The sequence below is a fragment of the Hemiscyllium ocellatum genome (assembly GCF_020745735.1).
Source record: "Hemiscyllium ocellatum isolate sHemOce1 chromosome 27 unlocalized genomic scaffold, sHemOce1.pat.X.cur. SUPER_27_unloc_3, whole genome shotgun sequence".
In the NCBI taxonomy this organism is placed as follows: Eukaryota; Metazoa; Chordata; class Chondrichthyes; order Orectolobiformes; family Hemiscylliidae; genus Hemiscyllium; species Hemiscyllium ocellatum.
The window spans coordinates 1,205,822-1,346,682 of record NW_026867498.1 but is presented as its reverse complement, the minus strand read 5'-3'; the positions used below and the strand labels follow the sequence as shown (position 1 = coordinate 1,346,682).

Here is a 140,861-nt window from a genome sequence, read left to right as displayed (position 1 = left end):
AAAGGGCCTCTCCCCCATGTGGACCCGCTGGTGGCTCTGCAGGTTGTAGGAATTGCTGAAGGCCTTCCACACTCAGGGCAGCTGAATGGCCTCTCTCCCGTGTGGACCCGCTGGTGGACCAACATGGCAGAGAAAAATATGAAGGCTTCCCACAGTCTGGGCAGCTGATGGGTTTGTCCCCCGTGTGGCTCCGCTGGTGCCTCAGCAGGTGGGAGTAATCTCTGAAGGTCTTCCCGCAGTCAGTGCAGGGGAACGGCCTCTCCCGTTGTGACTGCGCCGATGAGTCTCCAGGGCAGACGGGAAACGGAAGCCTTTCCCACAGTCGCCACACTTCCACGGTTTCTCCACGGGGCGGGATTCCTCGGGTTTCTCCATGGCCACAACTTCAGCTGCACACAAACATGTGTAGAGCCCTGCCGTGAAATCCCCTTCCCAGGCGGTATAACTCTTTCAGGCTCCACACACAGTGCGCTGCAACTGTGGGGTCTCTCATCCAGTCCCACCTGATGCTGAAAATGTCCTCAAACTGGAATCCAAAAAGTGTTGATCCCTCTCACCGAAATCACAGTCAAAAAATTGTTGTGGTCCCAATGGATTGAGTGACTGTCAGACATTGACATCAAAGTGAGGACTGCAGACGCTGGAGAGTCAGTCAGTCAAAAAATGTGGCGCTGGCAAAACAGCAGGTCAGGCAGCATCCGAGGAGCAGGAGAGTCAATGTTTCGGACATAAGCCCTTCATCTGTTGATTTTGAAACTTCAGTCTTCAGATTTTCAAATACTCTGCAAAAAGAGATTACAAAAGTCATCACTATCAGTGCAGGGTAGAAATTCAGAACAAGCAACTCTACTTTCTGTGGAATATTCTTTTGTTATTCCACAAAATTGAAAGCACCATCCCACTCTCCCTTCCCCTCTGTTCTCACTCCGCTCTAACTAATTCCCCTGAAGGTGCTGATTCAGGATCTTACAGGGACAGAAAAAGCAGAAATGGCGAGACTGATATCTCTGAATTTTGAATATCTCCACCTGAAAGTTAATATCTTTCACAACACTGGGATTCTGCTGAGAGTGATCAGGTCTGATTTTGGGAAGCAAAAAAAGTGTGTCAATTCAGAGTGAACCTGCAATGCAGTTTCTTGAGGAAGGACCAGACACAAAATGGTTAACGACCCCAGGAAGCTGGGAGCAAAATGAGACATCAAGGCATTAACACCGACACACTTCAGTCAAACTCTTCTGCTCCCAGTCAGGGCAAAACATGCTCTGAAAGTCCAGCCTTCACAACCACACTTCTGCTTTCACTGAAGACAATTAGAATCACAACAGCACAGAAACAGACCCTTTGGCCCAACCTGCCCAGATATCCTAAATTAATCTAGTCACGTTTGGCATCACTTGATCCCTATATGGGCCGGGTGCTGGCAGCTGGGACTAAATTGGGTTGGCTATCTTGTCAGCAAGGACGAGTTGGACCGAAGGGTCTGTTTCTGTGCTGTCCATCTCAATGACTCCAGTCGCATTTGCCATCACTTGGCCCTGACCCATCTGAACCCTTCATATTCAGATGCCCGTCCAAGAGCCTTTTAACATATCATCGTACCAGCACCCACCACTTCCTCTTGCAGCTCACGCCATCGCTCAAGCGACTCCACGTTGAAAGTGTCTGGTCTGGTGCACCAGATGACATCAGGATAATCTCAGATCGTTCCAGATCGCATCGATACTTAGTCAGTGGCTTTCCCGATCAGGATGTTGTACGTGATCATACAGGTCAGTGGGTAGGTGATCCCCCACCTCTTAGTTCAAGTATCTCTACGAGAACTCCCTTGCTGGAGTGTCCCTTGGAGACACTTCAACTGGACTTCATTGAGTTGTAGAAATGAGTTGAGTTGCTGTAAATATGTTTTGCTTATTGTTGATGTCTTTTCTAAGTGGATTGAAGCCTACCCTCTTCCTAACGCTACTGCTGAGTCTGTGGTGAAGATTTTGTTTAAGGAAATAATTCCCCGCTTCAGTATACCTGCGTGCATTAGCTCGGACAATGGACCACACTTTGTAGGTAATATTAACGGAGAACTCTCTTCCCAGCTTTGTATTTGTCGGCAACTGCATGCTGCTTATCATCCTCAGGCGGCCGGCCTTGATGAATGTTTTAACCAGAGTCAAGACTAAACTTGCCAAATTAATGCCGAGTCTGGCCTCTCCTGGTTATGCTAATCCCTGTGGCCTCATTCCAGATGCGATCCATGTCTGTGGGCAAGACATGACTGTCTTCAGCTGAGAGTCTCTCTGGTCACCCTCTCCGTACCCCTTGGAACAATTCAGCTCCTTCTCAGTCCACTTCCATCACATGACCGAAGCAACGATTTGTTATGTTCTTGCTCTAACTAGTGTTATGCGTGCCTTTCACTCCCAGGAGCGTGCGGCCTACAGCGATGTTCCCTCCCTTTCAGCCTCGTCACGGGTAGAGCCTGGTTCGTTGGTGGTCGTCAAGACTTGGACTGGCAAAAGTCTCCAACCTCGTTGGGATGGCCCCTTCCAGGTTTTACTTCCCACCCCTAAAGTGGTCAAAGTCACTGGGCCCACGGCTTGGGTCCAATGCACCATTGTAAATTGATTGACCGCACCAATCAAAAGTGGGGAAGAGGAGGAGAGAATACTGGAATCCCAACAAAAGGAGTGGACACTGTCCAGTTGGGTTTTTTGAATTTTGCTGTTGTTCTAATGTTAATCTTATTACAGATACTTGAACTAAGAGGAGGGACATGGGGGGGATCGCTTATCTCCTCACCTTTCTGATCACGTACAACACCCTGATGGGGAAAGCCACTGAGTATGGATGCGACCAGGAATGATCAGAGATTATCCACCACCCATGCTGAGGAGATGTGGTCCAGTGCACCGGACCAGACGCCTTTGACGTGTGGGACGTGATGAAGATTGATGATTGCAATGGACTCTTACATCAGAAAGACCAGATGGTCCATCTGGACAGTAGAAATCAGTGGGAGTTAACATGTCGTTACCATGGTTTTTTGATTTTACCTGCAGACGCAAGCTAGTGAGGATAAAAATGGTCAACCCGTTATTATGATAAATATTTTAAAGACGCCTGGGAACACCATCCCTTTTTGCAGTACGGGCCGACTCGAGAAAAGGGAAGCTTGATTGGGGAAACTCCACAATCCGCAAACAACTTATTTATACAGGCCCACAGAACGCTCTTCACCCCAGAGGCAGGAGTATGTTACTCCTCTCTATCAGGAGATGACCTACTTGCCCCGTCCCCAGTCCCCGATTCCATTCTATTTGTCAGACTTCCTACTGCCGACCCTGCGAAGAGAAATATCACTTTCCAATAGCTCCGGTCTGTGTGTACAAACAGTTGGTGTAACACTAGCTGGGTTACCGCAGGCCTTATGCGGTACATGGACCTGGAACGGACTGGGTGACAATACAGGACACCCAATAAGATACGGAATCCAGAGTACCCTGAGGTTGGAAGGATCGGCAGGGGTGACATGTCAAAAGAACCGCAATTCCCTCTTTTGTGGCCTGACCATTCGAGGAAATAAGACTGAAGAGGCTCTGGAAGAGAGGAAACTGGGATTATCAGACCTGTGTCTTTACTCTATGCAGAATCAGTATGCCTTAGACTATAAAACACGCCCGGGAGGGTGAGGTCTGCACCATTGTCCAAGATAAATGCACTATGGGCATTCCTGATCTCACTGGCAATATTACTAAGATACAAGAAGAGATCCAGGTATTCCTTGACAGAATGACTGAAGGGACCAGTTGGGGAAACTGCAGATTGGACTCATGGTACAATTGGCTTATCAATTTAGCTATGTATGGTAGAATACTTTTCCTCTTTTTGTCAGTATTGCTCTTGTTAGGTGTTTAATTGCTAAGCTTATGAGGTCCCTTAGTAATATAGATTTGCCCCAGAAGATGCTCCTTTTACGTACCAATGGCTCACCCACGTGTCGATGGCGATGATAAATATAACCAGATGATCTGCGAAGATAGAGGTGCCGCTCTGCAGGATGTTGATGGTTGGACCACCGTGAAGGGCATCCGTTTGCACTAGCCTTCTCTTTCAGTGATCATAGTGCAATCAAAGGGAGGAATGAGGGTGTGGGCATCTGGGTGATAAAGTCTACAGCCTTAAAACTAGTCATTAAACATTTAGACTAAAATCTAATGCTGAATTATTGAACACATTTACTGCACTAGAAAATAAACAGGCAGGAAGTCTCAGAAAGAGGAGAGAACTTAAAGATAGGGACACCTGGGCTCACCAAGTGATAACAGGATGCTGTAAGGCAATTAGAAGGTTTGCCTCAGCATCGGTGAATCTGTGTGAACAGGACACCAAGTGATAACATTCACAGCCGTTCCCTCGTGAGACATTTTAGTGCTGAGGCTGTTGAATCCCGTAGAAAATTAACTCTTAGTGCTTATCTGCAATGGATTGAAATGAATGGCATTTTGGGACTTTATGATGATATTGAGTAGCCATTACTGGTTATTAAATACAAACTCTGTAAAAGGAAACACTGATAAAGTTTTACCTTACTTGCTGCAGCAGAGGAAAAGGCCGCGGGCACACTTCCGTCTTCGGGACGGCCTCAGCCCCGCCCCCTCCGCCACCAATGAGACTTGTAAACCCCGCCCCCTCAGAACGCAGCACGTAAACCCCACCCCTTCCGAACGCAGGTCGTAAACGCAGCCCCTTCCGAACGCAGCGCGTAAGCCCGCCCCTTCCGAGGGAAGCTCGTAACCCAGCCCCTTTCGAAAGCAGTCGTAAGCCCTGCCCCTACCGAACGCAACACGTCATTCCCGTCCCTTCGACCGCTGCACGTAAACCCCGCCTCTTCGAGACAAAGCCCTGTCTCTGGGAACCAAAACACTTTTCCCCCTCGCGCACCAACCCCGCCGCTTCGCCTCGGTCCACGTGCAAGTCAAAACAACGCGCACACCGCCCACAAAGCCGCGCGCCTCCAGGCTCGACGCGCTGCACCGACCGCTGAGCCTCGCCCCCTCCCCGTACGAGCGCGCCAGCCTCTCACGAGTCACGCCCCGCCCATGAGCAACGCCCTCCCGCTAAAACCCGCCCCCAGGATAAACCCGCCGCCCACCCAGGTGTATGTAGAAGCACTGGCTACTGCAGCGCTGCTCCTTCTGCGGGGAGCTGTGCTGCAGGATCATAAGACACAGAATTAATAGCAACAGATCACAGCGTCATGCAACCGACGCAATATTTGGGACAAACCTGGATCGCTGCTGAGTCCTTCATCTTTTAGAATGGGTTGCAGGTTTCAGTTCATCAATATATAAATTCCAGAACTTTATATCCGATTCCCTACAGTGTGGAAACAGGCCCTTCGGCCCAACAAGTCCACACCGACCCGCCGAAGAGCAAAACACCCAGCGCCATTCCCTGTCACCTAACACTATGGCGCAATTTAACGTGGCCAATTCACCCGAACCCGCACGTCTTTGGACTGTAGGAGAATAGCCGCCCAGATGTGGGAGGGGAATTGAACCCGGGCTCTGGCGCTGTGAGGCAGCAGTGCTAACCACAAATAAAGGTGACATTTTCTGTTTTTCAGCGGCAGCAGCAACCCAGGAGTGGGGAGTCACTGATTTGAGGTTTAAATTTGAAGTCGGAGAGCAGAGGTTCCTGGGAGAGGAGGGACGACTTATTTTTATTTCCTTCTTGCTGTATAAGTCAGTGTTACTGTTGAGGCGGGACAATGACCCACCAGGGGTATGCACTGGGGCCCAGGTCTCTGGCACAGAGCCTGTCCCTGTTGCAACAGGAGGGAAGGAGTGAAAGCAGGAGAGTGTTAGTCGTTGGGGACTTGGTAGTTAGAGGGTCAGATAGAAGGTTTGTTGGGAACGAACATGACTCGCGGTTGGTGTGTTGCCTCCCAGATGCCAGGGTGCGTGATGACTCGGCTCGTATGTTTGGGGTCCTGAAGGGATAGGGTTTCCAGCCCCAAGTCATGGTCCATGTATGTACCAATGACATAAGTAGAAATGTGAGAAACAGAACTCACTCATAAATCTATCAGCCTGAGACAAAGCCTTGGAAACAAGAACAATTTATTACAGTCTTGCAGGTACCGGACGCTTCTGCAATCAAGCAGAAATGCTCACCAAACACAGCATGTTAGCTTTCTTATTCAGTTTACAAGTTGCGGAATCACACCTCCCTTTTTCCATCCTATCATAAGCCAATTACCTCACTTGTTAGTTGTTTTTTTATCTGACCATCCTGCTGTCCTTGTCTGCATTCTTTGTTCCTTGTTTGTTACAGCTTGTTCTTTTATCCAGTTTCTCTTATCATACTATAAGCTTTATTGTGAAATGGCCCTGTTCCTTCTTTTTGTGGTCAACTACAACACTTTAAAGTTATTTCCTAGCTTAAAACTATTTTCTTTAAAAGACCCTCTGTATTCATTAAAGTCTTAGCCTTAAGTATGCTCCACGCTACAAGAATTCCACGACCGTTTGTATCATGTTCCTGTCCCTTCCCCCCCACTACACCCCGTCACCCATCTGCAAAAACAACATTTCTAATCTCCCACAATTCCCCCTTTTCCTTTTTCTCTAACTGTTGTTTTTGCATTTATTAAATCTCCTTTAATTCATTTTCTTATGTTCTGCCCTCTTACGCCTTTTGGCGATGGGGTTCACAATCTTACATTTAACAATTCTGTTGTTCGTTCCTCGAACTCTAGAAGCATTCTTTGACTTTCTCTTTGTTGCATTTCACCTGCTGATTGAAAAGCATATGATGATTTATTTGGGTTCCTTCCCCAAGGGATGTCATCAATCAGCTCATTAGGCCATTGAACCCTACCACCAGACCACTAATATCAATAATCCATAGATAGCTAGATTGACTAACCACCTTCCCCAATCAGTCAAGCCCCAAATCCCCAATCCCAACCTTTCTCATTCCAGTACCGATTCCTGGCCTCCCTTATGTTGGTGATTTTGTCTCACACATGTTTGGAGATATCAGTCATGTTAGAGGAGACCTGAGGTATGTACGTGCAACACTCCTCTCCAATGAGTGCACAGGTACCACCTTCACTGCTAGCATATAGTCCAGAGCCATCCTGTTCTGAAGGGTCCTTAGCCTAGTGACAATCATTTCGGTCGTTATGGCAGCTATTTGGGATTGGATTTCAGCCAACGCAGCAGCAGTATTGTTGGCCAACTCTTCCAGGGAAGCCGCCAACTTCTGTATTTCTCCTCTGCTCAAGCAGCCCTTACATTGGTATCAAAGTTCAGAAGAGGCGATCTCCTTCGGTTACTTTTGGGTTACTCGCCTTCCTCTCTGTTTATTCCAAGGTATTTTGGGGCTCTCTTTAACAGCCTCAAGTGGGGAATTATTTAGGCAAGGCAGCAGCAGCCACTCCAACCTTTCTGGTTTTGAGGTAGTGTTTGAACTGGATGATCCAGCACCCATTCCTGATACATCCGCCACTCCAAACGTACTTCTCGCCGGGGATAAATGGGGCTCATTCTGGGGAAGGGTGGGACTTGTACAAACAGGACAGACTGGGGGGCAAAATTATTCTGGGTAGGAGTGGAATGGAACAGGTGGTCATTATGGGGGACTTTAACTTCCCCAACATTGACTGGAAATGCTTTCACTCTAGTACATCGTATGGATCAGTTTTTGTCCAGTGTGTGCAGGAGGGTTTTCTGACACAGTATGTCGAAGAGCTGACAAGAGGGGAGGTCACACTGGATCTGGTGCTTGGTAATGAACCAGGCCTGGTGTTTGATTTAGTGGTAGGTGAGCACTTTGGAGAGAGTGACCATAATTCAGTTAGGTTTCATTTAGCGATGTAAAGGGATAGGAACATGCCACAGGTCAAGAGTTATCAATGGGGCAAGGGCAATTATAATGCAATTAGGCAAGACTTGGGATGCATAGAATGGGTAGCACAATGCAGGGGATGGGGACAATTGAAATGTGAGCTGGTTTAAGGAACAGATATTGTGTGTGTCCTTGATAGGTATGTCCCTGTCAGGCAGGGAGGAAGTGATAAGGTAAGGGAACCGTGGTTTACAACAGAAATTGCATCTCTTGTTACAAAGAAGGAGGAGGCTTATGTGTTGATGAAGCAAGATGGTTCAGATGAGGCGATGGCGAGCTACAGATCAGCTAGGAAGGAGCTGGTGGGCGTGGCCACGCCGGGCGCACGCACTGCGCCTGCGTTGTCCTGCACCGTTTGCTAATATCCATTCGCTTCAGAGAATCGCCACAGAGTGGGAGCAGGCCACTCGGCCAATGAGTTCACACTCTCTTTAAATCTTTCCTCGGTGATCTGTAATTCTCCATCGCCTCATCTGTACCATCTTGCTTCATCAATACATAAGCCTCGTGGAAACATCTAAAGACACAGAACTTATATCAAAAGATCAAGTGTCATGCAACTGATAGAATATATTGAACCAACTTAGATATTCTTCATCTCTTAGAATGGGTGTGGGCTTTGGTTCATTAATATGTAACAATGTTCTTGAGATGACTTAAGGTTTTATAAAAAAAAGATATACCCGCTCAGACAATGCATTAAAGGTGTGCGATTTGAGTCTGTCAGTATTCCAATCTTGAATCAGACCGGTTCTGTTTCCAAAGTCGGAATTTGTAGAATATTACATGCATTGACTGCCTGCAGATTGTGTAATTTTTGAACAAAATTGAATGTATCTGCAAATATAATTCTGCCAATACAATTTCAACCATAGAGTAGTGTGTGTGTATGCATGAGAGAGTGAGTGTGTGTGCATGTGAGTTTGTGAGTGCGCAGAAGTGTGTGTTGTGCATGCTTGGGGAAGAGAGAGTGTGATGGAGTATGAGGCTGCGAGTGTGTGTGTCAGTCTGTCTGAGATAGAGTATGTGTGTGAGAGAGACGCTTAATAAAGGCAAGGGGTTGTACAGATAATGGTTGGGCCATTAGTCGTGTTGTAGAACACACAGACATGGTTGGGAGGTGGGGGGCGGGGGGGGGAGTTTCAGGGATCATAGTTCTTTGGAAGTTGCATCACTGGTAGACAAGCGAAGAAGAAGGGCTTATGCCCGAAATGTCAAATCTCCTGTTCCTTGGTGCCTGACCTGCTGTGCTTTTCCAGCAATATATTTTCAGCTCTGATCTCCAGCATCTGCAGACCTCACTTTCTCATCACTGCTAGACGGGATGGTTTTCAGACGGCATCTCGCAACATTGCCTTCATTGTTCACACCATTGAGGAGAGGGGTTGGGACATCATGTTGAGGTTGTACAGGATGTTGGTGAGGCCACTTTCAGAGTACTGAGTACAGTTCTGGTGGCCCTGTAATTGGAAGAATACTGTTAGAGAGGGTTTAATAAAGATTTACCAGGATGTTGTAAGGACTGGAGGGTTTGAGTTATAAGGAGAGGCTGGGACTTTATTCACTGGAGCACAGGAGGTTGGGGGGGCGACCTCATTGGGATTGATAAAATCATGAGGAGTGGAGGTAAGGTGAATAGCAAATGGCTCTTGCTTCGCGGCGGGGAGCTCAAAACTCGGGGGGGGGGCATTTTTTTAAATGTGAAGAGAGAGATTTAAAAGGAACCGGAGGGGCAACAATTTGAAAGAGGGTGAGTTGCATGTGGAATGAACTTGCTGAGGATGTGGTCGATGCAGGTACAGTTACAACATTGAAACAGCATTTGGATGGGTACATGAATAGAAAGGTTTAGAGGGATATGGGCGAAATGCAGGCAAGTGGGACTGGTTTAGTTTGTAATCCTGGTGTGCGTGGACGAATTGGACAGAAGTGTCTGTTTCTGTGCTGTATCCCTCTATTGAAACCAGTAGAATTCTGAAAGGGGTTTGACAGGGTAAATGCAAATAAAATGCCCCTTTGTGGGGAGGGTCAGAGAATTCCGACAATGTGGAAGTGGGCCATTCAGCCCATCTATTTCTCTCTGGCCCTCTGAACAGTATCCCACCCATACCCAAACCCTTACTCCGTATTTCCCATGGCCAATCCACCCTAACCTGTACATCCCTGGTCACTATGGGTAACTTAGCACGGCCAATTCTCCCTAACCTACACTCTAATCTATAAATTACCTTCTCAAGAATGTAATTTAAGTGCAGAGCTTTTGTAAGAAAAATGTTAGCATTGGGACACAGACAGAATTCACACCTATTGTCTCTACTTATAAACAGGGCAACGTCTCTTCGAAATGTAGATTCATTTAGATATAACTGCGTCACTTTATATATTAAGATATCCCTTTGAATGTGCCCACATCCCTTTGAAATGTAATCTCGTCCATTTACATCCCTGTATTTGCGGAAATACCCGTTAAAATGTCCATGTCCCTTTAAAATGCAGATTTCCCCCTTTAGATATGAGGCCGTTCCGTTAGATGTCGGAATATGTGTTTAAATGGAGCGGTGAGCTTTCCCAATGTAGACAGGGCTCCTCGAAACGTGGCAGTGTCCCCCCCCCCCCCCCTGCAGCTGCAGAGCGAGACAGGAGAGTTTGTTTTTGTGAATGAGCAGTTGTAGCGCGAGGTGGCTGTTGCTTGGTGACGGTGAGGCTCCCCGGCCCCGCCCATCCCCCCCGTGCAGACGTCACGCGGGGGCGAAGGCGGTTGGGAGGAGAAGTCGCTCGAGCGAGGAAGCGGTGGGAGGGCGGCCGTTAGGAAAATGGCGCCGTGCGGCCCGGGCAGACACCCGGCACTGGCCGCCGCCGCCGCCTTCCTGGCGCAGCTGCTGTGTCACGGCCACACCGGCCGGCTGTACAGCAGCCAGGAGCCGGTGAACATTCTGGAGGCGGATGGGGTTAAGGACCTGCTTGGGAACTGGTCGGGCGCCTGGGTGGTGGAGTTCTACTGGTCGTGGGGCGGCCCCTGTGTCAACTATGGGGCCACCTGGAAGGTACTGGGCCCGGGAGGTGAAAGGTGAGGCAGGTTGTGGGGGGGGACGGAGGGGAAGGAATGTGGGGCCTGTCCTGTCATAGTCACATTTTACACTCACTTTCCATCTGCTTTTACTGGCGCTTGTGCTGTTTACCCCTCACTGTGTGTTTAATCCTTGTGCTGTTTACCCCTCACTGTGTGTTTAATCCTTGTGCTGTTTACCCCTCACTGTGTGTTTAATCCTTGTGCTGTTTACCCCTCACTGTGTGTTTCATCCTTGTGCTGTTTGCCCTTTGCTGTTACTTGTGCAATTGCTGAGGGTAGTGTGTAAATACTAGTGAAGGATACTATGCACCAGCATGTATATGTTCCTCAGTCATTGAAGGGGCAGGACCTGTTGAGCATGGTTTGTAAAGCAGATTGTGCACTAAGCCTTGTTAACATGGAGATAGTTTGGTACTTGAAAATATATACTTTGTATTGTTTAGAGTCTCACAGTTGTACAGAATGGGAACACATTCATTCGGTGCAACCTGTCCATGCCAACCAGATATCCTAAATTAATGTAGTCCCATTTGCCAGCACTTGGCTCATATCCCTCTGAACCCTTTCTATTCATATACCTATCCAGATGCCTTTTAAATGTTGTAGTTATACCAGCCCCCACTGCTTCCTCTCGCAGCTCATTTCATACATGCACCACCCTCTGCATGGAAAAGTTGCCCCTGTGGTACCTTTTATATCCTTCTGCTCTCACCCTAAACCTATGCCCTCTAGTTGTGAACCTCACCCCTACTCTGGGGAAACGATATATTAAAAAAAGTTGAGCAGCCAAACAAGATGCAAAAGCTATAAAATGTTGAGCCTCAGAGGGGAAAATAAACTGTGGCTATACCCTTTATTTCTCCTCTTGGCATTTGAACACTTAAAATCTGTCAATAACACCAGCATCGCCACAGAGCACATTGCGACTGCTCCTCGGTGTGAACAACAGTGCACCTGCTCGCTCATGTCACCAATACATTGTCCAGGCTCCTCGCTGTCAGCAGAAAAGGAGACATCGCTTATCTCTGTTCCTGAAGGTTTTCACTTTATTCTTAACGCTGTGTCCTCTGGTCCTAGTCTCTCCTACCAATGGAAACATCTTCCCAATGTCATTGCACTGTGGGGATGAAGTCCTACCCTGTCCGGTCATTTCTGCTGGTGGGTGACACTAGGCCTCCAGGTTAGAAGGAGTAGCTTTCAGACAGAGATGAGGAACTGCTTTTCCCAGAGGGTCGTGACTCTATGGAATAGTCTAGATTAGAGTGGTGCTGGAAAATCACAGCAGGTCAGGCAGCATCCAGATTACAGGAAGATCGATGTTTCAGGCAAAAGACCTGCATCAAAATCTAGGGTATACTCTGGCCAAGGAAGCAATAGAGGCAGCTTCATTAAGTATATTCAAGACACAGTCGGGTGGGATTTGGCCTGGTAGGGGAATTAAGGGGTTCCTGTGACAGTGCAGGGAGGAGGAGATGAGACAATGGATAGATCAGCCATGATCTTAATGAATGACGGAGCAGGCTCACTTGTAGCAACTGGAGTGAATCCAGGGAGGGAGCAGACTTTATAACCTCAGGTATGTGTCTTGGCGACCCGGATGAGGAGAGACATAAGGACAGGTTGGGACTTTTTTCCGTAGCTTGCCAGAGTCTGAGGAGTGACCTTATATGCTTTTATATCATCATGAAGGGCATGGATAGGGTAAATGGACATGGTATTTTCCTTTGAATGGGGCAGTCCAGAACTAGAGGGTAATAGGTTTAGGATTGAGTGTGTGGTGCTGCAGCAAGTCAGGCAGCATCCAAGGAGCAGGAAAATTGATGTTTTGGGGAAACGCCCTTCATCAGGGAAGTGTGTGTCAGAGTTTGTATATAAGACTCCGTGTATTTGCATGTGTGCCTGCTTGATAAAGTGAGATTGTGATGGAGAATGAACCTGCGAGAGGGTGTGTGTGTTGAGGGGGTGGTGTATGTGTATGTCTGAGAGAGAGCGTGTGTGTATGAGAGAGGTACGGATATAAGTGAGGGGTTGCATCTTGCTAAAACAAAGGAGGGCAAGACTTGAACAGGTAATGGTAGGGCCCTGGGTCATGTTGTAGAACAGAGACCTGGAGGTGTTCAGGTTCATTGGTCTTGGAAGTTACATCACTGGTAGATAGAGAGGGGTGAAGAAGGTGTTCAGCACTCTTGTACTCAGCATGTGAACAATGAAAGCAGGTGTTGGGACATCATGTTGGAGATGCACACAGAAAGTACATTATTCAGATGGTAATAAGTGTCTGTTACGCATTGCCAGCAGAGGTAGTAGAGGCAGGGACAGTAGATTCATTTAAGGTGCATCTGGACAGATGCATGAGTCGTTGGAGAGCAGAGGGATACAGATTCAGGAATTGGGCGATAGGTTTAGACAGAGGATTTGGATCAGCTCAGGTTTGGAGGGCTGTAGGGCCTATTCCTGGGTTGTAAATTTTCTTTGTTCTCCATTGAGGTTGTACAGGATGTTGGTGAGGCCATTTATTTTGGAGTACTGAGTATAGCTGTGGTCGCCCTGTAATAGGAAGAATAGTGTTAGCGGCCGGACCAATGAGGAGCACTGGAACACCGGAGGGAGTCTGGTCCTCCTACCATCCAGAGCAGCCCTATTGTCTGAATCCGAGACGTCGATTTTCCTGCTCCTCGGATGCTGCCTGACCAGCTGTGCTTTTCCAGCATGACTTCAATCTTGACCCATGAGCTTCTGAAGCTGCTGCTGCTCCTCCCTCTTTGAATGAAGATTGAGATTCATCCAAGACTGTAATTTCCTTCCTCTGTCCAACAGCACTCTCTTCTCTCACTCCCTTTTCTATTTCTTTTATTTTCTGGGATCCAATTGTTGACTTGCAGCAACTGAAAAGGGAGTGAATCCAGAAAGAGACCAGACTCTGGAAAAGCTGGTCCCGGTCTGTGCCTCAAACACCTGCCAAGTGCAGTACCACAGTGTGAAGTTATAGTCTTTGCTGTGAAAAAAAAAGCAGAAATGAGGTGTCTTGTTTAAATGGTGATATATTGGGAAGTGGAGAAAGTGAGGACTGCTAATGCTGGAGATCAGAGTCAAAACGTGCAGTGCTGGAAAAGCACAGCAAGTCAGGCAGCATCCAAGGAGTAGGAAAGTTGACGTATCGGGCACAAGTCCTTCATCTGGAATGATGTGGTTTAGGGTGAGGGGGGAAAGATATAAAAGAGACCTAAGGGGCAGCCTTTTCACACAGAGGGTGGTATATGTATAGAATGAGCTGCCAGAGGAAGTGGTGGAGGCTGGTACAATTGCAACATTTAAGAGGCATTTGGATGGGTATATGAATAGGAAGAGTTTGGAGGGATATGGGCCGGGTGCCGGCAGGTGGGACTAGATTGGGTTGGGATATCTCGTTGGCATGGACGGGTTGGTCCAAAGGGTCTGTTTCCATGCTGTCCATGTCTATGACTCGAAGACTCTGTGTGGATGTCCAAAGAGGCCTCAGTGTCTTCCTACACCAGTCACTGCCAGTTGTCAGACAGGTGCAGCAAGCAATCAGCAAGGCAAGTGGTATATTAGCAAGAGGAATTGAGTTCAGAAGTGGGGATTTCTTTCTTCAGTTCGGGGATCATTGAATATATTTAAGGCTGAGTTTTGATCAACAGAGAAGTGGATGGTTAGTGGGAAGGCAAGAAAATAATTTTAAAACCAGTACAGAACATTGACAGTCATTCAGCGTAGAAACATACCCTCCAGTCCAACTAATCCATGCTGACTATATTCACAAATTAACCTCATCCCACCTGTCTGTGGTTGGCCCATGTCCCTCCGAACCTTTCCTATTCATCTACTTATCCAAACATCTTTTAAACGTTACTGTTCCTGCATCTATCACTTCCTCTCGACTTCATTCCACACACGAACCACTCTCTTTTTAAAATAAAAGGTGCTCCTCAGGTCTTCAAAATTGTTCTACTCTCACCTTAAACATTTGCTCCCTAATCTTGAAATGACACCTGCCGTTCACCTCACCTGTACCCCTCATGATCTTTTAAACCTCTCTAAGGTCACCTTTTAACGTCCAGTACTCCAGTGAACAAAGTCCCAGCTGCTGCTCGACGTAGGGAGATCCATATCCATTTGTGATCTGTTTAATGCTGGTGCAGGCTTAAAAGACCAAATAGCTGACTCCTGCTCCCAATTCTCTCTGTGTCCTGGACAGCAAGAGACCATAAGACATAGGAGCAGAAAGTAGGCTATTCAGCCCATCAGGTCTGCTCATACAATTCAATCGTGGCTGATGAGTTTCTGAGCCCCATTCTGCTGCTTTCTCCTGTAACCCTTGATCCCCTTGATACTCAAGAACCTAACTATCTTAAATATCCTCAGTGAGCTGGCCTTTGCAATGTTCTGTGCCAATGAATTCCATAGATTCACCGCTCTCTGGCTGAAGAGGTTTCTCCTTATCTCTATTCTAAAAGGTCATCCCTTTCCTCTAAAGCTGTGCTCTCGGGTCTTAGTTTCTCTGACCAATGGAAACGTCTACCCAACATCCACTCTGTCCAGGCTGTTCAGTATTCTGTATGTTTAGATCTCCCCTGAGTGTGGGCCTGTTAATCAGCATAAGCCAGACCCTTCAGGATGAGGTGCAGCAAGGATTAGCTTCAGCAAATTGAAAATGGAGGGAGAGCGTGAGGGATGGAGATATTCAGTTTCTAGGGAATGAGAGAGGAAAGAGAGTTCACTAAATTAGAATTGATTAGATGGCCTGAAGGGCTACGCAGTGGCAGATAGAGTTGAATTTGCAGAAATGGGAGGTGTTGCATTTTGGTGAAGAAATGCAGGCAGGACTTAACACAGTTAAGGGGAGTGTTGCAGAAAAAAGAGACCTTGGAATGCAGGGTCATAGTTCCTTGAAAGTGGAGTCGCAGGTAGACAGGATAGTGAAGATGATGTTTGGTATGCTTTCCTCTATTGGTAAGAGCATTGAGTGAAGGAGTTGGGAGGCCATGTTGCAGCTGCACAGGACCTTGGTTGGGCCACTTTTGGAATATTGTGTGTAATTCTGGTCTCCATCCTATGGAAGGATGTTGTGAAACTTGAAAGGGTTTGGAAAAGGTTTATAAGGCTGGTGCCAGAGTTGGAGGGTTTGAGGGAGAGGCTGAATAGGCTGGGGCTGTTTTCCCTGTAGTGTCGGAGGCTGAGGGGTAACATTTTATAAGGGGCATGGATAGGGGTGAATGGCCAAGGTCTTTTCCTTAGGATAGGGGAGTCCAAAACTAGAGGGCAGAGGTTTGAGCTGAGGGGGCAAAGATTTAAAAGGGCCCTGAGGGGCTACTTTTTCACATAGAGCGTGTTGCATGTATGGAACGAGCTGCCAGAGGAAGTGGTGGAGCCTGGTATCATTGCAATATTTAACAAGCATCTGGATGGGTACATGGAGAGGCAGCGTTTCGAGGGAAATGGGCCAAATGCTGCCAAATGGGAATAGATTAATTTCGGATATCTGGTTTGCATGGACGAGTTGGGCCATGTTTCTGTTTCTGTGGTATCTGACTGTAATTGTCTTCGGTGAAAGCAGAAGAGTGGTTGTGAAGGCAGGACCTTCAGAGCAGCTTTCAAAGATGTTTTGCCCTTACTGGGATCGGAAGAAATTACAATGAAATATTTCATTTGGGAGACAGCAAGCAACTAAGTGAGTCCATCTGGGATTTCGGTGGAAACTAGGAATTTGTTGCACTGTGGGGATTTAGAATATCCATTCTCTCTCTCTCCCACCCTCTCGCCATTCATTCTCTCTCTCACCCCCACCTTTTGCCCACCCACCCATTCTGTTCCCTCCACCCCCCCCCATCTTCTGCTTCTTGTCCTTTCTCTTCCCACCAATTGCCCACGTACATGTTCTCTATCTCTCTCTCCCCCCACACTCTGCAGCCCCCCCCAATTTGGTCTCTGCTCACACACTGGACCCCACCCCATTCTCTCTCACTCCTCCACAATACGCTATGCCCCCATTTTCTCTCTCTCTCTGGCCCCTCTCACATTCTGTCCCAGTTCCCCCAGTCTTCCTCTGCCCCCTGTCCATTTTCTCTCTCTCTCTCTTTCCCCCCCCCCCACATTCTCTCTTTTCTCCTGTCCATTCCCGTCCATGACCCACGTCAGCCCCTATCCATTCCTCCAACCAGCCTCAGCGACCCCTGTCCATTCCCCCTGCCACCTACAGCACCCTTGACCGTCTCCTCCATCACCCACATCAGTTCCTGTCCATTCCTCCAACCAGCCACAGTATCCCCTATCCATTCCCCCTGCCACCTACAGTGCCTCTTGTCAATTTCCTCCAGCCACCCACAGTGCTCCCTGTCCATTCCACACCGGCCACCCACAGTGCCCCTGTCCATTCTCCCCGCCACCCACGACGCCCCTGCCTAGTCCCCCTTGCCATTCACAGCACCAACTGTTTAACCCATAGCGCCCCCTGTCCATTCCCCCATCATCCACAGCTTCCCCCCAAGTTCATTCAACCCGCCAGCCACAAGTCCCCCATCCATTCCCCCTGCCACCCAGAGCACCCCCTGTCCATTTCCCCCAACACCCTCAGTGCCCCCTGTCCATTCCCACCTCCACCAACAGCGCCTCCTGTCCATTCGTTCCGGTATCCACCGTGCCCAAATCCATTCCCCCATGGACTATAACCTGGTGTTGTGTGATTTTTTTAAAACCATATTCAGAAACGTCTGAAAGCATATTTTTTTTTAAAAGAGCTGCTGAAATCTTTCTGAAACTTTTATTGAAGTCTGCGCAGTTAGGCTACAGCTCAGGACAAGCTGTAAGGGGTGAATGGCCTATACTTAGTCTCGTGAAATTGGTTCCAACTATGTAGAAATAGAGTTGTAAAGCATGGACACAAGGACTTTCAGTCCAGGCTGACTAGATATCCTAATTTAATGTAGTGACCCATTTGTAAGCATTTGGCCCATATTCTTCTAAACCCTTCCTTTTCATATGCCCATCCAGGTGCCTTTTAAATGCTGTAATTGTACCAGCCTCCACCACTTCCTCCGGCAGCTCATTCCAAACACACACCACCCTCTGTGTGAAAGAGTTGCCCCTTAGCTTCCTCCTAAATATTTTCCCCCTCATCCTAAATCTATGCCCCTCAAGTTCTGGACTCGCTCCCACTACCCTGGGGAAAAGGCATTTAAAAAGTTGAACAGCCAGACAATGCAAAAGGAATAAAATCTGAAGCCACAGGAAAAAATGGGATTCTATCCTTTTTTTCCCCGATTTGCATTTGGACGCTTAAAAACGTCAGTAATAATGGCATCGCCACAGAGCATACTGCGCATGCTCCTCGGTGTCAGTAAGGCACAACGCATATTTGCCGGTGTCAGCAAATCACTGCGCATGCTTCTTGCTCTCCGTCGAAAGGCGCGCGACCTACTTTTGACGAACCAATACAATGCCAAGGAGGACCGGAAGAAGACCGGTCCTCCTGCCAATCAGAACCCCCCATGTTGTCTGAATGCGGAAGGTGCTCCATGAGTTTCCGAACCTGCTGCTGATTCTCTGCCTCTGAATGAAGATTCACCTTCACGCCGGACTGCAACTTCCCTCCTTTGTCCCACTTCTGTGAGTACGGCGCTCTCTTTTGCCACTGCCGTTTTCCATTTATTTTTAATGCTGGGCTCAAGGGCTGTGGGTTTTACTCCCACAATCCAAAGGTGTGCAGGTTAGGTGAATTCCCCATTGTAATCAGGGATGTGTAGGTTAGGTGCATTACTAAGGAGTAAGTGTAGAGTAATAGGAGAATGGGTCTGAATGGGTTGCTTTTCGGAGAGTTGGTGTGGACTGGTTGGTCCGAAAGGCCTCTTCCCACACTGCAGGGGTTCTATAAATTATTGACTTGTAGAAACTGAAAGGAAAAGTTTTTTATCCCCAGGAATCCTTTTCAGCTTTCAGGCTTCTCCAGCTCCAGTTATCATGAAGGAAAGGTCAAGCTCAGTGGGGAAAGGCTGAGGAATAGCATATCTTGGCTCTCACCCAAGTATTCTCCGAAGAAAACCATACACCTGGATGGGGACATGAATAGGAAGCATTCAGAGGGTTATGGGCCAAATGCTGGCAAATGGGTCACTAGATTAATTTAGGATATCTGGCTGGCCTGGACTGAAGAGTTTGTTTCTGTGTACTCATTACAGACGCCCCTCTTCTAGGTGTTCCCTATACCAGCTGTTATTTGCATGAAATAATCTGACAATTGTTGACTTCCATCAACCTATTCCATCCGGAGAAATTTCCTCTCTCTGCAAAGTGTGGTTCACGTTGGCAAGTTCAATCCTCCTCCGGTCCTCAGGAACACACTATAATGCGCAACGTTCTCAATGCCTGTTTAACGTTCAGTGGGGAAACTACTTTCAGTCAGAAATGTTTTTGGCAAATGCACTGCTCCCACGAGAGCTCATGGACCCACAGTTAAAATGCTTTTAACAGCCTGATTTTTTTATTTTCTCGCCTTCCCAGGATGCAGAATTTCTCTCACCAGAAATTGTTTGCCCTGAAAAATATCCAGCAGGAAGATGATTATGGAGCTCTCAGTAAAAATGTCTCATGGGTCACCCAAGATTAGAAATGGAACAATATCTCTTTTCAAAGTTACTGTTCTGTTTTCCCTTTCAAACCACCTCGAATTTAAGGTGTTCCATTGTAGCATTTAATTATGATCCATTAAAAGCAGTATCCCGTCTCATCTGAGTGAGGAACTGACTCAACAAGCGAAATAACTTTTCAGTTTGCTCTTTAGATGTGACATCCTCTCCCTCTCTCTGATGCAACAGGATTACCAGAGCTGGAAGTACCACTCTCGGAATACAATTGCTGATCGACAGTTTACTTCAACTGCTTAACATAAGGATTTAAAAGCTGCTAGCCCGATCTCGCGCAAAGTACAAAAAACAAACTGTTCACCCGTGCCTGCGCAGAGTAGGAATTTCACTTGGAATAGATCACAAAATAAGAACTGTTACCAGTCCCACAACTCATGTGTTTCCCATGGACAAAGTTAAAAATCACATAACACCAGGCTATAATCCAACAGGTTTGTTTGGAAGCACTAGCTTTCGGAGCGCCGCTCCTTCATCAGGTGGCTGTGGAGAATGAGATCATGATCACAATTTATATCGAAAGGAGTCTAGTGTCATGGAAGTGTGACACATCAGACAATTTTAGATTAAATTTTTCACCTTTAGAATGGGTTTCTGTTCTTTGGCATGTCAATCCCAGAACTTGTTTTTTGTTACATTCTCAAGAATGTCATTCAAATGCACAGCTTTTCTAACAATAAGTGTGAATTCTGTCTGCACCCGAATGTTGAGTCAGACTGACGTCTTGCTTAAAGAAAAACTCTACATTTAAATGACATTTTTGAGAAGCTAATTTATAGAATAGTGTGTAGAGGTTCAGATGGATTGGCTGTGGTAAATTACCCATAGTGACCCTTGATGTGCAATTTCGGGTTGATGGGCCATGGGATGGATGTGGGCGAGATGATCTTTGGAGGGCTAGCATGGAATAGATGGGCTGAATGGCCTGCTTCCACATTGTTGGCATTCTATGACTCACCCCACAAAGGAGCATTTTATCCGCATCAATCCTGTCAAGCCCCTTTCAGAATTCTACTGCTTTCAATAAGGCCACTTCAATAAGATCCCATTTGTCTGCGTTTGGCCCATGTCCCTCTAAACCTTCCTATTCATGTACTCATCCAAATGTCATTTATAATTTGTAACTTCATCTGCATCTACCACATCCTCATCCAACTTCATTCCACGTGTAAACTGCCTTCTGTCAAAATGTTGCCGCTCAGGTTCCTTTTAAATCTCTCTCCTCTCACTTTAAAGAAATGTGCCCCCTAGTCTTGAGCTCCCCTACGCTAAGGAAGAGCCCTTACCTCCACTCCCCATGATTTTATCAATCTCAATGATGGCACCCCTAACTCAAACCCTCCAGTCTTGGCAACATCCTGATAAATCTTTACTGAACCCTCTCGAATAGAATTCTCACACTCTGCACTCCTGAAACATTTACCATTTCAAACGATACTGGCTGCTCATTCACTGATCCAACTGATAAGCGACATGGGAAGCTTAGTGCAGAAGGCTGAAAGAAATGAGTAGCTTTAAAACCAAAACCTCTCGGAGCTCAAAGCCTTCAATGAGAGTCTGAGCTCGGCGTTAAGTTCACTTCACCTTTATTGTGACCCAACCTTGTCAAAGCTTCAAATCCCCCTCAGCAAAAAGGCAGAGAAAAAGTAGCTGCTTTTTAAACAGCTCAAGATAAAGCACACTCACTCACGCTTATACGCCCACCCAACCTCACTGTCTTCACTATTGGTCAGCACCGAGATGTCCCTTTCTAATTGGATCCTTAGTACAGCCGTAACCCAGAGGAAGCATTGTCTCACTCAGCAATTTCAACCCATACCCTGTATAGTGCCATCTGCTGCAGCGGGATTCAAACCCGGGAGTCCCGGGAGCTGGGCTGATAGTCCAGTGAATAATGACATTCAGCCTTCACTCCTTCAATCCCCCTGCGATGGTACGTGAACTCGCTGGTGCCTCCGGAGGTTGGAGGAGGGGGTGAAGGCCTTCCCACACTTGGGGCAGGGGAATGGCCTCTCGCCAGTGTGGACCCGCTGGTGGGCCAGCCTGTCGGAGGAATTGCTGAAGGCCTTCCCACATTCAGGACAGCTGAAGGGCCTCTCCCAGTGTGGACCCGCCGGTGAGTCCTCAGGTTGGAGGAATTGCTGAAAGTCTTCCCACACTCTGGGCAGCTGAAGGGTCTCTCCCCGGTGTGGACACGCCGGTGGCTCTGCAGGGTGGAGGAATAGCTGAAGGCCTTCCCACACTCAGGGCAGCTGAAGGGCCTTTCCCCCGTGTGGATCTGCTGGTGCCTCAGCAGGGTGGAGTTGTTGGTAAAAGCCTGCCCGCACTCTGGGCAGCTGAACGGCCTCTCTCCTGTGTGGACCCGCTGGTGGGCCAACAGGGCGGAGAAAAACACGAAGGCCTTCCCGCACTCGGGGCAGCTGAAGGGTCTTCCCCCCCCGTGTGGTCCTGCTGGTGGGCCAGCAGGTAGGAGGAATGTCTGAAGGCCTTCCCACAGTCGGTGCAGGGGAATGGCCTCTCCCCGGTGTGACTGCGCCGATGAGTCTCCAGGGCAGACGGGACACAGAAGCCTTTCCCACAGTCCCCACACTTCCACGGTTTCTCCACAGGGCGGGATTCCTCGGGTTTCTCCATGGCCAAAGCTTCAGCTGCACACAAACACGTGTAGAGCCCCTCCCTGCCGTGAAATCCCCTTTCCAGGCCTTCTTTAAGCTGTTTCAGGCTCCACACACAGTGCACTGCAACAGTGGGGTCTCTCGTCCAGTCCCACTGATGCTGAAAACATACTCAGACAGGAACCAAAAAGCTTTGATTCCTCTCTCAGAAATCACGGCGAAAATCTTTGCTGGCCCCAGTGGACTGAGTGACTGTTAGACATTGACATCAAAGTGAGGACCGGAGATGCTGGAGAGTCAGTCGAAAAATGTGGCGCTGGAAAGTCACAGGGGTGTCAGGCAGCATTCGAGGAGCAGGAGGGTCAATGTTTCGGTTATAAGCCCTTCATCTGTTGATTTTAAAACTTCCCTCTTCAAATCTTCAAAAATTCTGTCAGAATAGATTACAAAAGTCATCACTGTCAGTGCAGGGTAGAAATTCTGAACAAGCAATTCTACTTTTTGCAGAACATTCTTTTCTTTTGTTATTCCACAAAATTTAAAGCACATCCCACTCTCCCTCCCCCTCTGTTCTCACTCCACTCTAACTAATTCCCCTGAAGGTGCTGATTCAGGATCTTACAGGGACAGAAAAAGCAAAAATGTCAAGACTGACATCTCTCTGAACTTTGGATACCTCCACCTGAAAGTTAATATCTTTCCCAACACTGGGGTCCTGCTGAGAGTGAGCAGGTCTGATTTTGGGAAGCAAAAAAAAGTGTGCCAATTCAGGGTGAACCTGCCTCGCAGCTTCTTGAGCAAGGACCAGACACAAGATGGTTAATGTCCCCAGGAAGGTGGGAGCAAAATGAGACGTCAAGGCATTAACGCCGACATTAGAGAGAAAGTGAACCTATTGACGTGGCAAAAGTTAGTGGAAAGCCAGAGTCATAGAGATGTACAGCACAGAAACAGACCCTTCTGTCCAACACGCCTGTACTGACCAGATATCCTAAATCAATCTAGTCCCATTTGCTGGTATGTGGCCCATAGCTGGGATCATCCCCACCCTGTCCTGAGACCTTGATGCCTCCAAGCTGACCCTCAAAGGTTCAGTTTGTCCCTCCATTCTTTCCCAGTTGTCTTTTGTAGGTTTTGAAAACTTCCCCAATCCTCTGAGTATAGGATTTGGGAAGTTATCTTGTGGCTGTACAGGACATTGGTTAGGCCACATTTGGAATATTGTGTGCAATTCTGGTTTCCTTAGTATCGGTAAGATGTTGGGAAACTTCAAAGTGTTCAGAAAAAATTTACAAGGATGTTGCCAGGGTTGGAGGATCGATAGGGAGGCGAGGGCTGTTTCCCCTCAGCGTTGGAGGCTAAGGAGTAACCTATAAAATCATGAAGGGCATGGATAGGATAAATAGACAAAGCCTTATCCAGGGGAGGGGGTCGGGGAGAAAAGAGTCCAGAACTAGAGGGCATATGTTTAGAGTGAGGGGAAAAGATACAAATGAGATCTGAGGTGAAACCTTTTCACACAGAGGGTATTACGTGTATGGAATGAGCTGCCAGAGGAAATGGTGGAGGCCAGTACAATTGCAACATTTAAAAGACATCTGGACAGGTGTATGAATAGGAATGGTTTGAAGGGATATGGGCCAAATGCTGGCAGTTGGGATGAGATTGGGTTGAATATCTGGTTGGCATGAACGGGTTAAACCGAAGGGTCTGTTTCTAAGCTGTACATCTCCATGACTAGTTGGACCACTTCCCGCTCCTCTGCCCTTGAGCCCCAGTTTTCTCATTTTCCCTCCCCCCACCTTGTCTCAGTCCCAACCCTCGAACTCAGCACCACCTGCCCAACCTGCAATCTTCTTCCTGACCTCTCCACCCCGACCCCCTCTCCCACTCCGGCCTATCAGCTTCACCTTAACATCCTTCCACCTATCGCATTTCCAACGCCCCTCCCCCAAGTCCCTCCTCCCTTCCTTTTATCTTAGCCTGCTTGGCACACTTTCCTCATTCCTGAAGAAGGGCTCATGCCCGAAACGTGGATTCTCCTGATCCTTGGATGCTGCCTGACCTGCTGCGCTTTTCCAGCAACACATTTTCAGCTCTGATCTCCAGCATCTGCAGTCCTCACTTTCTCCTCTTGCTAATATACCACTTGCCTTGCTGATTGCTTGCTACACCTGTCTGACAAATGACAGTGACTGGTGTAGAAGGATGCTGAGGCCTCTTTGTCCATCCACACATCATTCCTGATAAAGGGCTCATGTCCAAAACGTCAACTCTCCTGCTCCTAAGATGCTGCCTAACCTACCGTGCTCTTCCAGTACCACACTGTTTGATCCTGATCTCCAGCATCTGCAGTTCTCACTTTCTCCACATTCAAATACATCTTCATTTAAACAATGCACCTCCTTTCTGCGTTTTTTTTCCACAGCCAAGGGTATAACTTCATATTGTGGTACTGCATTTGCCATTGTCGTCTTCTCTATATCGGAGAGCGAGTGCAAACTTGGGGAACGATTCGCTGAGCATGGCAGCTGTGCCCGCAGAGGGCGACCAGACCTCTCAGTCACCACCCATTCCAATTTCCTTCCCACTCCCTTTCTGACATGACCATCTTTGGCCTCCTCCATTGCCACAACGAATCTAACCGCAAATTGGAGGGACAACACCTCATCTTCCGGGCAGCTTGCAGCCCGAAGGACTCAACGTTGAGTTTTCCAATATCAAAAATCCTCCCTCTCCATTCCTATCCCCGCCCTCCTCCCTGCCACCAACAAGATTCATTCCTCCGATTGACCAACCAGGTCGTACCCTCTGTCTTGACCTTTTCCCACTTCACCCCCACCCCCTTTTCTCTGCAGCTTCTGCACCCAGCCCCTGCCCTGAAGAAGGGTTACAACCGATTCGTCGACTTCTCCACTATCTGATGCCTCCTGCCTAACTATTTTGCCAATTGAGATACAGACCTGGATCAACGTTTCCGGAGTCTGTCCCTGCCGAATTCACTCTTTCCTTTCAGTTGCTGCAAGTCAACAATTGAACTACAGAATGAAAAAGAAATGGAAAAGGGGGCGAGATAAGAGAGTGCCGTACTCACAGATCTGGGACAGAGGAAGGAATGTGCAGTCTGGGTAAAGCTCTATCTTTATTCAGAGAGAGAGGATCAGGAGTCGCAGCTTGAGAAGTTCAGAGTCCAACTTCCGCATTCAGACAATGGGCTGCCTCTGATTGGCAGGAGGACCAGGCTCCTTCCGGTCCTCCAATGCTGCCTATTGGTCAATCAAAAGAAGGTCCCGCGCCTTTTTTGCGTACAGCAATGAGTATGCTCAGTGTTTTGCTGACACTGGTAAGCATGCGCACTGCGTTGCTGACACTGGCAAACATGCGCAGTATGCTCTATGGGGATGTTTGTGTTCCTGACAGATTTTAAATGTCCAAATGCCAACGGGGTGAAAAGATAGAGCCACAATTTTTTTTCCCTGCGGCTCGATATTTTATTCCTTTTGCATTTTGTCTGGCTGCTCAACTTTTGTATGACGTTTCCCCTTGTTGTGGGGGCAAGGCACCGAGACCAGAAGTGGAGGGCATAGGTTTAGGGTGAGAGGGGAAAGATTTCTGAGGGTCCGAAGGGGCAATCCTTTCGCACAGAGGGTGGTATGTGTATGGAATGAGCTGCCAGAGGAAGTGGTGGAGGCTGGTACAATTACAGTATTTAAAATGCATCTGAATGCGGATATGGATAGGAAAGATTCAGAGGGGTAAGGGGTGACATGCTGACAAATGGATCACTAGATTAATTAGGACATCTGGTCAGCGTGGACCGCAGGGTCTGTTTCTGTGCTCTACAACTCTGAGTCTATCTTTAGATAGTATGGAAAATAAAGAGCATGAAAGCATGGGAAGGGTTAGAGCATGGAGACTACCGCCAATTTGTTGCAAAGGATAGTGGAAAGCTCTTATACCAATTAGCAGAGTAAGGTTGAGGCTGAAAGGTCACTATGGCAAGATGAGATAACATTCAGTAAAGTTAGCCTCACCTGCTAAGTATGATTGACAGGACGGGAACAATAAATATTTGGGACATGACATTAAATATCTAATTAATAATGAGTAGAGTCACCCTGCTTGAGACTATTGATAATAAATATCTAATCATGACATTAGGAAAATATTAAGTAGGGTCTGGAATGCAAGACCGTTGTTGCAAAAGCTGACATTAAATCTCCAACTGTGACATTAGAATAACATTAAGTAGAATGTAGGAAAAACTGTGAGGGCACAAATAAAGAGATAATGGGAACTAACATCACTGGTTATTGTGTAGCAAGCGTGAGGAACTTTTGATTAATATAGTTGGACATGCTAACAAACACACTGCTCAGCTGGAGAAAACACTGCCTCCTCTGTCCAGGAATAAACGCTGGAAAGGTTGTATTGTTCCTAGGGAGGAGGATGGTCCCTGGCTACACTCTGAAATCTATCAGCTAGTAAATGGGGCAGAACTATGGAATTTAATCTCCAGGCATTCTGCGAAATTTAATAAGAGAAGGAAGGAAGTAATAAATAGTAGATCACTACAGAGTGCTGAGGAACAAAGGGTCCTTGCTGTCCAAGTTCAGAAATCCCTGAAGGTATCAGTATAGGTCAAACTGATTAAACAGCCTGCAGGTTGTGCATTTTTTGCGAAAAATACAATGTATCTGCAAATATAATTCTGCAAATACAAATTCACCCCCATGGATGTACATGTTTATGTGTGTGAATGAGACAGAGTAAAGTCTATTGCGTGCTGTATATCCCGATGTCTACTTGATAACAGATGCTTTAATTCTGCTGGCATAAATATTGTTATAAATCATAGCTGTTATAAATCATAAGTCCCAGCTCGGACTACACTGTGTGTCTGGATGGTTGACAGGCTGGGGATTGTGGCTTGGGTCTGAATTGACTGAATGTTTTATTGTTCCAGAAGGTGTAGGGGTGGGGGGTCAAAGCTTCAGCAGAAATCCAGCAGAGCAGAACAGACCAATATCTTACTCTGTGGGTACAGGGACATCAGAGGACAGATAAATCAGGACCTGAATCCAAGCTAACACTAGACTTCCCTGTGATCAGTGCTTTGATGAGCAGCGCCAAGCCTCTACCTTCACCTCGCTTCCCATTTGACTATCACCTTGATATTCAGGATGCAATCCTTGTCATCCTGAAGCCATGCCTCTGTAAGGAGTCTCAGATCATAATTATTCTCTTCAATGTGTGCAGTCAATTTTGTTACAATGCACCACACATTCAGATACATCGTTTTTATTTTCACGTTTTGTGATCTTCAGAATCCGGTTTTGATTGCTGGTACATTTACTCACCTTGTCCCTTTCTATTGTTCTCTGATCATTTTCCACATCACTATATTGCTCACCGGCCTTGATTTGGATTGGCCATGCTAAATTGTCCATAATGTACAGGCATGTGAAGGTTAGATGGGGTAGCCATGGGAAATGCAGGGTTAGAGTTTCATAGTAAAAGAAGTAGTAGTTGGCCATTTGGCCCATCGAACCTGCTCCACCGTTCATTATGATCATGACTGATATATGCGTCATCTGAGATCCTCCTCCCTGCATTGTCCCAACTACCCTTAATTCCCATACCATGCAAATACCCATTCCACTGTGTTTTGAATATTCTTAATGAAGATGCCTCTACTGCTTCCTTGGGCAGGGAATTCCATAGATTGACTACTCTCTGGGAAAAGCAGTTCCTCCTTATCTCTGTCCTAAATCTACTCTCCTCAACTCAAGGCCTGGTCTCATCCTGGGTAGGGTAGGGTAGGGCTTCATCCCCACAGTGCAATAAATTCCCACTTTCCACCAAACTCCCAGATGTACTCACTCACTCAGTTGCTGTCTCACAAACGAAATACTTCATTGTAACTTCTTTTGCTCCCAGTAAGGGCAACCCATCTTGGAAAGCTGCTCTGAAAGTCCAACCAGACTTCTGCATTCACCAGAGACAATTCCCGGATAACAGCACAGAAACAGACCCTCCAGCCAAACACGTCCATGCTGACCAAATATCCTAAATTAACCTTGTCTCATTTGCCCATATATCCCTCTAATCTCTTCCTATTCATGTACCCATCAAGATGGGTTTTAAATGTTGTACCTGTTCCAGCCTCCACCACTTCCTCTGGCAGTTCGTTCCATACATGCACCACCCTCTGTGTGAAAAGGTTGTCCCTCATGTCCCTTTCCCCACTCACCTAAAATCTATGCCACTTTGGTTCTGGACTCTCCTACCCTGGGGAAAGACCTTGCCCCTTATAAAGGTTAACCCTCAGCGTGCGATGTGCAGAAAGTGAGACCTGCAGATGCTGGAATCAGAGTCTAAAAGTGTGGGGCTGAAAAAGCACAGCAGAACAGGCAGTATCGGAGGAGTGGGAGAGTCGACATTTCAGGCCCGAGCCCTTCATCAGGAATGATGCATGGATGTACAAAGGGGCCTCAGCGTCCTTCTACACCAGTCATCAGACAGATGCACAAGCAATCAGCAAGGCAAGTGGTATATTCGGAAGATGAACTGGGATTAGCAGTGGGAATGTCATCCTGCAGTTAGGGGGTCATTGAATATATCCAAGGCTGAGTTCATCTGTTTTTTGAACAACAGCGTGTGGATTTTTATGTTGTGTGGATGAGGTTTTCTTTTTTGTTGACAGTGGTTAATGTGTTGGATGCAGGTTCAATAACCACGTTTAAAGTGGAAGGCAAGAAAGTTTTAAGACCACGACAGAACAGTTAGTTGGACAGCACAGAAACGGACCCTTCAGCCCTACTATTCCATGCTGACTATGTTTCAGTGCCACTTGCCAATGTTTGGCCCATATCCCCCCGCACCTTCCCTATTCATGTACTTATCCAAATGTCTTTTAAAGGTTGCATCTGTTCGTGCATCCACCACTTCCTCTGGACATTCATTCCATACATGAACCACTCTCTGTTTATGAAAACCTTTTCTGGATTCTGTCCCACTTCGTGGATTCATTTCCCTTTCCGTTCGGTTGGTGCAAGTCAAAAATTGAAGCCCAAAATGAAAAAAAAATGAAAAAGGAGTTGAGAAGAGAGCGGTGTACTGGCGGAGTAAGGAGGTTGCAGTCTGGAACAAACTCAATCTTCATTCAGAGAGGAGCAGCACCTTCCGAAGCTCGTGTTCCAACTTCTGCATTCAGACAACAGGAAGGCTCTGATTGGCAGGAGGACCTATATCCTTCCGGTCCTCCAGGGCTTCCAATTGGCCCACCAAAAGAAAGTCGCGATGCGTGCGGCGAGGAGCACGCGCAGTATGCTCTCTGGTGATGCTGCTGTTCCTGACAGAATTTGTGTCCAAGTGCCAAGAGAAGTAAAAAAAGGGGAGATCCACCCTTTCTTCCCCCCTGTGATATTTACCTTTCCTACACGCCCCATGACTTTATAAATCGAAATAAGGTCACCAGTCAACTTGTGGTCGTCGATAGGGCGACCAGAAGTGTACTCAGTACTCTACACGTGGTCTCACCAATATCCTGTACAACCTCAATGTGATGTCCCAACTCCTACACTGAACGGTGTGAACAATGAAGGCAAGTGTGCCAAACGCCTCCTTCACCACCCTGTCCAGCAATGATGCAACTTTCAAAGAACTATGTCCCCGATTTGGAGATGCCGGTGTTGGACTGGGGTGTACGAAGTTAAAAATCACACCACCATTGTCCCTCCCAGTCTTTCTCTCACTCCAACCTTTGCCTCCCCCCAGTCTTTCTCTCACCCCACCCTCTGTCCCCCCCAGTCTTTCTCTCCTATTACCATGAAATTGGTTCCGACTGTTGTCGTGGATAAAATGCAGAGAACGACCAGGAGACGCAGAGAGTTCTTCAAGAAGTAGGTCGTTTATTTGCAAACAAAAAGACCGTGACACTCGAAAAGCAGATTCTCGAATGCCCACAAACCTCAGGGTCTGCAGTTTTAAAATATCTTTTTTTAATCATGTTTGTGTTAGCTTATCAGCATGTCCAACTATATTTATCAACGTACCTCAGTCTAGCTACACAATAAGCCAGTGATGTTAGTTCCCATTATCTCTTTAGTTGTACATTCTACTTCATGTTATTCCAATGTCTCGGTTAGAGATTTAATGTCAGCTTTTGCAACAACGGTCTTTCATTCTAGACCCTACTTAATATTTTCCTAATGTCATGATTAGATATTTATTGTCAGTAGTTTCAAGCAGACTGACTCTACTCACTAACAATTAGATATTTAATGTCATGTCCCAAATATTTATTGTCCCAATAATGATAGTTAGCAGATGAGGCTAACTTTACTAACTGTGTTATCTCATCTTGCCATAGTGACCTTTCAGCCTCAACCTTACTCTGCTAATTGGTGTAAGAGTGTTCCACTATCCTTTGCAACTGTAGTGGACAGCGAAGAGAGTTACCTCAGATTACAACAGGATCTGGACCAGATGGGCCAATGGGCTGAGAAGTGGCAGATGGAGTTTAATTCAGATAAATGCGAGGTGCTGCATTTTGGGAAAGCAAATCTTAGCAGGACTTATACACTTGATGGTGAGGTCCTAGGGAGTGTAGCTGAACAAAGAGACCTTGGAGTGCAGGTTCATAGCTCCTTGAAAGTGGAGTCACAGGTAGATAAGATAGTGAAGAAGACGATTGGTATGCTTTCCTTTATTGGTCAGAGTATTGAGTACAGTAGTTGGGAGGTCATGTTGCAGTTGTACAGGGCATTGCTTAGGCCACTGTTGGAATATTGCATGCAATTCTGGTCTCCTTCCTATCGGAAAGATGTTGTGAAATGTGAAAGGCTTCGGAAAAGATTTACAAGGATGTTGCCAGTGTTGGAGGATTTGAGATATAGGGACAGGCTGGGGCTGATTCACTGGTGCGTCAGAGGCTTGTGGCGGGGGGGGGGGGGGGTGACCTTATAGAGGTTTACAAAATTATGAGGGGCATGGATAGGATAAATAGGCAATGTCTTTTCCCTGGGGAGTCCAGAACCAGAGGGCATAGGTTTAGGGTGAGAGGGGAAAAATATTAAAGAGACCTCAGGGGCAACATTTTCATGCAGAGAGTGGTACATGTATGGAATGAGCTGCCAGAGGAAGTGGTGGAGGCTGGTACAATTGCAACATTTAAGAGGCATTTGGATGGGTATATGAATACGAAGGGGTTGGAGGGATATGGGCCGGGTGCTGGCAAGTGAGACTAGATTGGATGGGGATATCTGGTCGGCATGGATGGGTTGGACCAAAGGGTGTGTTTCCATGCTGTACATCTCTCTATGACTCTATGAACTGGAAATGGTCTCCATGCTCTAACACTTCCCATGCTTTCATGCTCTTTATTTTTAGATAGTATGGAAAATAGAGTCACAGAGCTGTAGAGCACAGAAACAAACCCTTCAGTCTACGTCGACCAGATGCCAGCATGTCGCCTCTTATCCCTCTGAATCTTTCCTATTCATATCCCCATCCAGATGATGTGATTGTACCAGCCCCCACCACATCTGACAGTTCATTCCAAACAATTGTGGCTCTATCTTTTCATCCCGTTGGCATTTGGACACTTAAAATCTGTCAGGAACACCATCCCCATAGAGCATACTGCGCATGTTTGCCAGTGTCAGCAACGCAGTGCGCATGCTTACCAGTGTCAGCAAAACACTGAGCATGCTCATCGCTGTACGCAAAAAAGGCGCGAAACCTTCTTTTGATGGACCAATACGCAACCTTGGAGGACCGGAAGGAGCCTGGTCCTTCTGTCAATCAGAGTCAGCCCATTGTCTGAATGCGGAAGTCGGACCATGAGCTTCTGAAGCTGCAGCTCCTGATCCTCTCTCTCTGAATAAAGATAGAGCTTTACCCAGACTGCACATTCCTTCCTCTGTCCCAGATCTGTGAGTACGGCACTATTTTGCTCCCATTCCATGTATTTTTCATTCTGGGGTTCAGTTGTTGACTTGCAGCAACTGAAAGAAAAGAGTGTGAATCCGGAAGGGGACAGACTCTGGAAACGCTGGTCCAGGTCTGTGTCTCAATTTGCAAAATAGACAGGAGGTGGAGAAGTCGCCGTTTCAGGTGTAACCCTTCCTCGGGGCTGGGGCTGGGACTGGCTGGAGAAGCTGCAGATGAAGGGGGTGGGAGTGAAATGGAGATGGGTCAAGACAGGTAGAGGCTACGACCTGGTTGGTCAATGGGAGGAATGCATGGGGTTGCTGGCAAAGAACAAGGAGGGAGGTTTTTTTGAAATTGGAAAACTCAACGTTGAGTCCTTCAGGCTGTAGGCTGCCTGGAAGATGAGGTGTGGTCCCTTCAATTTGCAGTTAGGTTCGTTGTGGCAATGGAGGAGGCCAAAGATGGTCATGTCAGAAAAGGGAATTGTAATGGGTGGTGACTGGGAGGTCTGGTCGGCTCTGTGGACCCAGCTGTGATGCTCAGTGAACCGTTCCCCAAGTTTGCGCTCGCTCTCCCCGATATAGAGAGGACCACAATTGGCAAACACAGGACCACGATATGAAATTATAGCTTTGGCTGTGGCAAAGAAAAACAGAAAGGAGGTGCATTGTTTAAATGGAGATGTATTTGAATGTGGAGAAAGTGAGAACTGCAGATGCTGGAGATCAGGCTCAAACATTGTGGTACTGGAAGAGCACGGTAGGTCAGGCAGCATCTCAGGAGCAGGAGTGTTGACGTTTTGGGCACGAGCCCTTCATCTAGACTGATGTGTGGATGGGCAAAGAGGCCTCAGTGTCCTCCTACTCCAGTCACTGCCAGTTGTCAGACAGATGTAGGAAGCAATTGGCAAGGCACGTGTTATATTAGCAAGAGGAATTGAGTTCACAAGTGGGATGTCTTCCTGCAGTTAGGGTGTCATTGAGTATATTCAAGGCTGAGGTCATCTGATTTTTGAACAAAGAAGTGGATGTTTGTGGGGGAAGGCGAGAACATGGTTTAAGACCAGTATAGAATGGTTCCAGAGTCATACAGCACAGAAACAGACCCTTTAGTCCAACCTGTCATAGAGATATACAACATGGAAACAGACCCTTTGGTCCAACTCATCCAACTCAACCAACAATCTGGTCCCACCTGTCAGCACCTGGCGCACATCCCTCAAAATCCTTCCCATTCATGTACCCATCCAGATGCCTTTTAAATATTGCAATTGTACTAACCTCCACCTCCGACAGCTCATTCCAAACATGTCCCACCCTCAGTGTGAAAAGGTTGCTCCTCAGATTTCTTCTGTATCTTTCTCCCCTCACTCTAAACCTATGCCCTCTAGTTCTGGACCCACCCCCTCCTGGGAAAAGACCTTGGCTCTTTATCCTATTCATGCCCTTCATAATTTTGTAAACCTCTATAAGGTTACTCCTTAGTCTCCAACGCTCCAGGGAAAACAGCCCTAGCCTCCAAATAGAACAAATCCTCCAACCCTGGCAACATCCTTGTAAATTTTTCTGAACCCTTTCAAGTTTCACAACATCTTACTGATAGTAAGGAAACCAGAATTGCACACAATATTCCAAATGTGGCCTAACCAATGTCCTGTACAGCCACAACATAACTTCCCAAATCCTAAACTCAGAGGATTGGGAGAGTTTTCAAAACCTACAAAAGACAACTGGGAAAGAATGGAGGACAAACGAAACCTTCAAGGGTCAGCTTGGAGGCATCAAGGTCTCAGGACAGGGGGTGGGGATGATCCCAGCTATGGGCCACATGCCAGCAAATGGGACTAGATTAATTTAGGATATCTGGTCAGTACAATTGTGTTGGACAGAAGGGTCTGTTTCTGTGCTGTGTATCTCTATGACTCTGGCATTTGCCAGAGTCAGGAGGTTCATTTTCTCTCTACTTTCAATGTTAATGCCTTGACGTCTCATTTTGCTCCCACCTTCCTGGGGTCGTTAACCATTTTGTGTCTGGTCCTTCCTCAAGAAGCTGCGTGGCAGGTTCACCCTGAATTGACACTTTCTTTTTGCTTCCCAAAATCAGACCTGCTCACTCTCAGCAGTATCCCAGTGTTGTGAAAGATATTAGCTTTCAGGTGGAGGTATCCAAAGTTCAGAGAGACGGCAGTCTTGATGTTTTTGCTTTTCTGTCCCTGTAAGATCCTGAATCAGCACCTTCAGGAGAATTAGTTCGAGCCGAGTGAGAACAGAGGGGGAGAGAGAGTGGGATGGTGCTTTCAATTTTGTGGAATAACAAAAGAAAAGAATATTCCACAGAAAGTAGAATTGCTTGTTCTGAATTTCTACCCTGCACTAATGACCTTTGTAATCTCTTTTTACAGAGCACAGTAGCGCCTCGACATACGAACAAACCCGTTCATGTACAAATCGGTTTACGAACAGGAGCGTACGTAAAATTTTGCTTCAACGTACGTACGAAATTGAAGGTACGAACACAAAAGCTCTCGGGCCCCGCGTGATCTCATTCAGTTCGTCTTTGGCGTGTGCGCTGTGAACAGCCATCCAACCATTCTTACGCTATCCGAACAATGGGAAAAGTTAATTCAGTTCGCGAACTTTTCGGATTAAGTTCATAAGTCGAGGCGCTACTGTATTTGAAAATCTGAAGGCGGAAGTTTCAACATCAACAGATGAAGGGCTTAAGCCCGAAACGTTGACTCTCCTACTTCTCGGATGCAGCCTCACCTGCTGTGCTTTTCCAGCGCCACACTTTTCAATACTGACTCTCCAGTGTCTGCAGTCCTCACTTTGACGTCAATGTCTGACAGTCACTCAATCCATCGGGACCGCAACGGTTTTCATCGATGATTCTGTGAGAAGGAGCAAAGCTTTTTGGTTCCTGTCTAAGTACGTTTTCAGCATCAGCGGGACTGGATGAGAGACCCTACCATTGCAGTGCACTGAGTGTGGAGCCTAAAATAACTATACAGCCTGGAAAGAGGAATTCACAGCAGGGAGTGGCTCCACACTTCGGCCATGGAGAAACGCGAGGAATCCCACCTCTTGGAGAAACCATGGAAGTGTGGTGACTGCGGGAAAGGCTTCCGTTTTCCATCTTCCCTGGAGATTCATCGGCGTAGTCACACCGGGCAGAGGCCATTCACCTGCCCAGTCTGTGGGGAGGCCTTCAGATATTCCTCCACCCTGCTGACCCACCAGCGGATCCACACGCGGGAGACGCCCTACAGCTGCCCCGAGTGCGGGAAGGCCTTTACCCAGGTCTCTGGACTGCAAAACCACCAGTGGGTCCACACAGGGGAGAGGTCCTTCAGCTGTCCCGAGTGCATGAAGGGCTTCAGCAATTCCTCCTCTCTGCTGAGGCACCAGCGGGTCCACACGGGGGAGAGGCCCTTCAGCTGCCCTAAGTGCGGAAAAGCCTTCAGGGATTCCTCCTCTCTGCTGAGGCACCAGCGGGCCCACACTGGGGAGAGGCCCTTCAGCTGCCCCGAGTGCAGGAAGGCCTTTATCCAGGTCTCTGGACTGCTAAACCACCAGTGTGTCCACACAGGGGAGAGGCCGTTCAGGTGCCCAGACTGCAGGAAGGCCTTCAGCAATTCCTCCTCTCTGCTGAGGCACCAGCGGATCCACACGGGGGAGAGGCCCTACAGCTGCCCCGAGTGCAGGAAGGCCTTCAGCAATTCCTCTGCCCTGCTGAGCCACCAGCGGGTCCACACGGGGGAGAGGCCCTTCAGCTGCCCCGAGTGCGGGAAGGCCTTCAGCAATTCCCCCAACCTGCTGAGGCACCAGCGGGTCCACACAGGGGAGAGGCCCTTCAGCTGCCCCGAGTGCAGGAAGGCCTTCAGCAATTCCTCCGCCCTGCTGACTCACCGGAGGGTCCACACGGGGGAGAGGCCCTTCAGCTGTCCTGAGTGCGGGAAGGCCTTTACCCGCTCCTCCCACCTGCTGAGGCACCAGCGGGTCCACACGGGGGAGAGGCCCTTCAGCTGCCCCGAGTGCGGGAAGGCCTTCAGCAATTCCTCCGACAGGCTGACCCACCAGCGGGTCCACACTGGCGAGAGGCCATTCCCCTGCCCCAAGTGTGGGAAGGCCTTCATCAGCTCCTCCCACCTCCGGAGGCACCAGCGAGTTCACATTCCATCGCAGGGGGATTGAAGGAGTGAAGGCTGAAAGTCCAGTGAATAATGACAATCAGCCCAGCTCCCGGGACACCTGGGTTTGAATCCCGCTGCAGCAGATGGCGCTATACAGGGTATGGGTTGAAATTGCTCAGTGAGGCAATGCTTCCTCCGGGTTACGGCTATACCAAGGATCCAATTAGAAAGGGACATCTCGGTGCTGACCAATAGTGAAGACAGTGAGGTTGGGTGGGTGTATAAGCGTGAGTGAGTGTGCTTTGATCTTGAGCTGTTTAAAAAGCAGCTACTTTTTCTCTGCCTTTTTGCTGAGGGGGATTTGAAGCTTTAACAAAGTTGGGTCACAATAAAGGTGAAGTGAACTTAACGCCGAGCTCAGACTCTCATTGAAGGCTTTGAGCTCCAAGAGGTTTTGGTTTTAAAGCTACTCATTCCTTTCAGCCTCCTGCACTAAGCTTCCCATGTCGCTTATCAGTTGGATCAGTGAATGAGCAGCCAGTATCGTTAGAAATTGTAAATGTTTCAGGAGTGCAGAATGTGAGAATTCTATTCGAGAGGGTTGAGTAAAGATTTACCAGGATGTTGCCAAGACTGGAGGGAGGGTTTGAGTTATCAGGAGAAGCTGGGACTTTATTCACTGGAGCACAGGAAATTAAGGGGTGTCATCATTGAGATTGATAAAATCATGGGGAGTGGAGGTAAGGGCTCTTCCTTAGCGTAGGGGAGCTCAAGACTAGGGGGCACATTTCTTTAAAGTGAGAGGAGAGAGATTTAAAAGGAACCTGAGCGGCAAGGTTTTGACAGAAGGCAGTTTTCACGTGGAATGAAGTTGGATGAGGATGTGGTAGATGCAGATGAAGTTACAAATTTTAAATGACATTTGGATGAGTACATGAATAGAGGGACATGGGCCAAATGCAGACAAATGGGATCTTATTGAAGTGGCCTTATTGAAAGCAGTAGAATTCTGAAAGGGGCTTGACAGGATTGATGCAGATAAAATGCTCCTTTGTGGGGTGAGTCATAGAATGCCAACAATGTGGGAGCAGGCCATTCAGCCCATTTATTCCATGCTAGCCCTTCGAAGAGCATCTCGCCCACATCCATCCCATGGCCCATCAACCATGAGGGCGGCACGGTGGCACAGTGGTTAGCACTGCTGCCTCACAGCGCCTGTAGACCCGGGTTCAATTCCCGACTCAGGCGACTGACTGTGTGGAGTTTGCACGTTCTCCCGTGTCTGCGTGGGTTTCCTCCGGGTGCTCCGGTTTCCTCCCACAGTCCAAAGATGTGCGGGTCAGGTGAATTGGCCATGCTAAATTGCCCGTAGTGTTAGGTAAGGGGTAAATGTAGGGGTAGGGGTATGGGTGGGTTGCGCTTCGGCGGGTCGGTGTGGACTTGTTGGGCCGAAGGGCCTGTTTCCACACTGTAAGTCTAATCTAATCTAATCTAAAAAAACCCTAAATTGCACATCTAGGGTCACTATGGGTAATTTACCACAGCCAATCCACCCGAACCTTTACACTCTAATCTATAAATTACCTTCTCAAAAATGACATTTAAATGTAGAGTTTTTCTCTAAGCAAAACGTCAGTCTGACTCAACATTCGGGTGCAGTCAGAATTCACACTTATTGTCAGAAAAGCTCTGCATTTGAATGACATTCTTGAGTAGGTAACAAAAAACAAGTTCTGGGATTAACATGCTAAAGAACAGAAACCCATTCTAAAGGTGAAAGATTTAATCTAAAATTGTTTGATGTGTCACATTTCCATGACACTAGAATCCTTTCGATATAAATTGTGATCATGATCTCATTCTCCACAGCCACCTGATGAAGGAGCGGCGCTCCGAAAGCTAGTGCTTCCAAACAAACCTGTTGGATTATAGCCTGGTGTTGTGCGATTTTTAACTTTGTCCATGGGATACACATGAGTTGTGGGACTGGTAACAGTTCTTATTTTGTGATCTATTCCAAGTGAAATTTCTCCTCTGCGCAGGCACGGGTGAACAGTTTGTTTTTTGTGCTTTGCGCGAGATCGGGCTAGCAGCTTTTAAATCCTTATGTTAAGCAGTCGAAGTAAACTGTCGATCAGCAACTGTATTCCGAGAGTGGTACTTCCAGCTCTGGTAATCCTGTTGCATCAGAGAGAGGGAGAGGATGTCACATCTAAAGAGCAGACTGAAAAGTTATTTCACTTGTTGAGTCAGTTCCTCCCTCAGATGAGACTGGATATTGCTTTTAATGGATCATAATTAAATGCTACAATGGAACATCTTAAATTTGAGGAGGTTTGAAAGGGCAAACAAAACAGTTTCTTTGAAAAGAGATATTGTTCCATTTCTAATCTTGGGTGACCCATGAGACATTTTTACTGAGCGCCATAATCATCTTCCTGCTGGATTTTTTTCAGGGCAAGCAATTTCTGGTGAGAGAAATTCTGCATCCTGGGAAGGCGGGGAAATTAACATAAAAACAGGCTGTTAAAAGCATTTTAACTGTGGGTCCACGAGCTTTCGTGGGAGCAGTGCATTTGCCAAAAACATTTCGGAGGAATTCTGTCGAACTGTTGGACTGAAAGTAGTTTCCCCACTGAACGTTAAACAGGCATTGAGAACGTTGCGCATTATAGTGTGTTCCTGAGGACCGGAGGAGGATTGAACTTGCCAACGTGAACCACACTTTGCAGAGAGAGGAAATTTCTCCGGATGGAAGAGGTTGATGGAAGTCAACAATTGTCAGATTATTTCATGAAAATAACAGCTGGTATAGGGAACACCTAGAAGAGGGGCGTGTGTAATGAGTACACAGAAACAAACTCTTCAGTCCAGGCCAGCCAGATATCCTAAATTAATCTAGTGACCCATTTGCCAGCATTTGGCCCATATCCCTCTGAATGCTTCCTATTCATATCCCCATCCAGATGTATGGTTTTCTTTGGAGAATACTTGGGTGAGAGCCAAGATATGCTATTACTCAGCCTTTTCCCACTGAGCTTGACCTTTCCTTCATGTTAATTGGAGCTGGAAAAGCCTGAAAGCTGAAAAGGATTTCCTGGGGAAAAAAAACTTTTCCTTTCAGTCGCTACAAGTCAATAATTTATAGAATCCCTGCAGTGTGGGAAGAGGCCTTTCGGACCAACCAGTCCACACCAACTCTCCGAAGAGCAACCCATTCAGACCCATTTCCCTATGACTCTACACTTACTTCTGAGTAATGCACCTAACCTACACATCCCTGATTACAATGGGGAATTCACCTAACCTGCACATCTTTGGATTGAGGGAGTAAAACCCACGGCCCTTGAGCCCAGCATTAAAAATAAATGGAAAAATGGTAGTGGCAAAAGAGAGTGCCGTACTCACAGAAGTGGGACAAAGGAGGGAAGTTGCAGTCCGGCGTGAAGGTGAATCTTCATTCAGAGGCAGAGAATCAACAGCAGGTTCAGAAACTCATGGTGCACCTTCCGCATTCAGACAATATGGGGGGTTCTGATTGGCAGGAGGACCGGTCTTCTTCTGGTCCTCCTTGGCATTCTATTGGTTCGTCAAAAGTAGTTCGCGCGCCTTTTCGGCGGACAGCAAGAAGCATGCGCAGTGATTTGCTGACACCAGCAAATATACGTTATGCATTACTGACACCGAGGAGCATGCGCAGTATGCTCTGCGGAGATGCCGTTATTACTGATGTTTTTAAGCGTCCAAATGCAAATCGGAAAAAAAAAGGATAGAATCACATTTTTTCCTGTGGCTTAAGATTTTATTCCTTTTGCATTCTGTCTGGCCGTTCCATACATGTACCACCCTGTGTGTGAAAAGACTGCCCCTTAGGTCTCTTTTATATCTTTCCCCTCTCACCCTAAACCACATCATTCCAGATGAAGGGCTTGTGCCGATAGGTCAACTTTCCTACTCCTTGGATGCTGCCTGACCTGCTGTGCTTTTTCAGCACTGCACTTTTTGACTCTGATCTCCAGCATTAGCAGTCCTCACTTTCTCCACTTTCCAATATATCACCATTTAAACAATACACCTCATTTCTGCTTTTTTTTTCCACAGCAAAGACTAACTTCACACTGTGGTACTGCACTTGCCACATGTTTGAGGCACAGACCTGGACCAGCTTTTCCAGAGTCTGGCCTCTTTCTGGATTCACTCCCTTTCTTTTCAGTTGCTGCAAGTCAACAATTGGATCCCAGCTGAAAATGTGTTGCTGGTTAAAGCACAGCAGGTTAGGCAGCATCTCAGGAATAGGAAATTCGACGTTGAGCATAAGCCCTTCATCAGGATGTTTCCTGAAAAAGGGCTTATGCTCGAAACGTCGAATTTCCTATTTCTGAGATGCTGCCTAACCTGCTGTGCTTTAACCAGCAACACATTTTCAGCTGTGATCTCCAGCATCTGCAGACCTCATTTTTTACTCGAACAATTGGATCCCAGCAAGAAAATAAAAGAAATAGAAAAGGGAGTGAGAGTAGTGTGTGCTGTTGGACAGACGAAGGAAATTACAGTCTTGGATGAATCTCAAACTTCATTCAAAGAGGGAGGAGCAGCAGCAGCTTCAGAAGCTCATGGGTCAAGATTGAAGTCGTGCTGGAAAAGCACAGCTGTTCAGGCAGCATCCGAAGAGCAGGAAAATCGACATCTCGGATTCAGACAATAGGGCTGCTCTGAATGGTAGGAGGACCAGACTCCCTCCGGTGTTCCAGTGCTCCTCATTGGTCCGGCCGCTAATACTATTCTTCCTATTACAGGGCGGCCACAGGTGTACTCAGGACTCCAGAAAAATGGCCTCACCAACATCCTGTACAACCTCAACATAGAACAAAGAAAATTTACAACCCAGCAATAGGCCCTCCAGCCCTCCAAACCTGAGCTGATCCAAATCCCCTGTCTAAACCTATTGCACAATTCCTGAATCTGTATCCATCTGTTCTCCAATGACTCATGCATCTGTCCAGATGCACCTTAAATGAATCTACCGTCCCTGCCTCTACTACCTCTGCTGGCAATGCGTTCCAGACACTTATCACCGTCTGAATAATGTACTTTCTGTGTGCATCTCCAACATGATGTCCCAACGCCTGTACTCAGCATGGGAACAATGAAGGCAAGTGTGCTGAACACCTTCTTCACCCCCCTGATCTACCAGTGATGTAACTGCCACGAACAATGAACCTGAACACCTCCAGGTCTTTGTTCCACAACACGACTCGGGCCCTACCATTACCTGCTCAAGTCTTGCCCTCCTTTATTTTAGCAAAATGCAACTCCTCACTGATATCCGTACCCCTCTCATACACACACACACTCTCTCTCAGACATACACATACACCACCCTCTCAACACACACACCCTCTCGCAAGTTCATACTCCATCACAATCTCACTTTATCAAGCAGGCACACATGCTCTCACACACACTTCCCTGATGAAGGGATGTTAGGATATTATAGAAGCCCATGAGAGGACAGAGATGTAGTTACTTCTTAGGACATTGGGGGCGCTGTGAACCTATAGTTTAAAATGAAGACCAAAGTAATTTTTAATTCTGGGATTATTGCCATAACAACTAACAAAGCTGATGTTCAAATGAAAGAACATCAGCAAGGTCAATTTTGCCTGCTAAACTAAGTGATTAGATTAAGGTAAACTATGTGATAAAAAGACTAGGAAAAATGTCTCAATCATAGTAATTCTTTGTGTCCATGATACAGAATGTTCCTAATATATGTAAAGCCTTTGTAAAAATGTTTCCAGAATACATAGAACCTTTGTTTGCAAATTATACCATTTTGAAGAAGGCTTTTGTTTGTGAAAGATCACGTTGCATGAATTGAGATTAGAAAATAATATAACTAATGGAGCTTATCGATAGATTTTCAGAACTTGTACATTTTCTCCAGCGAACCATTCGATCTTTCGTGCTTCGCTGTAACAGCTAAGTTTCTGCTGCTAAATAAACGTACCTGCTTTTTATCAAATAATTGGGTAAGTGTGCTCACTCCTTAAAAGAACACGCTTGGACGAATTCCGTCCTAACAGATGGTGACCCTCTAAGTGGAGGAGGAGACCACAGGTTGGCAGATTGGGAGGCAGACAAATTTTTCGGCCGAAACTTTAAGGTGAGGAAGCGCCTGTTATATCAAAAGCTTCCAGTAGTTAACTTTTGAGTTAGACATTTGTCTGCTTTTTAATCCTCACCAACTTGAAATTGAATTGATTTGGACACAAAGGTACAGAATCTTAGCTGGTAAGTCACTTTAAATCTTCTAGTGTTAATTTCTCTCCGATGTTAAAATTCTTCTAGGTGAGAGGAACCGCGGACCCCGTCGTGCACACTAAAAATTCTTAGAAGTGAGGAGTCTCCGCCGTTAAAATTCTTCTAGGTGAGGGGATTAGCTATCTCTGCCGTGCAAATGTAAAAGTCCTAGAAGTGAGGAGGGAAAGTGTCGTAGAATTTGTCTCCGCCAGTTTAAAATTCTTCCAAGTGAGGGGTGTGGCTAACCTTGATGCGCAAAGTGTACACTAAAAATTCTTGGGAGTGAGGAGACTTACAGTAGGAATTAGTCTGAACCGTTTCCTTGTAGGGATTTTTTCCGCTCAGACGTCTATTCTTAAAGACGTACTGTTTTGAAAGCGGATCCCAATAGGGAAAAGAGTCAGATGATTGAAGTGGATATCTGAATTTGTATGTTTATGTAAGTATGTGATAAAGGGGCCGGCCAGAATAGGAAGAACGAACAGAAGCTGCTAATATAAATGACTATGTGTATGTATGAGTAAAAAATCTATTCGTTATAAGAGAGAGAGAGTCTCTGGGTGTGTAAAATCTGTGTGTTTAAGTATTTTTAAGTTTGTAAAAATCTGTGAGAGTAAGAGAGTTTCTGTGTTTGTGAAGATCTAAGTGTGTATAAGAAGTGTGTGTAAAACTGATTGCGAGAGAAGGGTAGTCTCTGTGTGTATGTGAGAATTTGTGTGTGTGTAAGAATCTTTTTGTATAAAAATCTCTAAAAAAAGAATCTCTGAGTGAAAATTTGTATGGGTCTGTGAAAGTAAGAAACTGTGTGTCATATCTCAAAAAGAGAGAGAATTTTACTGCTGCAAGCTTTATCAGTGTGTCTGTGTGTGAACAGAAGGCTTCTCAGCTAACAAGCAGTTTAACACTTTGTGCTCTGGCTTGAATTCATCTGTTTGTTAATGGTTTTAAGTTTGAAACTTGTTGTTTGTCATTTGATTCAGTGTGCTATTTTTTTTGATTGTAATTTTATGAATGCTTAACGTGATTTTCTTTCAGGATAGAATTTTAATAGATATTGAGAAAGGAGAAAAGATTAGTTGGTAACTGATAAGGTTAAACCCCATTTTTTGAGAGAAAATTTAATGTTTAATTGAAAGTAGTATAAGGTGGACAGCAGAAAAATTTATTTTTGACAACAGCTTACAGTGAGAAAAAGGAGAAAGTATCAAAGAAAGATAGAAACAGAAACAAAGGGAGGGCAAGCTTAGAGTCAGATAAGAGAAAATAAGATGGAGGAATTAAATTTTGGACCACCAAAATTGCGCCACCTCAGGACAGAATGTCCTGGAGTTCCCTGGTGGAGACTCAGTCTAGGTGGGAATATGACCCTAGCGGGTCGACTGCTATTGGACTGTGTAGCTTTACAGAAAGAAACTTTAGACCTAGTCTTAGGACAGGCTTTAAATCAAAAAGAACTTATTATAAAAAGATTAAGGAGACTTTTCAGAATGTTACATTAATGACTAGAGGGTCTCCGAGAGTCTCCTAATACTTTAGTACGCCAAGTGATTGACTTGGGCAAACCCCCTACCAAGGGGATAAGTAAGGACACGAATGAGTCACTGGGGTGGAAGACCAAATTTGTGGTAACTTTTACACCACAATGGGATTTGAACTGTTTGGTAGCGTCTGTGTACATCCCCCCGGAGTTAAAAAATAATGAGTCCAACCCAGCACCTGTAACGACAAACCCAATAACACAGACAGGGAAGGTTTTAGAAGACGTTAAGAAACTTATTGAAAAAAATAATACATTTAAAGAAGCTCAAAGAAAAATACAGAATCTGGATAAGAATCTTAAGCTGTGGAGGAGCAGAAACTGGTTCCCCGCAGATGACCAACTGTTTTTTACAGCTGCTGATTTTGACGAATTTCAATCAAAAATTAAAGATAATTTGACAGAGAGAAAAGAGGAAGCAAAGGAAAATGTTTTTAGTAAAATCAAATTGTCAACGAAAGTAGATGATGAGGACGTCTATCTACGGGAATTATTGGCACGATTCCAGAGCCACTTACTAACGCTGCCCACTATTGAGACTGCAGAGTTAGCTGGGGATAGACAGGGCAGATTTGATTATGTTCTATTATAAAAAAAGTTTTCCATCCGACTATTCCAATGTTCTTATAAATATAGAAGAGACAGTAGGTAATTGTGCTCAAAATTTATCACACCAGGTAACACGTTGGAAAACAAAATTAATATTTCATAAAAAAATCTTGTTTAGAGTGCATTTTATTGGATAGGGTCCAAAAAGCTTGGGATGTCTGTATTGTGGGAATCAGGACAGTAAAGCAACCAAATTAATATGGAATTTAGTAATCAGTTATGAAATACAAACTGATTTTAATAATTAATGTTCTAAATTAATAATTGTTGATTCAATTTCAAAATATAGTATTAAAGCTGCAGATAAGGATTATAAGCGAAGCAATTTCTAGTCCAGATATTAGAGTATTTGTATTATGGGATTCGGCTATAGCTCAGACACTCTATTTTGCGTGAGTAAAGTTTTTAAAACATTACGAAAAAAAGCTTTGAACTTTGGTATAATTACTGAACCTATAAAGTTCCCTTTTATGTACTCCGTGTGTCAGTTCATAGCAAGTACAATTTCCAAATAAATTGTAAATATGTTTTAATGTATATCTTTTTATGGTTTGGCAGTCATTGACTTTCAATTTTTTTTTCTTTTCTCTCTGGTTTCCATTGCCACTGGTGTGAGAATTGCTTGTGGTTTATAATGATTTTTTTTCCATAGACTGTGGCTCCCAGGTGTGTGTGTGTTTCTATTTGGACGAGGAACGCCCATTGAGTTTAATTCACAGTTGTGTAAGCGACATTGAGATATTTTTAAAATTAAAACAATATAGAGCCAAAATATGTAGTGCCCTGGATCCAGTATTATGTTGACAGTGACTTCATGGTCAAGTTGCAGACAGAGTTAATTTTTCTTTTAACCAAAATAACAAACTGAAGTTCCAGAACAAACAGAGATAGATAAAGAAAAATGGAAGGTGAAGGAGACAAAGGGAAGAGGAACAAAGAGAAGGACGGATAGAAGGATTGCGAGAAATAAGGGTTAGGGGTAAGGAGATTCACAAAGGACTGTGGAAAGAGAGGGAGAGTGTGTGTACAGCTAGCAAAACAATTAACACCTTATGGTTTGGTTTGAATAAATATTTGTTGATGATTGAATGAGTAAGTTTTATTCACTGAAGCGTGAGTTCCAGGATTGTTTTAAATGTGAGTTTTATGAAAACTTAACATGATTAAACTGAGTGTCTAACTGTCTTTTTCTTTTATCTTTTTACATACAAAATATGTGAAGGTCAGTTGAAGTTTAAGTTCAACAGTGGGTAGTTGTAAAAACAAAAACTTCCATGGTTATTATCTGTGACCTTGGATTCGACCATTGTGCATGCGTTAGAAGTTTTTAAACTGGAATTGACAAATTGTTGTAAGACATCTCTGATTATTTTAAGACCTAAAGTATTTTAATTGAGTAATGATTGACCAGAGTACTTAAGAAAACTAATTTTGGATCTAAAATGGGGAACTAAAACTGAGTGATCACAATGGTCTTCAAAATTGGTAACTGTATGCATTTTACATTTTGAAAATTGAATACTGGATAAATGGACGTAAATATATAAATATGCTTACAAGTTAGTTACAGGCATTAAAGTAAGACAAGCATGAATTGGTAAATTGGTGTTTAAGGATATGGGAATCTAAGGACATTGCAATATTTCTCAGAATAAAGGAAAAGGGAAGAACGTAATGACTTGTAACTTTGGAAAGTACCGATAGGAGACGAGGAGATTAGGTGAGTCTGTGTTCCCCTCACTAGTGGGGAGGTCGGAACATATAAGAGGAAATAACGGTCTTGGTTGAGAATTTGATAGATTAATCTGTTCTGAAAATCCTATGATAAAAACCCAGTATGTATATGTGGGCTGGTTTAATGTCTAATTTAAATATACTATTTACTAGGGAAAAAAGGAAACTTATATGGGGATACTGGAGCGCTCGTCTGTTGAAAGCATTGTGTTACGGAAAGTGAAACCTGCTGCTGTTCTTTCCTCCCTCCCTCTCCAGATAGTCTTCTACTTCAATGCGTTTTGTTATTTTTTGTATTTTCTCGCCACATTGTAAATAATTATCAAGCTATTCACATAAAGTGACTGGAATGATGTATCTTTTGTTTGTGTTAACAAGACATTTGCACCATCCGGAGTTGTTCGCAGTTTATCAAAATAATCAAACAGCATTTTTTTTCTCTCAATTTAATATTTAGTTTTGTGGAGGAAGTTTAGTAGGTCTCTATGTCTGTCTTTTCTAAGACCTGCAGGCAAGCATTTTTACATGATCCATCGTGCTACTGCTTTAGCCTCAGTAATCAATGATTTTGAGATGCCAATATTCTGCCATCGGTTTTGCTTAGATTCTGAGCTGAGCTTATTGCGTGGAATGGGTGTTGAAACTCTATCTATTCAAGCTTCGCACTCTACAGTGAATGAAATCATTATGGTATCAATTTTGCTAAATGGTTTATTTGCACAAGGTTGATTCGAAATTTAGTTCTAGAGGGAAATGGGATTTTCTGAAGAGGAATAAATTTTAAGTCTTAAGGATGCTTGGATGATAGAGTAATATTATATTTTTGTATTACAAAGTCTGGATTTAAATTTCTGGTTGTTTTATAGTACTTTTCACAGCTATTCACTAACAGGAGGGATTCAGTCCTGGTCTCACAGATTTTGTGCCAATTCCTAATACAACTGTGGTCAAACACCTAATTTTAATTCCACAATTCCAAACCTGGTTATGACGGTTCTAGGAAAGATGAGATAAGAAATCAGATAGATTTTTCCATATTGGTAATATAACACTATGTACTAAAATGTTGCATTTATATTCCTACAGACTTCAAGTCAAGCACTTTCTCTTCATTTTTTCAATTATGCAGATCTGATGGTGGCTAAAACCTTTTAATACTTTGAACAGGTCTTCGTTAATAAGCATCTGGACACATACCTAGTAGGCTGTACAAAGACAGCTAGGATTAACTTTAGCTTTTTCATTCACTAAATTTTAGTTGTGGTTAAGAGTAAGGGAATTATTCCCCTTGTTCACTATTAAGTACTGGATATGAATTTAGTACAAGATTTCAAAAAACTGGAAGATGACCCTACCCCTGTTGAAGGAGGAGCTTATGGGTCTGTAATTAATTTGTGAATGGATAATGGGGGTATGGGTTACAGTACAAATACCAGACGCTAATCTCTTCTGAGATTCAGCAACAGATCACAGGTGAATCTTGCCTAGTTTAGTAAATTAGGACTACCTTTCAGAAAGGAGGTGTATTTGCAGTTTTTGAGAAGATATGTAGCTCAGGTTCTAAGTTTACTCACTGAGCTGAAAGGTTTGTTCTTGAACATTTTGTCATCACGCATTGTTAGGAGGGGCACGGAAAGTGTTTGTAAAGAGAGAGAGGACGAGTGACAGAAGCAGAAGGCGAAATTGGCGATAGCTGCGGTTGATGGGGTAATTAGGAGAGAAATTGAAAGCCAATTGTATATAGAATTAGAGTGTAAATCAATCTGCAAATTATATAGTCCAAACTAACTAGCTATCATGGTCACTAGCAGGATCACTAACAAAATTGGATTAAAAAGTTACTTGTTAAAATCAGATGGGGTATCAATATATTACATAAATTTCCAAAAATGAGATTTCTGAATTTATCATTGCATGATTAAGATTGCTCGCAATTGATGTTTTGAATTATTGCTCTGTCAATAGCAACAATTGAGTACTTGCTGCCCTACTTAAAGAAGAGCAATACATTTAGTAATTTCAAAACCAACAGATCAGTAAAATTTGTACCAAATAGTTGCAAGTATGTGTAAAATCACCAGAAGATTGAATCAGTTACATTTTTTACCTGGTACAGAGCAGACCAATACATCTAGCTTTGCTAATCCATCCTTACAGAATTCAATGCTGTATCAATCTCAATTTAGGCTGAAAACGTTTCTACAGTTTATGCCAACAAAACTCTGTCACTATCCAGCAAGCAGCATGTTTCAAGGGTAGCACAACTAGTTAAATCTCCCTATTGGAGATGGAATGACACGGTATGCTTCTGTGCAGTGTTCCATCACTATTGGCAAAGCTCATACACTAGAAAAGCAAACAAGTCAGACAGAATTGGTGACTTTCTGGCTGCATGTCAGTAGCTTCTGTTGTTTGGGGGGGGGGGGGGGGGGGGGGGGGGGGGGGGGGGGACCCTTGGTTTACGCATCCCTGCTGCTATTTTTATTACCTGTGGTTATTGTTATGTGTGTGCCATGTATCAGGGACGCTGGTGACACGAACGATTGACCATGACCTGACGAGAAAGGATGACTCAACACCTGCATACTGGTGCTCCGCAGCAGTGCTGAAGGAGCCTGTGATGGGGGCAGCTCAGGGAAGGATTACGGAATCAGAACCAGAGAGGATGGAGGAGACATGTCTGAGAGAGAAGCGCAGGACAACTTATGATTTTACTTTATAAAAGTATCTCTCATTTCTAATCTTTTTTTCGAGATTCTGACAGTGAAGGCAGTAGTCCAGAGACCCCCTAGTTGTTTATTTTATTTCCTCCTCTCCCGTTACAGATTGGAGACAGTTAAATTTGTGCCTTAATAGTCAGGAATTTTGAAGTGCTGTGTGTCTTGAGGCTTGAGAGACTATTGATCACGCAAGAGATTCCTAAACATCGTCTGGTATCGAGAGCCACTGATCACTATGATAAGCCAGGTGCCACTGCCCTGTACGTTGAAATGAATGTGGATTGCATTGGTCATTGAGGAACGACTGGTTAGCCAATGACGGGTAAGATTCCTCGAGCTGAGGGACAACCTAAGACAGGCACAGTCGCGCATTGACTTTCAGAAGTGGTGGCCTGTGGACATGTGGTTTTAACGGATGCCTGGCCTTGGCATCTGTCTTGGGAATCTGGACTAGTCTCTGGCTTGCTGAGCAGCAGATATAAGTAAGTTGTGGACACAGCACATTATATTCACATTGTTTTTGATAAAATAAATAATAAATGCAAGCTGTGCGGCTGATTTTGAAGCCGATTTAAATCTATTACAAGAAAATTCGGCATTGTGCCAGTAATATGAAAATCTATTTTGGGATTTCATGAGATAGTATAGTGTGACCGGTTAATTGGTGGGTGTACAATCTGGTGTTCTTTGGACAACTGACCTTCACTCTACAAGCATCCAAGCTCATTCATTTTTTTTTTCTCTATGGTTCTCTACTATTTGTTATCATGCTCATTTATACTTTATATTTTGTTAATTTTAATAAAGTTTTTGTAGTTCTTTTGTGAAAATAAGAATAATTTAGAATCAAATACTAATTGTTGATTTTTTTGTAGTAAGATGCTGCTTAGGGACCCCTACACTCTTAACTGATGTCTCCTTAGAACCAGACGGCCAGGTCAAGATGATATGTTCAGAAAAGCAAAAAGGACACGAAGAATGCATCCGTAGACACACCTGGCCCCGGGTGCCGCACAATATTGCGTTTGTAACGGTTTATGTTGTTATGGCCTCTGAAGAGGCCAAGGGGGGGAATGTTAGGATATTATAGAAGCCCATGAGAGGACAGAGATGTAGTTACTTCTTAGGACATTGGGGGCGCTGTGAACCTATAGTTTAAAATGATGACCAAAGTAATTTTTAATTCTGGGATTATTGCCATAACAACTAACAAAGCTGATGTTCAAATGAAAGAACATCAGCAAGGTCAATTTTGCCTGCTAAACTAAGTGATTAGATTAAGGTAAACTATGTGATAAAAAGACTAGGAAAAATGTCTCAATCATAGTAATTCTTTGTGTCCATGATACAGAATGTTCCTAATATATGTAAAGCCTTTGTAAAAATGTTTCCAGAATACATAGAACCTTTGTTTGCAAATTATACCATTTTGAAGAAGGCTTTTGTTTGTGAAAGATCACGTTGCATGAATTGAGATTAGAAAATAGTATAACTAATGGAGCTTATCGATAGATTTTCAGAACTTGTACATTTTCTCCAGCGAACCATTCGATCTTTCGTGCTTCGCTGTAACAGCTAAGTTTCTGCTGCTAAATAAACGTACCTGCTTTTTATCAAATAATTGGATAAGGGTGGTCACTCCTTAAAAGAACACGCTTGGACGAATTCCGTCCTAACAAGGGCGTTTCCCCGGAACGTCAATCTTCCTGCTCCTTGGATGCTGCCTGACTTGCTGCAGTACCACACACTCAATCCTAAACCTACTACCCTCTAGTTCTGGACTGCCCCATCCAAAGGAAAATATCACATCCATTTACCCTATCCATGCCCTTCATGATGATATAAAAGCATATAAGGTCACTCCTCAGACTCTGGCAAGCTGCGGAAAACAGTCCCAACCTGAACTGGTCTCTCCTCACCCGGGTCACCAAGACACATACCTGAGGTGGTAAAGTCTGCTCCCTCTCTGGATTCACTCCAGTTGCTACAAGTGAGCCTGCTCCATCATTCATTAAGATCATGGCTGATCTATCCATCGTCTCATCTCCTTCTCCCTGCACTGCCGCAAGGAACCCCTTAATTCCCTTACCAGGCCAAATCCCACCCAACTGTGTCTTGAATATACTTAATGAAGCTGCCTCTATTGCTTCCTTGGCCAGAGTATTCCATAGATTTTGATGAAGGGCTTTTGCCCGAAACATCGATCTTCCTGTGCTCTGGATGCTGCCTGACCTGCTGTGCTTTTCCAGCACCACTCTAATCTAGATTATTCCATAGATTCACGACCCTCTGGGAAAAGCAGTTCCTCATCTCTGTCTGAAAGCTACTCCCTCTAACCTGGAGGCCTCGTGTCACCCACCAGCAGAAATGACAGGACAAGGTAGGACTTCATCCCCACAGTGCAATGACATTGGGAAGATGTTTCCATTGGTAGGAGAGACGAGGACCAGAGGACACAGCTTTAAGAATAAAGTGAAAACCTTCAGGAACAGAGATAAACGATGTCTCCTTTTCTGCTGACAGCGAGGAGCATGGACAATGTATTGGTGACATGAGCGAGCAGGTGCACTGTTGTTCACACCGAGGAGCAGTCGCAATGTGCTCTGTGGCGATGCTGTTGTTGTTGACAGATGTTAAGTGTTCAAATGCCAAGAGGAGAAATAAAGGGTAGAGCCACAGTTTTTTTTTCCCCTATGAGGCTCAACATTTTATAGCTGGCTGCTCAACTTTTTCTAAAATGTCTTTTCCCCAGAGTAGGGGTGAGGTTCACAACTAGAGGGCATAGATTTTGGGTGAGAGCAGAAGGATAGAAAAGATACCGCAGGGGCAACTTTTCCATGCAGAGGATGGTGCATGTATGAAATGAGCTGCGAGAGGAAGCAGTGGAGGCTGGTATAACTACAACATTTAAAAGGCATCTGGATAGGTATATGAATATAAAGGGTTCAGAGGGATATGAGCCAAGTGCTGGCAAATGGGACTACATTAATTTAGGATATCTGGTTGGCATGGACAGGTTGCACCAAATGAATGTGTTCTCATGCTGTACAACTCTGTGACTCTAAATAATAAAAAGTATTTATTTTCAAATACCAAACTATCTCCATGTTAACAAGGCTTAGTTCACCACATACTTTACTAACCATTCTCAACAGGTCCTGCCCCTTCAATGACTGAGGAACATATACATGCTGGTGCATAGTATCCTTCACTAGTATTTACACACTACCCTCAGCAATTGCACAAGTAACAGCAAAGAGTAAACAGCACAAGGATTAAACACACAGTGAGGGGTAAACAGCACAAGCGCCAGTAAAAGCAGATGGAAAGTGAGTGTAAAATGTGACTATGACAGGACAGGCCCCACATTCCTTCCCCTCCGTCCCCCCCACAACCTGCCTCACCTTTCACCTCCCGGGCCCAGTACCTTCCAGGTGGCCCCATAGTTGACACAGGGGCCGCCCCACGACCAGTAGAACTCCACCACCCAGGCGCCCGACCAGTTCCCAAGCAGGTCCTTAACCCCATCCGCCTCCAGAATGTTCACCGGCTCCTGGCTGCTGTACAGCCGGCCGGTGTGGCCGTGACACAGCAGCTGCGCCAGGAAGGCGGCGGCGGCGGCCAGTGCCGGGTGTCTGCCCCGGGCCGCACGGCGCCATTTTCCTAACGGCCGCCCTCCCGCCGCTTCCTCGCTCGAGCGACTTCTCCTCCCAACCGCCTTCGCCCCCGCGTGACGTCTGCACGGGGGGATGGGCGGGGCCGGGGGAGCCTCACCGTCACCAAGCAACAGCCACCTCGCGCTACAACTGCTCATTCACAAAAACAAACTCTCCTGTCTCGCTCTGCAGCTGCAGGGGGGGACACTGCCACGTTTCGAGGAGCCCTGTCTACATTGGGAAAGCTCACCGCTCCATTTAAACAGATATTCCCACATCTAACGGAACGGCCTCATATCTAAAGGGGGCAATCTGCATTTTAAAGGGACATGGACATTTTAACGGTATTTCTGCAAATAAAGAAATTTAAATGGACGAGATTACATTTCAAAGGGATGTGGGCACATTCAAAGGGATATCTTAATATATAAAGTGACGCAGTTATATCTAAATGAATTTACATTTCTAAGAGACGTTGCCCTGTTTATAAGTAGAGACAATAGGTGTGAATACTGTCTGTGCCCCAATGTTCAGTCAGACTGACATTTTTCTCAGAAAAGCTCTGCACTTAAATTACATTCTTGAGAAGGTAATTTATAGATTAGAGTGTAGGTTAGGGAGAATTGGCCGTGCTAAGTTACCCATAGTGACCAGGGATGTACAGGTTAGGGTGGATTGGCCATGGGAAATACGGAGTAAGGGGTTGGGTGTGGGTGGGATACTGTTCAGAGGGCCAGAGTGAAATAGATGGGTTGAATGGCCTGCTTCCACATTGTCGGAATTCGAGACCCTCCCCACAAAGAGGCATTTTATCTGCATCTATCCTGTCAAGCCCCTTTCGGAATTCTACTGGTTTCAATAGAGGCTGCTGCCGCTGGAATACAGAAAATGTACCATTTATTTGTTGGTATCACTGCTGCCTCACAGCGCCAGAGCCCCGGGTTCAATTCCTCTCCCACATCTGCGTGGGTATCCTCCCACAGTCCAAAGACGTGCGGGTTAGGGTGAATTGGCCACGTTAAATTGCCCCGTAGTGTTAGGTGACGGCGAATGGGGCTGGGTGTTTTGCTCTTCGGCGGGTCGGTGTGGACTTGTTGGGCCGAAGGGCCTGTTTCCACACTGTAGGGAATCTGATCTAAAGTTCTGGAATTTATATATTGATGAACTAAAACCTGCAACCTGTTTTAAAAGATGAAGGACTCAGCAGTGATCCAGGTTTGTTCCAAATATTGCGTCGGTTGCATGACGCTGTGATCTGTTGCTATTAATTCTGTGCCTTATGATCCTGCAGCACAGCTCCCCGCAGAAGGAGCAGCGCTGCAGAAGCTAGTGCTTCCAAATACACCTGGGTGGGCGGGGTTTACCAGGAGGGGCGGGGTTTAGCCTTGGGGCGGGTTTTAGCGGGAGGGTGTTGCTCATGGGCGGGGCGTGTCTCGTGAAAGGAACGCGCGCTAGTAGGCGGGGCGATACGGTGCGTTGAGCCTGGAGGCGCGCGGCTTTGTGGGCGGTTGCTCGTGGGGGAAGGGGGCGTGGTTTTTATTCGCGCGGGGTCCAGGGAAGGGGTGGGTTTTGGTGCGGAAGGGGGAAGGAAGTGTGGTTCCAAGAGGTGGGGCTTTGTCTCGAAGGGGCAGGGTTTACAAGCAGCGTTCGGAAGGGGCGGGGTTTACGAGCTGCGTTCGGAAGGGGCGATATTCACTATCTGCGTTCGGAAGGGGCGGGTATTACGAGGTTTGTTCGGAAGGGGCGGGGTTTACGTGCTGCGTTCTGAGGGGGCGGGGTTTACGTGTCGCATTGGCGTCGGAGGGGGCGGGGCCGAGGCCGTCCCGAAGACGGAAGTGTGTCCGCGGCCTATTGCCTCCGCTGGAGTCTCGGCTGCAGCAAGTAAGGTAAAACTTTATCAGTATTTCCTTTTACAGAGTTTGTATTTAATAACCAGTAATGGCTACTCAATATCATCATAAAGTCCCAAAATGCCATTCATTACAATCCATTGCAGATAAGCACTAAGAGTTAATTTTCTACGGGATTCAACAGCCTCAGCACTAAAATGGTCTCACAAGGGAACGGCGGTGAATGTTATCACTTGGTGTCCTGTTCACACAGATTCACCGATGCTGAGGCAAACCTTCTTAATTGCCTTACAGCATCCTGTTATCACTTGGTGAGCCCAGGTGTCCCTATCTTTAAGTTCTCTCCTCTTTCTGAGCCTTCCTGCCTGTTTATTTTCTAGTGCAGTAAATGTGTTCAATAATTCAGCATTACATTTTAGTCTAAATGTTTAATGACAAGTTTTAAGGCTGTAGACTTTATCACCCAGATGCCCACACCCTCATTCCTCCCTTTGATTGCACCACGATCACTGAAAGGGAAGGCTGGTCCAAACGAATGCCCTTCAAGGTGGTCCAGCCATCAACATCCTGTAGAGCGGCACCACCATCTTCGCGGCTCATCTGGTCATATTTATCATCGCCATCGACACGTGGGTGAGCCATCGGATCGCAAAAGGTGCATCTTCTGGGGCAAATCTATATCACTAAGGGACCTCATAAGCCGAGCAATTAAATACCTAACAATACCAATACCGACAAACATTAATAGCTAAATTGATAAGCCAATTGTACCATCAGCCGGACCTGCAGTCTCCCCAACTGGTCCCTTCAGTCATTCTGTCAAGGAATACCCGGATCTCTTCTTGTATCTTAGTAATATTGCCAGTGAGATCGGGAATGCCCATAGTGCATTTATCTTGGACAGTGGTGCAGACCTCACCCTCCCGGGCGAGTATATAGTCTAAGGCATACCGATTCTGCATAGAGTAAAGACACAGGTCTGATAATCCCAGTTTACTCTGTTCCAGAGCCTCTTTAGTCTTATTTCCTCGAATGGTCAGGCCACAAAAGAGGGAATTGTGGTTCTTTTGACTTGTCACCCCTGCCGATCCTTCCAACCTCAGGGTATTCTGGATTCCCCAGCCTATTGGGTGTCCTGTATTGTCACCCAGTCCATTGGGATCCTTCCAGTCGGAGTAAGGTTGGCTGAGACCGACCGCTGCATTCTCCTCAGGTGGAGGTTCCATCGACTTGTCCACTGACCAGGACAAGGTACTGTTGTGGGAACAAGGTCTCCGATATTGATGTTATGAGGGACATCTTTGCCATCCATGACAAGGAAATTGGTAGCTTTACCTCAGCTGAAGAAATAATAGTCTGATTTGGGGTAGATTAGGGAGAGTTTGTCAAAATAGGTTACTGAAATGTTACAGCAGGGGGTCTGGTCAGATATACAGGAGCAAAGGGTCAACGTTTTGCAAGAGGATTCGCTTGAGCACTGTAAAAAATGGGCCAAGTGACTCGAGCACCCGCACTGTATAGGAGACAATGGTCCTCAGAATGCTGTTCCCATTGGGCTCTCCCTTAGCTCTATTGTACATGGTCTTGGTGACAATATCAGATTCTGAAAAGAGAAAAGGCCTATAAATGCGCAAGGGAAGGGTTCCGTTCCAGGTCCATGTACCGCATAAGGCCTGCTGTACCCCAGCCAGTGTTACACCAGCTGTTTGTATACACAGACCGGAGCTATTGGAAAGTGATATTTCACTTCGCAGGGTCGGCAGCAGGAAGACTGACGAATAGTATGGAATCGGGGACTGGGGACTGGGCAAGTAAGTCATCTCCTGATAGAGAGGAGTAACATACTCCTGCCTCTGGGATGAAGAGCATTCTGTGGGCCTGTATAAATAAGTTGTTTGCGGATTGTGGAGTTTCCCCGATCAGGCTTCCCTTTTCTCGAGTCGGCCCGTCCTGCAAAAAGGGATGGTGTTCCCAGGCATCCTTAAAATATTTACCATAATAACGGGGTTGATCATTTTTATCCTCACTAGGCTTGTGTCTGCAGGTAAAATAAAAAAACCATGGTAACGACATGGTAACTCCCACTGATTTCTACTGTCCAGGTGGACCATCTGGTCTTTCTGATGTAAGAGTCCATTGCAATAATCAATCTTCATCACGTCCCACACGTCAAAGGCGTCTGGTCCGGTGCACTGGACCACATCTCCTCAGCATGGGTGGTGGATAATCTCTGATCATTCCTGGTCACATCCATACTTAGTGGCTTTCCCCATCAGGGTGTTATACGTGATCAGAAAGGTGAGGAGATAGGCGATTCCCCCACATGTCCCTCCTCTTAGTTCAAGTATCTGTAATAAGATTAACATTAGAACAACAGCAAAATTCAAAAACCCAACTGGACAGTGTCCTCTCCTTTTGTTGGGATTCCAGTATTCTCTCCTCCTCTTCCCCACTTTTGATTGGTGCGGTCAATCAATTTACAATGGTGCAGTTGGACCCAAGCTGAGTGCCCAGTGACTTTGACCGCCGTAGGGGTGGGAAGTAAAACCTGGAAGGGGCCATCCCAACGAGGTTGGAGACCTTTGCAAGTCCAGGTCTTGACGAGCACCAACGAACCAGGCTCTACCCGTGACGAGGCTGAAAGGGAGGGAACATCGCTGTAGGCTGCACGCTCATGGGTGTGAAAGGCACACATAACACTAGTTAGAGCAAGAACATAACCAACCATTTCTTCGGTCATGTGGTGGAAGGGGACTGCGAAGGGAGCTGAATCGTTCCAAGGGGTACAGAGAGGGTGACCAGAGAGATTCTCAGCTGAAGACAGTCGTATCTTGCCCACAGACATGGATCCCATCTGGAATAAAGCCACAGGGATTCGCATAACCAGGAGAGGCCAGACTCAGCCATTAATTTGGCAAGTTTAGTCTAGAGTCTGGTTAAAACATTCACCAAGGCTGGCCGCCTGAGGATGATAAGCACCATGCGGTTGCCGACAAATACAAAGCTGGGAACAGAGTTCTCCGTTAATATTACCTACAAAGTGTGGTCCATTGTCCGAGCTAATGCACGCAGGTATACTGAAGGAATTATTTCCTTAAACAAAATCTTCACCACAGACTCAGCAGTCGCGTTAGGAAGAGGGTAGGCTTCAATCCACTTAGAAAAGACATCAACAATAAGCAAAACATATTTACAGCAACTCAGCTCATTTCTACAACTCAATGAAGTCCAGTTGAAGTGTCTCCAAGGGACCCTCCAGCAAGGGAGTTCTCGTAGAGATACTTGAACTAAGAGGTGGGGGATCACCTACCCACTGACCTGTATGATCACGTACAACATCCTGATCGGGAAAGCCACTGACTGAGTATCGATGCGATCTGGAACGATCTGAGATTATCCTGATGTCATCTGGCGCACCAGACCAGACACTTTCAACGTGGAGTCGCTTGAGCGATGGCGTGAGCTGCCAGAGGAAGTGGTGGGTGCTGGTACGATGATATGTCAAAAGGCTCTTGGACGGGCATCTGAATATGAAGGGTTCGGATGGGTCAGGGCCAAGTGATGGCAAATGCGACTGGAGTCATCGAGATGTACAGCACGGAAACAAACCCTTCAGTCCAACTCGTCCTTGCTGACAAGATAGCCAACCCAATTTAGTCCCAGCTGGCAGCACCTGGCCCATATAGGGGCCAAGTGATAGCAAACGTGACTAGATTAATTTCGGATATCTGGGCAGGTTGGGCCAAAGGGTCTGTTTCCATGCTGTGTGATTCTAATTGTCTTCAGTGAAAGCAGAAGTGTGGTTGTGAAGGCTGGACTTTCAGGGCATGTTTTGCCCTGACTGGGAGCAGAAGAGTTTGACTGAAGTGTATCGGTGTTAATGCCTTGATGTCTCATTTTGCTCCCACCTTCCCGGGGTCGTTAACTATTTTGTGTCTGGTCCTTCCTCAAGAAGCTGCATTGCAGGTTCACCCTGAATTGGCACTTTGTTTTTGCTTCCCAAAATCAGACCTGCTCACTTTCAGTGTTGTGAAAGATATTAACTTTCAGGTGGAGGCATCCAAAATTCAGAGAGATGTCAGTCTTGATGTTTTTGCTTTTTCTGTCTCTGTAAGATCCTGAATCAGCACCTTCAGGGGAATTAGTTAGAGCGGAGTGAGAACAGAGGGGAAGGGAGAGTGGGATGGTGCTTTCAATTTTGTGGAACAACAAAAGAATATTCCACAGAAAGTAGAGTTGCTTGTTCTGAATTTCTACCCTGCACTGATAGTGATGACTTTTGTAATCTCTTTTTGCAGAGTATTTGAAAATCTGAAGACTGAAGTTTCAAAATCAACAGATGAAGGGCTTATGTCCGAAACATTGACTCTCCTGCTCCTCGGACGCTGCCTGACCTGCTGTTTTTCCAGCGCCATATTTTTTGACTGACTCTCCAGCGTCTGCAGTCTTCACTTTGATGTCAATGTCTGACAGTCACTCAATCCATCGGGACCACAACAATTCTTGATTTTGATTTCTGTGAGAGGGATCAACGCTTTTTGATTCCTGTTTGAGGACGTTTTCAGCATCAGGTGGGACTGGACAAGAGACCCCACTGTTGCAGCGCACTGTGTGTGGAGCCTGAAACAGTTATACGGCCTGGGAAGGGGATTTCACGGCAGGGAGGAGTTCTACACGTGTTTGTGTGCAGCTGAAGCTGTGGCCATGGAGAAACCCGAGGAATCCCGCCCCGTGGAGAAACCGTGGAAGTGTGGTGACTGTGGGAAAGGCTTCCGCGTCCCGTCTGCCCTGGAGACTCATCGGCGCAGTCACACCGGGGAGAGGCCATTCCCCTGCACCGACCGCGGGAAGGCCTTCAGACATTCCTCCCACCTGCTGGCCCACCAGCGGGGCCACACGGGGGAAAGGCCCTTCAGCTGCCCAGAGTGTGGGAAGGCCTTCAGCACTTCCTCCACACTGCTGAGCCACCAGCATGTCCACACGGGAGAGAGGCCGTTCAGCTGCCCTGAGTGTGGGAAGGCCTTCAGGTATTCCTCCACCTTGCGGACCCACCGGCGTTTCCACGCGGGGGAAAGGCCCTTCAGCTGCCCTGAGTGTGGGAAGGCCTTCAGGTATTCCTCCATCTTGTGGACCCACCGGCGTTTCCACACGGGGGAGAGGCCCTTCAGCTGCCCCGAGTGTGGGAAGGCCTTTACCCGCGTCTCTGCCTTGCGAAGCCACCGGCGTATCCACACCGGGGAGAGGTCCTTTAGCTGCCCCGAATGCAGGAAGGCCTTTACCGACATCTCCTCCCTGTTGAAGCATCAGCGGATCCACACGGGGGAGATGCCCTTTACCTGCTCTCAGTGCGGGAAGGCCTTCAGCACATCCTCCCACCTGCTGACCCACCTGCATGTCCACACAGGGGAGAGACAGTACACCTGCCCTCACTGCGGGAAGGGCTTCAGGTATTCCTCCGGCCTGCTGACCCACCAGCGGGTCCACACAGGGGAGAGACCGTACACCTGCTCTCAGTGCGGGAAGGGCTTCACCTACTCCTCCCACCTGCGGAGACACCAGCGGATCCACACGGGGGAGAAGCCCATCAGCTGCCCAGAGTGCGGGAAGGCCTTGACCGACATCTCCTCCCTGATGAAGCATCTGCGGATCCATACCGGGGAGAGACCGTACACCTGCCCTCAGTGTGGGAAGGGCTTCAGCACATCTTCCTCCCTGCTGAGGCACCAGCGGATCCACACCGGTGAGAGACCGTACACCTGCCCTCACTGCGGGAAGGGCTTCACCTGCTCCTCCAACCTGCGGAGACACCAGCGAGTTCACGTGCCATTGCAGGGGGAGTGAAGGAGTGATGGCCGAGTCCCATTATCGACCGGACTATCAACCCGGTTCCGGGGACTCCCAGGTTTGAATCCCGCCACGACAGATGGCAGAATTGGTATTCGGTCAGAAATGTGGAGTTCGGAATCTAATGATGAGACCGTTTCAGGGAGGGGGTGGTGTGGAGGAGAAAGCCCCCATCTGATTCACTCTCTCCCTTGTTGTTAGGGGAGGGAACCCCCATTGTGGGAAAGGATTCACTCGGTCGTTCCAGCTCTATCCTTTACCCGGTCTGGCCTACACGTGACTCCAGACCCACAGCAGTCTGGTTGACTCTACACTGCCCTCCCCACCGCACTGGCAAAGGTGCGGAGAGAAACTTACTTGGAGACAGGGTATGGGTTGAAATTGCTGAGTGAGGCAATACTTCCTCCGGGTTACGGCTGTACCAAGGATCCAATTACAAAGGGACAACTTGGTGCTGGCCAATAGTAAAGACAGTGAGGGGGGTGGGGGGCGTGGGGGGAACAGGGGAGGTGTGGTGTGTGCACTTTCACCTTGAGCTGTTCAAAAAGCAACTACTTTTTCTCTGCCTTTTTGCTGGGGGGATCTGAAGCTGTAACAAAGTTGGGTTGCAATAAAGATTACCCGAACTTACCACTGGGCTCAGACTCTCATTGAAAGCTTTGAGCTGCAAGAGGTTTTTGTTTTAAAGCTGCTCATTTCTTTCAGCCTCCTGCACTAAGTTTAGAACATAGAACAATCCAGCGCAGAACAGGCCCTTCGGCCCTCGATGTTGTGCCGACCTGTGAACTATTCTCGGCTCGTCCCCCTACACTATCCCAAAATCATCCATGCGCTTATCTAAGGATTGTTTAAATCTCCCTAATGTGGCTGAGTTGACTACCTTAGCAGGTAGGGCATTCCACACCCTTACCACTCTCTGTGTAAAGAACTTGTCTCTGACGTCTGTCTTAAAGCTATCACCCCTCAATTTGTAGTTATGCCCTCTCTTGAATAAGGGCACAACATTTGCAATTCTCCAGTCCTCAGGTACTAAACCCGTAGACAATGACGACTCAAATATCAAAGCCAAGGGCTCTGCTATCTCCTCCCTAGCTTCCCAGAGAATCCTCAGATAAATCCCATCCAGCCCAGGGACTTGTCTACTTTCACTCCTTCTCGAATTGATAACACCTGTGTGTACCTAACCTTGATACTTTTGAGTCTAATATCTCGTACCTCATTCTTTTCCTGAGTGAAAACCGATGAGAAATGTTCATTTAGCACCTCTCCGATCTCTACAGTGTCCACACTCCACTTCCTGCTTCTGTCTTTGACTGGCCCTATTCCTACCCTAATCAACCTTTTATTCCTCACATGCCTATGGGAAGCTTTAGGGTTCTCTTTTATTCTATTTGCCTAAGACTGTTCGTGTCCTCTCTTTGCTCTTCTTAACTCTCTCTTTAAATCCTTCCTCGGTGATCTGTAATTCTCTATCGCCTCATCTGTACCATCTTGCCTCATGGAACAGCATCATAAGACACAGAACTTATATCAAAAGATCAGTGTCATGCAACTGATAGAATATATTGAACAAACTTAGATAGTCTTCATCTCTTAGAATGGGTGCAGGCTTTGGTTCATTAATATGTAACAATGTTCTTGAGATGACATAAGGTTTTATTAAAAAAAAGGCATCTCCGCTCAGACAATGCATTAAAGGTGTGAGATTTGAGTCTGTCAATATTCCAATCTTGAATCAGACTGGTTCTGTTTCCAAAGTCGGAATTTGTAAAATATTGCATGGATTGACTGCCTGCAGATTGTGTGCTTTTTGAACAAAATTGAATGTATCTGCAAATATAATTCTGCCAATACAATTTCACCCCAAAGAGTAGTGTGTGTGTGTGTGCATGAGAGAATGAGAGTGTGTGCATGTGAGTTTGTCTGTGAGTGTGCACAGAAGTGTGTTGTGTATGCTTGGGAAAGTGAGAGTGTGATGGAGTATGAGGCTGTGTTTGTGACAGAGTGTTGAGGGCTCTGTGTGTGTGTGTGTGTGTGTGTGTGTGTGTGTGTGTGTGTGTGTGTGTGTGTGTGTGTCTGAGAGATAGAGTATGTGTGTGAGAGAGAGGCTTAATAAAAGCAAGGGGTTGCATTTTTGGTAAAATAAGGACTTGTACAGATAATGGTTGGGCCATGAGTCATGTTAGAGAACAGATAGACATGGAGGTGGGGGGTGGCGGTGTTCAGGTACATAGTTCTTTGGAGGTTGCATCACTGGTAGACAGGGTGGTTTTCAGACGGCATTTTGCAACATTGCCTTCATTGTTCACACCACTGAGTATAGGGGTTGGGACATCATGTTGAGGTTGTACAGGATGTTGGTGAGGCCACTTTCAGAGTACTGAGTACAGTTCTGGTGAGCCTGTAATAGGAAGAATACTATTAGGGAGGGTTTAATAAAGATTTACCAGGATGTTGTAAGTTCTGGAGGGTTTGAGTTATAAGGAGAGGCTGGGACTTTATTCACTGGAGCACAGGAGGTTGGGGGTTGACCTCATTGAGATTGATAAAATCATGAGGAGTGGAGGGAAGGTGAATAGAAAATGGCTCTTGCTTAGCGTAGGGGAACTCAAAACTAGAGGACTTTTTTTAAATATGAGGAGAGAGATTTAAAAGGAAACGGAGGGGCAACGATTTGAAACAGGGTGATTTACATGTGGAATGAACTTGCTGAGGATGTGGTCGATGCAGGTACAGTGACAACATTGAAACAGCATTTGGATGGGTACATGAATAGAAAGGTTTAGAGGGAAATGGGCCAAATGCAGGCAAGTGGGACTGGTTTAGTTTGGAATCCTGGTGGGCATGGACGAATTGGACCGAAGTGTCTGTTTCTGGGCTGCATACCTCTATTGAAACCGGTAGAATTCTGAAAGGAGCTTGACAGGATAGATGCAGATAAAATGCCTCTTGGTGGGGAGGGTCTCGAATTCCGACAATGTGGGAGCAGGCCATTCAACCCATCTATTTCATTCTGGCCCTCTGAACAGTATCCCACCCATACCCAACCCCTTACTCTGTAGTTCCCATGGCCAATCCACCCTAGCCTGTACATCCCTGGTCACTATGGGTAACTTAGCACGGCCAATTCTCCCTATGACCTACACTCTAATCTAAACTCGTCGGGCGCCTGGGTGGTGGAGTTCTACTGGTCGTGGGGCGGCCCCTGTGTCAACTATGGGGCCACCTGGAAGGTACTGGGCCCGGGACGTGAAAGGTGAGGCAGGTTGGGGGGAGGGGGGAAGGAATGTGGGGCCTGTCCTGTCATAGTGACATTTTACACTCACTTTCCATCTACTTTTACTGGCGCTTGTGCTGTTTACCCCTCACTTTTTTTAATCCTTGTGCTGTTTACCCCTCACTGTTTTTATTAAACCTTGTGCTGTTTCTTGTGACAGTGCAGGGAGGAGAAGATGAAACGATGGATAGATCAGCCATGATCTTAATGAATCACGGAGCAGGCTCACTTGTAGCAACTGGAGTGAATCCAGAGAGGGAGCAGACTTTGCGACCTCAGGTATGTGTCTTGGTTACCCGGGTGAGGAGAGACAGAAGTTCAGGTTGGGACTGTTTTCTGTAGCTTGCCAGAGTCTGAGGACCTTGTACACTTTTATATCATCATGAGGGGCATGGATAGGTAAATAGACGTGGTATTTTCCTTTGGATGGGGCAGTCCAGAACTAGAGGGTAATAAGTTTAGGATCGAGAGTGTGGTGCTGCAGCAAGTCAGGCAGCATCCAAGGAGCAGGAAAACTGACGTTTCGGGGAAGCGCCCTTCATCAGGGAAGTGTGTGTGTGAGAGTTTGTGTTTAAGACTGTGCGCTGTGAGTGTGTATTTACATGTGTGCCTGCTTGATAAAGTGTGATTGTGATGGAGGATGAACGTGCGAGAGGGTGTGTGTGTTGAGGGGGTGGTGTATGTGTATGTCTGAGAGAGCGCGTGTGTGTATGAGAGAGGTATGGAGAGAAGTGAGGGGTTGCATTTTGCTAAAACAAAGGAGGGCAAGACTTGAACAGGTAATGGTAGGGCCCTGGGTCATGTTGTAGAACAGAGACCTGGAGGTGTTCAGGTTCATTGTTCTTGGAAGTTACATCACTGGTAGACAGGGGTGAAGAAGGTGTTCAGCACACTTGCCTTCATTGTTCACATGCTGAGTACAGGAGTTGGGACATCATGTTGGAGATGCACACAGAAAGTACATTACTCAGAGGGTGATAGGTGCCTGGAACGCATTGCCAGCAGAGGTAGGGACGGTAGATTCATTCAAGGTGTATCCGAGCAGTAGGACAGTCAAAGTTTGGGGCACAAGCCCTTCATCAGGAATGATGCGTGGATGTTCCGAGGGGCATCAGCGTCCTTCTGTGCCAGTTGTCAGACAGGAGCAGCAGGCAATGAGCAAGGCAAGTGGTGTGTTAGCAAGAGGAATTGAGTTCAGAAATGGGGATGTCATCCTGCAGTTAGGGGGTCATTTGAATAAATACAAGGCTGAGTTAATCTGATTTTTGAACAAGAAAGAAGTGGATGTTTATGGAGGAAGGCAAGAAAATGGTTTTAAGCCCAGTTTAGAACAGTTCCAGAGTCAGACAACACAGAAACAGACCCTTCAGTCCAACTAAACCGTGCTGACTGTGTTCACAAACTAAACTAGTCCCACCTGTGTGTATTTGGCCCATATCCCTCTGACCCTTTCCTATTCATGTCCTTATCCAAATGTCTTTTAAACCTTGTTACTGTACCTACATCCACCACCGTGTCTGGACATTGATTCCACACACAAACTACTCTAAAAAAAAAAGGCGCTACTCCAGTCTTTTGAAAATCTTTCTCCACTCCCCTTCCTCATTTGCTCGCTAATCTTGAAACCCCCATCCTAGGGAAAGGACACCTGCGGTTCACCTCATCTCCCCTCCTCAGGATTTTATGAACCTCTTTTAAGGTCACCTCTCAACCTCATGTGTTCCAGTGAAAAAAGTCCCAGCCCTATCCACCTAGCTGTAGGTATATTCCTATCCAGTTATGAATTGTTCAATGCTGGTGCCGACTCGAAAGACCGAATGGCGTAGTCTTGCTCCCAACTCTCTCACTCTGTGTCCAGGGCAGCAAGAGGCCCTAAGTCAGAGGAACAGAAATTAGGCCATTCAGTCCATCAGGTCTAATCACCCCATTCAATCGTGGCTGCTAGGTTTCTCAACCCCATTCTCCCCGTAACCCTCGATCCCCTTGATACTCAAGAACCTATCTGTCTCAGTTTTAAATGTCCCCAGTGACCTGGCCTCCACAGCCTTCTATGGAAATAGATTCCACAGATTCACCGCTCTCTGGCTGAAGAAGTTTCTCCTTTCTAAAAGGACTTCCCTTTACTCTAAGGCGGTGCCTCTGGTCTGAGTCTGTCCGACCAATGGAAACATCTTCGCAACGTCCACTCTGTCTGGGCTGTTCAGGATTATGTATGTTTCATTTAGACCCACCCCCTCCCGAGTGTGGGCCTATGAATCAGCATGAACCAGACCCTTCAGGATGAGGTACAGCAGGGATTAGGGTCAGTAAACTGAGAATGGAGGGAGAGTGTGAGGATGGAGATTTTCAGCTTCTAGAGAATGAGAGAGAAAAGTGAGATCGCTATAAATTAGAATTGATTGGATGGGCCAAAGTGTGGTAGATGGAATTAAATTTTGAGAAATGAGAGTTGTTGCATTTTGGTCAAGCAATCCAGGCAGGAGTGACACAGTTAAGGGGAATGTTGCAGAACAAAGAGACCTTGGAGGGCAGGGTCCATAGTTCCTTGAAAGTGGAGTCTCAGGTAGACAGGATAGTGAATGAGGCATTTGGTAGGATGGCCTTTATTGGTCAGAGCATCGAGTAGATGAGTTGGGAGGTCATGTTGTGGCTGTCCAGGATGTTGGTGAAGCCAATTTTGGAATACTGCGTTCAGTTCTGGTATCCCTGCTGTCGGAAAGATGTTATGAAACTTTGAAAGGGGTCAGAAAAGATTTGGGCTATAGGGAGAGGCTGAATAGGCCAGGGACATTTTCCATGGAGCATCAGAGGCTGAGGGGTAAACTTATAGACCTTTGTAATGGGCATGGGTAGTGGGGGGAAACCTAAGGTCTTTTCCCCAGGGTAGGGGAGTCCAAGAAAACGAGAAGGCATATGTTTGAGGTGAGAGCAGAATGATTTAACTGGGGTCTGAGGGGCAACCTTTTCACACAGAGGGTGGTGCATGTATGGCACGAACTGCCAGAGGAAGTGGTGGAGACTGGCACAATTACAACATTTAAAAGGAATGTGGATGTCGGTCTGTTCTCAGCTCTGCTGGATTTCTGTTGAAGTTTTGACCCCCCCCCCCCCCCCCCCCCAGAAATAGGGCTCTCCCAAGGATTTGTATGGTGTCCTATTTGAGGAATTCTTTCTGTCTTACATCGAACTGTTCGTATGCAGCTCTGATTTACAACAATATTTACGTCAACAGGACTAAAGCATCTGCTATCAAATTGGCATCGAGCTATACAGCACGGACATTGACTTTTTCTGTCTCTCATGCACAGACGCACATAACAAGTCCATGGGGGTAAATTTGTATTTGCAGAATGATATTTGCAGTTATGTTCTATTTTGCTAAAAAAATACACAAATCTGTAAGCAGTCAATCCATATAATAGTTTGTAAATTCCACTTTGGAAATAGAACCAGTCTGACTCAAGACTGGGACACAGACAGACTCTGACCTCACACCTTTAATGCGTTGTCCGAACTGAGATTTCACATTTTGCTATAAAACCTCGAGTTATCTTGATAAGGTGCCTTGCAGGAAGGTCTGGGATTTACATGTGAATGATAGCTGCAACCCAGTCTAAAAGATGAAAGACTTGACAATCCAAGTTTGTTCAATATATCATTTCGGTGGCAGGACACTATAATGTTTTTCTATAAGTTGTGTCTTATGATCTTATTCTCCACAACTACCTGAAGGATCAACGCTGTGAAAGCGAGTGCTTCTAAATAAACCTGTTGAACACTCACCTGGTGGTGTGAATTTTAACTTTGTCCAGGTGAGGATGGATTGACCGTGCCCAGAGATGTGCAAGTTAGGTAAATGTAGAGCAGTAGGGGTAGGGGAATAGGTGTAGGTCTGTTACCTTTCAGAGGGTCGGTGTGGATTTGTGGGGCTGAGTGGCCTGCTTTTACACTCTGGGGATTCTCTGAAGGGAAGGGATTGGCACAAACTCATTTTTTTTTTTTTGGCTTCCCAAATTCAGACCTCCTCACCTCTCAGCAGTATCCCAATGTTGTGAAAGATATTAACTTCCAGGTGGAGTTATCCAAAATTCAGAGAGATGTCAGTCTTGACGTTTTTGCTTTTCTGCCCCGGAAGATCCTGAATCAGCACCTTCAGGGGAATGAGTTAGATCAGAGTGAGAACAGAGGGGGAGAGAGAGTGGGATGGTGCTTTCAATTTTGAGGAATAACAAAAGAAAATATTCCGCAGAATTCCTTGTTCAGAATTCCTACCCTGCACTGACAGTGTTGACTTTTGTAATCTCTTTTTACATTTCAGGATCTGAAGATGGAAGTTTCAAAATCAACAGATGAAGGCCTAATGCCCAAAACGTTGACTCTCCTGCTCCTCGGATGCTGCCTGACCTGCTGTGCTTTTCCAGCACTGCACTTACTGACTCTGACTCTCCAGCGTCTGCAGTCCTTACTTTGACGTCCATGTCTGACAGTCAGTCAATCCATCGGGACCGCAACAGTTTTCAACTATGATTCTGTGAGAAGGAGCAAAGCTTTTTGGTTCCTGTTTGGGTACGTTTTCAGCATCCGTGGGACTGGATGAGAGACCCTACCGTTGCAGTGCACTGAGTGAGGAGCGTGTAACAGCTCTACGGTTTGGAAAGAGGAATTCACGGTGGAGAGAAGCTCCACATGCGTTTGTGTGGGGCTGAAGCTTCGGCCATGGAGAAACCCGAGGAATCCCGCCCTGTGGAGAAACCATGGAAGTGTGGCGACTGTGGGAAAGGCTTGTTTCCCGTCTGCCCTGGAGACTCATTGGCGCAGTCACACTGGGGAGAGGCCGTTCCCCTGCCCTGACTGCGGGAAGGACTTCAGCGATTCCTCCAACCTCCAGACCCACCAGTGGATCCACATGGGAGAAGAGGCCCTTAAGGCGGGAAGGCCTTTACCCAGGTCGCCTCCTTGCTGACCTCCCAGCGGGATCACGTGGCATTGCAGGGGGATTGAAAGAAAGACGGCCGAGTGCCTTAATCAACTGGACTAACAACCCAGTTCTAGTGGCTCCCGAGTTCGATTCCCACCGCGACAGATGGTGGAATTGGAATTTGGTCAGAAATCTGGAGTTCAGAATCTAACGGTGAAACCATTGTCGGTGGGGTGGGGGTGGAAGAAAACCCCCATCTGATTCACTCAGTTCTTTTTTAGGGAAGAGCAGCGTAGAGTCAACCAGACTACTGTGGGTCTGGAGTCACGTGTAGGCCAGACCGGGTAAAGGATGCAGCTGGGACATCGGGAAAAGTTTGTTTATAAACAGTGTGTTTCATGTATTGAGTGAATGTAAAGAGGAAGTGGTGGATGCATGTTCAGATGCAACGTTTAAAAGACATGTGGATAAGTACATGAATAGGGAAGGTGTGGAGGTATATGGGCCAAACACTGGCAAGTGGCACTAGTTTAGTTTGAGAACATAGTCAGCGTGGCATAGTTGGACTGAAGGGTCCGTTTCTGTGCTGTCTGACTGTAACTGTTCTGTCGTGGTCTTAAAACCATTTTCTTGCCTTCCACTTTAAATGTGGTTACTGTGGGAGATCCAAGATGGCGGCGACTCAGCAAGTCTGAGTCTACAGAGCCCTTCCCAAAACCTGGGTAAAGTGGGTTTCCTGTCCCCACCACACTTGCCAAACCACCCAAAAAATTTCTTTAATCTTAATTAGCTGCTGAATATTATATTTAAATAGTCTAATACTGAGTGGATAATGAGTAAATCAAAGGGACCCCGCAGCTCTCAGAAAACAAAGACCCCTCCCCCACCCTCCTCTCCTCTGGCTGCAGCTGATGTAAAAACAGGCCTTATAGAGATGATTGCTAGACTGGAATCGACACTCGTCAATTTCATCGCAGAATCCAGACAGAGATGGAATGCATTCGAAGAAAAGCTGCAGAAACAGAATCAAACCATGGAAGAGCTGCAGGGCCGAGTGGAGGGGGTGGAACTAAAGGCCACGACCTCCGAGGCTGCAGCTCAAACAGCTGCAGAACAGGTGAGAGCTCTGGAGCAGAGAGTCAGGGCCTTTGAAATTTACATCGATGATATTGACAACAGAAATCGGAGAAAGAATATTCGGCTGCTGGGCCTTCAAGAGCAAGAAGGGAAAGAACAGTTAGTAGTATTTCTGGAGCGATGGCTGCCGCAGATTTTAAACCTGGGGGCTGAAACTGACCGGGTAAGGGTGGAGTGGGCCTACCGGGTCGCAGTACGCGGATCTGGCCCAAACCAGCGCCCACGCCCGGTCCTGTTCCGGCTGCAGAGTTATAGGGAGAGGCAGATACTCCTGGATGCCTCCAGAAAGCTTGGAAAGGATCCTAAAGCTATGATTCATGAAGGATCCAAGATTATGTTATTTCAGGACTTCTCCCCGGCTTTGGCATGAAGAAGGAAGGCGTTTGATGAGGTGAAGAAATGTTTAAGGGACTTAGATATTCAATACACCTTACGCTACCCAGCGACGTTATGCTTTACCCACGAAGGATCCGAGTATAATTTTAGATCATCGGAAGAGGCCAAGAAACTTTTAGACTCGGTTAAATAAATCGTAAGAGACAATTTATGTTGGCTTGCCTCTCCCACACTCCGTGGGGAGAAATGGTTACTTTATTCTACTTTACTTTTGCCTCTGGGAGCGGGGTTGTCTTCCTTGCTATGTTATTATACTTAACTGTAATCTGTTGGAGTTGTAATTTTATAGTTATGTGTGTTTGTACGTGGCATTGATGCTATTAGATATACTCAGGTATGGGTGGGGTGGGGTGGGGGTGCGGCGCACACTGTTAACTCTAGCTCGGTATTATATCTAAATCCTATTAAGGAGCGCCCGGGTCGAGGGTGGGACACTGTTTGGGAGAGGATATGGTGGAACGTTGGAAAGGTAGTAAGGCCCCCTGAGAACAAGGGGGAAGATCTCCATTCAAACATGTTTAATTTTTTTTTTGTTTGTTCTTATTGTTTGGAAATAGCTTCCTTTTAATCATACTGTTATGAGTGTATTAGAGAACATTTTCTCTTATTTGAAGGATGTAAGCGACTCAACTATACACTCTGGATGATTGTGGATTAGTTGAATTTTGATGATTATATATTTAAGATCTATTTTTATATTAATGTTTGTGCTTGAAAATTCTGCTTATTTTTGTAAATTTGTCAAAATGTTAAATTCCCAATAAAAATATCTATAAAAAAAAAATGTGGTTACTGTACCTGTATCCAACACATAAACCACAAAAAACCCTCATGAACACAACATAAAAATCCACACTTTATTGTTCAAAACTCACATGAACTCAGCCTTGAATAAATTCAATGACCCCCTAACTGCAGGAAGACATCCCCACTTCTCATCTCAGTCCAGCCTGCTAATATACCACTTGCCTTGCTGCACCTGTCTGACAACTGGCATTGACTGATGTAGAAGGATGCTGCTAATCAAAGCACTGATCACAGGCTGGTCTGGTTTCAGGTCCTGATTTCTCTATCCTCTGTTGATCTCCCTGTTCCCACAGACTAAGATGTCAGTCTGTTCTCAGCTCTGCTGGATTTCTGCTAAAGCTTTGACCCCACCTTTTATAACTTCTGGAACGATAAAATATTCAATCAAGACCCAAGCCACAATCTCCCAGCCTGTCAACTATCCTAATACAAGGTGTAGTCATAGCAGGGAATCAAACTAGAAAAATGAAACAAAATCATAAATAAATAGGTGCATGTGCTTAATGTTTGTTCATGAGGAAGTAAACCAGAAATAGAGGTCTCCCAGGAATCTTACAGTGCCCTACTTGAGGAATTCTGTCACCCTTACACCTATTAGGATCCAGCTATGAATTACAACAACATTTACACCAACAGAAATAAAGCATCGGTTATCAAATAGAGACAAACAGCACGGAAATAGACTGTTTCTCTATCTCATGCACACACGAGATAGATCATCCAGGGGGGGTGAGTTTGTATTTGCAGTATGATGTTTGCAAATACATTCTACTCTGCAAGGTTTGTGAAGATTTGTAGCTCAGGTTGAGGTTTAGGGTGTAGGTTTGCTCGCTGAGCTGTAGGTTTGATATCCAGACGTTTCATTACCTGGCTAGGGAACATCATCAGTGGCGACTTCTAAGTGAAGCGAAGCTGTTGTCTCCTGCTTTCGATTTATATGTTTGTCCTGGATAGGGTTCCTAGGGTTTGTGGTGATGTCATTTCCTGTTCATTTTCTTAGGGGTTGATGGATGGTATCTAGATGTGTGTGTGTGTTTCTGGCGTTGTGGTTGGAGTGCCAGGCCTCTAAGAATTCTCTGGCATGTCTTTGCTTAGCCTGTCCCAGGATAGATGTTGTCCCAGTCGAAGTGGTGGTTTTTTTCATCCGTATGTAGGGGTACGAGGGATAGAGGGTCGTGTCTTTTTGTGGCTAGCTGGTGTTCGTGTATCCTGGTGGCTAACTTTCTTCCTGTTTGTCCTACGTAGTGTTTGTGGCAGTCCTTGCAAACACCTGGAGTATGGGTCTGGGTGGTATACGCGTCGGCAGGTCAGTGTGGACTTGTTGGGCCGAAGGGCCTGTTTCCACACTGTAAGTAATCTAATCTAATCTAAAAAGATTTACAAGCATGTTGCCAAGACTGGGGATTTGAGCTATAGGGAGAGACAGAACAGGCTGGGGCTGTTGTCCCTGGAGCGTCAGAGGCTGAGGGGTGACCTTATAGAGGTTTATAAAATCATGAGGGGCATGGATAGGATAGATAGACAAAGTCTTTTCCCTGGGATGGGAGAGTCCAGAACTAGAGGTCATAGGTTTAGGGTGAGAGGGGAAAGATATGAAAGAGACCTAAAGGGCAACCTTTCCATTTAGAGGGTGGTACGTGTATAGAATGAGTTGTCAGAAGAAGTGGTGGAGGCTGGTACAATTGCAACATTTAAAAGGCAACTGGGGGGATATGGGCCCCGTGCTGGCAGTTGGGACTAGATTGGGTTGGGATATCTGGTCGGTATATACGAGTTGTCCAGGTTCAGGTGGATTGACAGTACTAAAATACCCATAGTGCCCAGGGATGTGCAGGTTTGGTGCATTAGTCAGGGGTAAATGTTGAGCAATAGGGGTAGGGGAATTGCGTGGTGGGTTACCCTTTGGAGGATCGGTGTGTAGTCTTTGGGTCGAGTGGCCTGCTTCCACACTGTGGGGAGTCTCTGAAGGGGAAGGGATTTTTGTAAACTGTGCAGGGCAACGCAGGCGTAGTGCGGGGGCCTGCTGTTGGCCTTGCCCTGCCCCTTGCTGCTCCCCCTGTTGTTGAGCTGTCTAAAAAACAGCTACTCTTTCTCTGCCCTTTTGCTGGGGGCATCTGAAGCTGGAACAATGTTGGGCCACAATAAAGGTAACCAGAACGTACTGCTGGGCTCAGGCTCTCATTGAAAGCTCCAAGCGGTTTTTGTTTTAAAGCTGCTCATTTCTTGCAGTCTCCTGCACTAAGTTTCCAATGTCGTGTATCAGATGGAGCAGTGAATGAGTAGCTGGGTTCGTTAGAAAGTATAAACTTTTCAGGAGTGCAGGCACTGCATCGTTTCATTGGCAGTTTACTAGCAGCACCGGGAGGTATGGGCTGTGTTCATGAGAAAGGAGGTGGAGGTGCTGCTGTTGGACTAGGTGGGACAAGGTTTAAAAATCACAACACCGGGTTATAGTCCAACAGTTTTATTTGGAAGCACTACCTTTCGGAGCGCTGCTCCTTCATCGGGTAGATGTGGAGCAGGATCATAAGACGCAGAGTTAAGAGCAAAAGGTCACAGTGTCATGCAACTGATATGATATATTGACAAATGTAGATTGATGTTAAGCATTCAGCACTCTTACCTTAATTGTTCACACCATTGAATAAAGGAGTTGGGACATCATGTTGAAGTTGTACAGGATGTTGGTGAAGTCACTTGTAGAGTACTGAGAAGGCTTCTGGTGGCCCTGTAACAGGAAGAATACTATTACAGAGGGTTCAGTAAAGATTTACCAGGATGTTGCCAGGACTGGAAGGTTTGAGTTATAAGGAGAAGCTGAGACTGTCTTCACTGGAGCACAGGAGGTTGAGGGGTGACCTCATTGAGATTGATATAATCATGAGGGCTCTGTGTAACATGAACATCAAATAGCGAGGAGCCTGCACGGTTATGTCAAGTGAGTGGGGGGGAAATTGTGGCATTTGGCCACTTTAAATCCATCAAAAACAGCACCTCCATAGAGCATACTGTGCATGTCAGATGAGGTGTCAGAAGACTGGAGGTTGGCTAATGTGGTGCCACTGTTTAAGAAGGGTGGTAAGGACAAGCCAGGGAACTATAGACCAGTGTGCCTGACATCAGTGGTGGGCACATTGTTGGAGGGAATCCTGAGGGACAGGATTCTACCTTCATCTAGATGGATGGGCTGGGACTTTTTCACTGGAGCATTGGAAGTGGAGATGTGACCTTATCAACGTGTATAAAATCATGAGGGGAGAGATGAGGTGAACGAAGGGTGTCCTTCCCCTAGGGTTGGGGTTTCAAGATTAGGGAGCAAATTTTGACAGTGACAGGAGAAAGAGATTTTAAAAAGAAGGGCACAATTTTTTTTACACAGAAGTGGTTCACGTGAGGACTAAATGTCGAGAGGAAGTGGTGGATGCAGGTACAGTAACGTCATGAATAGGAAAGGTTTGGAGGGATATGGGCCAAAACACTGGCAGGTGGGACTGGATTAGTTTGAGAACATAGTCAGCATTAACTAGTTGGACTGAAGGGTCTGTTTCTGTGCTGTCTGACTCTGGATATGTCTTAAAACTGGATACTGGTCTTAAAACCATTTTCTTGCCTTCCCCCACAAGCATCCACATCAAAATCACGTGAACTCAGCCTTGAATATATTCAATGACCCCCTAACTGCTGGAAGACATTCCCACTTCTGAACTTAATTCCTCTTGCGAACACACCACTTGCCTTGCTCATTGCCTGCTGCACCTGTCTGACAACTGGCACAGAAGGACACTGATGCCCCTCTGAACATCCACGCATCATTCCTGATGAAGAGCTTGTGCCACAAAATATGACTGTCCTACTGCTCGACCCACTGTGCTTTGCCAGTTGTGGTCATCTCTACATCAGGAAGACCGAGCGTAAACTTGGGGAGTGGTTTGCCGAGCATCACAGCCGGGTCCGCAGAGGCTGAGCGGACTTCCCAGTCTCCACCCATTTTAATGCCCCTTCCCACTCCCCTTCTGACAAATTGGAGGAACAAAACCTCATCTTGTCTGAACAGTCCACAGCCCGGAGGACTCGACACTGAGTTCTCCAATTTCAAATAATCTCCCATCCCATCCCCCAACTCACTTCCCAGCCCCTTCCACTCTTCCCTGCTAACTAGATTCCTTCCTCCCATTCACCAACCAGGTTATGGGGGTAAGGCAGGAACAGGATACTGATTGAGGATGATCAGCCATGATCATAATGAATGGTGGTGCTGGCTCGAAGGGCAGAAGAGCTGACTCCTGCACCTATTGTCTATTGTACCCTCTACCTGTCTCCACCTATCCCCACTTCATCACCCTGCCCCCAGCACACCCTTGTTCCACAGCTCTGCCTATACACACCCCAATCCTGAACAAGGGTTACACCAGACACCTCAACTTCTCCACCTCCTGATACTGCCTGGCTTGCTGCGTTCTTCCAGTCTCCTGTCTGTCTATTTTGCCAATTGAGACAAAGGCTTGGACTAACTTTTCCAGAGTCTGTCCCCTCGCTGGATTCACTCCCATTCTTTTCAGTTGCTCCAAGTCAACAATTGAACCCCAGAATGAAACGTAAATGGAAAAGGGGGTGAGAAAACAGAATGCTGTACACACAGATGTTGGACAGAGGAAGGAAGCTGCAGTCTGAGTGAAACTCAATCTTCATTGAGAGAGAGGAGGGGCAGGAGCTTCAGATCCTCATGGCCCAACTTCCGCATTCACCAATAGGGGAGCTCCGATTGGCAGGAGGACAAGTCTCCTTCCGGTCCTCCAGTGATCCTTATTTGGCCATCAAAAGTCGGTTTCGCCCCTTTTCTGCCAACAATGAGGAACACACCCAATGTTTTGGTGACAGTGGCAAACATGTGTGCTGCTTGTTGACACTGAGGAGTGTGCACAATATGCTCTGGAGCAATGCTGGTGTTACTGACAGATTTTAAGTTTCCAAATGTCTATTGGAGATCAAAAAGGGCAGAGCGATATTTTTTTCTCCCATGTGGCTCGATATTTGATTGAGCAGCCAGACAAATGCAAAAGCAATGTTTTTAAGTCTTTTCCTCCGTGTTGGGGTGACCTTCACAACTAGAGGACATAGGTTTAGGGTGAGGCCACAAAGATATAAAAGGTACCTGAAGGGCAATGTTTCCATGCAGAGGGTGGTGCAGGTATGGAATGAGCTGCCAGAGGAAGTGGTGGAGGCCGGTATAATTACAGCCTTTAAAAGGTATCTGGATGGGTATATGAATAGGAATGGTTTAGAGGGAGGCCGCCCGAACCAACCAACCCAATCACCCCGTGGCTCAACACTTTAACTCCCCCTCCCACTCCACCGAGGACATGCTGGTCCTTGGACTCCTCCACCGGCAGAACACAACTACACGACGGCTGGAGGAGGAGCGCCTCATCTTCCGCCTGGGAACCCTCCAACCACAAGGTATGAATTCAGATTTCTCCAGCTTCCTCATTTCCCCTCCCCCCACCTTGTCTCAGTCGGTTCCCTCAACTCAGCACCGCCCTCCTAACCTGCAATCCTCTTCCTGACCTCTCCGCCCCCACCCCACTCCGGCCTATCACCCTCACCTTGACCTCCTTCCACCTATCCCACCTCCATCGCCCCTCCCCCTAGTCCCTCCTCCCTACCTTTTATCTCAGCCGGCTTGGCTCTCTCTCTCTTATTCCTGATGAAGGGCTTATGCTCGAAACGTCGAATTCTCTATTCCTGAGATGCTGCCTAACCTGCTGTGCTTTGACCAGCAACACATTTGCAGGTTAGAGGGATATAGTGCTGGCAAAGGGGACTAGATTAATGTAGGATATCTGGTTGGCGTGGACAGGTTGGACTGAAGGGGTATGTTTCCGTGCTGTACATCTCTATGACTCTAAATAATAAAAAGTCAATTTTTCCAATGAACAAACTATATCCATGTTAACAAGGCTTAGTGCACAACCTGCTTTACTAACCATTCTCAACAGGTCCTGCCCCTTCAATGACTGAGGAACATATACATGCTGGTGCATAGTATCCTTCACTAGTATTTACACACTACCCTCAGCAATTGCACAAGTAACAGCAAAGGGCAAACAGCACAAGGATTAAACACACAGTGAGGGGTAAACAGCACAAGGATTAAAACACACAGTGAGGGGTAAACAGCACAAGGATTAAAACACACAGTGAGGGGTAAACAGCACAAGGATTAAAACACACAGTGAGGGGTAAACAGCACAAGGATTAAAACACACAGTGAGGGGTAAACAGCACAAGGATTAAAACACACAGTGAGGGGTAAACAGCACAAGGATTAAACACACAGTGAGGGGTAAACAGCACAAGGATTAAAAACACAGTGAGGGGTAAACAGCACAAGCGCCAGTAAAAGCAGATGGAAAGTGAGTGTAAAATGTGACTATGACAGGACAGGCCCCACATTCCTTCCCCTCCGTCCCCCCCACAACCTGCCTCACCTTTCACCTCCCGGGCCCAGTACCTTCCAGGTGGCCCCATAGTTGACACAGGGGCCGCCCCACGACCAGTAGAACTCCACCACCCAGGCGCCCGACCAGTTCCCAAGCAGGTCCTTAACCCCATCCGCCTCCAGAATGTTCACCGGCTCCTGGCTGCTGTACAGCCGGCCGGTGTGGCCGTGACACAGCAGCTGCGCCAGGAAGGCGGCGGCGGCGGCCAGTGCCGGGTGTCTGCCCCGGGCCGCACGGCGCCATTTTCCTAACGGCCGCCCTCCCGCCGCTTCCTCGCTCGAGCGACTTCTCCTCCCAACCGCCTTCGCCCCCGCGTGACGTCTGCACGGGGGGATGGGCGGGGCCGGGGGAGCCTCACCGTCACCAAGCAACAGCCACCTCGCGCTACAACTGCTCATTCACAAAAACAAACTCTCCTGTCTCGCTCTGCAGCTGCAGGGGGGGACACTGCCACGTTTCGAGGAGCCCTGTCTACTTGGGAAAGCTCACCGCTCCATTTAAACACATATTCCCACATCCCACTTGCCTGCATTTGGCCCATTTCCCTCTAAACCTTTCTATTCATGTACCCATCCAAATGCTGTTTCAATGTTGTCACTGTACCTGCATCGACCACATCCTCAGCAAGTTCATTCCACATGCAACTCACCCTCTTTCAAATCGTTGCCCCTCCGCTTCCTTTTAAATCTCTCTCCTCACATTAAAAAAAATGACCCCCGAGTTTTGAGTTCCCCTACGTTAAGCAAGAGCCACTTTCTATTCACCTTACCTCCACTCCTCATGATTTTATCAATCTCAATGAGGTCAACCCCCAACCTCCTGTGCTCCAGTGAATAAAATCCCAGCCTCTCCTTATAACTCAAACACTCCAGTCCTTACAACATCCTGGTAAATCTTTATTAAACCCTCTCTAACAGTATTCTTCCTATTACTGGGCCATCAGAACTGTACTCAGTACTCTGAAAGTGGCCTCACCAACATCCTGTACAACCTCAACATGATGTCCCAACCCCTCTCCTCAGTGGTGTGAACAATGAAGGCAATGTTGCAAAATGCCACCTTAACCACTCTGTCTAGCAGTGATGCAACCTCCAAAGAACTATGTACCTGAACACCGACTCCCCCCACCTCCATGTCTATCTGTTCTCTAACATGACTCATGGCCCAACCATTATCTGTACAAGTTCTTGTTTTAGCAAAAATACAACCCCTTGCTTTTATTAAGCCTCTCTCTCACACACATACTCTCTCTCTCTCAGACAGACAGTCACACACCTCTCAACACTCTCACACTCGCAGCCTCATACTCCATCACACTCTCACTTTCCCAAGCATGCACACATACACTTCTGCGCACACTCACACACAAACTCACATGCACACACTCTCATTCTCTCATGCACGCACACATACTACTCTTTGGGGTGAAATTATTGGCAGAATTATATTTGCAGATACATTCAATTTTGTTCAAAAAGCACACAATCTGCAGGCAGTCAATGCATGTAATATTTTACAAATTCCAACTTTGGAAACAGAACCAGTCTGATTCAAGATTGGAATACTGACAGACTCAAATCTCACACCTTTAATGCATTGTCTGAGCGGAGATGTCTTTTTTTATAAAACCTTAAGTCATCTCAAGAACATTGTTACATATTAATGAACCAAAGCCCACACCCATTCTAAGAGATGAAGACTATCTAAGTTTGTTCAATATATTCTATCAGTTGCTTGACACTGATCTTTTAATATAAGTTCTGTGTCTTATGATGCTGTTCCATGAGGCTTATGTATTGATGAGCTGAAAATGTGTTGCTGGAAAAGCGCAGCAGGTCAGGCAGTATCCAAGGAGCAGGAGAGTCGACATTTCGGGCCTGAGCCCTTCTTCAGCAAGGGCTCATGCCTGAAACATCGACTCTCCTGCTCCTTGGATGCTGCCTGACCTGCTGCGCTTTTCCAGCAACATATTTTCAGCTCTGATCTCCAGCATCTGCAGTCCTCACTTTTTCCTTTTGTATTGATGAGGCAAGATGGTACAGATGAGACGATAGAGAATTACAGATCAGCGAGGAAGGATTGAAAGAGAGAGTTAAGAAGAGCAAAGAGAGGACACGAGCAGTCTTTAGTAAATAGAGTAAAGGAGAACCCTAAAGCTTTCTATAGGTATGTGAGGAATAAAAGGATGATTAGGGTAGGAATAGGGCCAGTCAAAGACAGAAGTGGGAAGTGGAGTGTGGACACTGCAGAGATCGGAGAGGTGCTAAATGAACATTTCTCATCGGTGTTCACTCAGGAAAAGAATGACATATGAGATATTAGACTCGAAAGGATCGAGGTTAGTTACACACAGGTGTTATCAATTTGAGAAGGAGTGAAAGGAGACAAGTCCCCTGGGCTGGATGGGATTTATTCGAGGATTCTTTGGGAAGCGAGGGAGGAGATAGCAGAGTCTTTGGCTTTGTTATTTGAGTCGTCATTGTGTTTGGGTTGAATACCTGAGGACTGAGGGATTGCCAAATGTTGTGCCCTTATTCAAGAAGGGCAGCAGAGATGACCCAGGTAATTATAAACCAGTGAGTCTTCCTTCTATTGTAGGAAAGATTTTGGAAAGGATTATAAGAGATAAAACTTATAATCATCTTGCAAACAACAATTTGATTTCAGATAGTCCACATGGTTTTGTCAAGGGCAGGTCGTGTCTCACAAACCTCATTGAGTTTTTTGAGAAGGTGACCAAGCACGCAGATGAGGGTAAGGCAGTTGACGTGGTATACTTGGAATTCAGTAAAGCCTTTGATAAGTTTCCACATGGTCGGCTAATGGAGAAAATGCAGAGGCATGGAATTGAGGGTGATTTAGCAGTTTGGATTAGAAACTGGAAGAAGGCAGCGAGTGGTGGTTGATTGAAAATATTCAGTCTGGAGTCCAGTTACTAGTGGTGTTCCACAAAGATGTTTTGGGACCACTGCTGTTTGTCATTTTTATAACTAACTTAGGCGAAGGCATAGGTGGATGGATTAGTAAATTTGCAGACGACACTAAAGTCGGTGGAGAACTGGACAGTTTGGAGGAATGTTACAGGTTGCAGGGGGATTTGGATAAACTGCAGAATTGGGCTGAGAGGTGGCAAATGGAGTTCAATGCAGCTAAATGTGAGGTGATGCACTTCGGGAAGAATAACAGGATGGCAGAGTAGTTGGTCAATGGAAAGATTCTTGGTATTGTGAATGTGCGGAGGGATCTTGGAGTCCATGTGCATAAATCCCTGAATGTTGCAACCCAGGTGTATAGTGCTGTAAAGAAGGTACACGGTGTGTTAGCTTTCATTGGGAGAGGAATTGAGTTCCAGAGCCACAATATCAGGCTGCAACTATACAAAACACTGGTGCAGCCATACTTGGAATAGTGTGTACAGTTCTGGTCGCCCCATCATAGAAAGGATGTGGAAGCATTGGAAAAGCAGTGGAGATTTACCGGATGTTGCCTGGCCTGGAGGGAAGGTCGTATGAGGAAAGGCTGAGAGACTTGGGTCTTTTCTCATTGGAAAGAAGGTAGCTCAGGGGGGGATTTGATAGGGACATAAAAGATGATCAGAGGATTAGATAGGGTAGACAGAGAAAGACATTTTCCTAGGATGATAACGTTAGCTTGTACGAGAGGGCATAACTACAAATTGAGGGGTGACAGCTTTAAGACAGATGTCAGAGGCAAGTTCTTTACACAGAGAGTGGTGAGGGCGTGGAATGCCCTACCTGCTAAGGTAGTCAACTCAGCCACATTAGGGAGATTTAAACAACCTTTAGATAAGTGCATGGTTGATTTTGGGATAGTGTCGGGGAACGAGCCGAGAATAGTTCAGAGGTCGGCGCAACATCGAGGGCCGAAGGGCCTGTTCTGCATTGGATTGTTCTATGTTCTAAACTTAGTGCAGGAGGCTGAAAGAAATGAGCAGCTTTAAAACGAAAACCTCTTGGAGCTCAAAGCTTTCAATGAGAGTCTGAGCCCGGTGGTAAGTTCAGGTAACCTTTATTGCAACCCAACTTTGTTACAGCTTCAGATCCCCCCAGCAAAAAGGCAGAGAAAAAGTAGTTGCTTTTTGAACAGCTCAAGGTGAAAGTGCACACACCACACCTCCCCTGGCCCCACCCCACCCCACCCCTCTCACTGTCTTTACTATTGGCCAGCACCAAGTTGTCCCTTTGTAACTGGATCCTTGGTACAGCCGTAATCCGGAGGAAGTATTGCCTCACTCAGCAATTTCAGCCCATACCCTGTCTCCAAGTAAGTTTCTCCCCACTCCTTTGCCAGTGGGGGGAGGGCAGTGTGGAGTCAACCAGACTGCTGTGGGTCTGGAGTCACGTGTAGGCCAGACCGGGTAAAGGATGCAGCTGGAACGACTGAGTGTATCCTTTCCCACAATGAGGGTTCCCTCCCCTAACAAGGGAGAGAGGGAATCAGATGGGGGCTTTCTCCCCCACCGCACCACCCCCTCCCTGAAACGGTCTCATCATTAAATTCTGAACTCCATATTTCTGACCGAATACCAATTCTGCCATCTGTCGTGACGGGATTTGAACCCGGGAGTCCCCGGAACCGGGTTGATATTCCAATCGATAATGAGACGCGGCCGTCACTCCTTCAATCCCCCTGCGATGGCACGTGAACTCGCTGGTGGCTCCGCAGGTGGGAGGGGCGGGTGAAACCCTTCCCGCACTGAGAGCAGGTGTAAGGTCTCTCCCCGGTGTGGATCTGCTGGTGGGTCAGCAGGGCGGAAGATGTGCTGAAGGCCTTCCCACACTCGGGGCAGCTGAAGGGCCTCTCCCCTGTGTGGATCCGCTGGTGTCTCCGCAGGTGGTAGAAGCAGGTGAAGCCCTTCCCGCACTGAGGGCAGGTGTACGGTCTCTCCCCGGTGTGGACACGCTGGTGTGTCCCCATTTGGGAGGCCCGGGTGAAGCCCTTCCCGCACTGAGGGCAGGTGTACGGTCTCTCCCCCGTGTGGATCTGCTGGTGCCTCAGCAGGGTGGAGGAATCGCTGAAGGCCTTCCCACACTCGGGGCAGGTAAAGGGCCTCTCCCCCGTGTGGACCCGCTGGTGCCTCATCAGGGAGGAGAACAAGATAAAGGCCTTCCCACACTCGGGGCAGCTGAAAGTCCTCTCCCCGGTGTGGACAAGCCGGTGGGTCCGCAAGGTGGAGGAATGTCTGAAGGCCTTCCCACACTCAGGGCAGTTGAACGGCCTCTCCCCCGTGTGGAAATGCCGGTGGGTCCGCAGGTGGGAGGAATACCTGAAGGCCTTCCCACACTCAGGGCAGCTGAACGGCCTCTCCCCGGTGTGGACACGCTGGTGGCTCAGCAGGGTGGAGGAAGTGCTGAAGGCCTTCCCGCAGTCGGTGCAGGGGAATGGCCTCTCCCCGGTGTGACTGCGCCGATGAGTCTCCAGGGCAGACGGGACACGGAAGCCTTTCCCACAGTCCCCACACTTCCACAGTTTCTCCACAGAGCGGGATTCCTCAGGTTTCTCCATGGCCACAGCTTCAGCTGCACACAAACACGTGTAGAGCCCCTCCCTGCCGTGAAATCCCCTTCCCAGGCCGTATAACTGTTTCAGGCTCCACACACAGTGCGCTCCAACAGTGGGGTCTCTTGTCCAGTCCCACCTGATGCTGAAAACGTCCTCAAACAGGAACCAAAAAGCGTTTATCCCTCCCACAGAAATCACAGTCATAAATTGTTGTGGTCCCGATGGATTGAGTGACTGTCAGACATTGACATCAAAGTGAGGACTGCAGACGCTGGAGAGTCAGTCAAAAAATGTGGCGCTGGCAAAACAGCAGGTCAGGCAGCATCCGAGGAGCAGGAGAGTCAATGTTTCGGACATAAGCCCTTCATCTGTAGATGTTGAAACTTCAGTCTTCAGATTTTCAAATACTCTGCAAAAAGAGATTACAAAAGTCATCACTATCAGTGCAGGGTAGAAATTCAGAACAAGCAACTCTACTTTCTGTGGAATATTCTTTTGTTGTTCCACAAAATTGAAAGCACCATCCCACTCTCCCTTCCCCTCTGTTCTCACTCCGCTCTAACTAATTCCCCTGAAGGTGCTGATTCAGGATCTTACAGGGACAGAAAAAGCAAAAACATCAAGACTGACATCTCTCTGAATTTTGGATGCCTCCACCTGAAAGTTAATATCTTTCACAACACTGAGAGTGAGCAGGTCTGATTTTGGGAAGCAAAAACAAAGTGCCAATTCAGGGTGAACCTGCAATGCAGCTTCTTGAGGAAGGACCAGACACAAAATGGTTAATGACCCCAGGAAGGTGGGAGCAAAATGAGACATCAAGGCATTAACACCGACACACTTCAGTCAAACTCTTCTGCTCCCAGTCAGGGCAAAACATGCCCTGAAAGTCCAATCTTCACAACCACACTTCTGCTTTCACTGAAGACAATTAGAATCACACAGCACAGAAACAGACCCTTTGGCCCAACCTGCCCAGATATCCGAAATTAATCTAGTATTGTTTGCCATCACTTGGCCCCTATATGGGCCGGGTGCTGGCAGCTGGGACTAAATTGGGTTGGCTATCTTGTCAGCAAGGACGAGTTGGACTGAAGGGTTTGTTTCCGTGCTGTACATCTCGATGACTCCAGTCGCATTTGCCATCACTTGGCCCTCACCCATCTGAACCCTTCATATTCAGATGCCCGTCCAGGACCCTTTGACATATCATCGTACCAGCACCCACCACTTCCTCTGGCAGCTCACGCCATCGCTCAAGCGACGCCACGTTGAAAGCGTCAGGTCTGGTGCACCAGATGACATCAGGATAATCTCAGATCGTTCCAGATCGCATCGATACTCAGTCAGTGGCTTTCCGAATCAGGATGTTGTGCGTGATCATACAGGTCAGTGGGTAGGTGATCCCCCACCTCTTAGTTCAAGTATCTCTATGAGAACTCCCTTGCTGGAGGGTCCCTTGGAGACACTTCAACTGGACTTCATTGAGTTGTAGAAATGAGTTGAGTTGCTATAAATATGTTTTGCTTATTGTTGATGTCTTTTTGAAGTGGACTGAAGCCTACCCTCTTCCTCACACTACTGCTGAGACTGTGGTGAAGATTTTGTTTCAGGAAATAATTCCCCGCTTCAGTATACCTGCGTGCATTAGCTCGGACAATGGACCACACTTTGTAGGTAATATTAACGGAGAACTCTGTTCCCAGCTTTGTATTTGTCGGCAACTGCATGGTGCTTATTATCCTCAGGCGGCCGGCCTTGGTGAATGTTTTAACCAGAGTCAAGACTAAACTTGCCAAATTAATGGCTGAGTCTGGCCTCTCCTGGTTATGCTAATCCCTGTGGCTTTATTCCAGATGGGATCCATGTCTGTGGGCAAGATACGACTGTCTTCAGCTGAGAGTCTCTCTGGTCACCCCCTCCGTACCCCTTGGAACGATTCGGCTCCCTTCTCAGTCCCCTTCCACCACATGACCAAAGAAATGGTTGGTTATGTTCTTGCTCTAACTAGTGTTATGCGTGCCTTTCACTCCCAGGTGCGTGCGGCCTACAGCGATGTTCCCTCCCTTTCAGCCTCTTCACGGGTAGAGCCGGGTTCGTTGGTGCTCGTCAAGACCTGGACTGGCAAAGGTCTCCAACCTCGTTGGGATGACCCCTTCCAGGTTTTACTTCCCACCCATACGGTGGTCAAAGTCGCTGGGCACTCAGCTTGGGTCCAACTGCACCATTGCAAATTGATTGACCGCACCAATCAAAAGTGGGGAAGAGGAGGAGAGAATACTGGAATCCCAACAAAAGGAGTGGACCCTGTCCAGTTGGGTTTTTGAATTTTGCTGTTGTTCTAATGTTAATCTTATTACAGATACTTGAACTAAGAGGAGGGACATGTGGGGGATCGCCTATCTCCTCACCTTTCTGATCACGTATAACACCCTGATGGGGAAAGCCACTGAGTATGGATGCGACCAGGAATGATCAGAGATTATCCACCACCCATGCTGAGGAGATGTGGTCCAGTGCACCGGACCAGACGCCTTTGACGTGTGGGACGTGATGAAGATTGATTATTGCAATGGACTCTTACATCAGAAAGACCAGATGGTCCACCTGGACAGTAGAAATCAGTGGGAGTTACCATGTCGTTACCATGGTTTTTTGATTTTACCTGCAGACGCAAGCCTAGTGAGGATAAAAATGGTCAACCCCGTTATTATGGTAAATATTTTAATGGCGCCTGGGAACACCATCCCTTTTTGCAGGACGGGCCGACTCGAGAAAAGGGAAGCTTGATAGGGGAAACTCCACAATCCGCAAACCATTTATTTATACAGGCCCACAGAACGCTCTTCACCCCAGAGGCTGTAGTATGTTACTCCTCTCTATCAGGAGATGACTTACTTGCCCAGTCCCCAGTCCCCGATTCCATACTATTCATCAGTCTTCCTGCTGCCGACCCTGCGAAGTGAAATATCACTTTCCAATAGCTCCGGTCTGTGTATACAAACAGCTGATGTAACACTGGCTGGGGTACAGCAGGCCTTATCCGGTACATGGACCTGGAACGGAACCCTCCCCTTACGCATTTGTAGGCCTTTTCTCTTTTCAGAATCTGATATTGTCACCAAGACCATGTACAATAGAGCTAAGGGAGAGCCCAATGGGAACAGCATTCTGAGGACCATTGTCTCCTATACAGTGCGGGTGCTCGAGTCACTTGGCCCATTTTTTACAGCGCTCAAGCGACTCCTCTTGCAAAACGTCGACCCTTTACTCTTGTACTTCTGACCAGAGCCCCTGCTGTAACATTTCAGTAACCTATTTTGACAAACTCTCCCTAATATACACCAAACCGGACTATTATTTCTTCAGCTGAGGTAAAGCTACCAATTTCCTTGTCATGGATGGCAAAGACGTCCCTCATAACATCAATATCGGAGACCTTGTTCCCACAACAGTACCTTGTCCTGGTCAGTGGACAAGTCGATGGAACCTCCATCTGAGGAGAATGCAGCGGTCGGTCTCAGCCAACTTTACTCCTACTGGAAGGATCCCAATGGACTGGGTGACAATACAGGACACCCAATAGGCTGGGGAATCTAGAATACCCTGAGGTTGGAAGGATCGGCAGGGGTGACAAGTCAAAAACACCGCAATTCCCTCTTTTGTGGCCTGACCATTCGAGGAAATAAGACTAAAGAGGCTCTGGAACAGAGTAAACTGGGATTATCAGACCTGTGTCTTTACTCTATGCAGAATCGGTATGCCTTAGACTATATACTTGCCCGGGAGGGTGAGGTCTGCACCACTGTCCAAGATAAATGCACTACGGCATTCCCGATCTCACTGGCAATATTACTAAGATACAAGAAGAGATCCAGGTATTCCTTGACAGAATGACTGAAGGGACCAGTTGGGGAAACTGCAGATCAGGCTGATGGTACAATTGGCTTATCAATTTAGCTATGTATGTCAGAATAATTTTCTTCTGTTTTTCGGTCTTGGAATTGTTAGGTATTTAATTGCTCAGCTTATGAGGTCCCTTAGAGATATAGATTTGCCCCAGATGATGCTCCTTTTGCGATCCGATGGGTCACCCACATGTGTCGATGGCGATGATAAATATGACCAGATAAGCCGCGAAGATGGTGGTGCCACTCTACAGGATGTTGATGGCTGGACCACCTTGAAGGGCATTCGTTTGGACCAGCCTTCTCTTTCAGTGATCGCGGTGCAATCAAAGGGAGGAATGAGGGTGTGGGCATCTGGGTGATAAAGTCTACAGCCTTAAAACTTGTCATTAAACATTTAGACTAAAATGTAATGCTGAATTATTGAACACATTTACTGCACTAGAAAATAAACAGGCAGGAAGGCTGAGAAAGAGGAGAGAACTTAAAGAGAACAATTAAGAAGGTTTGCCTCAGCATCGGTGAATCTGTGTGAACAGGACACCAAGTGATAACATTCACAGCCGTTCCCTTGTGAGACCATTTTAGTGCTGAGGCTGTTGAATCCCGTAGAATATTAACTCTTAGTGCTTATCTGCTCTGGATTGAAATGAATGGCATTTTGGGACTTTATGATGATATTGAGTAGCCATTACTGGTTATTAAATACAAACTCTGTAAAAGGAATTACTGATAAAGTTTGACCTTACTTGCTGCAGCCGAGACTCCAGCGGAGGCAATAGGCCGCGGACACACTTCCGTCTTCGGGACGGCCTCGGCCCCGCCCCCTCTGGCGCCAATGCGACTCGTAAACCCCGCCCCCAAACGCTGCACGTAAACCCCGCCCCTTCCGAACAAACCTCGTAATACCCGCCCCTTCCGAACAAACCTCGTAATACCCGCCCCTTCCGAACAAACATCGTAAACCCTGCCCCTTCGAGACAAAGCCCCGCCTCTTGGAACCACACTTCTTTCCCCCTCCCGCACCAAAACCCACCCCTTCCCTTGGTCCCCGCGCGAAAAAAAACCACGCCCCCTGCCCCCTCGAGCAACCGCCCACAAAGCCGCGCGCCTCCAGGCTCAACGCACCGCATCGCCCCGCCTACTAGCGCGCGATCCTTTCACGAGACACGCCCCGCCCATGAGCTACACCCTCCCGCTAAAACCCGCCCCCAGGCTAAATCCCGCCCCTCCTGGTAAACCCCGCCCACCCAGGTGTATTTGGAAGCACTAGCTTCTGTAGCGCTGCTCCTTCTGCGGGGAGCTGTGCTGCAGGATCATAAGACACAGAATTAATAGCAACAGATCACAGCGTCATGCAACCGACGCAATATTTGGAACAAACCTGGATCGCTGCTGAGTCCTTCATCTTTTAAAATAGGTTGCAGGTTTTCGTTCATCAATGTATAAATTCCAGAACTTTAGATCAGATTCCCTACAGTGTGAAAACAGGCCCTTCGTCCCAACAAGTCCACACCGACCCGCCGAAGAGCAAAACACCCAGCCCCATCCCCCGTCACCTAACACTACGGGGCAATTTAGCGTGGCCAATTCACCCTAACCCGCACGTCTTTGGACTGTGGGAGGATACGCACGCAGATGTGGGAGGGGAATTGAACCCAGGGCTCTGGCGCTGTGAGGCAGCAGTGCTAACCACAAATAAAGGTGACATTTTCTGTATTCCTGCGGCAGCAGCCTCTATTGAAACCAGTAGAATTCTGAAAGGGGTTTGACAGGATAGATGCAGATAAAATGCCTCTTTGTTGGGGAGGGTCTCGAATTCCGACAATGTGGAAGCAGGCTATTCAGCCCATCTATTTTACTCTGGCCCTCTGAACAGTATCCCACCCATACCCAACCCCTTACTCTGTATTTCCCATGGCCAATCCACCCTAACCTGTACATCCCTGGTCACTATGGGTAACTTAGCACGGCCAATTCTCCCTAACCTACACTCTAATCTATAAATTACCTTCTCAAGAATGTAATTTAAGTGCAGAGCTTTTCTGAGAAAAATGTCAGTCTGACTGAACATTGGGGCACAGACAGAATTCACACCTATTGTCTCTACTTACAAACAGGGCAACGTCTCTTCGAAATGTAGATTCATTTAGATATAACTGCGTCACTTTACATATTAAGATATCCCTTTGAATGTGCCACATCCCTTTGAAATGTAATCTCGTCCATTTACATCTCTGTATTTGCGGAAATACCCGTTAAAATGTCCATGTCCCTTTAAAATGCAGATTGCCCCCTTTAGATATGAGGCCGTTCCGTTAGATGTCGGAATATGTGTTTAAATGGAGCGGTGAGCTTTCCCAATGTAGACAGGGCTCCTCGAAACGTGGCAGTGTCCCCCCCTGCAGCTGCAGAGCGAGACAGGAGAGTTTGTTTTTGTGAATGAGCAGTTGTAGCGCGAGGTGGCTGTTGCTTGGTGACGGTGAGGCTCCCCCGGCCCCGCCCATCCCCCCGTGCAGACGTCACGCGGGGGCGAAGGCGGTTGGGAGGAGAAGTCGCTCGAGCGAGGAAGCGGCGGGAGGGCGGCCGTTAGGAAAATGGCGCCGTGCGGCCCGGGGCAGACACCCGGCACTGGCCGCCGCCGCCGCCGCCTTCCTGGCGCAGCTGCTGTGTCACGGCCACACCGGCCGGCTGTACAGCAGCCAGGAGCCGGTGAACATTCTGGAGGCGGATGGGGTTAAGGACCTGCTTGGGAACTGGTCGGGCGCCTGGGTGGTGGAGTTCTACTGGTCGTGGGGCGGCCCCTGTGTCAACTATGGGGCCACCTGGAAGGTACTGGGCCCGGGAGGTGAAAGGTGAGGCAGGTTGTGGGGGGGACGGAGGGGAAGGAATGTGGGGCCTGTCCTGTCATAGTCACATTTTACACTCACTTTCCATCTGCTTTTACTGGCGCTTGTGCTGTTTACCCCTCACTGTGTGTTTAATCCTTGTGCTGTTTACCCCTCACTGTGTGTTTAATCCTTGTGCTGTTTACACCTCACTGTGTGTTTAATCCTTGTGCTGTTTACCCCTCACTGTGTGTTTAATCCTTGTGCTGTTTACCCCTCACTGTGTGTGTTTAATCCTTGTGCTGTTTGCCCTTTGCTGTTACTTGTGCAATTGCTGAGGGTAGTGTGTAAATACTAGTGAAGGATACTATGCACCAGCATGTATATGTTCCTCAGTCATTGAAGGGGCAGGACCTGTTGAGAATGGTTTGTAAAGCAGGTTGTGCTCTAAGCCTTGTTAACATGGAGATAGGTTGTTCATTGGAAAAGTAGACTTTTTATTATTTAGAGTCAGATGTACAGCACGGAAACAGACCCATTTAGTCCAACCTGTCCACGCCAACCAGATACCCTACATGAATCTAGTCCCCTTTGCCAGCACTATATCCCTCTAAACCATTCCTATTTATATATCCATCCAGACACCTTTTAAAGGCAGTAATAATATCAGCCTCCACCACTTCCTGTGGCAGCTCATTCCATAACTGCACCACTCTCTGCATGGAAACATTGCCCTTCAGGTACCTTTTATATCTTTGTGGCCTCACCCTAAACCATGTCCTCTAGTTGTGAAGGTCACCCCAACACGGAGGAAAAGACTTAAAAACATTGCTTTTGCATTTGTCTTGCTGCTCAATCAAATATCGAGCCACATGGGGGAAAAAAAAATATCGCTCTGTCTTTTTGGATCTCTGATAGATTTTAAGTTTCCAAATGCCTGTCAATAACACCAGCATTGCTACAGAGCATATTGTGTACACTCCTCGGTGTCAACAAGCAGGGCACATGTTTGCCAGTGTCACCAAAATATTGGGCGTGTTCCTCATTGTCAGCAGAAAAGGGGCGAAACCTACTTTTGATGGACAAATAAGGATCACTGGAGGACCGGAAGGAGACTTGTCCTCCTGCCATTCGGAGCTCCCCTATTGGTGAATGCGGAAGTTGGGCCATGAGGTTCTGAAGCTCCTGCCTCTCCTCTCTCTCAATGAAGATTGAGTTTCACTCAGACTGCAGCTTCCTTCTTCTGTCCAACATCTGTGAGTACAGCATTCTCTTTTCTCACCCCCTTTTCCATTTACGTTTCATTCTGGGGTTCAATTGTTGACTTGGAACAACTGAAAGGAATGGGAGTGAATCCAGCGAGGGGACAGACTCTGGAAAAGTTAGTCCAAGCCTTTGTCTCAATTGGCAACGTAGACAGGCAGTAGACTGGAAGAACGCAGCAAGCCAGGCAGTATCAGGAGGTGGAGGAGTTGAGGTATCTGGTGTAACCCTTGTTCAGGACTGGGGGTGTGTATAGGCAGAGCTGTGGAACAAGGGTGTGCTGGGGGCAGGGTGATGAAGTGAGGATAGGTGGAGACAGGTAGAGGGTACAATAGACAATAGGTGCAGGAGGCAGTTCTTCTGCCCTTCGAGCCAGCACCACCAATCATTATGATCATAGCTGATCATCCTCAATCAGTATCCTGTTCTTGCCTTATCCCCATAACCTGGTTGGTGAATGGGAGGATGGAATCTAGTTAGCAGGGAAGAGTGGAAGGGGCTGGGAAGTGAGTTGGGGGATGGGATGGGAGATTATTTGAAATTGGAGAACTCAGTGTCGAGTCCTCCGGGCTGTGGACTGCTCAGACAAGATGAGGTTTTGTTCCTCCAATTTGTCAGAAGGGAAGTGGGAAGGGGCATTAAAATGGGTGGAGACTGGGAAGTCCGCTCTGCCTCTGTGGACCTGGCTGTGATGCTCGGCAAACCATTCCCCAAGTTTACACTCGGTCTTCCTGATGTAGAGAAGACCACAACTGGCAAAGCACAGTGGGTGCTGTTTACTGAATATAGTCCACACCTCCCGCTGCTGCTATAACGTGGTTTGTTTGGAAGCCCGAGCTTTCAGAGTGATTAGATTTACTTTAGATTTTATTACCTAGTGTGGAAACAGGCCCTTCAGCCCAAACAGACCCTTCAAAGAGCAACCCACCCAGACCCATTCCCCTACATTTACCCCTTCACCTAACACTAAGGGCAATTTAGTATGGCCAATTCACCTAACCTGCAGATCTTTGGACTGTGGGACGAAACCGGATCACCGGAGAAAACCCACGCAGACATGGGGAGAATGTGCAAACTCCACCCAGACAGTTGCCCGAGGTGGGAATTGAACCCAGATCTCTGGCGCTGTAAGGCAGCAGTGCTAACCAACAGTGCTGCTGCTTCAGGTGGTTATGGAGAATACGATGATTAGACTGTTTATATCCAAAGGAATCCAGTGTCATGGAGATGTGATACATTAAACAATTTAGATTAAATCATTCATCTTTTAGAATGGGGTTCTGTTCTTTGGTATGTTAATCCCAGAACCTGTTTCATGTAATTTTTTCAAAAACATAATTTAAATGCAGAGCTTTTCTATCAAAAATGTCAGGCCGACTCGACATTGGGACCCAGACAGAATTCACACCTATTGGTGGGTAGGCTGGGACTTGTTTTCACTGGAGCACAAGAGGTTGAAAGGTGAAGGTGTCGGGTGCCTCATTAGCGAGTTTGTAGATGACATTTAGATTGATGGAATATTAGAGAGTGAAGGGGACTGTCAGACGATACAGCAGAATATATAGATTGGAGAGTTGGGAAGAGAAATGGCAGATGGAGTTCAATCCAGACAAATGCGAGGTCTTGCATTTTGGAAGATGCAATTCAAGAGCGAATCATACAGTAAATGGAAAGGTCCAGGGGGAAATTGATTTATTGCGAGATCTGGGTGTTCATGTCTATTGTTCTCTGAAGGTGGCAATGCATGTCAGAGCGGTCAAGGCAGCATACAACACACGTTCCATCATCGGACAGATTGAGTAAAAGAGCTGGCAGGTCATGTTAAAGATATAAAAGATTTTGGTTTGGCCACATTTGGAATACTGCGTACAATTCCGGTCACCAGATTTCCAAAAGGATGTGGATACTTTGGAGAGAGTGCGGAGGAGGTTCGCCAGGATGTTGCCTGTTACCGAGAGCAGTAGCTATGAGGAGAGGTTGAGCAGATTAGGATTATTTTCATTGGAAATAAGGAGGTAAAGTGGATGGGTGGGTTGGGGGGGTGGGTCTTGATTGAGGCCTAAAAACCATGAGGGGTGTAGACAGGGGTGGATAGGATGAATTATTTTCCCAGAGGGGAAGTCTTAATTACTCAGGCTCACAAGTTCAAAGTGAGAGGGGAAAAGTTTGAGGGAGATATACGCAGAGGGTGGTGGGTGCCTCGAATGCATCGCCAGCGGAGGCAGTAGGGGTGAGATCGAGAGCATCATTTAAGATGTATCTAGACAGATACATGAATGGGCCAGGAGCAAAGGGATACAGATCCTTAGAAAATAGGTGACAAGTTTAGATCGAGTATCTCGATCAGCATAGCCTTGGAGGGCTGAAGGGCCTGTTCCTGTGCTGCAAGGTTCTTTGTTCTCTGTATAGAAGTTGACAAAACCATGAGGGGCAAAGATAAGGTGAACGGCATGTGTCGTTTCAAGATTAGGGAGCAAATTAAGGTGAGAGGAGAAAGATTTAAAAAACACATGAGGAGCACTTTTTTTTGTAAAAAGTGGTTTGTGTGTGGAATGAATGTCCAGAGGAAATGGTGGATGCAAGTTGAGTAACAACGTTTAAAAGACATTTGGATAAGTACATGAATAGGAAAGGTTCGGAGGAATATGGGCCAAACACAGGCAGGTAGGACTAGTTTAGTTTGTGGATATAGTCAGCATGGAGTAGTTGGGCTGAAGGTAAAAACAATGACTGCAGATGCTGGAAACCAGATTTTGGATTTGTGGTGCTGGAAGAGCACAGCAGTTCAGGCAGCATCCGAGGAGCCCAATTTAGATTAGATTAGATTACTTACAGTGTGGAAACAGGCCCTTCGGCCCAACAAGTCCACACCAACCCGGCGAAGTGCAACCCACCCATACCCCTACATTTACCCCTTACCTAACACTACAGGCAATTTAGCATGGCCAATTCACCTGACCCGCACATCTTTGGACTGTGGGAGGAAACCGGAGCACCGGAGGAAACCCACGCAGACACGGGGAGAACGTGCAAACTCCACACAGTCAGTCGCCTGAGTCGGGAACTGAACCCGGGTCTCAGGCGCTGTGAGACAGCAGTGCTAACCACTGTGCCGCCCACAATTGTTGGGCTAAAGGGTCTGTTTCTGTGCTGTATGACTCTGTAACTGTTCTGTACTGGTCTTAAAATCATTTTACTTGCCTTTCCCCATCAACATCCACTTCATTGTTGTTCCAAAATCAGATGAACTCAGCCTTGAATACATTTAATGACCCCCTAACTGCAGGAAGACATCCCTACTTCTGAAATCAATTCCTCTTGCTAATATACCTCTTGCCTTGCTGATTACTTGCACACGTCTGACAACTGGCAGTGACTGGTGTGGACGGATGCTGAGGCCACTTTTTACATCCACACATCATTCCCGAGGAAGGGCTCGTGCCTGAAACGTCGATTCTCCTGCTCCTCGGATGCTGTCTGACCTCTTGTGCTTTTCCAGTGCCACACTTTTCGACCCTCCTCTCCAACATCTGCAGTCCTCACTTTCTTCACATCCCAATATATCACCATTTACACAACGTACCTCCTTTTGGCAGTTTTTTTTCATGAGAGGCTATAACTTCACACTGGGACTGCATTTGCCATGTGTATGCCAATTGAGACACAGACCTGGACCAACGTTTCCCGACTCTGTCCCCTCCCTGGATTCACTCGGTTTATTTTCAGTTGTTGCAAGTCAACAATTTAATCCCAGAATGAAAAAAATGAAATGGAAAAGAGAGTGCCGTACTCACAGATGGTGGATAGAGGAAGGAAGTTGCAGTCTGAAGTGAAGCTCGATCTTCATTTGGAGAGGAGCAGCAGCTTCAGAACCTGATGGTCCATCTTCCGCATTCAGACAATTGGGGAGCTCTGATTGGCAGGAGGACCAGGCTCCTTGTCTGGCTTCTCATTGGTCCATCTGAAGAAGGATTTGCATACAGCGAACAGCATGCGCGGCTTTTGCTGAACCAGCATCGAGTCATAGAAATGTACAGCATGGAAACAGACCCTTCGGTCCAACCCGTCCATGCTGACCAGATATCCCAACCCAATCTAGTTCCGTCCCTCAACACCTGGCCCACATCCCTCCAAAACCTTCCTATTCATATACCCATCCAAATAGAACATAGAACATAGAACATAGAAGGATACAGCGCAGTACAGGCCCTTCGGCCCTCGATGTTGCGCCGACCGAGTCCTACCTAACCTATACTAGCCCAATAACTTCCAAATGCCTATCCAATGCCCGCTTAAATGAACATAAAGAAGGAGAGTTCACCACTGATACGGGCAGGGCATTCCATGAACTCTCAACCCGCTGTGTGAAGAATCTACCCCTAACATCTGTCCTATACCTACCACCCCTTAATTTAAAGCTATGTCCCCTAGTAACACCTGACTCCATTAGCGGTAAAAGGTTCTTAGTATCTACCCTATCTAAACCCCTAATCATCTTATACACTTCTATCAGATCTCCCCTAAACCTTCTCTTCTCCAATGAGAACAGCCCCAAGTGCCTCAGCCTTTCCTCATACGATCTTCCTACCATTCCAGGCAACATCCTGGTAAACCTCCTCTGCACTCGTTCTAAAGCTTCCACATCCTTCCTATAGTATGGCGACCAAAACTGCACACAATACTCCAGATGAGGCCTCACCAGAGTCTTATACAACTGCAACATGACCTCAGGACTCCGGAACTCAATTCCTCTGCCAATAAAGCCCAGTACACCATATGCCTTCCTCACAGCACTATTTACCTGGGTGGCAACTTTCAGAGATCTGTGTACATAGACACCAAGATCCCTCTGCTCATCCACACTACCAAGTAGCCTACCATTAGCCCAGTAATCCATCATCTTGTTATTCCTACCAAAGTGAACGACTTCGCACTTAGCTACATTGAATTCCATTTGCCACATTTCCGCCCAGCTCTGCAACTTATCTATATCCCGCTGTAACCTACCACTTCCTTCCTCACTATCCACAACTCCACCGACTTTCGTGTCATCCGCAAACTTGCTTACCCAGCTTTCAAGTCCTTCCTCTAGATCATTTATAAAGATAACAAAAAGCAATGGTCCCAAAACAGATCCTTGTGGTACACCGCTAGTAACTGCGCTCCAAGATGAACATAATCCATCAACTACTACCCTCTGTCTCCTTCCAGCCAGCCAATTCCTAATCCAAACCTCTAATGTATCCTCAATGCCATACCTCCGAAGTTTTAGCATTAGCCTACCATGGGGAACCTTATTTAACGCCTTACTAAAATCCATATACACAACATCTACTGCTTTACCCTCATCCACTTCCTTAGTCACCTTCTCGAAGAACTCAATAAGGTTTGTGAGGCACGACCTGCCCTTCACAAAACCATGCTGGCTATCCCTGATCACGTTATTCCTACCCAGATGTTCATAAATCTTATCCCTTACCATTCTCTCTAAGACTTTGCCCACCACTGAAGTCAGACTCACTGGCCTATAGTTACTAGGGCTATCCCTACTCCCTTTCTTGAACAATGGGACCACATTCGCTATCCTCCAGTCCTCTGGTACTATTCCCGTTGACAATGACGACATAAAAATCCAGGCCAATGACTCTGCTATCTCCTCCCTAGCTTCCCATAGGATCCTGGGGTAAATGCCATCAGGCCCAGGAGACTTATCTATATTCATCCTTTCCAATATTCCCAAAACCAATTCCCTGCATATTTCCAGGGCATCCATTCTAATTATTTGTGATTCCATATTCACATCAGCAACAGTGTCCTGTTCCTGAGTGAATACTGATGAAAAGTACTGATTTAATGTCTCTCCAATCTCCTCCGCCTCCACACACAACTTCCCACTACTATCCTTGACTGGACCGATACCTACCCTAGTCATCCTTTTATTCTTGACATACCTATAGAAAGCCTTTGGGTTTTCCCTAATCCTACCAGCTAAAGACTTTTCATGTCCCCTTCTCGCTTTTCTTAGCTCCCTCTTTAGCTCCTTCCTGGCTACCTTATAACTCTCAATCGCCCCTACTGAACCTTCACGCCTCATCTTTACATATGCCGCCTTCTTCCCTTTCACAAGGGACTCCAATTCCTTACTAAACCACGGCTGCCTCACAAGGCCCTTTACACCATGCCTGACTGGTACATACCTATCGAGGACACGCAGTAGCTGCTCCTTGAACAATCCCCACATCTCATTAGTGTTCTTCTCTTGAAGCCTGTTTTTCCAATCCACACAACCTAAGTCATGCCTCACTGCATCATAATTTCCCTGCCCCCAGCTATAGCTCTTGCCCTGCGGCGCACGATTATCCCTCTCCATCACTAAAGTAAAAGTCACCGAGTTGTGGTCACTGTCCCCGAAGTGCTCACCTACCTCCAAGTCTAACACCTGGCCTGGTTCATTACCTAGAACCAAATCCAATATAGCCTCCCCTCTTGTTGGCCTGTCGACATATTGTATCAGGAAACCCTCCTGCACACATTGTACAAACACCGACCCATCTAATGAACTCGAGCTATAGCTCTCCCAGTCAATATCTGGGAAGTTAAAGTCCCCCATAACAACCACCCTGCTACCTTCACTCTTTTCCTGAATCATCCTCGCAATATTATCCTCTACTTCTCTAGGACTATTAGGAGGCCTGTAGAAAACACCTAACAGGGTGACCTCACCTTTCCTATTTCTAACCTCAGCCCAAACTACCTCAGATGGCAAGTCCTCTTCCATCGTCCATTCCACTGCTGTGATACTGTCTTTGACAAGTAATGCCACGCCTCCCCCTTTTTTTACCCCCATGTCTGATCCTACTAAAACATTTGAACCCTGGAACGTGCAACAGCCATTCTTGTCCCTGTTCTACCCACGTCTCTGTAATGGCCACAACATCGAAGTCCCAGGTACCAACCCACGCTGCAAGTTCACCTACCTTATTCCTTATACTTCTGGCATTGAAGTATACACACTTCAATCCTCCTTTCTGGTTACAGGCACCCTCCTTAGAGATCGCTGCATTATTCCTAACCTCCCTACACTCAAGGTCCTGTACCCTAAAGCTACAGTCCTGGTTCCCATGCCCCCGCGGAGTTAGTTTAAACCCTCCCAAAGAGCACTAGCAAACCTCCCCCCAAGGACACTGGTGCCCCTCAGGTTCAGGTGTAGCCCATCCTTTTTATAGAGGTCCCACCTTCCCCAGAAAGGACCCCAGTTGTCCAGAAACCGGAATCCCTCCCTCCTGCACCATCCCTGTAGCCACGCATTTAACTGCTCTCTCTCCCTATTCCTTGACTCTCTATCACGTGGCACGGGTAACAAACCAGAGACTACAACTCTGTTTGTTCTAACTCTGAGCTTCCAACCTAGCTCCCTGTAAGCCTGTCTGACATCCTCACCCTTCTTCCTACCTATATCGTTGGTGCCAACGTGGACCACGATCTGGGGCTGCTCCCCCTCCCCCTTAAGGACCCGGAAAACACGATCAGCGACATCACGTACCCTTGCACCTGGGAGGCAACATACCAAACGTGAGTCCCTGTCGCCCCCACAAAACCGTCTGTCTGTACCCCTCACTATCGAGTCCCCAAGAACTATTGCTCTACCTTTCTCCACCCTACCCTTCTGAGCAACGGGGCCAGGCTCCGTGCCAGAGGCCGGAACCTCGGTGCTTGCCCCTGGTAAGTCATCCCCCCCACAAGTATCCAAAACGGTATACTTGTTCTTGAGGGGAATGACCGCAGGGGGTCCCTGCACTGGCTTCCTCCTCCCACTCCCCCTCACTGTCACCCATCTATCTTGAACTTTCGGAGTAACTACTTGCCTAAAGCTCCGATCTATGACCTCCTCTGCCTCCCGAATGATCCGCAGTTCATCCAACTCCAGCTCCAGTTCCCTAACACGGGTTTGGAGGAGCTGGAGATGGGTGCACTTCTTGCAAGTGTACTCAGCAGGGACGCTAATGGCTTCCCTCACCTCATACATGTTGCAAGAGGAACATTGCCCTCTCTGCACTGCCATCCCTAATACTACCTCAAATGTTGCATTTGTACCAGCCTCCACCACTTCCACTGGCAGCTCATTCCATGTACATGTACCACCCTCTGTGTGAAAAAATTGCCCCATAGGTCTCTTTTATATCTTTCCCCCCTCATTCTAAACCTATGCCCTCTATTTCTGGACTCCCCGACTCAAGGGAAAAACACCGTCTATTTATCTTGTTCATGCCCCTCAATTTTGTAAACCTCGATAAGGTCACCCCTCAGCCTCTGACACTCCAGAGAAAACAGCCCCACCTGTTCAGCCTCTCCCTCTACTGCAAATGCTCCAACCCTGGCAACATGCTTGTAAATCTTTTCTGAACCCTTTCAAGTTTCATAAGTTTCCAATAGAAAGGAGACCAGAATTGTACGCAATATTTCAACAGTGGCCGAACTAATGTCCTGTACAGCCGCCACATGACCTCCCAACTCCTATATTCAATATTCTTACCAGTAAAACAAAGCATACCAAACGCCGCCTTCACTATCCTATCTACTTATGACTCCACTTTCAAGGAGCTATGAACCTGCACTCCAGGGTCTCTTTGTTCAGCAACGCTCCCAAGGACCTTACCATGAAGTGTATAAGTCCTGCTCAGATTTGCTTTCCCAAAACACAGCAACTCGCATTTATCTGAGGTAAACTCCATCTGCCACTTCTCTGCCCATTGGCCTAACTGGTCACGGTCCTGTTGTAATTGGAGGTAACCCCCTTCGCTGTCCACTACACCTCCAATTTTGGTGTAATCTGCAAACTTAATAACTGTACCTCTTATGCTCGCATCCAAATCATTTATGTAAATGACAAAAAGTAGAGGACCCACACCTATCCTTGTGGCACTCCACTGATCACAGGCCTCCAGTCTGAAAAACAACCCTCTACCACCACCCTCTGTCTTCTACCTTTCAGCCAGTTCTGTATCAAAATGGCTAGTTCTCTCTGTATTCTATGAGATCTAACCTTGCTAACCAGTCTCCCATGGGGAACCTTGTCGAAGGCCTAACTAAAGTCCATATAAATCACATTACTGCTCTACCTTCCTCAATCCTCTTCGTTACTTCCTTAAAAAACTCAATCAGGTTTGAGAGACATGATTTCCCACGCACAAAGCCACGTTGACTATCCCTAATCAGTCCTTGCCTTTTCAAATACATGTACATCCTGTCCCTCAGGATTCACTCCAGGAATGTGCCCACCACTGATGTCAGGCACACTGGTGTATAGTTCCCTGGCTTGTCCTTACCACCCTTCTTAAACAGTGGCACCACGTTAGCCAACCTCCAGTCTTCTGGCACCTCACCTGACATGCACAGTATGCTCTATGGAGATGCTGTTTCTGATGGATGTAAAGTGTCCAAATGCCACAATTTCTTCCCCACTCACTTGATATAACCGTGCAGGCTCCTCGCTATTTGACGTTCATGTTACTTAGAGCCCTCATGATTATATCAATCTCAATGAGGTCACCCCTCAACCTCCTGTGCTCCAGTGAAGAGAGTCTCAGCTTCTCCTCATAACTCAAACCCTCCAGTCCTGGCAACATCCTGGTAAATCTTTACTGAACCTTCTGTAATAGTATTCTTCCTATTACAGGGCCACCAGAAGCCTTCTCAGTACTCCACAAGTGACTTCACCAACATCCTGTACAACTTCAACATGATGTCCCAACTCCTTTATTCAATGGTGTCAACAATTAAGGTAAGTGTGCTGAATGCTTAACATCAATCTACATTTGTCAATATATCATATCAAGTTGCATGATACTGACCTTTTGCTCTGAACTCTGTGTCTTATGATCCTGCTCCACAGCTACCCAATGAAGGAGCAGCGCTCCGAAAGCTAGTGCTTCCAAATAAAACTGTTGGACTATAACCCGGTGTTGTGATTTTTAAACCTTGTCCCACCTAGTCCAACAGCAGCACCTCCACCTCCTTTCTCATGAACACAGCCCATACCTCCCGGCGCTGCCAGTAAACTGCCAATGAAACGATGCAGTGCCTGCACTCCTGAAAAGTTTATAATTTCTAATGAAACCAGCTACTCATTCACTGCTCCATCTGATACACGACATTGGAAACTTAGTGCAGGCGGCTGCAAGGAATGAGCAGCTTTAAAACAAAAACCGCTTGGAGCTTTCAATGAGAGCCTGAGCCCAGCAGCACATTCTGGTTACCTTTTCTTAGATTAGATTAGATTATTTACAGGGCAAGGCCAACAGCAGGCCCCCGCACTACGCCTGCGTTGCCTTGCACAGTTTACAAAAATCCCTTCCCCTTCAGACACTCCCCAGAGTGTGGAAGCAGGCCACTCGACCCAAAGACTACACACCGATCCTCCAAAGGGTAACCCACCACGCAATTCCCCTACCCCTATTGCTCAATATTTACCCCTGACTAATGCACCTAACCTGCACATCCCTGGGCACTATGGGTATTTTAGTACTGTCAATCCACCTGAACCTGGACAACTCGTATATACCGACCAGATATCCCAACCCAATCTAGTCCCACCTGCCAGCACGGGGCCCATATCCCCCCAGTTGCCTTTTAAATATTGCAATTGTACCAGCCTCCACCACTTCCTCTGGCAGCTCATTCCATACACGTACCACCCTCTAAATGAAAAGGTTGTCCCTTAGGTTTCTTTCATATCTTTCCCCTCACCCTAAACCTATGACCTCTAGTTTTAGACTCTCCCATTCCATGGAAAAGACTTTGTCTATCTATCCTATCCATGCCCCTCATGATTTTATAAACCTCTCAGGTCACCCCTCAGCCACAGACGCTCCAGGGAAAACAGCCCCAGCCTGTTCGGTCTCTCCCTATAGCTCAAATCCTCCAGTCTTGGCAACATCCTTGTAAATCTTTTTAGATTAGATTAGATTACTTACAGCGTGGAAACAGGCCCTTCAGCCCAACAAGTCCACACCAACCCGCCGAAGTGTATACCACCCAGACCCATACTCCTACATTTACCCCTTCACCTAACACTACAGGCAATTTAGCATGGCCAATTCACCTAACCTGTACATTTTTGGATTGTGGGGACACCGGAGCACCTGGACGAAACCCACACAGACACAGGGAGAATGTGCAAACTCCACACACAGTCACCTGAGGTGGGAAGTGAAGCCGGGTCTCTGGCGCTGTGAGGCAGCAGTGCTAACCACTGTACCGCCGTGCCACCCATAAATTTCACATCTTTCTCATAGGAAGGAAACCAGAATTGCACACAATATTCCAACTGTACAGCAGTAACACGACCTCCAAACTCCTGTAGTCAATATTCTGACCAATAAAGGAAAGCGTACAAAACACCATCTTCACTATCCTATCAACCTGCAACTCCACTTTCAAGGAGCTATGAACTTGCAATCCATGATCTCTTTGTTCAGCAACACTCCCTAAGACCTTACCAATATGTGCAGCACCTAATATTTCTCTAAGTTAAACTCCATCTGCCACTTCTCAGCCCATTGGCCCATCTGATCAAGATCCCATTGTAATCTGAGGTAACCTCCTTCGCTGTCCACTACACCTCCAATTTTGGTGACATCAGCAAACATACTAACTGTGCCACTTATGCTCACATCCAAAACGTAGTGGGCCCATTATCTATTTTCAAAGTGGAATTTCCAATATATTACATGTATTGACTGCTGCAGATTGTGCAGTCTTTCAGAAAAATAGAATGTTTAGGGTGCAGGTTTGCTCGTTGAGCTGTAGGTTTGATATCCAGACGTTTCATTACCTGGCTAGGTAACATCATCAGTGGTGACTTCCAAGTGAAGCGAAGCTGTTGCCTCCTGCTTCCTATTTAGATGCTTGTCCTGGATAGGGTTCCGGGGTTTGCAAGGACTGCCACAAACACTACGTAGGACAAACAGGAAGAAAGTTAGCCACCAGGATACACGCACACCAGCTAGCCACAAAAAGACACGACCCTCTATCCCTCGTAGCCCTACATACAGATGAAAAAAAACACCACTTCGACTGGGACAACATCTGTCCTGGGACAGGCTAAGCAAAGACATGCCAGTGAATTCCTAGAGGCCTGGCACTCCAACCACAACGCCATAAACAAACACATAGATCTCGATACCATCTATCAACCCCTCAGAAAATGAACAGGAAATGACATCACCACAAGCCCCAGGAACCCTATCCAGGACAAACATATAAATCGAAAGCAGGAGACAACAGCTTCGCTTCACTTGGAGGTCACCACTGATGATGTTCCCTAGCCAGGTAATGAAACGTCTGGATATCAAACCTACAGCTCAGTGAGCAAACCTACACCCTAATCCTCAACCTGAGCTACAAACCTTCACAAATCTTGCAAAGTAGAATGTATTTGCAAACAGCATGCTGCAAATACAAACTCACCCCCATGGATGATCTATCTCGTGTGTGCATGAGATAGAGAAACAGTCTATTTCCGTGCTGTTTATCTCTATTTGATAACCGATGCTTTATCTCTGTTGGTGTAAATGTTGTTGTAATTCATAGCTGGATCCTAATAGGTGTAAGGGTGACAGAATTCCTCAAGTAGGGCACTGAGATTCCTGGGAGTCCCCTATTTCTGGTTTACTTCCTCATGAACAAACATTAAGCACGTGCACCTATTTATTTATGATTTTGTTTCATTTTTCTTGTTTGATTCTCTGCTATGACTACACCTTGTATTAGGATAGTTGACAGGCTGGGAGATTGTGGCTTGGGTCTTGATTGAATAGTTATAAAAGGCGGGGTCCAAGCTTGAGCAGAAATCCAGCAAAGCTGAGAACAGACCGACATCTTAGTCTGTGGGAACAGGGAGATCAACAGAGGATAGAGCAATCAGGTCCTGAAACCAGACCAGCCTGTGATCAGTGCTTTGATTAGCAGCATCCTTCTACATCAGTCAATGCCAGTTGTCAGACAGGTGCAGCAAGGCAAGTGGTATATTAGCAGGCTGAACTGAGATTAGAAGTGGGGATGTCTTCCTGCAGTTAGGGGGTCATTGAATTTATTCAAGGCTGAGTTCTGAACAATAAAGTGTGGATTTTTATGTTGTGTGCATGAGGGTTTTTTGTGGTTTGTGTTGGACGCAGGTACAGTAACCACATTTAAAGTGGAAGGCAAGAAAATGGTTTTAAGACTACGACAGAACAGTTACGGTCAGACAGCACAGAAACGGACCCTTCAGTCCAACTGTGCCACGCTGACTATGTTCTCAAACTAAACTAGTGCCACTTGCCAGTGTTTGGCCCATATACCTCCACACCTTCCCTATTCATGTACTTATCTACATGTCTTTTAAACGTTGCATCTGAACATGCATCCACCACATCCTCTTTACATTCACCTAATACATGAAACACTCTGTTTATAAACAAACTTTTCCCGAATCTGTCCATTCCATGGAATCATTCTCTTTCCTTTCAGTTGCTGCAAGTCATAAATTGAAGCCCAGAATGAAAAAAATGGAAAAGGAGTTGTGAAGAGAGTACCTTATTCACAGATGGTTGACAGAGTAAGGACGTTGCAGTCTGGAATAAACCCGAAATGTCGATTTTCCTGCTCCTCGGACGCTGCCTGACCTGCAGTGCTTTGCCAGCACCACTCTAATCTTGACCCTGATCTCCAGCATCTGCAGTTCTCACTTTCTCCTGTAAGAAATCAGCAGTTTTAAACCAAAAGCCTGTTGCAGTTTAAAGCTCTCATTGAGAGTCTGAGCTCAGTGTGAAGTTCAGGTAATCTTTATTGTGACCCAACTTTGTTACAGCTTCAGAATCTCCCAGCAGAAAGGCAGAGAAAAAGTAGCAATTTTTTTTAAAACAGCTCAAGGTCAAAGTGCAACCCCTCACTTTCTTCATTATTGGTCACCACTGAGTTGTCCCTTTGTAATTGGATCCTTGGTAAAGCCTTAACCTGGAGGAAGTATTGCCTCACTCAGCAATTTCAACCTGTATCCAAGTAAGTTGGATGAGCAGCGTAGAGTCAACCAGACTACTGTGGGTCTGGAGTCACGTGTAGGCCAGACCGTGTAAATGATGCAGCTGGGACGACTGCTCTAATACCCGCTCAAGTCTTCTCTAAAAAAGAACTGAGTGAATCAGATGGGGGTTTTCTTCCACCCCCACCCCACCGACAATGGTTTCACCGTTAGATTCTGAACTCCAGACTTCTGACCAAATTCCAATTCCACCATCTGTCGCGGTGGGAATCGAACTCAGGAGCCACTGGAACTGGGTTGATAGTGCAGTTGGTAAAGACACTCGGCCATCTTTCTTTCAATCCCCCTGCAATGCCGCGTGATCCCGCTGGGAGGTCAGCAAGGAGGTGGCCTGGGTAAAGGCCTTCCTGCACTCGGGGCAGCTTAAGGGCCTCTCCCCCTATGTGGATCCACTGGTGGGTCTGGAGGTTGGAGGAATTGCTGAAGCCCTTCCCACAGTCAGGGCAGGGGAACGGCCTCTCCCCAGTGTGACTGCGCCAATGGGTCCCCAGGGCAGACGGGAAACAAGCCTTTCCCACAGTCGCCACACTTCCATGGTTTCTCCACAGGGCGGGATTCCTCGGGTTTCTCCATGGCCGAAGCTTCAGCCCCACACAAACGCATGTGGAGCTTCTCTCCACCGTGAATTCCTCTTTCCAAACCGTAGAGCTGTTACACGCTCCTCACTCAGTGCACTGCAACGGTAGGGTCTCTCATCCAGTCCCACTGATGCTGAAAACGGAACCAAAAAGCTTTGCTCCTTCTCACAGAATCATAGATGAAAACTGTTGCTGTCCCGATGGATTGAATGACTGTCAGACATGGACGTCAAAGTAAGGACTGCAGACGCTGGAGAGTCAGAGTCAGTTAGTGCGGCGCTGGAAAAGCACAGCAGGTCAGGCAGCATCCGAGGAGCAGGAGAGTTGACGTTTTGGGCGTAAGGTCTTCATCTGTTGATTTTGAAACTTCCATCTTCAGATCCTGAAATGTAAAAAGAGATTACAAAAGTCATCACTGTCAGTGCAGGGTAGAAATTCTGAACAAGGAATTCTACTTTCTGCGGAAAGTTCTTTTCTTTTGTTATTCCACAAAATTGAAAGCACCATCCCACTCTCCCTCCCCCTCTGTTCTCACTCTGATCTAACTCATTCCCCTGAAGGTGCTGATTCAGGATCTTCCAGGGGCAGGAAAGCAAAAACATCAAGACTGACATCTCTCTGAATTTTGGATAACTCCACCTGGAAGTTAATATCTTTCACAACATTGGGATACTGCTGAGAGGTGAGGTGGTCTGATTTTGGGAAGCCAAAAAAAAAAACCAACGAATTTGTGCCAATCCCTTCCCTTCAGAGAATTCCCAGAGTGTGAAAGCAGGCCACTCAACCCCACAAATCCACACCGACCCTCTGAAGGGTAACAGACCCACACCTATTCCCCTACCCCTATTGCTCTACATTTTGCACCTAACCTTCACATCTCTGGGCACGGTCAATCCATCCTAACCTGGACAAAGTTAAAAATCACACCACCAGGTGAGTGTTCAACTGGTTTATTTGAAAGCACTCACTTTCAGAGCGCTGATCCTTCATCAGGTGGTTGTGGAGAATAAGATCATAAGACACAGCTTTTGCCTGAAACATCGATCTTCCTGTGCTCTGGATGCTGCCTGACCTGCTGTGCTTTTCCAGCACCACTCTAATCTAGACTATTCCGTAGATTCACGACCCTCTGGGAAAAGCAGTTCCTCCTCATCTCTGTCTGAAAGCTACTCCCTCTAACCTTGAGGCCCAGTCTCACACACCAGAAATTACTGGACGGGTTAGGGCTTTATCCCCACTGTACAATGACATTGGGAAGATGTTTCCATTGGTAGGAGAGACGAGGACCAGAGGACACAGCTTTAAGAATAAAGGGAAAACCTTTAGGAACAGAGATAAGTGATGTCTCCTTTTCTGCCGACACCGAGGAGCATGGACAATGTATTGGTGACATGAGCGAGCAGGTGTGCTGTTGTTCACACCGAGGAGCAGACACAATGTGCTCTGTGGTGATGCTGGTGTTATTGACAGATGTTAAGTGTTCAAATGCCAAGAGTAGAAATAAAGGGTAGAGCCACATTTCTTTTTCACCATGTGGCTCAATATTTTATAGCTTTGGTCTGGCTGCTCAACTTTTTTTTTGATGTCTTTTCCCCAGAGTCGGGGTGAGGTTCACAACTAGATGGCATAGGTTTAGGGTGAGAGCAGAAAGATATTAAAGGTACTTAAGGGGCAACTTTTCCATGCAGAGGATGGTGCATGTATGGAATGAGCTGCGAGAGGAAGTAGTGGAGGCTGGTATAACTACAACATTTAAAAGGTATCTCGATGGGTATATGAATAGGAAGGGTTTAGAGGAATATGAACCAAGTGCTGACAAATGGGACTAGATTAATTTAGGATATCTGGTTGGCATAGGCAGGTTGGACCAAATGGGTGTGTTCATGTGCTGTACATTTTTATGACTCGAAATAATACAAAAATATATTTTTCCAAATACCAAACTATCTCCATGTTAAACGGGCTTAGTTCACCACATACTTCACTAACCATTCTCAACAGGTCCTGCCCCTTCAATGACTGAGGAACATATACATGCTGGTGCATAGTATCCTTCACTAGTATTTACACACTACCCTCAGCAATTGCACAAGTAACAGCAAAGGCGTAAACAGCACAAGGATTAAACACACAGTGAGGGGCAAACAGCACAAGGATTAAACACACAGTGAGGGGCAAACAGCACAAGGATTAAACACACAGTGAGGGGCAAACAGCACAAGGATTAAACACACAGTGAGGGGTAAACAGCACAAGCGCCAGTAAAAGCAGATGGAAAGTGAGTGTAAAATGTGACTATGACAGGACAGGCCCCACATTCCTTCCCCTCCGTCCCCCCCACAACCTGCCTCACCTTTCACCTCCCGGGCCCAGTACCTTCCAGGTGGCCCCATAGTTGACACAGGGGCCGCCCCACGACCAGTAGAACTCCACCACCCAGGCGCCCGACCAGTTCCCAAGCAGGTCCTTAACCCCATCCGCCTCCAGAATGTTCACCGGCTCCTGGCTGCTGTACAGCCGGCCGGTGTGGCCGTGACACAGCAGCTGCGCCAGGAAGGCGGCGGCGGCCAGTGCCGGGTGTCTGCCCCGGGCCGCACGGCGCCATTTTCCTAACGGCCGCCCTCCCGCCGCTTCCTCGCTCGAGCGACTTCTCCTCCCAACCGCCTTCGCCCCCGCGTGACGTCTGCACGGGGGGATGGGCGGGGCCGGGGGAGCCTCACCGTCACCAAGCAACAGCCACCTCGCGCTACAACTGTTCATTCACAAAAACAAACTCTCCTGTCTCGCTCTGCAGCTGCAGGGGGGGACACTGCCACGTTTCGAGGAGCCTTGTCTACATTGGGAAAGCTCACCGCTCCATTTAAACACATATTCCCACATCCCACTTGCCTGCATTTGGCCCATTTCCCTCTAAACCTTTGTATTCATGTACCCATCCAAATGCTGTTTCAATGTTGTCACTGTACCTGCATCGACCACATCCTCAGCAAGTTCATTCCACATGCAACTCACCCTCTTTCAAAATGTTGCCCCTCCGCTTCCTTTTAAATCTCTCTCCTCACATTAAAAAAAATGCCCCCCCCCCCCCAGTTTTGAGTTCCCCTACGCTAAGCAAGAGCCGTTTTCTAGTCACCTTACCTCCACTCCTCATGATTTTATCAATCTCAATGAGGTCAACCCCCAACCTCCTGTGCTCCAGTGAATAAAGTCCCAGCCTCTCCTTATAACTCAAACCCTCCACTCCTTACAACATCCTCGTAAATCTTTATTAAACCCTCTCTAATAGTATTCTTCCTAATACAGGGTCACCAGAACTGTCCTCAGTACTCTGAAAGTGGCCTCACCAACATCCTGTACAACCTCAACATGATGTCCCAACCCCTCTCCTCAGTGGTGTGAACAATGAAGGCAATGTTGCAAAACGCCGCCTTAACCACCCTGTCTACCAGTGATGCAACCTCCAAAGAACTATGTACCTGAACACCCCCACCCCATGTCTGTCTATTCTATAACACGACTCATGGTCCGATCATTATCTGTACAAGTCCTTGTTTTAGCAAAAATGCAACCCTTTGCTTTTAATAAGCCTCTCTCTCTCAGACAGACACACACACACCCCTCAACACTCTCACACTCGCAGCCTCATACTCCATCACACTCTCACTTTCCCAAGCATTCACACACACACTTCTGCGCACACACACACAAACTCACATGCACACGCTCTCATTCTCTCATGCACACACACACACACACACTACTCTTTGGGGTGAAATTGTATTGGCAGAATTATATTTGCAGATACATTCAATTTTGTTCAAAAAGCACACAATCTGCAGGCAGTCAATGCATGTAATATTTTACAAATTCCGACTTTGGAAACAGAACCAGTCTGATTCAAGATTGGAATACAGACAGACTCAAATCTTACACCTTTAATGCATTCTCTGAGCGGAGATGCCTTTCTTTTATAAAACCTTGTCATCTCAAGAACATTGTTACATATTAATGAACCAAAGCCCACACCCATTCTAAGAGATGAAGACTATCTAAGTTTGTTCAATATATTCTATCAGTTGCATGACACTGATCTTTTGATACAAGTTCTGTGTCTTATGACGCTGTTCCATGAGGCTTATATATTGATGAGCTGAAAATGTGTTGCTGGAAAAGCGCAGCAGGTCAGGCAGCATCCAAGGAGCAAGAGAGTCGACATTTCGAGCTGAGAGAATTGAGTCTTTTCTCATTGGAAAGAAGGCGGTTAAGGGGGGATTTGATAGAGACATAAAAGATGATGAGAGGATTTGATAGGGTAGACAGAGAAAGACTTTTTCCTAGGGTGATGACGTTAGCTTGTACGAGGGGGCATAACTACAAATTGAGGGGTGATGGATTTAAGACAGATGTCAGAGGCAAGGTCTTTACACAGAGAGTGGTAAGGGCGTGGAATGCCCTACCTGCTAAGGTAGTCAACTCAGCCACATGAGGGAGATTTAAACAATCCTTAGATAAGCGCATGGATGATTTTGGGATAGTGTAGGAGGACGAGCTGAGAATAGTTCATAGGTCAGCGCAACATCGAGGGCCGAAGGGCCTGTTCTGCACTGGATTGTTCTATGTTCTAAACTTAGTGCAGGAGGCTGAAAGAAATGAGCAGCTTTAAAACAAAAACCTCTTGGAGCTCAAAGCTTTCAATGAGAGTCTGAGCCCGGTGGTAAGTTCAGGTAACCTTTATTGCAACCCAACTTTGTTACAGTTTCAGATCCCCCCAGCAAAGAGGCAGAGAAAAAGTAGTTGCTTTTTGAACAGCTCAAGGTGAAAGTGCACACACCACACCTCCCCTGTTCCCCCCACCTCACTGTCTTTACTATTGGTCAGCACCAAGCTGTCCCTTTGAAATTGGATCCTTGGTACAGCCATAACCCGGAGGAAGTGTTGCCTCACTCAGCAATTTCAACCCATTCCCTGTCTCCAGTTAAGTTTCTCCCCGCTCCTTTGCCAGGAAGGGGAAGTGTAGAGTCAACCAGACTGCTGTGGGTCTGGAGTCACGTGTAGGCAAGACCGGGTAAAGGATGCAGCTGGAACGACTTGAGTGTATCCTTTCCCACAATGGCGGTTCCCTTCCCTAACAAGGGAGAGAGGGAATCAGATGGGGGCTTTCTCCCCCTACCACCCCCTCCCTGAAATGGTCTCATCGTTAGATTCCGAATTCCACATTTCTGACCGAATACCAATTCTGCCATCTGTCGTGGCGGGATTCGAACCTGGGAGTCCCCGGAACCGGGTTGATATTCTAATCGATAGTGGGACTTGGTCGTCACTCCTTCAATCCCCCTGCGATGGCACGTGAACTCGCTGGTGCGTCCACAGGTGGGAGGAGCAGGTGAAGCCCTTCCCGCACTGAGAGCAGGTGTAAGGCCTCTCCCCGGTGTGGATCCGCTGCTGCGTCAGCAGGGCAGAAGATGTGCTGCAGGTCTTGCCACACTCGGGGCAGCTGAACGGCCTCTCCCCGGTGTGGACACGCTGGTGTCTCCGCAGGGAGGAAGATCTGCTGAAGGCCTTCCCACACTCGGGGCAGCTGAAGGGCCTCTGCCCCGTGTGGACCAGCTGGTGGCTCCGCAGTTGGGAGGAGCAGATGAAGCCCTTCCCGCACTGAGAGCAGGTGAACGGCCTCTCCCCGGTGTGGACACGCTGGTGCATCAGCAGGGTGGAGACGTGGGTAAAGGCCTTCCCACACTCGGGGCAGCGAAAGGGCCTCTGCCCCGTGTGGACACGCCGGTGGGTCCGCAGGTGGGAGGACTGGGTAAAGGCCTTCCCGCACTGAGAGCAGATGTACGGCCTCTCCCCGGTGTGGACCTGCTGGTGGGTCAGCAGGGTGGAGGATGTGCTGAAGGCCTTCCCGCACTGAGAGCAGATGTACGGCCTCTCCCCGGTGTGGACCCGCTGGTGGCTCCGCAGGATGGAGGAGCAGATGAAGCCCTTCCCACACTGAGAACAGGTGAACGGCCTCTCCCCGGTGTGGACACGCTGGTGCCTCAGCAGGGAGGAGACGTAGGTAAAGGCCTTCCCACACTCGGGGCAGCTGAAGGGCCTCTGCCCCGTGTGGACACGCCGGTGGGTCCGCAGGGAGGAGGAATCGCTGAAGGCCTTCCCACACTCAGGAAGGGGAAGTGTAGAGTCAACCAGACTGCTGTGGGTCTGGAGTCACGTGTAGGCAAGACCGGGTAAAGGATGCAGCTGGAACGACTTGAGTGTAGGGCCTTTCCCCCGTGTGGACCCGCTGGTGGGCCAGCAGGTGAGAGGAATGTCTGAAGGCCTTCCCACAGTCGGTGCAGGGGAATGGCCTCTCCCCGGTGTGACCGCGCCGATGAATCTCCAGGGCAGACGGGACACGGAAGCCTTTCCCACAGTCCCCACACTTCCACGGTTTCTCCACAGGGCGGGATTCCTCGGGTTTCTCCATGGCCAAAGCTTCAGCTGCACACAAACACGTGTAGAGCCCCTCCCTGCCGTGAAATTCCCTTTCCAGGCCGTATAACTGTTTCAGGCTCCTCACACAGTGCGCTGCAACAGTGGGGTCTCTCGTCCAGTCCCACTGATGCTGAAAACATACTCAGACAGGAACCAAAAAGCTTTGATTCCTCCCTCAGAAATCACGGTCGAAAATCTTTGCTGGCCCCAGTGGACTGAGTGACTGTTAGACATTGACATCAAAGTGAGGACCGGAGATGCTGGAGAGTCAGTCGAAAAATGTGGCACTGGAAAGTCACAGGGGAGTCAGGCAGCATCCGAGGAGCAGGAGGGTCAATGTTTCGGTTATAAGCCCTTCATCTGTTGATTTTAAAACTTCCCTCTTCAAATCTTCAAAAATCCTGTCAGAATAGATTACAAAAGTCATCACTGTCAGTGCAGGGTAGAAATTCTGAACAAGCAATTCTTTTCTTTTGTTATTCCACAAAATTGAAAGCACCATCCCACTCTCTCTCCCCCTCTGTTCTCACTCCGCTCTAACTAATTCCCCTGAAGGTGCTGATTCAGGATCTTACAGGGACAGAAAAAGCAAAAATGTCAAGACTGACATCTCTCTGAATTTTGGATACCTCCACCTGAAAGTTAATATCTTTCCCAACACTGGGGTCCTGCTGAGAGTGAGCAGGTCTGATTTTGGGAAGCAAAAAAAAAGTGTGTCAATTCAGGGTGAACCTGCCTTTCAGCTTCTTGAGCAAGGACCAGACACAAGATGGTTAACGTCCCCAGGAAGGTGGGAGCAAAATGAGACGTCAAGGCATTAACGCCGACATTAGAGAGAAAGTGAACCTATTGACGTGGCAAAAGTTAGTGGAAAGCCAGAGTCATAGAGATGTACAGCACAGAAACAGACCCTTCTGTCCAACACGCCTGTACTGACCAGATATCCTAAATCAATCTAGTCCCATTTGCTGGTATGTGGCCCATGGTCATCCCCACCCCCTGTCCTGAGACCTTGATGCCTCCAAGCTGACCCTCAAAGTTTTAGTTTGTCCCTCCATTCTTTCCCAGTTGTCTTTTGTAGGTTTTGAAAACTTCCCCAATCCTCTGAGTATAGGATTTGGGAAGTTATGTTGTGGCTGTACAGGACATTGGTTAGGCCACATTTGGAATATTGTGTGCAATTCTGGTTTCCTTAGTATTGGTAAGATGTTGGGAAACTTCAAAGTGTTCAGAAAAAATTTACAAGGATGTTGCCAGGGTTGGAGGATGTGATCGATAGGGAGGCGAGGGCTGTTTCCCCTCAGCGTTGGAGGCTAAGGAGTAACCTATAAAATCATGAAGGGCATGGATAGGATAAATAGACAAAGCCTTCTCCAGGGGAGGGGGTTGGGGGGAAATGAGTCCAGAACTAGAGGGCATATGTTTAGGGTGAGGGGAAAAGATACAAATGAGATCTGAGGTGAAACTATTTCACACAGAGGGTATTACGTGTATGGAATGAGCTGCCAGAGGAAATGGTGGAGGCCAGTACAATTGCAACATTTAAAAGACATCTGGACAGGTGTATGAATAGGAAAGGTTTGAAGGGATATGGGCCAAATGCTGGCAGTTGGGATGAGATTGGGTTGGGATATCTGGTTGGCATGAACGGGTTGAACCGAAGGGTCTGTTTCTAAGCTGTACATCTCCATGACTAGTTGGACCACTTCCCGCTCCTCCGCCCTTGAGCCCCAGTTTTCTCATTTTCCCTCCCCCCACCTTGTCTCAGTCCCAACCCTCGAACTCAGCACCACCTGCCCAACCTGCAATCTTCTTCCTGACCTCTCCACCCCCACCCCCGCTCCCACTCCGGCCTATCACCTTCACCTTAACATCCTTCCACCTATCGCATTTCCAACGCCCCTCCCCCAAGTCCCTCCTCCCTTCCTTTTGTCTTAGCCTGCTTGGCACACTTTCCTCATTCCTGAAGAAGGGCTCATGCCCGAAACATGGATTCTCCTGATCCTTGGATGCTGCCTGACCTGCTGCGCTTTTCCAGCAACACATTTTCAGCTCTGATCTCCAGCATCTGCAGTCCTCACTTTCTCCTCTTGCTAATATACCACTTGCCTTGCTGATTGCTTGCTACACCCGTCTGACAAATGACAGTGACTGGTGTAGAAGGATGCTGAGGCCTCTTTGTCCATCCACACATCATTCCTGATAAAGGGCTCATGTCCAAAACGTTAACTCTCCTGCTCCTCGGATGCTGCCTAACCTACCGTGCTCTTCCAGTACCACAATGTTTGAGCCTGATCTCCAGCATCTGCAGTTCTCACTTTCTCCACATTCAAATACATCTCCATTTCAACAATGCACTTCCTTTCTGCGTTTTTTTTCCACAGCCAAGGCTATAACTTCATATTGTGGTACTGCATTTGCCATTGTCGTCTTCTCTATATCGGAGAGCGAGTGCAAACTTGGGGAACGATTCGCCGAGTATCACAGCTGTGCCCGCAGAGGGCGACCAGACCTCTCAGTAACCACCCATTCCAATTTCCTTCCCACTCCCTTTCTGACATGACCATCTTTGGCCTCCTCCATTGCCACAACGAATCTAACCGCAAATTGGAGGGACAACACCTCATCTTCCGGGCAGCCTGCAGCCCGAAGGACTCAACGTTGAGTTTTCCAATTTCAAAAAACCTCCCTCTCCATTCCCATCCCCGCCCTCCTCCCTGCCACCAACAAGATTCATTCCTCCGATTGACCAACCAGGTCGTACCCTCTGTCTTGACCTTTTCCCACTTCACCCCCACCCCCTTTTCTCTGCAGCTTCTGCACCCAGCCCCAGCCCTGAAGAAGGGTTACAACCGATTCGTCGACTTCTCCACCATCTGATGCCTCCTGCCTAACTATTTTGCCAATTGAGATACAGACCTGGATCAACGTTTCCGGAGTCTGTCCCTGCCGAATTCACTCTTTCCTTTCAGTTGCTGCAAGTCAACAATTGAACCCCAGAATGAAAAAAAAATGGAATAGGGGGCGAGATAAGAGAGTGCCGTACTCACAGATCTGGGACAGAGGAAGGAATGTGCAGTCTGGGTAAAGCTCAATCTTTATTCAGAGAGAGAGGATCAGGAGTCGCAGCTTGAGAAGTTCAGAGTCCAACTTCCGCATTCAGACAATGGGCTGACTCTGATTGGCAGGAGGACCAGGCTCCTTCCGGTCCTCCAATGTTGCCTATTGGTCAATCAAAAGAATGTCTCGCGCCTTTTTTGCGTACAGCGATGACCATGCTCAGTGTTTTGCTGACACTGGCAAACATGCGCAGTATGCTCTCTGGGGATGTTGGTGCTCCTGACAGATTTTAAGTGTCCAAATGCCAGCGGGATGAAAAGATAGAGCCACAATAGCGGCTCGATATTTTATTCCTTTTGCATTTTGTGTGGCTGCTCAACTTTTGTATGTCGTTTCCCCTTGTTGTGGGGGCAAGGCACCGAGACCAGAACTGGAGGGCATAGGTTTAGGGTGAGAGGGGAAAGATTTCTGAGGGTCCGAAGGGGCAATCCTTTCGCACAGAGGGTGGTATGTGTATGGAATGAGCTGCCAGAGGAAGTGGTGGAGGCTGGTACAATTACAGTATTTAAAATGCATCTGAATGCGGATATGGATAGGAAAGATTCAGAGGGGTAAGGGGCGACATGCTGCCAAATAGATCACTAGATTAATTAGGACATCTAGTCAGCGTGGACCACAGGGTTTGTTTCTGTGCTCTACAACTCTGAGTCTATCTTTAGATAGTATGGAAAATAAAGAGCATGAAAGCATGGGAAGGGTTAGAGCATGGAGACTACTGCCAATTTGTTGCAAAGGATAGTGGAAAGCTCTTACACCAATTAGCAGAGTAAGGTTGAGGCTGAAAGGTCACTATGGCAAGATGAGATAACACAGTTAGTAAAGTTAGCCTCACCTGCTAAATATGATTGACAGGACGGGGACAATAAATATTCCGGACATGACATTAAATATCTAATTAATAATGAGTAGAGTCAGCCTGCTTGAGACTATTGATAATAAATATCTAATCATGACATTAGGAAGTCGGGTCTGGAATGCAAGACCGTTGTTGCAAAAGCTGACATTAAATCTCCAACTGTGACATTAGAATAACATTAAGTAGAATGTAGAAAAAACTGTAAGGGCACAAATAAAGAGATAATGGGAACTAACATCACTGGTTTATTGTGTAGCTAGCGTGAGGAACTTTTGATTAATTTAGTTGGAGAAAACACTGCCTCCTCTGTCCAGGAGTAAATGCTGGAAAGGCTGTATTGTTCCTAGGGAGGAGGATGGTCTCTGGCTACACTCTGATATCTATCAGCCAGTAAATGGGGCAGAACTATGGAATTTAATCTCCAGGCAGTCTGGGAAATTTAATAAGAGAAGGAAGGAAGTAATAAATAGTAGATCACTACAGAGTGCTGAGGAACAAAGGGTCCTTGCTGTCCAAGTTCAGAAATCCCTGAAGGTATCAGTATAGGTCAAACTAATTGAACAGCCTGCAGGTTGTGCATTTTTTGAGAAAAATACAATGTATCTGCAAATATAATTCTGCAAATACAAATTCACCCCCATGGATGTACGTGTTTATGTGTGTGAATGAGACAGAGTAAAGTCTATTGCGTGCTGTATATCCCGATGTCTACTTGATAACAGATGCTTTAATTCTGCTGGCGTAAATATTTTTATAAATCATAGCTGTTATAAATCATAAATCCCAGCTAGGACTACACTGTGTGTCTGGATGGTTGACAGGCTGGGGATTGTGGCTTGGGTCTTAATTGACTGAATGTTTTATTGTTCCAGAAGGTGTAGGGGTGGGGGTCAAAGCTTCAGTAGAAATCCAGCAGAGCAGAACAGACCAATATCTTACTCTGTGGGTACAGGGACATCAGAGGACAGAGAAATCAGGACCTGAATCCAAGCTAACACTAGACTTCCCTGTGATCAGTGCTTTGATGGGCAGCGCCAAGCCTCTACCTTCACCTCGCTTCCCATTTGACTATCACCTTGATATTCAGGATCCAATCCTTGTCATCCTGAAGCCATGCCTCTGTAAGGAGTCTCAGATCATAATTATTCTCTTCAATGTGTGCAGTCAATTTTGTTACAATGCACCACACATTCAGAAACATCGTTTTTAGTTTCAAGTTTTGTGATCTTCAGAATCCGGTTTTGATTGCTGGTACATTTACTCACCTTGTCCCTTTCTATCGTTCTCTGATGTTCATTTTCCACATCACTATATTGCTCACCGGCCTTGATTTGGATTGGCCATGCTAAATTGTCCATAATGTACAGGCATGTGAAGGTTAGATGGGGTAGCCATGGGAAATGCAGGGTTAGAGTTTCATAGTAAAAGAAGTAGTAGTTGGCCATTTGGCCCATCGAACCTGCTCCACCATTCATTATGATCATGGCTGATATATGCGTCATCTAAGATCCTACTCCCTGCATTGTCCCAACTACCCTTAATTCCCACACCATGCAAATACCCATCCAACTGTGTTTTGAATATTCTTAATGAAGATGCCTCTACTGCTTCCTTGGGCAGGGAATTCCATAGATTGACTACTCTCTGGGAAAAGCAGTTCCTCCTCATCTCTGTCCTAAATCTACTCTCCTCAACTCAAGGCCTAGTCTCATCCTGGGTGGGGTAGGGCTTCATCCCCACAGTGCAATAAATTCCCACTTTCCACCAAGCTCCCAGATGTACTCACTCACTCAGTTGCTGTCTCACAAACGAAATACTTCATTGTAACTTCTTTTGCTTCCAGTAAGGGCAACCCATCTTGGAAAGCTGCTCTGAAAGTCCAACCACACTTCTGCATTCACCAGAGACAATTCCAGGATAACAGCACAGAAACAGACCCTCCAGCCAAACACGTCCATGCTGACCAAATATCCGAAATTAACCTGGTCTCATTTGCCCATATATCCCTCTAAACTGTTCCTATTCATGTACCCATCAAGATGGGTTTTAAATGTTGTACCTGTTCCAGCCTCCACCACTTCCTCTGGCAGTTCGTTCCATGCATGCACCACCCTCTGTGTGAAAAGGTTGTCCCTCATGTCCTTTTCCCCACTCACCTAAAATCTATGCCACTTTAGTTCTGGACTCTCCTACCCTGGGGAAAGACCTTGCCCCTTATAAAGGTTAACCCTCAGTGTCCGATGTGCAGAAAGTGAGACCTGCAGATGCTGGAATCAGAGTCTAAAAGTGTGGGGCTGAAAAAGCACAGCAGGACAGGCAGTATCGGAGGAGTGGGAGAGTCGACATTTCAGGCCCGAGCCCTTCATCAGGAATGATGCATGGATGTACAAAGGGGCCTCAGCGTCCTTCTCCACCAGTCATCAGACAGATGCACAAGCAATCAGCAAGGCAAGTGGTATATTCGGAAGATGAACTGGGATTAGCAGTGGGGATGTCATCCTGCAGTTAGGGGGTCATTGAATATATCCAAGGCTGAGTTCATCTGTTTTTTGAACAACAGAGTGTGGATTTTTATGTTGTGTGGATGAGGTGATTTTTTTGGTTGACAGTGGTTTATGTGTTGGATGCAGGTACAATAACCACGTTTAAAGTGGAAGGCAAGAAAGTTTTAAGACCACGACAGAACAGTTAGTTAGACAGCACAGAAACGGACCCTTCAGCCCTACTATTCCATGCTGACTATGTTTCAGTGCCACTTGCCAATGTTTGGCCCATATCCCCCCGCACCTTCCCGATTCATGTACTTATCCAAACGTCTTTTAAAGGTTGCATCTGTTCGTGCATCCACCACTTCCTCTGGACATTCATTCCATACATGAACCACTCTCTGTTTATGAAAACCTTTTCCAGATTCTGTCCACTTCGTGGATTCATTTCCCTTTCCGTTCGGTTGGTGCAAGTCAAAAATTGAAGCCCAGAATGAAAAAAAAATGAGAAAGGAGTTGAGAAGAGAGCGGTGTACTGGCGGAGTAAGGAGGTTGCAGTCTGGAACAAACTCAATCTTCATTCAGAGAGAGGAGCAGCACCTTCCGAAGCTCGTGTTCCAGCTTCTGCATTCAGACAACAGGAAGGCTCTGATTGGCAGGAGGACCCATATCCTTCCGGTCCTCCAGGGTTTCCGATTGGCCCACCAAAAGAAAATCGCGATGCGTGCGGCGAGGAGCACGCGCAGTATGCTCTCTGGTGATGCTGCTGTTACTGACAGAATTTGTGTCCAAGTGCCAAGAGAAGTAAAAAAAGAGGAGATCCACCCTTTCTTCCCCCCTGTGATATTTACCTTTCCTACACGCCCCATGACTTTATAAATCGAAATAAGGTCACCAGTCAACTTGTGGTCGTCGATAGGGCGACCAGAAGTGTACTCAGTACTCTACACGTGGTCTCACCAATATCCTGTACAACCTCAATGTGATGTCCCAATTCCTACACTGAACGGTGTGAACAATGAAGGCAAGTGTGCTAAACGCCTCCTTCACCACCCTGTCCAGCAATGATGCAACTTTCAAAGAACTACGTCCCCGATTTGGAGATGCCGGTGTTGGACTGGGGTGTACGAAGTTAAAATTCACACCACCATTGTCCCCCCCAGTCTTTCTCTCACCCCACCCTTTGCCCCCTCCCCCCCACCCCCCGAGTCTTTTTCTCCTCGTACCATGAAATTGGTTCCGACTGTTGTCGTGGATAAAATGTAGAGGACGACCAGGAGACGCAGAGAGTTCTTCAAGAAGTAGGTCGTTTATCTGCAAAGAAAAAGACCGTGACACTCGAAAAGCAGATTCTCGAATGCCCACAAACCTCAGGGTCTGTGGTTTTAAAATATCTTTTTTTAAATCATGTTTGTGTTAGCTTATCAGCATGTCCAACTATATTTATCAACGTACCTCAGTCTAGCTACACAATAAGCCAGTGATGTTAGTTCCCATTATCTCTTTAGTTGTACATTCTACTTCATGTTATTCCAATGTCTCGGTTAGAGATTTAATGTCAGCTTTTGCAACAATGGTCTTTCATTCTAGACCCTACTTAATATTTTCCTAATGTCATGATTAGATATTTATTGTCAGTAGTTTCAAGCAGGCTGACTCTACTCACTAACAATTAGATATTTAATGTCATGTCCCAAATATTTATTGTCCCAATAATGATAGTTAGCAGATGAGGCTAACTTTACTAACTGTGTTATCTCATCTTGCCATAGTGACCTTTCAGCCTCAACCTTACTCTGCTAATTGGTGTAAGAGTGTTCCACTATCCTTTGCAACTGTAGTGGACAGCGAAGAGAGTTACCTCAGATTACAACAGGATCTGGACCAGATGGGCCAATGGGCTGAGAAGTGGCAGATGGAGTTTAATTCAGATAAATGCGAGGTGCTGCATTTTGGGAAAGCAAATCTTAGCAGGACTTATACACTTGATGGTGAGGTCCAAGGGAGTGTAGCTGAACAGAGAGACCTTGGAGTGCAGGTTCATAGCTCCTTGAAAGTGGAGTCACAGGTAGAAAAGATAGTGAAGAAGACGCTTGGGATGCTTTCCTTTATTGGTCAGAGTATTGAGTACAGTAATTGGGAGGTCATGTTGCGGTTGTACAGGACATTGGTTAGGCCACTGTTGGAATATTGCATGCAATTCTGGTCTCCTTCCTATCAGAAAGATGTTGTGAAACGTGAAAGGGTTCGGAAAATATTTACAAGGATGTTGCCAGTGTTGGAGGATTTGAGCTTTCGGGACAGGCTGGGGCTGATTCACTGGTGCGTCAGAGGCTTGGGGGAGAGTGAGCTTATAGAGGTTTACAAAATTATGAGGGGCATGGATAGGATAAATAGGCAATGTCTTTTCCCTGGGGAGTCCAGAACTAGAGGGCATAGGTTTAGGGTGAGAGGGGAAAAATATTAAAGAGACCTAAGGGGCAACATTTTCATGCAGAGAGTGGTACATGTATGGAATGAGCTGCCAGAGGAAGTGGTGAAGGCTGGTACAATTGCAACATTTAAGTGGCATTTGGATGGGTATATGAATATGAAGGGTTTGGAGGGATATGGGCCGGGTGCTGGCAAGTGAGACGAGATTGGGTTGGGATATCTGGTCGGCCTGGACGGGTTGGACCGAAGGGTGTGTTTTCATGCTGTACATCTCTCTATGACTCTATGAACTGGAAATGGTCTCCATGCTCTAACACTTCCCATGCTTTCATGCTCTTTATTTTCCATACTATCTAAAAATAGAGTCACAGAGCTGTAGAGCACAGAAACAAACCCTTCAGTCTATGCCGACCAGATGCCAGCATGTCGCCTCTTATCCCTCTGAATCTTTCCTATTCATATCCCCATCCAGATGATGTAATTGTACCAACCCCCACCACGTCATCTGACAGTACATTCCATACACATACCACCCTCTGTGCAAAAGGATTGCCCCTTAGTACCCTCAGAAATCTTTCCCCTCTCACCCTAAACCTATGCCCTCCAGTTCTGGTCTCGGTGCCTTGCCCCCACAACAAGGGGAAACGACATACAAAAGTTGAGCAGCCAGACAAAATGCAAAAGGAATAAAATATCGAGCCGCAGGGAAAAAGAATTGTGGCTCTATCTTTTTACCCCTGTTGGCATTTGGACACTTAAAATCTGTCAGGAACACCAACATCCCCATAGAGCATACTGCGCATGTTTGCCAGTGTCAGCAACGCAGTGCGCATGCTTACCAGTGTCAGCAAAACACTGAGCATGCTCATTCGCTGTATGCAAAAACGGCGCGAAACATTCTTTTGATGGACCAATAGGCAATCTTGGAGGACCGGAAGGAGACTGGTCCTCCTGCCAATCAGAGTCAGCCCATTGTCTGAATGCGGAAGTCGGACCATGAGCTTCTCAAGCTGCAGCTCCTGATCCTCTCTCTCTGAATAAAGATAGAGCTTTACCCAGACTGCACATTCCTTCCTCTGTCCCAGATCTGTGAGTACGGCACTATTTTGCTCCCATTCCATGTCTTTTTCATTCTGGGGTTCAGTTGTTGACTTGCAGCAACTGAAAGAAAAGAGTGTGAATCCGGAAGGGGACAGACTCTGGAAACGCTGGTCCAGGTCTGTGTCTCAATTTGCAAAATAGACAGGAAGTGGAGAAGTCGACGTTTCGGGTGTAACCCTTCCTCGGGGCTGGGGCTGGGGTTGGCTGGAGAAGCTGCAGATAAAGGGGGTGGGAGTGAAGTGGAGATAGGTCAAGACAGGTAGAGGCTACGACCTGATTGGTCAATGGGAGGAATGCATGGGGTTGCTGGCAAAGAACAAGGAGGGAGGTTTTTTTGAAATTGGAAAACTCAACGTTGAGTCCTTCAGGCTGTAGGCTGCCTGGAAGATGAGGTGTGGTCCCTTCAATTTGCAGTTAGGTTCGTTGTGGTAATGGAGGAGGCCAAAGATGGTCATGTCAGAAAAGGGAATTGTAATGGGTGGTGACTGGGAGGTCTGGTCGGCTCTGTGGACCCAGCTGTGATGCTCAGTGAACCGTTCCCCAAGTTTGCGCTCGCTCTCCCCGATATAGAGAGGACCACAATTGGCAAACACAGGACCACGATATGAAATTATAGCTTTGGCTGTGGCAAAGAAAAACAGAAAGGAGGTGCATTGTTTAAATGGAGATGTATTTGAATGTGGAGAAAGTGAGAACTGCAGATGCTGGAGATCAGGCTCAAACATTGTGGTACTGGAAGAGCACGGTAGGTTAGGCAGCATCTTAGGAGCAGGAGTGTTGACGTTTTGGGCACGAGCCCTTCATCTAGACTGATGTGTGGATGGGCAAAGAGGCCTCAGTGTCCTCCTACTCCAGTCACTGCCAGTTGTCAGACAGATGTAGGAAGCAATCGGCAAGGCAAGCGTTATATTAGCAAGAGGAATTGAGTTCACAAGTGGGATGTCTTCCTGCAGTTAGGGTGTCATTGAGTATATTCAAGGCAGAGTTCATCTGATTTTTTAACAAAGAAGTGGATGTTTGTGGGGGAAGGCGAGAACATGGTTTAAGACCAGTATAGAATGGTTCCAGAGTCATACAGCACAGAAACATTCCCTTTAGTCCAACCTGTCATAGAGGTATACAACATAGAAACAGACCCTTTGGTCCAACTCATCCATGGTGGGACCAACAATCTGGTCCCACCTGTCAGCACCTGGCCCACATCCCTCAAAATCCTTCCCATTCATATACCCAGCCAGATGCCTTTTAAATATTGCAATTGTACTAACCTCAACCTCCGACAACTCATTCCAAACATGTACCACCCTCGGTGTGAAAAGGTTGCTCCTCAGATCTCTTCTATATCTTTCCCCCCCTCACCCTAAACCTATGCCCTCTAGTTCTGGACCCACCCCCTCCTGGGAAAAGACCTTGGCTATTTATCCTATTCATGCCCTTCATAATTTTGTAAACCTCTATAAGGTTACTCCTTAGTCTCCAACGCTCCAGGGAAAACAGCCCTAGCCTCCAAACAGAACAAATCCTCCAACCCTGGCAACATCCTTGTAAATTTTTCTGAACCCTTTCAAGTTTCACAACATCTTACTGATAGTAAGGAAACCAGAATTGCACACAATATTCCAAATGTGGCCTAACCAATGTCCTGTACAGCCGCAACATAACTTCCCAAATCCTATACTCAGAGGATTGGGAAAGTTTTCAAAACCTACAAAAGACAACTGGGAAAGAATGGAGGACAAACGAAACCTTCGAGGGTCAGCTTGGACGCATCAAGGTCTCAGGACAGGGTGGGGATGACCCCAGCTATGGGCCACATGCCAGCAAATGGGACTAGATTAATTTAGGATATCTGGTCAGTACAATTGTGTTGGACAGAAGGGTCTGTTTCTGTGCTATGTATCTCTATGACTCTGGCGTTTGCCAGAGTCAGGAGGTTCACTTTCTCTCTACTTTCAATGTTAATGCCTTGATGTCCCATTTTGCTCCCACCTTCCTGGGGTCGTTAACCATTTTGTGTCTGGTCCTTCTTCAAGAAGCTGCGTGGCAGGTTCACCCTGACTTGACACTTTCTTTTTGCTTCCCAAAATCAGACCTGCTCACTCTCAGCAGTATCCCAGTGTTGTGAAAGATATTAGCTTTCAGGCGGAGGTATCCAAAGTTCAGAGAGACGGCAGTCTTGATGTTTTTGCTTTTCTGTCCCGTAAGATCCTGAATCAGCACCTTCAGGAGAATTAGTTCGAGCCGAGTGAGAACAGAGGGGGAGAGAGAGTGGGATGGTGCTTTCAATTTTGTGGAATAACAAAAGAATTTTTTTTTTTTAGACTACTTAGTGTGGAAACAGGCCCTTCGGCCCAACAAGTCCACACCGACCCGCCGAAGCGCAACCCACCCATACTCCTACATTTACCCATTACCTAACACTACGGGCAATTTAGCATGGCCAATTCACCTGACCCGCACATCTTTGGATTTTGGGAGGAAACCGGAGCACCCGGAGGAAACCCACGCAGACACGGGGAGAACGTGCAAACTCCACACAGTCAGTCGCCTGAGGTGGGAATTGAACCCAGGTCTCTGGCGCTGTGAGGCAGCAGTGCTAACCACTGTGCCACCGTGCTGCCCAAATTTTGTGGAATAACAAAAGAAAAGAATATTCCACAGAAAGTAGAATTGCTTGTTCTGAATTTCTACCCTGCACTAATGACCTTTGTAATCTCTTTTTACAGAGCACAGTAGCGCCTCGACATACGAACAAACCCGTTCATGTACAAATCGGTTTACGAACAGGATTGTACGTAAAACTTTGCTTCAACGTACGTACGAAATTGAAGGTACGAACACAAAAGCTCTCGGGCCCCCGCGTGATCTCATTCAGTTCGTCTTTGGCGTGTGCGCTGTGAACAGCCGTCCAACCATTCTTACGCTATCCGAACAATGGGAAAAGTTGATTAAGTTCGTAAGTCGAGGCGCTACTGTATTTGAAAATCTGAAGACGGAAGTTTCAACATCAACAGATGAAGGGCTTAAGCCCGAAATGTTGACTCTCCTACTTCTCAGATGCAGCCTCACCTGCTGTGCTTTTCCAGCGCCACACTTTTCAATACTGACTCTCCAGTGTCTGCAGTCCTCACTTTGACGTCAATGTCTGACAGTCACTCAATCCATCGGGACCGTAACGGTTTTCATCTATGATTCTGTGAGAAGGAGCAAAGCTTTTTGGTTCCTGTCTAAGTACGTTTTCAGCATCAGTGGGACTGGATGAGAGACCCTACCATTGCAGCGCACTGAGTGTGGAGCCTAAAATAACTATACGGCCTGGAAAGAGGAATTCACAGCAGGGAGTGGCTCCATACTTCGGCCATGGAGAAACCTGACAAAACCCACCTCTTGGAGAGACCGTGGGAAAGGCTTCCGTTTCCCATCTTCCCTGGAGATTCATCGGCGTAGTCACACTGGGCAGAGGCCGTTCACCTGCCCAGTCTGTGGGGAGGCCTTCAGATATTTCTCCTCTCTGCTGAGGCACCAGCGGATCCACACGGGGGAGAGGCCATTCAGCTGCCCCGAGTGCAGGAAGGCCTTCAGCGATTCCTCCGCCCTGCGGAGCCACCAGCGGGTCCACACAGGGGAGAGGCCATTCCCCTGCCCCAAGTGTGGGAAGGCCTTCACCAGCTCCTCCCAACTCCGGAGGCACCAGCGAGTTCACGTACCATCGCAGGGGGATTGAAGGAGTGAAGGCTGAAAGTCCAGTGAATAATGACAATCAGCCCAGCTCCCGGGACTCCCGGGTTTGAATCCCGCTGCAGCAGATGGCGTTATACAGGGTATGGGTTGAAGTTGCTGAGTGAGGCAATGCTTCTGTCACGGGATCCATTACTTCTTCATGAAAAGACTCGATTCCTCTGTGGAATTTTACCTGATTATATTATATTGTAGCAACAAAGATGCTATTAACTCTTTATTGTATTTTAGCCTAGCAACAATTAAGTATAACTATGACTACGTGGCAGCTGCTTTTTTATCAGCTACTTATTGTTTTCTCAGCTAATTAGTGTTTAACGCGACCTTGAAACAATGCTGACCGAGGCACAGTTTGAGATTCCAGTTCTTTAAACAAATGATGTAATTGCTTAACTTAGACTGTAAAGGATAAAAAGCAGAGCTAAAACAGACAGAACTCACTCTTGTCTTGAAACACAGACAATGAGTCACCTAACCATCTCGGCTTAACTGCAGATCCTCTGAACCACCAGGCTTGCAGAAAAGACACATTTGTGCAAAATATAGACCGATTGGAAGAAACATACTGACAGCTAAGAGCTTGCTGAGATACGCCTGCCTAAAAGATTCTTGGTTGAGACACTGCAATCTAGCCTGAAAAAGCTACAATCTGAACCAACTAGCTGAAACACGCTAGTCTAAGAAGATCCCATTTGGGACACTCAGGTATTAAGCTCTGCTTTTATCCTAGCTATCTTTTAAGAACATTCAAAAACATCCGATTGTGAGTATTCAACTTATTATAGTGATAAATTTCGATTATATTTTACACCACACACTTCGTATTCGCCGAACCTTTATTTGATAAGATATGTTTACCTTTGTGTTGGTATGTTAAGTCTAGAACTTAGCTGAGAAGGCATTAGGATTGACTTAAAGTGAATCCCTCTCACTCCTAGGTGAAAGGATAAACTGAAGGGACCTAGGGACCTGCGATAAACCCAGCCGAGTTTGTAACTATCAGGACCATACAGTCAATAGGGACCACTGGTAAGCTTGACAGGTAACGGCCTCAGGTATATGCCCGAGGTACTGTAGTTTAATCCGGTAGTAACCCATACCTATTGAGGATATCCACCTGAATAACATAACACTTCCTCCGGGTTACGGCTGTACCAAGGATCCAATTAGAAAGGGACATCTCGGTGCTGACCAATAGTGAAGACAGTGAGGTTGGGTGGGCGTATACGCGTGAGTGAGTGTGCTTTATCTTGAGCTGTTTAAAAAGCAGCTACTTTTTCTCTGCCTTTTTGCTGAGGGGGATTTGAAGCTTTAACAAAGTTGGGTCACAATAAAGGTGAAGTGAACTTAACGCCGAGCTCAGACTCTCATTGAAGGCTTTGAACTCCGAGAGGTTTTGGTTTTAAAGCTACTCATTTCTTCAGCCTCCTGCACTAAGCTTCCCATGTCGCTGATCAGTTGGATCTGTGAATGAGCAGCCAGTATCGTTTGAAATTGTAAATGTTTCAGGAGTGCAGAGTGTGAGAATTCTATTCGAGAGGGTTCAGTAAAGATTTACCAGGATGTTGCCAAGACTGGAGGGAGGGTTTGAGTTATCAGGAGAAGCTGGGACTTTATTCACTGGAGGACAGGAAATTAAGGGGTGCCATCATTGAGATTGATAAAATCATGGGGAGTGGAGGTAAGGGCTCTTCCTTAGCGTAGGGGAGCTCAAGACTAGGGGGCACATTTCTTTAAAGTGAGAGGAGAGAGATTTAAAAGGAACCTGAGCGGCAAGGTTTTGACAGAAGGCAGTTTACACGTGGAATGAAGTTGGATGAGGATGTGGTAGATGCAGATGAAGTTACAAATTTTAAATGACATTTGGATGAGTACATAAATAGAAAGGTTTAGAGGGACATGGGCCAAACGCAGACAAATGGGATCTTATTGAAGTGGCCTTATTGAAACCAGTAGAATTCTGAAAGGGGCTTGACAGGATTGATGCAGATAAAATGCTCCTTTGTGGGGTGAGTCATAGAATGTGAACCATGTGGAAGCAGGCCATTCAGCCCATCTATTCCATGCTAGCCTTTCAAAGAGCATCTCGCCCACATCCATACCATGGCCCATCAACCCTAAATTGCACATCAAGGGTCACTATGGGTAATTTACCACAGCCAATCCACCCGAACCTTTACACCCTAATCTATAAATTACCTTCTCAAAAATGTCATTTAAATGTAGAGTTTTTCTCTAAGCAAAACGTCAGTCTGACTCAACATTCGGGTGCAGACAGAATTCACACTTATTGTCAGAAAAGCTGTGCATTTGAATGACATTCTTGAGAAGGTAACAAAAAACAAGTTCTGGGATTGACATGCAAAAAAACAGAAACCCATTCTAAAGGTGAAAAGATTTAATCTAAAATTGTCTGATGTGTCACATTTCCATGACACTAGAATCCTTTCGATATAAATTGTGATCATGATCTCATTCTCCACAGCCACCTGATGAAGGAGCGGCGCTCCGAAAGCTAGTGCTTCCAAACAAACCAGGATTATAGCCTGGTGTTGTGCGATTTTTAACTTTGTCCATGGGATACACATGAGTTGTGGGACTGGTAACAGTTCTTATTTTGTGATCTATTCCAAGTGAAATTTCTCCTCTGCGCAGGCACGGGTGAACAGTTTGTTTTTTGTGCTTTGCGCAAGATCGGGCTAGCAGCTTTTAAATCCTTATGTTAAGCAGTCGAAGTAAACTGTCGATCAGCAACTGTATTCCGAGAGTGGTACTTCCAGCTCTGGTAATCCTGTTGCATCAGAGAGAGGGAGAGGAAGTCACATCTAAAGAGCAGACTGAAAAGTTATTTCACTTGTTGAGTCAGTTCCTCCCTCAGATGAGACTGGATATTGCTTTTAATTGATCATAATTAAATGCTACAATGGAACACCTTAAATTCGAGGAGGTTTGAAAGGGCAAACGAAACAGTTTCTTTGAAAAGAGATATTGTTCCATTTCTAATCTTGGGTGACCCATGAGACATTTTTACTGAGAGCGCCATAATCATCTTCCTGCTGGATTTTTTTCAGGGCAAACAATTTCTGGTGAGAGAAATTCTGCATCCTGGGAAGGCGGGGAAATTAAAAAATACAGGGTGTTAAAAGCATTTTAACTGAGGGTCCACGAGCTTTCGTGGGAGTAGTGCATTTGCCAAAAACATTTCGACAGAATTCCTCCGAACTGTTGGACTGAAAGTAGTTTCCCCACTGAACGTTAAACAGGCATTGAGAACGTTGCGCATTATAGTGTGTTCCTGAGGACCGGAGGAGGATTGAACTTGCCAACGTCAACCACACTTTGCAGAGAGATGGAAAGAGGTTGATGGAAGTCAACAATTGTCAGATTATTTCATGAAAATAACAGCTGGTATAGGGAACACCTAGAAAAGGGGCGTGAGTAATGAGTACACAGAAACAAACTCTTCAGTCCAGGCCAGCCAGATATCCTAAATTAATCTAGTGACCCATTTGCCAGCATTTGGCCCATATCCCTCTGAATGCTTCCTATTCATATCCCCATCCAGATGTATGGTTTTCTTTGGAGAATACTTGGGTGAGAGCTAAGATATGCTATTACTCAGCCTTTTCCCACTGAGCTTGACCTTTCCTTCATGTTAATTGGAGCTGGAGAAGCCTGAAAGCTGAAAAGGATTTCCTGGGGGAAAAAAAACTTTTCCTTTCAGTCGCTACAAGTCAATAATTTATAGAATCCCTGCAGTGTGGGAAGAGGCCTTTCGGACCAACCAGTCCAACCAACTCTCCGAAGAGCAACCCATTCAGACCCATTTCCCTATGACTCTACACTTACTTCTGAGTAATGCACCTAACCTACACATCCCTGATTACAATGGGGAATTCACCTAACCTGCACATCTTTGGATCGTGGGAGTAAAACCCACGTCCCTTGAGCCCAGCATTAAAAATAAATGGAAAACGGCAGTGGCAAAAGAGAGCGCCGTACTCTCAGAAGTGGGACAAAGGAGGGAAGTTGCAGTCCGGCGTGAAGGTGAATCTTCATTCAGAGGCAGAGAATCAGCAGCAGGTTCAGAAACTCATGGTGCACCTTCCGCATTCAAACACCATGAGGGGTTCTGATTGGCAGGAGGACCGGTCTTCTTCTGGTCCTCCTTGGCATTCTATTGGTTCGTCAAAAGTAGTTCGCGCGCCTTTTCGGCGGACAGCAAGAAGCATGCGCAGTGATTTGCTGACACCAGCAAATATACGTTATGCCTTACTGACACCGAGGAGCATGCGCAGTATGCTCTGCGGAGATGCCGTTATTACTGACGTTTTTAAGCATCCAAATGCAAATCGGAAAAAAAGGATAGAATCACATTTTTTCCTGTGGCTTAAGATTTTATTCCTTTTGCATTCTGTCTGGCTGTTCCATACATGTACCACCCTCTGTGTGAAAAGACTGCCCCTTAGGTCTCTTTTATATCTTTCCCCTCTCACCCGAAACCACATCATTCCAGATGAAGGGCTTGTGCCCGATAGGTCAACTTTCCTACTCCTTGGATGCTGCCTGACCTGCTGTGCTTTTCCAGCACTGCACTTTTTGACTCTGATCTCCAGCATTAGCAGTCCTCACTTTCTCCACTTCCCAATATATCACCATTTAAACAACACACCTCATTTCTGCTTTTTTTTTCCCACAGCAAAGACTATAACTTCACACTGTGGTACTGCACTTGCCAGGTGTTTGAGGCACAGACCTGGACCAGCTTTTCCAGAGTCTGGCCTCTTTCTGGATTCACTCCCTTTCTTTTCAGTTGCTGCAAGTCAACAATTGGATCCCAGCAAGAAAATAAAAGAAATAGAAAAGGGAGTGAGAGAAGAGAGTGCTGATGGACAGAGGAAGGAAATTACAGTCTTGGATGAATCTCAAACTTCATTCAAAAGAGGGAGGAGCAGCAGCAGCTTCAGAAGCTCATGGATCAAGATTGAAGTCGTGCTGGAAAAGCACAGCTGGTCAGGCAGCATCCGAGGAGCAGGAAAATCGACGTCTCGGATTCAGACAATAGGGCTGCTCTGAATGGTAGGAGGACCAGACTCCCTCCGGTGTTCCAGTGCTCCTCATTGGTCTGGCCGCTAATACTATTCTTCCTATTACAGGGCGACCACAGGTGTACTCAGGACTCCAGAAAAATGGCCTCACCAACATCCTGTACAACCTCAACATAAAACAAAGAAAATTTACAACCCAGCAATAGGCCCTACAGCCCTCCAAACCTGAGCTGATCCAAATCCCCTGTCTAAACCTATCGCACAATTCCTGAATCTGTATCCATCTGCTCTCCAATGACTCATGCATCTGTCCAGATGCACCTTAAATGAATCTACCGTCCCTGCCTCTACTACCTCTGCTGGCAATGCATTCCAGACACTTATCACCGTCTGAATAATGTACTTTCTGTGTGCATCTCCAACATGATGTCCCAACACCTGTACTCAGCATGTGAACAGTGAAGGCAAGCGTGCTGAACACCTTCTTCACCCCACTGATCTACCAGTGATGTAACTGCCACGAACAATGAACCTGAACACCTCCAGGTCTTTGTTCCACAACACGACTCGGGCCCTACCATTACCTGTTCAAGTCTTGCCCTCCTTTATTTTAGCAAAATGCAACCCCTCACTGATATCCGTACCCCTCTCATACACACACGCGCTCTCTCAGACATACACATACACCACCCTCTCAACACACACACCCTCTCGCAAGTTCATACTCCATCACAATCTCACTTTATCAAGCAGGCACACATGCTCTCACACACACTTCCCTGATGAAGGGCGTTTCCCCGGAATGTCAATCTTCCTGCTCCTTGGATGCTGCCTGACTTGCTGCAGTACCACACACTCAATCCTAAACCTATTACCCTCTAGTTCTGGACTGCCCCATCCAAAGGAAAATATCACATCTATTTACCCTATCCATGCCCTTCATGATGATATAAAAGCATATAAGGTCACTCCTCAGACTCTGGCAAGCTGCGGAAAACAGTCCCAACCTGAACTTCTGTCTCTCCTCACCCGGGTAACCAAGACACATACCTGAGGTGGTAAAGTCTGCTCCCTCTCTGGATTCACTCCAGTTGCTACAAGTGAGCCTGCTCCATCATTCATTAAGATCATGGTTGATCTATCCATCGTCTCATCTCCTTCTCCCTGCACTGCCCCAAGGAACCCCTTAATTCCCCTACCAGGCCAAATCCCATCCAACTGTGTCTTGAATATACTTAATGAAGCTGCCTCTATTGCTTCCTTGGCCAGAGTATTCCATAGATTTTGATGAAGGGCTTTTGCCCGAAACATCAATCTTCCTGTGCTCTGGATGCTGCCTGACCTGCTGTGCTTTTCCAGCACCACATCTAATCTAGATTATTCCATAGATTCACGACCCTCTGGGAAAAGCAGTTCCTCATCTCTGTCTGAAAGCTACTCCCTGTAACCTGGAGGCCTAGTGTCACCCACCAGCAGAAATGACCGGACAAGGTAGGACTTCATCCCTACAGTGCAATGACATTGGGAAGATGTTTCCATCGGTAGGAGAGACGAGGACCAGAGGACACAGCTTTAAGAATAAAGTGAAAACCTTCAGGAACAGAGATAAACGATGTCTCCTTTTCTGCTGACAGCGAGGAGCATGGACAATGTATTGGTGACATGAGCGAGCATGTGCACTGTTGTTCACACTGAGGAGCAGTCGCAATGTGCTCTGTGGCGATGCTGTGTTCTCGACAGATGTTAAGTGTTCAAATGCCAAGAGGAGAAATAAAGGGTCGAGCCACAGTTTTTTTTTCCCCTATGAGGCTCAACATTTTATAGCTGGCTGCTCAACTTTTTTTAAAATGTCTTTTCCCCAGAGTAGGGGTGAGGTTCACAACTACAGGGCATAGGTTTTGGGTGAGAGCAGAAGGATAGAAAAGGTAGCGCAGGGGCAACTTTTCCATGCAGAGGATGGTGCATGTATGAAATGAGCTGCGAGAGGAAGCAGTGGAGGCTGGTATAACTACAACATTTAAAAGGCATCTGGATAGGTATATGAATATATAGGGTTCAGAGGGATATGAGCCAAGTGCTGGCAAATGGGACTACATTAATTTAGGATATCTGGTTGGCATGGGCAGGTTGCACCATGGGCAGCACGGTGGCACAGTGGTTAGCACTGCTGCCTCACAGCACCTGAGACCCGGGTTCAATTCCCGACTCAGGTGACTGACTGTGTGGAGTTTGCACGTTCTCCCCGTGTCTGCGTGGGTTTCCTCCCACAGTCAGGTGAATTGGCCATGCTAAATTGCCCCTAGTGTTAGGTAAGGGGTAAATGTAGGGGTATGGGTGGGTTTCGCTTCGGCGGGTCGGTGTGGACTTGTTGGGCCGAAGGGCCTGTTTCCACACTAAGTCTAATCTAATCTAAAAGTGAATGTGTTCCCATACTGTACAACTCTGTGACTCTGAATAATAAAAAAGTATATAGTTTGGTTTTTGAAACTATCTCCATGTTAAACGGGCTTAGTTCACCACATACTTTACTAACCATTCTCACAGGTCCTGCCCCTTCAATGACTGAGGAACATGTACATGCTGGTGCATAGTATCCGTCACTAGTATTTACACACTACCCTCAGCAATTGCACAAGTAACAGCAAAGAGTAAACAGCACAAGGATTAAACAACACAGTGAGGGGTAAACAGCACAAGGATTAAACACACAGTGAGGGGGTAAACAGCACAAGGATTAAAAACACAGTGAGGGGTAAACAGCACAAGCGCCAGTAAAAGCAGATGGAAAGTGAGTGTAAAATTTGACTATGACAGGACAGGCCCCACATTCCTTCCCCTCCGTCCCCCCCACAACCTGCCTCACCTTTCACCTCCCGGGCCCAGTACCTTCCAGGTGGCCCCATAGTTGACACAGGGGCCGCCCCACGACCAGTAGAACTCCACCACCCAGGCGCCCGACCAGTTCCCAAGCAGGTCCTTAACCCCATCCGCCTCCAGAATGTTCACCGGCTCCTGGCTGCTGTACAGCCGGCCGATGTGGCCGTGACACAGCAGCTGCGCCAGGAAGGCGGCGGCCAGTGCCGGGTGTCTGCCCCGGGCCGCACGGCGCCATTTTCCTAACGGCCGCCCTCCCGCCGCTTCCTCGCTCGAGCGACTTCTCCTCCCAACCGCCTTCGCCCCCGCGTGACGTCTGCACGGGGGATGGGCGGGGCGGGGGAGCCTCACCGTCACCAACGCAACAGCCACCTCGCGCTACAACTGCTCATTCACAAAAACAAACTCTCCTGTCTCGCTCTGCAGCTGCTGGGGGGGACACTGCCACGTTTCGAGGAGCCCTGTCTACATTGGGAAAGCTCACCGCTCCATTTAAACACATATTCCCACATCCCACTTGCCTGCATTTGGCCCATTTCCCTCTAAACCTTTCTATTCATGCACCCATCCAAATGCTGTTTCAATGTTGTCACTGTACCTGCATCGACCACATCCTCAGCAAGTTCATTCCACATGCAACTCACCCTCTTTCAAAATGTTGCCCCTCCGGTTCCTTTTAATTCTCTCTCCTCACATTAAAAAAAATGCCCCCCGAGTTTTGAGTTCCCTACGCTAAGCAAGAGCCATTTTCTATTCACCTTACCTCCACTTCTCATTTTTATCAATCTCAATGAGGTCAACACCCCACCAACCTCCTGCGCTCCAGTGAATAAAGTCCCAGCCTCTCCTTATAACTCAAAACCCTCCAGTCCTTACAACATCCTGGTAAATCTTTATTAAACCCTCTCTAATAGTATTCTTCCAATTACAGGGCCACCAGAACTGTACTCAGTACTCTGAAAGTGGCCTCACCAACATCCTGGGGGTAAAAAGTGAGGTCTACAGATGCTGGAGATCACAGTTGAAAATGTGTTGCTGGTTTAAAGCACAGCAGGTTAGGCAGCATCCAAGAATAGGAAATTCGACGTTTCGGGCATAAGCCCTTCATCAGGAATGAGGAGAGGGTGCCAGGCAGGCTAAGATAAAAGGTAGGGAGGAGGGACTTGGGGGAGGGGCAATGGAGATGTGATAGGTGGAAGGAGGTCAAGGTGAGGGTGATAGGCCGGAGTGGGGTGGGGGCGGAGAGGTTAGGAAGGTCAAATTCACCTGGACTGTCTCAGACTCCTCCCTCCCCTTCCTAGACCTTTCCATTTCTATCTCAGGCGACTGACTCAACACAGACATCTACTATAAACCGACTGACTCCCACAGCTATCTGGACTACACCTCTCCCACCCTGCCCCCTGTAAAAACTCCATCCCATATTCCCAATTCCTTCGGCTCCACCGCATCTGCTCCCAGGAGGACCAGTTCCAACACCGCACAGCCCAGATGGCCTCCTTCTTCAAGGACCGCAGATTCCCCCCAAACGTGATCGACGATGCCCTCCACCGCATCTCCTCCACTTCCTGCTCCTCCGCCTTGAGCCCCACTCCTCCAACCGCCACCAAGACAGAACCCCACTGGTTCTCACCTACCACCCACCAACCTCCGTATACAGCGTATCATCCGCCGTCATTTCCGCCACCTCCAAACGCACCCCACCACCAGGGATATATTTCCCTCCCCTCCCTATCAGCGTTCCGCAAGGACCACTCCCTTCGTGACTCCCTCATCAGGTCCACACCCCCCACCAACCCAACCTCCACTCCCAGCACCTTCCCCTGCAACTGCAGGAATGTAAAACTTGCGCCCACACCTCCTCCCTCACTTCCCTCCAAGGCCCCAAGGGATCCTTCCATATCCGCCACAAGTTCACCTGTACCTCACACACACATCATCTATTGCATCCGCTGCACCCGATGTGGCCTCCTCTACATTGGGGGAGACGGGCCGCTTACTTGCGGAACGCTTCAGAGAACACCTCAGGGACGCCCGACCAACCAACCCAACCACCCCGTGGCTCAACACTTTAACTCTCCCTCCCACTCCACCGAGGACATGCAGGTCCTTGGACTCCTCCACCGGCAAAAACATAACAACATGACGCTTGGAGGAAGAACGCCTCATCTTCCGCCTGGGAACCCTCCAACCACAAGGGATGAACTCAGATTTCTCCAGTTTCCTCATTTCCCCTCCCCCCCACCGTGTCTCAGTCGGTTCCCTCAACTCAGCACCGCCCTCCTAACCTGCAATCTTCTTCCTAACCTCTCTGCCCCCACCCCACTCCGGCCTATCACCCTCACCTTGACCTCCTTCCACCTATCACATCTCCATCGCCCCTCCCCCAAGTCCCTCCTCCCTACCTTTTATCTTAGTCTGCCTGGCACTCTCTCCTCATTCCTGATGAAGGGCTCTGGCCCGAAATGTCGAATTTCCTATTCCTTGGATGCTGCCTAACCTGCTGTGCTTTAACCAGCAACACATTTTCAAACTCACCAACATCCTGTACAACCTCAACATGATGTCCCAAACCCTCTCCTCAATGGTGTGAACAATGAAAGCAATGTTGCGAGATGCCTTCTTAATCACCCTGTCTACCAGTGATGCAACTTCCATAGAACTAAGTACCTGAACACCACCACCTCCCCATGTCTGTCTGTTCTATAAGTGACTCATGGCCCAACCATTATCTGCACAACCCCCTGCTTTTATTAAGCCTCTCTCCTCATACCCCTCAGTCAGACACACACTCCTCAACACTCTCTCACACTCGCAGCCTCATACCCATCTCACACACATACTTTCCCAAGCATGCACACACACAAACTCACATGCACACACTCTCACATGCACACACACACTACTCTTCGGGGTGAAATTGTATTGGCAGAATTATACTGCAGATACATTCAATTTTGTTCAAAAAGCACACAATCTGCAGGCAGTCAATCCATGTATATTTTTACAAATTCCAACTTTGGAAACAGAACCAGTCTGATTCAAGATTGGAATACTGACAGACTCAAATGTCACACCTTTAATGCATTGTCTGAGCGGAGATGTCTGTTTTTATTATAAAACCTTAAGTCATCTCAAGAACATTGTTACATATTAATGAACCAAAGCCTGCAACCATTCTAAGGATGAAGACTATCTAAGTTTGTTCAATATATTCTATCAGTTGCATGACACTGATCTTTTGATATAAGTTCTGTGTCTTATGATGCTGTTCCATGAGGCTTATATATTGATGAAGCATAAGATGGTACAGATGAGGCGATAGAGAATTACAGATCAGCTAGGAAGGATTTAAAGAGAGAGTTAAGAAGAGCAAAGAGAGGACATGAGCTGTCTTTAGCAAATAGAATAAAGGAGAACCCTAAAGCTTTCTATAGGTATGTGAGGAATAAAAGGATGATTAGGGTAGGAATAGGGCCAATCAAAGACAGAAGCAGGAAGTGGAGTGTGGACACTGTAGAGATCGGAGAGGTGCTAAATGAACATTTCTTATCGGTGTTCACTCAGGAAAAGAATGAGGTACGAGATATTAGACTCGAAAAGCTCGAGGTTAGTTACACCCAGGTCTTATCAATTCGAGAAGGAGTGAAAGTAGACAAGTAGACAATCTTTCACAATAAAGATTACCTGAACTTCACGCTGACCTCAGACTCTCATTGAGAGCTTTGAACTCAACAGGTTTTTGTTTTAAAACTGCTGATTTCTTACAGGAGGAAAGTGAGAACTGCAGATGCTGAAGATCAGAGTCAAGATTAGTGTGGTGCTGGCAAAGCACAGCAGGTCAGGCAACGTTGATTTTCTGCTCCTCAGATGCTGCCTGACCTGTTGTGCTCATTTCTGACAGCCTCCTGTACTATGTTTCCAATGTTGTGTATCAGTTGCAGCAGTGAATGAGTAACAGTATTGTTAGAAATTGTAAAATTTTTCAAGAGTGCAGGTACTACACCATGTCATCGGCATTGTACAGTTTCCTGGCAGCACTGGGAGGTGTGGGCTGTGTCCACTGGAAACGATGTGGAGGTGCCGGTGTTGGACTGGGTAATAAATTAAAATCACACAACACCAGCTAATAGTCCAACAGGTTTATTTGTAAGCATGAGCTTTCAGAGTGCTGCTCCTTCATCAGGTAGCTGTGGAGCAGGGTCATAAGACACAGAATTTATAGCAAAAGATCACAGTGTCATGCAACAGATAGGATATATTGAACAAATCTAGATTGCAGATTAATCTTTCATCTTTTACCATGGGTTTCAGGTTTCAGTTCATTAATATGTAAACCCCAGAACTACTTTTAATTCACCCTCTCGAGATAATTTAAGGTTTTTATAAAAATAGATGACATCTCAGCTCAGATACTGCACAAAAGTGTCTGTGTCCGAATCTTGAATCAGACTGGTTCTATTAATTAAAGTAGGAATTTTATAAAATATTACATGGATTGACGGCCTGCAGTTTGTTTGCTTTTTGAGCAAAATTTAATATTTTATATCTGCAAATATAATTCTGCAAATGCAAATTCACCCCATTTGACTGATGTGTGATTGTATCTGCACGAGTGTGTGTGTGTGTGAGCATGTGCGAGTTTGTGCATGCATGCTAATGAAGTGTGTGTGAGCTGGAGTATAAGCCTGTGAGATGGTGTGGGTGTTAGGGTGTGTGTGTCTGAGAGAGTGACAGGTAAAGGCAAAGGGTTGATTTTGCTAAAACAAGGAAGGGCAGGACTTGAACAGTTATGGTAGGGCCCTGCATCGTGTTGTAGAACAGATTCATGGGGCTGCCTGGAGGGGTTCTGGTACATAAAGTTTAAAATCTCTCACACCAGGTTATTGTCCAACTGGTTTATTTGCAAGACAAGCTTTTGGAGCGCTGCTCCTTCATGGGGTGTTTGTGGAGCAGGGTCATAGACACAACCACCAGATGAAGGAGCAGCGCTCCAAAAGCTAATGCTTGTAAATGAGCCTGTTGGAGTATCACCTGGTCTGGTGTGAATTTTAACTTCGTACACCCCAGTCCAACACCGGCATCTCCAAATCGGGGACATAGCTCTTTGAAAGTTGCCTCATTGCTGGACAGCGGTGGTGAAGGAGGCGTTTAGCACACTTGCCTTCATTGTTCACACCGTTTCAGTGTAGGAATTGGGACATCACATTGAGGTTGTTACAGGATATTGGTGAGACCATGTGTAGAGTACTGAGTACACTTCTGGTCACCCTATCGACGACCACAAGTTGACTGGTGACCTTATTTCGATTTATAAAGTCATGGGGCGTGTAGGAAAGGTAAATATCACAAGGGGAAAAATTATGCATCTCCCGTTTTTTTTTACTTCACTTGGCATTTGGACACTTCAATTCTGTCACTAACAGCCTCATCGCCAGAGAGCAAACTGTGGGCTGGAGGACCGGAAGGTGACTGGTCCTCCTGCCAATCAGAGCCTTCCTATTGTCTGACTCCAGAAGCTGGAACACTAGTTTCGGAAGTGCTGCTCTCTCTCTGAATAAAGATTGAGTTTGTTCCAGACTCCCCTCTTATTTCTGCTAATCTAATCGGTGTCCCACATCTGTCTGGGGCGTGCAAACCCCTCCCGATAGCTGGGTCTTATTACTTTTGCTGACGCAACACAGGGTCTTATTTTGGTTACCTTGTTCATACTAACTCCCTATATGCGTGACCATTGCTACGGTCATGTTAATCCATCTGCTTCGACCAGTCGACCACCTCCTTTAATTAGTTCTTTCTTGGAATGTACCCTCACGATTCTGCCTTGCGATTTTTTTGCAGAAGCAAGATGCAGATACTTGTAACTGCTTGCAAGCAAATCTAGCTAACATATCCCCCAGCACAGACCAGTTGGGCCGGAAGGTCTGTTTCTGTGCTGTTATCCTGGAATTGTCTCTGGGGAATGCAGAAGTGTGGTTGGACTTTCAGAGCAGCTTTCCAGATGGGTTGCCCTTACTGGGAGCAAAAGAAGTTACAAGAAGTCTTTTGTTTGTGAGACAGCAACCGACGTGAGTGAGTACATCTGGGAGTTTGGTGGAAGTGGGAATTCATTGCACTGTGGGGATGAAGCCCTATCCTACCTACCCTTCCCTGCCCTACCCAACCAGTCTTTTGCTGGTGGATTCGAGTAGGATTTAGGACAGAGATGAGGAGGAACTGCTTTTCCCAGAGAGTAGTCAATCTATGGAATTCTCTGGCCAAGGAAGCAGTAGAGGCATCTCATTAAGAATATTCAAAACACAGTTGGATGGGTATTTGCATGGTGTGGGAATTAGGGTAACTGGGACAATTGCAGGGAGGAGGATCTCAGACGATGGATATATCGGCCATGATCATAATGAACGGTGGAACAGGTTCGATGGGCCAATGGCCAATTCCTACTTTTACTATGAAACTATAACCTGCCTTTCCCATGGCAAAAACCAACCTAACCTGCGCACAATGGGCAATTTAGCATGGCCAATCCAAATCAAGGCCAGTGAGCAATGTCATGATGTGGGAAATGAACATCAGAGAACGATAGAAAGGGACAAGGTGAATAAATGATACAGCAATCAAAACCGGATTCTGAAGATCACAAAACTTGAAACTTTAAAACGATGTTTCTGAAAGTGTGCTGCATTGTAACAAATTGACTGCACACATTGAAGAGAATAATATGATCTGGACCTTACAGAGGCCTGGCTTCAGGATGACAAGGATTGCATTCTGAATATCGAGGTGATAGTCAAATGGGAAGCGAGGTGAAGGTAGAGGCTTGGCGCTGCTCATCAAAGCACTGATCACAGGGGAAGTCTGTTGTTAGCTTGGATTCAGGTCAAGATTTCTCTGTCCTCTGATGTCCCTGTACCCACAGAGTAAGATATTGGTCTGTTCTGCTCTGCTGGATTT

At 46.8% G+C, this 140,861-nt stretch overlaps 3 protein-coding genes and 1 pseudogene across 3 annotated transcripts; 2 read left to right on the top strand and 2 right to left on the bottom strand.

Moving 5' to 3' along the window:
- The first annotated feature begins 10,708 nt into the window (after nucleotides 1–10,708).
- LOC132808044 (sulfhydryl oxidase 2-like) lies at nucleotides 10,709–19,710 on the top strand. The gene is made up of 2 exons (XM_060821957.1): nucleotides 10,709–10,975; nucleotides 19,493–19,710. Exons 1-2 carry the CDS (start codon nucleotides 10,722–10,724, stop codon nucleotides 19,596–19,598), a joined length of 360 nt encoding a protein of 119 aa, XP_060677940.1. The 5' UTR covers nucleotides 10,709–10,721; the 3' UTR covers nucleotides 19,599–19,710.
- Nucleotides 19,711–21,201: 1,491 nt separating this feature from the next.
- LOC132808038 (zinc finger protein 239-like) lies at nucleotides 21,202–22,673 on the bottom strand (annotated as a pseudogene).
- A 9,413-nt stretch (nucleotides 22,674–32,086) lies between these two features.
- Nucleotides 32,087–61,017, top strand: LOC132808002 (zinc finger protein 850-like). Its single transcript, XM_060821891.1, has 3 exons — nucleotides 32,087–32,185; nucleotides 34,585–36,358; nucleotides 59,279–61,017. Exons 2-3 carry the CDS (start codon nucleotides 35,240–35,242, stop codon nucleotides 60,563–60,565), a joined length of 2,406 nt encoding a protein of 801 aa, XP_060677874.1. The 5' UTR covers nucleotides 32,087–32,185; nucleotides 34,585–35,239; the 3' UTR covers nucleotides 60,566–61,017.
- Nucleotides 61,018–81,812: 20,795 nt separating this feature from the next.
- LOC132808001 (zinc finger protein 850-like) lies at nucleotides 81,813–122,012 on the bottom strand. The gene is made up of 4 exons (XM_060821889.1): nucleotides 121,989–122,012; nucleotides 119,943–120,030; nucleotides 111,115–111,986; nucleotides 81,813–83,360 (listed from the first exon to the last, which is right to left on the bottom strand). The coding sequence occupies exons 1-4, from the start codon at nucleotides 122,010–122,012 to the stop codon at nucleotides 82,245–82,247; spliced, it is 2,100 nt and encodes a 699-aa protein (XP_060677872.1). The 3' UTR covers nucleotides 81,813–82,244.
- Between the last annotated feature and the right edge of the window lie 18,849 nt (nucleotides 122,013–140,861).

What these genes read in the sequence shown, in the direction of transcription:
- LOC132808044 (XM_060821957.1), top strand. Translation starts at nt 10,722, where the DNA reads ATGGCGCCGTGCGGCCCGGGCAGACACCCGGCACTGGCCGCCGCCGCC. An exon ending in CTGGGCCCGGGAGGTGAAAG is followed by an intron (nt 10,976 to 19,492) that starts GTGAGGCAGGTT and finishes TCGCCTTCCCAG; the next exon opens with GATGCAGAATTTCTCTCACC.
- LOC132808002 (XM_060821891.1), top strand. Translation starts at nt 35,240, where the DNA reads ATGGAGAAACGCGAGGAATCCCACCTCTTGGAGAAACCATGGAAGTGT. An exon ending in GGCACCAGCGAGTTCACATT is followed by an intron (nt 36,359 to 59,278) that starts CCATCGCAGGGG and finishes TTCCTGTTTGAG; the next exon opens with GACGTTTTCAGCATCAGGTG.
- LOC132808001 (XM_060821889.1), bottom strand. Translation starts at nt 122,012, where the DNA reads ATGCTCAGTGTTTTGCTGACACTG. An exon ending in TCAGTGTTTTGCTGACACTG is followed by an intron (nt 120,031 to 121,988) that starts GTAAGCATGCGC and finishes TTTTCTTTGCAG; the next exon opens with ATAAACGACCTACTTCTTGA. An exon ending in CAGTCGGAACCAATTTCATG is followed by an intron (nt 111,987 to 119,942) that starts GTACGAGGAGAA and finishes CCTACACGTGAC; the next exon opens with TCCAGACCCACAGCAGTCTG.